This window comes from Lissotriton helveticus, chromosome 7 (assembly GCF_964261635.1).
Source record: "Lissotriton helveticus chromosome 7, aLisHel1.1, whole genome shotgun sequence".
NCBI lineage: Eukaryota > Metazoa > Chordata > Amphibia > Caudata > Salamandridae > Lissotriton > Lissotriton helveticus.
In genome coordinates this window covers 1,168,085,522-1,168,229,700 of record NC_136068.1, presented here as the reverse complement: position 1 = coordinate 1,168,229,700, position 144,179 = coordinate 1,168,085,522, and the positions used below count along the sequence as shown (strand labels likewise).

Below are 144,179 nucleotides of genomic sequence, written 5' to 3'. Positions count from 1 at the left end.
GCTCATTGCACCATCAGGATTCAAGCAAGCCGGGCCGAAGAAGGCTGTGATGCCAGAAACCGGTCCCCGGAAGCTTGTTTCCTTCCCAGTATAAGAATTGGCTTGGTAGTTTGGTTTGCCCTGTTCCCATCATGCACTGGGACAGGAACAGACTAATTTGCATATAGCCAGGTTCTGAGCTGGGATGGTGCAGTGAGCTAAAAAACGGTGATGGATTAAAACCATGATCTATTGACTTGGTAAGAGTATTCTGCATCATTCAGAAACTCTGTCCATCACCACCCCCTTTTCCAAAATCGGTTTTATCCACACTATGTGTGGGAGGGTATACTCAGACGTGAGTCCCTTGCTCATTGCACCATCAGGATTCAAGCAAGCCGGGCCGAAGAAGGCTGTGATGCCAGAAACCGGTCCCCGGAAGCTTGTTTCCTTCCCAGTATAAGAATTGGCTTGGTAGTTTGGTTTGCCCTGTTCCCATCATGCACTGGGATAGGAACAGACTAATTTGCATATAGCCAGGTTCTGAGCTGGGATGGTGCAGTGAGCTAAAAAACGGTGATGGATTAAAACCATGATCTATTGACTTGGTAAGAGTATTCTGCATCATTCAGAAACTCTGTCCATCACCACCCCCTTTTCCAAAATCATGCTCCTAAGTGTGTAACACCAGAAGTTGCCTTTAACCACGATCAGACAATCACAGTAACAAATCCTGATATGCCTCCATACCTCTCTTCAAGCATCAAAATCAGTTTTATTTTCTAAAGAAAACAGCCCATCAAGCAGACAGAGGATACTATGGCTACTCCACAGGTACCCCCAAATCCAAATCTCTGTCTTCAGCAGAAATTAAACTGGTTTCCTTTCCAGAAAAAGACGATCAGGGTCTAATCTGATACCGGCCATCATTATGAATGGTAAATGACTTCACAAAAATTGTTATGACGTGTGCCATGGTAGGCATTTGGAAATTCCATTAAGGCAACCTAGTCATGGGATTGTTTCTGTGCCAAACCATAGGTCCACTTACTCCGCTGAGAGCATAACTTTTAAGGATCCTGTCAACTCCCTTTCGATACAAGTTGATTCTGATGGAAGCATATACAAATTATGATGAGTCTCTCTGCAGACCTTCATGTGTGAAGCATTCTTGGCTATATGGGGAATTAAATGGAAATTGAGCAAATAAGGTCTCCAAACTACCTTTATAGCAATAAAAATGCTAGCTGTTTCATGTAAGGGAAAACTTAATACCTTAGCTAATTTAAAACCCTCAATTTTTGCTTCCAGGAGTCATGGTACACTGCAAACGTTGTCACAGATTCGTACAGTGTAATCGATGCCCCAGCACAATCTGTAAATAAAGTGCATGTCAGAGGAGGCTTTTCTATTTTGCTCTAGAATAGGTTTTTTCTGGGACCTTTGATATTCTCTCTCTCTCATCCAAAAATGTGCAACGTATTCGAATCAAATTGCCAAAGGCAGAAAGATCCTCAATAAACAACCTTCTTTTGCTTAATTTTTTTATTCCCCCAGGCCCATAATACGATGATGTCTTGCTCTAGATGTACGATGAACTAGAATTGATCTTTCAGCAGGAACACAATTTTTACATGCTAATGACAGGCAATTTTAAAGCTAAGGTATCAAATGCCGAGCTAAATGTCTCTAAAAACAAAGACCTAGAAAAAGTATCGTCGATTCCTTACTCCATTTTTCCAACTAAACAAAAAGCTGACAAGAGAGCAACACTATTCCTTGAACTAGTATCCGGCATCAACAAGGCGATTTTGAATAGAAGAATAACAAGCATTTGCAATGCAATAGGTCTCGCATTAGGAAAGTTTGAGCTATTGGTATTGTAAATGACAATTTTTTTATTCATGTGTTGATTTTGAATATAGCGAAATTAATAGCTTTGTTATTTACAATGCCAATAGTTATAACTTTCGCAAATGTGACACCTATAGCATTTGTAATGCAATATGTTTTGTATTTACGTGACTTAGATGTATTGATATTACAAATAACAATGGCTTTACATTTTTTTAATAATTAATACTTAAATAAAACTTATTATAATGTATAATTGCAATAGCTTAAACTTGTGTAAATAACTTTTGCGAAGATTATGTTCAGTGTATTTTATTGTGTTGAAAATCCAAGAACAGAAGTGAATTATTAACATATTTTTGTGACATTTGCAATAAAGCTTGAAACATTGATAGAACATATTTGAACCAGTTGTTGTTGAATGGTTGCTCAGACTGATGCTGTGGTGGCACCGTGTGATGTTGTGATGCGACGAGTGATGCTGTGGCGTTCAGTGATGCTGTGGTAGCGCATAGTGATGTTGTAGTGCCTCTAGGGGATGCTGTGGTGGTGCTGAGTGATGATGTGGTGATGCGATAGATAGATAGAGTGAGTGCGATAGATAGAGTGAGGGTCATAGAGAGATAGAGGGAGGGCGATAGATAGATAGAGGGAGGGCGATAGATAGAGTGAGGGCGATAGATAGATAGATAGGAGTGAGGGCGATAAATAGATAGAGTGAGGGCGATTGATAGATAGATGGATAGAGTGATGGCGATAGAGTTAGTGCGATAGACAGATAGATAGAATGAGGGCGATAGATAGAGTGAGGGCGATAGATAGAGGGAGGGCGATAGATAGTGTGAGGGGCAATAGATAGATAGTGTGAGGGGATAGATAGATAGATTGAGGGCGATAGATAGATAGAGTGAGGGTGATAGATAGATAGAAAGATAGGTAGTTCGATAGATAGATAGAGTGAGGGCGATAGATAGATAGTGTAATTATGTGGCGTGTAATTATGTGGCACTGAGTGGTATTTTGAGTGTATGTTGCATTGAGAGAAGTGTAAATATGTAGCATATAATTATGTGGCACTGAGTGGTATTTGGAGTGTATGTTGCATTGAGTGCAGTGTAATTATGTGGCGTGTAATTATGTGGCACTGAGTATGAATTCTCACAAATATGTATCAGAACTGAGGCCAGGAGGCAAACTGTGATGACCGGTAGGCTGGGAGCATTCCTGAAAGGTCAGTGTCGCTGAAAAGCAAGTACTCTGGGGCAGAGTCAGTCATATGCAGACACCCCCTGTCTAGGGCAGATGGCGGGGTGGGGTGAGTCAAGCTGGGGGGCCCTCTGGCAGGGCGCAAGGGCTGGCGCAGGTATTGGCAGGTGCACAGCATAATTGATTACAGCAAGGATTCAAACCTGATAAGAACATAAGAGATGCAGGAAGAGTTAACAGTGCAACTGTAGGCTGTGAGTTATGAACTGAATTTGATGGCACTTGGAAGGAGGCAAAGTACATGTGGCAACAGTAAATATTTTAAATAAATAATTCAGTGAAGAGAACTTATAATATGTACTAAAATCCCACAGTTTGAGAAGTCAATGCTAAACTGTGCACACAATGATGCTTTCTTGTGTTGGATTGCACACACCCATAGAATATAGCGGGCTTAAAAATTACCTCCTGGATTGAATGTGAGGTTTTGAGTTCAGGGCATTCTGAGGATAAATGTGGCCCTAAAAGTACGCAGTCTCACTGGCCTTGCAGTGGTAGCCTCTTAAAGGAGGTGGAGTGGAGCAACTCTGTCTGATGGGAACAACGGAGGAAGGCCCTCTGTCCCTAGCACAGAAAACAAAGAGTTCACTGCAGTAACTGCCTGACCGGAATGACTCTAGTGGGTGTGCAATATCCAGCTGAGGCAAACGCGGAAAGCGGCACATGAACCAGAATGAAGCCATAATAGACCGAGGAATAAGGCAGTTCCTGAAGGTCATCTGGGTCAGGGATAAGCTCAGCATATGCGTCAAAGACCCAGGCGGCATAAAAAAAAGATTACGTATGGCCACAGAGGGCACAATACTCTGTGTGAAGATGGCAGTATTCGAAGGGGGAGAGAAATGTATCTTGTCCTTGTCACCAAAGTTAGCCTGTTACGTGAAAGGCTACAAGGCCAAGTAATTAATCAAGATTTATTAGTGTGAAAATTTGAGAAATAATAAGTATGGCGCCCCATCATGAAATGCATTTGGGGAACCGACAAACGGACAATTAGAAACTTCATGAGGTTCTTTGGGCACAAACAAGGGAGGACAGGGAGAGGGGGAAACAAAGAGGAGAAAGAGGGATAGGATTTAACAGTAACAAGGAAGAAAATGAAGAACACTACAGAAGGAAGGACAGGAGAGTGTAGAAAAAGGGAGGAAAGTGAGTGATGAATGAAGTGGAGATGGGGAGGGACAGACTGCAGTGTTTTATTGGAAATAAAGGATAGAAGAAGGGGAAAGACCAGCGGTGTCGGTGGGGAGAGGTGTGGGGCGGGGCAGAAAGACAAGAGACATGCTGGGTGGGAGGAGAAAGGGAGCGAGTGAAAGCACAAGTTCAGTGGTGACGGTATGGAGGGGTGTGGGGCGGGGGCAGCAAGATAGAGACATGCTGGTTGGGAGGAGAAAGGGAGCGAGTGAAAGCACGAGCCCAGTGGTGACGGTATGGAGGGGTGTGGGGGGGAGCGGATTCCTTTGAAGTCTGATGTCGAGGCTCAGACAAATGGTGGTGTGCGATGTGGCTGGCGATGTGCACGCGCCTGGCTCACATGCACTGTTTGAGTAGTCAATGCTAAACTGTGCACACTATGATGCTGCACACCCATAGAATATAGCAGGCTTAAAAATTACCTCCTGGATTGAATGTGAGGTTTGGAGTTACGGGCATTCTGAGGATAAATGTGGCCCTAAAAGTGCGCAGTCTCACTGGCCTTGCAGTGGTAGCCTCTTGAAGGAGTTGGAGTGGAGCAAGTCTGTCTGATGGGAACAATGGAGGAAGGGCCTCTGTCCCAAGCAGAGAACACAAAGAGTTCACTGCAGTGACTGCCTGACCGGAATGACTCTAGTGGGTGTGCAACATCCAGCTGAGGCAAATGCGGAAAGCGGCACATGAACCAGAATGAAGCGATAATAGACCGAGGAATGAGGCAGTTCCTGAAGTTCACGTGGGTCAGGGATAAGCTCTGCATATGCGTCAAAGACCCAGGCGGCATAAAAAACAAGTCTGATGCGGGGGCGGGGGAGCGGCAGCCTTTTAAGTCTGATGCCGAGGCACAGACAAATGGTGGTGTGTGGTGTGTGATGTGTGATGTGGCTGGCGATGATGTGCATGCCCTGGCTCACATGAACTGTATGCGATCCGCAGTGGGTAGACTTTTTAGGTCCGCTTACTATAAATTGCGCCTATCATCCCTTCGGGATGTAATAGGCGAGACCTAAAAAGGGCCACTCTTGCATCATTCACAAGAAAAAAAGCAACTGTTTTCTCATTTTTTGTCTCCTTTGTTTCCACAATTTTCACATCTTTCAGTCCATTTCTACCCTGTGAGTGACCATGCAGTCATGAATATAGCAATGGATCTTCATTCTCACCAAAACTCAGAATGGACGTTGAGGCGGGTAATGGTATTGCAGGTTTAGACTCGAAACAAGACCGTATTTACAGGAACACATGCACCACTATCCACATAAACAAGAAACTTGACTCTTTCTAAGATGAGATTAAGAAACAATATGAACGCCCAATCCATGTATACGAGGACAAGTTATCGGAAGCGGTTGTGAGTATACAGACAGTTACTAAACCACTTAAAAGGAGGACAATAATGACAATGGATCCCGTGGTTACGGAACACGTCTGTAAAATAAATACATTTGTGCAGCAACAATTTATTCAATTACTAGGGAGATGGAAATCCAATTTTTATGGAATAAAATAAGGCATATTTGTCTCGTCCTTAAACAAAAAATAGCAGATCCAAACTGGTTTGAACTATAGCTAGCAGCTCTTATAACAAATCATAAGCTTTTTTGGAGTTTAATTGCAAAATCTAGTGGAAATAAACAAGCTCCCACTGTGGTGTCAATTTCAGTCTCAGAATGGTCTAGATATATTTCCCTTATTTACTCAGCAAACGTTGACTCTAAAGAAATTGAGACTTCTCTAATTCCACGGCTTGACTATCTCTCTCTCTCTCTCTCTCTCTCTCTCTCTATATATATATATATATATATATATATATATATATATAGATATATATATATAGATATATATTACCTACTGGCGGTCGCCAGTAGGTAGATATAGCTAGGACCTATTATGCATAGGAAATCCGCAACAATCTATTTGGAATAACTTTGGCGTTAATTGATGAATCTTCTCGAAATTTTCCAAACTTTTGGCCAGCTCAATTCCGCTCCTTCACTGAAAGTTTGGGGATGATTGGTCAAGCGGGGGCCGAGAAAAAAGGGGGGTCCCAAAATGTGTTTTCCCCATGCAATTTTTCATAGGACCTTTAGCCTCGGCTACAGCCCGAACGGCTTTACACCAAACTTGGCAAAGAGGTAGTACTTGGTTCAGACTTGTGCCTTTTTCGGTGTAAATCCGTTCAGTAGTTCCAGAGAAAATGACAGTTAAAGTAATTTATATATCTATGGGACCTGTGGATCCGCGGACCTATCTGTGTACCCTAAGCGCAGCCTGCACGCTTATTGGCTGTCAACAGTCAAAATCAGGAAGTGTTGGCAGCCATCTTGTGCCTCGGCACAAGAAACCAAAGAAAAAACATTGCAAAACGTGAAAAGGGGGCAGGGTAGAAACACCCTGACCCCCTAGGCCTTCTCAGGGGGTCCCACAAGGACCCCCAGAGCCCACAAAAGCATTTTTTTTTAAAACAAATTGGCGATATTCGCGCACCCAGCTCGAATTTTGGCCGATATTTCTTTTTAAAAACGAAGCGATGGTTACGCGCTTCGTTGCTATTTAGCCCCCGGGTGAGCCTAATCCCAGGGGCAATGTTTTAATTGTTATTGGGGGCCCAAAGGGGCCCCCAGCCCCGGGGACCGCCACCCACTGGGGCTTATTCAATGTGGGTGGGGGGCTCTCAGGCCCACCCAGCCCCGGAGACCGCCACCTCCCGGTGCTTATTCAATTTGGGTGGGGGCTCTCAGGCCCCCCCAGCCCCGGGGACCGCCACCCCCCGGGGCTTATTCAATTTGTGTGGGGGCTCTCAGGCACCCCAGCCCTGGGGATCACCACCCCCGGGGCTACAAACAAATTGGGTGTGGGGGGCTCTGAGGACCCCCAGCCCCGGGGACCGCCACCCCTTGGGGCTTCAAACAAATGTGGGAGGGGGCCACGTGACCCCCCTCCTGGAGCCCTCCATGGCCCTGGGGACCACCACCCCCCATGGCCGGCTCCTGCAGTGTCCCGGGGTGCCCACCTCCGGGACACTGCTGTTTGCAATGGCAGGGTGGGAGCCTCGTGGCTCCCACCCTGCCATTGCAAACTGCTTTGCTTCATTGAAGCGAGGGCAGGGAAACCTGCTCTCGCTTCAGTGAAGCAAAGCAGATTGCTTAGCTGCTCCCCATATGGAAAAGCAATGCCGGCTCCCGCAGGAGGCGGTGAGCCGGTGGGACCGTGGGGGGATTGGGGACCCCTCCACGGTCCCCAACGGTGAGGGCCAGCCCCGGGAGATGGGGTCCCCGGGGCTACCAGTGGGCAGGGAGGGGGGCCACGCGGCCCCCCTCCCCATAAAATATATATATATTTTTTTTTAAAAGGCCGGCCCTGGGGGGTGGGGTTCCTGGGGCCTTAAAGTGGCCTGAGGAGGGGGGCTATGCAGCCCCCCTCCATAAAAAAGATAAATGTAATTGGCCATGCACTGGGGGATGGGGTCCCCGGGGCCGGAATTGGCCACGGGAGGGGGGCCACGCGGCCCCCTTCCCATGAAAAAATGAAAAAAATATTTGGGGGTTAGGCCCTGGGGGATGGGGTCCCCAGGGCCCAAAAAAAGTAAAATGGAGGGGGAGCCACACAGCCCTCCTTTCAAATAAAAAAAACAACAAAAAAAAACGCGATCGTATCTAGGCCCCGCCCCCTCCTTGCACCACTCTGCAAACGCACCCCCTGGCGCGTTTGCAGAGGGGGAACAAACTCCCCTTGAATACTGGGGGTCCCTGGGGGCCAACTATCCCACCAGGAACCTCCAGTATGCGCCAGGGGGCTGCGTTGCAGAGTGTTGTAAAAAGGGGCGTGGCCTCTGAACACCTCTCTGCAATGCAGCTCTATGGCGCATATTGGAGGTACCTGATGGGCTTGTTGGCCGCCAGGGGACCTAAGGATTCAAGGGGACTTAATCCCCCAACTTAAAACACGTCACGGGGCACGTTTGCACAGTGGTGAAGGTAGGGGGCGGGCCTAAGGTTATATGTGTGCAGGTGTGAATGATGTAATATGTGACATCATCAGCAGTGGATTGCGGGCGCGTGAGATGTAGTTAGTACAAGTAACTATATCGGAGGAATTTCAATGGTTTTGTATGAGTAAAATGTCCAGCTAACTAAAACACCCCTAAAACCTATGGTTTTTTCAGTGAATTTCTACGGTTGTTTAAATGCTAATTCCTAACTATATCAGGCCTGAAACCTATGGTTTTTTCAGTGAATTTCAAAGGTTTTTTAAATGCTAATTCCTAACTATATCAAGCCTGAAACCTATGGTTCTTTCAGTGAATTTCAAAGGTTTTTTAAATGCTAATTCCTAACTATATCAGGCCTGAAACCTATGTTTTCTTCAGTGAATATATATATATTACCTACTGGCGGTCGCCAGTAGGTATACATAGTTAGGATTTTTTCTCTATGGGTTTTTTGAAAATTCTATGTCTAATAACTTTGGCGTTTGTGGACGGAATTGGCTGAAATTTTCAGGAAAATGGCACATTTTGTTTCTGAGCAGCCCTTGAAAATTTGGGGGGGGTTCGTCAAGGGGGGGCCGAGAAAAAAGGGGGGTCCCAAAACGTGTTTTTAACATTGAGTTTTCCATAGGGCGGTTGGCCTCACTTTTAGCCCGAACGGCTGAATGGATTTGCACGAAACTTGGCAAAATTGTAGGGACTGGTAGCCCGATGTGCCTTTTGTAGGTCTCAATATATGTGCTCCAGTGCATTTTGAGAAATTAACGTTTAAAAAAAGATATATATCTGTAACAGCGGACCTGGCAGCGTCCCAGGACGCGTACTTTTCGCGCAACGGAGCTTTGTGAAGCGAAGCTGATTGGTTCTCCGGCGTCTGTCAACATTCCAAAAAGTCCGTAGCGGCCGCCATCTTGTCTCTCGGTAGGATCGAGAGACAAGAGGAGGTCAAAACAAAGGGGGAAATAACTATAAGGGGGCATAGTAGATCCTCGCTGACCCCCTAGGTTTGATGTGGAGGTTTTAAAAGGGCCCCGCGGGGCAAAAAATAATAATAATAATAATAAGAATCGAACGGCTGAATGGATTTGCACGAAACTTGGCAAAATATTAGGGACTGGTAGCCCGATGTGCCTTTGCTAGGTCTCAATATATGTGCTCCAGTGGATTTTGAGAAATTAACGTTCAAAAAAAGATATATATCTGTAACAGCGCTCCGCTTCGCGTAACGGAGGTTTGCGAAGCTGATTGGTCATTCTGTCACTGGGCTATAGTTGGGCTACATCTGGCTGATATTTGGGCTACATTTGTTTTTTTGTGTGTCTGGCGGCCATCTTTGGGCTACATTGGGCTACATTGGGCTTCATTGGGCTACATTGGGCTACATTTGGGCTCCAACATATATATAGGCCAATGTAGCCCAATATATATTTTTCAAAGTTAATTTTCGTAAAAACCACTGGAGCATATATCTTGAGACATAGCAAAGGCACATCGGGCTACCAGTCCCTACAATTTTGCCAAGTTTCGTGGAAATCCATTCAGCCGTTCGAGCTAAAAGTGAGTCCAACCGCCCTATGGAAATGAAGGAAATGAATGGGTAATTTGTAATTAGCAAATAGCTAATCGCAAACTAGGAATGGTAAAGAATCGCTATTTATTCCTTAAAGTTCGCTATTTAGGAAATGCAAAAAACTTTGATGATACATATGGCGGTTCATCTCTAACAAGATAAGAAGCATAGGGATACATTTATGATGACTGGCGCATCACCAGGGATGTGTTAGTCATTCTGTGCCGCTGTTCCGTCACCTATGGTGTGCTGCATTTACAATGCGGCGCATCATGGGGCAAAAACAGCACAGATGCGTGATGTATCTGTGCCGTAAAGGTGGCGCATTGCTGGAGTTGTATCGCAAGTGTGATGAAGCTCCAGCAAGGGTCGGGGGTGCCCCTGTCGCAGGGTTTCTGTTCTCACACAGAACTGTGGACAGAGGATTGGAACCTCGGCGAATTAGGGTGTCCCAAAACTCACGTTAGTAATCAAAAACTCCTTAGCAAGCTAGGTACAGTGTCACATTGGATATAACAAACTCTCAATGTTTAGACAATCCAGAATATGAACTTATAGTACCTCAGGATACGTGGAACTCATGAACAGTCGGTCGTTATATATTTCTTAGAAACCAGAACATGGAGTTAAGAAGAACACATGTGTATTTGAAATGTTTATTTACTAATGCCGTCTTCTCAGGCGTAGTATCTTAGATAATACAAGTACACATATTATCAGTAGCAAAATTACCAGCATAGTTACTAGTACATAAAAAGCGAATGGTGATAGTATGTTAACATGCTGTAAATGAATAAGAGTTAGCAACACTTATAAGCAGCCGCGGGCCGTGGAGGGAGTTACGGTGAGGCAGGGAGGCGGGGAGGGGGAGAAGCAGGGTGGAGAATACAAGTACACATATTATCAGTAGCAAAATTACCAGCATAGTTACTAGTACATAAAAAGCGAATGGTGACAGTATGTTAACATGCTGTAAATGAATAAGAGTTAGCAACACTTATAAGCAGCCGCGGGCCGTGGAGGGAGTTACGGTGGGGCAGGGAGGCGGGGAGGGGGAGGGGCAAGGTAGAGAGGGCTCCACCCTGCTTCTCCCCCTCCCCGCCTCCCTGCCTCACCGTAACTCCCTCCACGGCCCGCGGCTGCTTATATCTCACCCTCCCTAATACACATATTATATTATTTGCTAAGAAGGTCTCTTTGTGTTGGTTTAGGGCGTGCCCATACTTTAGTGTCTTAGATTTGAAGGAATCACATCAGCATACACCAGCTCTCTCTTCATGTGAACCGCATCAACTGTTGTGTATGTGTGTTCGGCAAAGCAATATAAAACCCGCCTCATGCCCAGAATTGGCAGAAGTTGCACTTATGTTATGAGTATGAAGTCGTGGAGATCAGACCTCATAACAATTCTGTATCGTGTTGTTCTTGAAACTTTAGCACTCGCTGTACAGATATAGTTTAACAAGCAAAGCAGATAGTAGAGCAATAACATATTATTCTCATGTAAACCACAATGAACTACTAGGTGGAAAGCTAAAGCAACAAGTAAGTGTTGTGTGCAGAAGTTGCAAAAAAGGAAAAATGGCGTTTAAACCGGTAATGAGCCCATGCTAACTTAACACGGTGTAAAGATATCCAGGACCTAGATGACACCTCCCCATGATCCGGAAACGAACTGAATAAGATAATAGAAGTGCCATCTCATGAGAGTAGATTGCAAGTTTATATGTGGACGGTCCGCAAGGTAAAGCATTAAAAACTAGGAAAATTTAATGCTAAAGAAAAATAAAACAGCCAAGTACTTTATCGAGTCTTAAGCCAATAGGCAAGGTAAATAATAAAAACTTGACAAATAAGTCAATGAATTGTCAATGAAATGCTAGTACTCAGCATATCAAACATGAAAAAGGTCTATGACATAACTGTGTATGCAAAATAAGCTGCAACAGCCTCCAATAGGAAGTCACCGTCTTCATCCGAAAACAGTTCAGCCATCCAATTTAAAAGCGGAAAAGAACATACGTGCTCTCCCAGCACCGGATCCTCTATCACCATCAGAGGACAGCTCGGTGGGTTTTCAAGAAAGCTCTGTTCCAAGAAAGACTGTGCTGCCGCCAGTAAATTCCAGGGACCAAGTAGTCCATGCATCAATGCCACAGCCATAATCCTTTCGCCAGGACAAACCAACTCGTGAGTAATGATAGGAGTCATCAGCTGATTAAAGTCGACGTCAGGAGAAACCGGTCCGCAGAGACACAAATCAATGGCCCAATCGAAATCACAGGTCAGGCAGTGAAATACAGGCTGGACACAGGTGAAGTAGGAGAATCGAAAAGATAATCCATATGCCGTGCTTAATATCGCCAACGGCATTGTGCCATAATATTCTAGCATGCGATTGCGGAACAGTGTCAGCAGCTGCAGGGTGGGAGGTTGCATAGGAGGGACATCCATATTTAAAAATTTAAAAAAGCACAAGAGCGTCCGCTGGTAATGCAAGTAAAAATGCCAATCCACGAACCAGAGTGGAGAAAATAGAATGAAAGGAAGCAGGGATGACTCCAAAGATTTTCTCAAATGAAGTCACAAGACCACTGGTAACAACTTTAAAAAAGTGCGCCAGGGCCTTTGTGGAGGTTGCGTTAAAGATAGTCGGAACCATCTTGCTGAAATTGAAAGGCAAATCTGAATTGAAAAGGGTCTGCACCTCTGTACGGGTGTTCGCTATGTGAAGCACGAAAGTTTCACGGGCCGAACTCAAGGCCACCTCTCTCTGAGACAAAAGAGCTCTTATTCTTGCCATGCCGTTGAAATCTGTCCCAAGGTTGGTATTTGTGGCCAGATTGAAAACTCCCTATGTTCATGTGTGGGAGGAAATAGAACATTTCTGCAGCAAATAACCCGTTCACTTACTGTTACGATAAAAGGAATACTTTTAATTAACTCAGAACAATCTTCATTATTGAGCATCAAATAACTACCATTTTCCAACAACTTGAACGTGGGGATGATAGCAGGAACTGGCGTGCCTTGCAACACGCAAGCCATATTTGGTCGGTGTTTGTTGCATGAACCGTGTAACTGTATGTGCCTACACATTAGTGAATGATCTGGCGTCTCAGTGCATTCCTCTCCATTCAGATAAACTTCTTGATCATCTTTGAAACATCTGTATGTGTATGGAAGCGACCAGACCTCATGAAGAAAAGCACTACCTAAAGGTTCATAACGACCTATTGGTATATATTTCATACAATTTGAAAACTTATATAAAGCAAAAGGCAGCGTTATTAAACCGTGGATAAGGCACGTTGCCAAAAAACCCGCAATCCTCTGCTGATGATGTCACTGAGCATGTCATGAATGATGTAATATGTGACATCATCAGCAGTGGATTACGGGTAATAGTATCTCTAGTTTACTCCCCTATAGCTGTCTTTCTTTTAACATAAGTGTCTGTTTCCTTCCCTTATACTTACTGTTTTTGGTTCGCTTCCGGTTCGCGTACCGGCGAGCGAACTGGGAAGCGAACTAAGAGAAATAGAGGTTGGCACAGTTCCAAATATTGTACCAATTTTTTAATAACGGGGAGGTAGTTCTGAAAATAACTTTTTTTTTTTATTGTTTTTGTTGTTTTATATTTTTTTTATTATTTTTCGGAACATTTTTTTACTTTTTTTGAATTTTTCTGAACAGTTTTATATTTTTTGGGGTTTTTCTTGGAGGGGGCAATGAAAACGATTCATTGTAAAGGGCTCAACAGGAGCAACAAAACAAAAAAAGAAGTATTTATTATTTTGGGCGTTTCGTACAAACTTGCATATGATAGTCAATAGCTCTGTTGATCAGAGTGATGCTTCTTTCTCCGTAGGAAATGAATCCATCGCAAAATACGCAGATGTGTTTTACTTCACCAAATTTCATTTGTATATTTGGCACCATCTCCCTGCCCTCTGGTCCCGTTACTTCCGGTACAACAGATCTTCTGGCCATAATAGGGAGATTATCTAGGTCGTTCCGAAACTGTGCAGCACTGTAGTTGTTAGGATGCCACCTAGTCATATGGCAATGCATTGTGTAGTTTCCGAAACTGTATTTTTTCTCGGTTCCTCTGGACAGTCTATCTTGACATATAAGGCAAGTTACGTATCTTGCATTTACTTTTTTCTGACCTTTGGGAATTTTAAAAAATTGCCAAATGAAGTTTTCTTTCCGGTGAGACGTCCTGGGCTGCTCAGGCAAAAACTGCCTCTCTTCGTGCTTGTCGTCCTGTTCCTCTTCTTCCTCTTCTTGTTGAATTATAACTTGAGCAGGTGGTCCACTCTTCCTTGGATGTGGTGGAGGTGGTGGGGAAGCACCAGCTGAAGCTACTAAAGAAGCCATTGCTCAGTGATCACAAAGGGTCTTTCTCTCACAATGATGAAAGTCAGAGTGAGGAAAGAAGGAGGGATTTTCATCATTTGGGAAAAACAAGAGTTCTCAACCAATCAAAAGTGTTCATTTTAGATTATATGACCTAGTCTTACATCATTAGGAAACCAAAAGTGAAATGAACCAATGAAAAGTGTTATTACCAAGTCACATGACTTGCTGTGTTTACGTTAAGCGCTTTGCAGGGCCTCCCGGTTTGCTTCCAGAAACCTGCGCTTTGCGACTCGCTTCGCGTACCAGTTCGCTAACGTAGCACGTCATATGACGTATCACGCGACAACGTGAAACGTCATGCGGACGGGAGGCGTCACGATGTTGTTTTCTAACGCGGCACTTGCGGTAAAGAAACGTTTACCGGCTCGCGGTCTATTTCGCGGCATCAAGGTCAGCTAACGGGAAGCTTCCCGATTCGCGAAGCGGGAACGAAGAAAAAAAAATATTTAAAAAAAAATTATTCATAAACATATAAAATATATTTTTGGATTTAAAGAAGAATACATTTTACAGCTACAGATATTAGCTGTTAAAAAACCAATGAAATTCACAGAAAAAACCATAGGTTATAGACCATATATAGTTAGGAATTAGCATTTACAAAACCTTGAAAATTCACTGAAAAAACCATAGGTTATAGACCATATATAGTTAGGAATTAGCATTTAGAAAACCTTATTTTACTCACACAAAACCATTGAAATTCCATATATAGTTAGTTGCACTAACTATATATCGCGCATCCGCAATCCACTGCTGATGATGTCACATATTACATCATTCATGACATGGTCAGTGACATCACTGATGACATCACTGATGACATCTCAAATGACATCACTGATGACATCATCTAGTGTCTGTGTGTTTTTGTAAAGTTTAAATACGTTTTACATATTGAAGAATGAGTGGATGTATGGAAGACTGAGTGTGTGTGTGGCTGGCTGGGAGGTGTGTGACTCTGTGCATATCAATGTGTACTTGTATCAGTGATTGTATAAGAGAGTAAGTATGTGTTAGTATATGTGTGAAAAGTATGGTGTTCTGTGTTTAACTATAGATGAGGAAATCGAAGTGTGATTGATTCTTCACAGGACTGACTAGGTGTATGAGTGCATATGATAGTGTTCTAATAATAACTGACTGTATGTATGAGTAATTGTATGGGTGAATGAGTGAATGTGTGTGTAGACGTACGAATCAGTGAGTGCGTATGTAGTAACTGGTATTGGTGTGTCATGATGTCATCAGTGATGTCATTTGAGATGTCATCAGTGATGTCATTTCAGATGTCATTAGTGATGTCATCAGTGATGTCACTGAAGTATGGTGTTCTGTGTTTAACTGTATAGATGAAGAAATGGAAGTGTGATTGATTCTTTACAGGACTGACTTGGTGTGTGAGTAACTCCATGGATGAGTGGCAGTGTGTGACTGTCTGCATAGGTGTATGAGTGCATATGATAGTGTTGTAATAATGAGTGACTGTATGTATGAGTGATTGTATGGGTGAATGAGTGAATGTGTGTGTAGACGTAGGAATCAGTGAGTGCGTATGTAGTAACTGGTATTGGTGTGTCATGATGTCATCAGTGATGTCATTTGAGATGTCATCAGTGATGTCATCAGTGATGTCATTTGAGATGTCATCAGTGATGTCACTGACCATGTCATGAATGATGTAATATGTGACATCATCAGCAGTGGATTGCGGGTGCGCGATATATAGTTAGTGCAACTAACTATATATGGAATTTCAATGGTTTTGTGTGAGTAAAATAAGGTTTTCTAAATGCTAATTCCTAACTATATATGGTCTATAACCTATGGTTTTTTCAGTGAATATATATATATATAAAACTCCTTTGTGAGAACAAAAGAAGAGCGCTGAAACCAGACTCTGCAAACATGCGCTTTTATTCATGAAAACCTCACAGTGGCAGCATGGAAATCCTTACGCGTTACAACTCATGTAGAGTCTTGATCACAGGGGAGCCTTCTGGATAATTGAGGGCGTGACCTTCCTCGTGCCCCCTTTAACTAAGACTGCGACGTCACTTTGCACTCCTAGTGTACTATAATGTCCATAATGCACTGGGAAGTTCATAATAAGTTTTGGATCCAGTCAGCAATTCATTTTCACAAGTATTGATTATTTCAGTGAAATTGCATGCTGAACGCTCTTTTTTCATTTTTCATTTTTCATTATTCCACATGTGCACAAAAACGGCTCCGTATTGTCATGCTGCCCTGATTACTGCATTTCCCCAGCATTTGTTTTTGAAGTCCATCACAAACTAACAGGTGTCAGTTCGTTTACCCTTGCTCTGCTGCACCATTTCATTGGTTGAGCATTTCATACCTTTAACATTGGTGTATAATGCAGGCGGGTCGGGCTCTTGCACATTTCAATCCACCTCCAACCTCCGACCTTGAGTCCCCGACCTCAACAGGGCGGTCTCGGCGCGCGGGGACCAGAGCACCTCGCTTAACATCCACAGAAACCTCCTTTGTGAGAACAAAAGAAGAGCGCCGAAACCAGACTCTGCAAACTTTGCGTGATGAGTGTAGGGGAGCAGGGTTGGTACACTGGGGCCTACCGGTAAGCTAACCTTGGCACATGAATAATGGACACCACACAGGTTATGCACTCAGTCGGACCGGAAGCCACGAGCGACCTCCGACCATTTATTTATAGGCTTCTGGCCACGCTTGGCCAGAAGATGATACATTGTGCGAGAGTGTTTCCGGGTCTCAGCCGAGACCCGTGAAACACTAGACTGCTACATCCCTTCCCAACTTGGTATTTGTTTTTCTTGCCCTCGTTACAGTCTTGGTAAGTTCACATGCAAAATCTGCCAGCATCCAATTGGGTCGGGGATTGGGTCGAAGGTTGTGGTAACTTCGCCCCCTGGTGAGTACCGGTTCGGGTTCTCTTTCTCCTGGGAGATGAGGAGGTGTTAGCCATGCCGTCATCCTCACCGAGCTCCGGACCATTATCGGATTGGCTAGCAGTTTCGGCAACAGGCCCGTCGCCTGCTTCTTGGGCTTCGAGTCTAGGTGAAATATGTTTAAACCACGACACATTTCTGCTGATTTCTTCTCCATCCTTTTGTGCCGTTATGGCCGTACCTTTGGTCGACTTAATGGTCCACGTTTCAACTTCGTAAGGAGGCCTGCGTGTTCTCACCAGCACTGCGTCCCCCGGGACTAACATTCTGTCTTGCGCCCGTCTCTTGTGGCTTGCCTTCTCATTTGTTCTCCTCCTTCTCTCTTGGGTGGCCGCCAGTGAATATGGTTCAGGCCTCCAATGTTCCGCTGTGGGTAGTAGATCACGCCGGGATCCTGCAAACATCAGCGACCAGGGAGACCTCTGAGTGGTACTGTGAGGGGTGCTCCTGTACTCTCTTAGAAAGAGTTGTAGCGCTGTCTCTGGGTCTACCCCTTCTACTAACGCGATTCTGAGGGTTTTATTGATAGTCCTCATAAATCTTTCCGCCTCTCCATTTGCTTGGGGCCATTGAGGCGTGATTCTCCGGTGTTTTATCCCTAGTCCTTGCAGGAATTCTTTGAATTCATGACCCTGGAACGGGGGCCCGTTGTCTGTTTTCATCACCTGGGGGATACCAAACATCGCAAATATTTTGCTGAGGATCGGCTGGACATTTGCAAAACTGGTGGACGGGGCCACTTCCACCACGGGGTATTTTGTGTAACTGTCTACCAACACTTAAGTTACCCTCCCATCTGGAAAACTCCCAAAGTCTAGGCTGACCCAGCTCCAGGGAGCTGGTGGTGGTTCTTCCGTGATGACGGAGACAGGCACCTCCGGAGCGCTGGTCAACTGGCATGCTCGGCAGTTCTTTACCCACATCTCCACCTTTTCATCCATGTGAGGAAACCACACCTTTTCCCTCATTCTGGCCTTCATTCGCTTCATGCCTTGATGCCCCTCATGAGCTAGTGAGGTTGCCTTGTCTTGGAGAGTGATAGGAATGACTACTCTTGATCCTCGAAGTAGGAGCCCATTGTTGGCTCTACTTAGCTCGTTGCGTAGCTTCCAGAATTGGGACAAACGAGTCCGGTCGGCTTCATCCCAATCACTCACATTACGTAGGAAGTTCACCCAAGACCCAGTGTCCATTGCCGCTTTAACTCTCATAATGACCGCATCATCCCCGTATTGGGTTACGATGTCTTCAGGTGTAAGCGCTTGGGGGCACGATAGCTGGGACACCGTATCTAGGAACTCTTCGGTCTGTGTTTCCTGATCAGGGACCCCGCTTCCTTCCACCGGAGGATGTCGTGACAGGAAGTCCGCCGGGTTCTTCGCTCCTGGTCTATAGACAAGGTCCATTTGGTAATGTTGGACCTGAATGGCCCATCTTTCAATCCGTGGTGGCGGGTGTGGGGCTGTGCCTATGAACAAAGGTACTAGAGGCTGATGATCTGTGATCATTCTGAAAGGCTGTCCAGTGATATATAGGTGGAAATGATTACAAGCCCACTTCACGGCCAACGCCTCTCTCTCAATCTGCGAATACCTGGCCTCCGTCGCGGTTAGCGCCTTACTTTCAAAAGCCAGTGGTACCCACACTCCAGGTTCCGATTCTTGTGTCAGCAGTGCACCTAGCCCGACTGGACTGGCGTCCACTAGTATTTCCGTTTGCCGTGCTGTGTCAAAGTAGGCCATCGTCGTGCTGTCTAGCAGCGCTGCCTTTATTCTGTCGAAAGCTTCTTCTTCTGCCTGGGACCACTTCCATGGGTTCTCCTTTTTGGTCAGGTTCCGCAGCGGTTCAGCTAAGGTGGCGAGCTGTGGGATGAACCTGGCACAGTATTGGGCCATACCCATGAAACTTCGCACTTCTGATGCACTGGTCGGGGCTGGGGCACTTTTGATGGCGGTTGACTTCCGTGGATCTACCTTGACTCCCTCTGAGTCAAAGACGTATCCAAAAAACTCTATTGATTGTCTGAAAAACTGACACTTTTCTTTATGCAGCGTGACACCAAATTCCGCCAACTTTCTGAGTGTGGCTTTCAGTCTGTGGTGTTCCTCACTGGTTTTTGCATGGATGAGTATGTCATCGCTGACATTCAATACCCCATTTAGTCCCGACAGAATCTCTTTGATAGTGTTCTGAAAAATTTCTGCCGCAGATGTGATGCCAAAATTTAGACGTTTGTACCTCCTTAAGCCTAAGTGCGTTGAAAACGTCGTGATGTACCGGCTCTCTTCTGCTAACTCCAGTTGATGGTAGCCGGCATTTAAGTCTAATTTGGAGAACCATTGTGCTCCATTCAAATCAGTTAATATGTCATCCACCGTGGGCGTGAGATGCCTCTCTCTCTTGATTGCTTTATTGGGCATCCTCATGTCGATGCATATTCGAACCTTGCCAGGCTGTCGAGGCTTCTCGGCAATCACCATCGGTGACACCCTTGGTGTCGGTCCAGTCACTTTTTCTATTACCCCTTGCTCTTCCAATTTGAGGAGTTCCTGCTCAACCGTTGATCGAAGATGAAATGGTATCCTTCGGTGCCTTAATGCGATTGGTTGTATTGCCTTGTCAATGTGTAGCCTGACGGGTGGCCTTTTAATAGTACCCAAACCTTGAAACAACGACGGGAATAGCTGAAGGATCTCCTCTGCGTGGAATGCTTTGACGGCGTTTGCAAATGCAATGAGCTTGAGGTCCTCCGCCGTGTGACTGCCTACTAGCAAGTCTGCCTCTTTGTCGATTACGTGAAACGTTGTTGTTAACTCCTGATCTTCAGCTTTCACTTGCACCATCATTTTCCCTCTCAACGGTAACGGAGTCTTGCTACCATAGGTGAGTATCCGAGCTTTGGATGGGACCAGTTGGGGTCTTGGTCGTAGCGCCTTGTAGTGCTGGATGCCCATTACATTGATCGTAGCTCCAGTGTCTATGACTCCAGTTACAGTCGACCCATCGATTTGGATTTGACACTTCGGCTGAGGCCTACGCCGCCTTTTGAGCTCACTTACGAACGATACATAGTAGCATTCATCTTCATCGTCTGTCGACGAGTCATCCAGCCGTTGTTGGTGGCGGGATGGAGTTCTGATCCCTCTCGACACGTGAACCTATCGATTGTCCTCTAGTGCCAGCTGTCGAACAGCTTTGGTGGGTGTTTTCCTCCCCGCTGGTCCTTGTCCTCGTGAATTTCCTCTCGCACCACCCCGGCATACACTAGCAAAGTGGTTATTGCCTCCAAATTTGTCACACGTCTTGCCACGTGCAGGGCAGCTGTCCTTGTTGTGTTCTTCATATCCGCAGGAACCACATTGCGCCCGCCGCTGTGTCCTGGTTGGCCACCTTCCTCTACCACCGCGGTTACTACTCCGTATAGCATCCACTCTTTCCGTCTTGACGGTCACTTCAGTGCTTGTTGACGGGTTGATGGCAGACTCCATTGCTGTTGCTCGCGCATCTGATAATTCGTGTGATCTAGCCAGCATGAGTATTTCGTCCAGCGTTATGCGGGGCTGTCTCAGAATCAGCGTCCTTAGATGTTTGTTTTTACATCCCTGAATTAACTGCGCCATTACCTCCTTCTCTTGATCATTATCCGGGCACGTGCTAATCAGCTCCCTCAGCCGTGCGTGAAAAGCGTCCATCGTCTCTCCGTCCCTTTGCCGGGATTGCCTGAACTTGAACCTTTCATAATGAGGATTCAGTTGCGGGTCAAAATGGGCATTTAATGCTTGTACTGCAGCATTGTAGTCTGTTGCGGCCCCGGTGTTTGGCAGATGTAGGAACAACTTGTAGAGCTCATCGCCACCGAAGTGTAGTAGCAAAGATCTTTTCACCTCATCGTCCTTTTCCCTCGTCGCCATGAAATAGTTATTCAGGCGACTTAACCACACCGCCCAGCGTGGCACCGCAGAGCCTGGATCAGCCAGTGCGCTGAATGGAGGAATTGGGTTGATTTGGGAGTGTGGCGACTGTTGGATCACTGCGCCTCCTGCCTGTTGTCCTGCCTGTCATGCCCCTGGCGCTGGGGCTGCTGCTTGTGAATTCCCTCCTGTTGCTGCAGCATTTTGCACCACCGACATGTTTGTGACCTCCTGGGCTGGTTCTTATCCTCCACTTGACAGAATGTCACTAGGAGTGTAATGCTATAACAGGCGCAGCAATTATTGACTTTATATTTACTGCAAGTGTATTGCTAGCCCCTCATGTGCAGTGTCCTCTCACTTATTGGCTATGTCTCAAGTCTTTCACTGCTTCGGCCATCAGTTCTGCCCCTGGGACTCCCATACACGTGTCCCTGCACACCATTCGATTTCACCTTGTATCTCCTTAAATGTTTTTCTTTTTTTTTTTCGAGATTGTAGGTGTAAATGCTGGTTTGGAGCCGCGAGTGCAACCTCGGCTCACACGCCTGCCCACAGGCGTCGCTCCACGCACCGGAGAAGCCCAGCGCTTCCCGCCAGCCGCTCAGTTAAACCTTGTACCTGGACATCCAGGGCGAGGCTGTGCACGCGTCTCCGACGCTGGGGCGGGCCTCGTGGCGGCAATGCACATGCGCGCCTACCATCGGGCGGTGGCCCGGGCCCTCGCACCGCGGATCCAGGCAGCTCCTCGCCTCTCCCGCTGACGCCTCCACACGCCGGTCACCAGTCAGCTCCTCTCACGCTGCTCACCGGTCCAACGCTGACGCACTCGACCACTCCCGGCACCAGCACACCTCTGGGAGACAGCGCGTGGATCGGGGGTTACGACGGCGTCACCAGGACCAACCAGCTCCGCAGACAGGGTTCGCCGCTGCATACCACCACCCTCGTCGCCAGTGTAGGGGAGCAGGGTTGGTACACTGGGGCCTACCGGTAAGCTAACCTTGGCACATGAATAATGGACACCACACAGGTTATGCACTCAGTCGGACCGGAAGCCACGAGCGACCTCCGACCATTTATTTATAGGCTTCTGGCCACGCCTGGCCAGAAGATGATACATTGTGCGAGAGTGTTTCCGGGTCTCAGCCGAGACCCGTGAAACACTAGACTGCTACAATGAGTAAAGTTCCTATTAGAAGCGCTCTCAAGCAGGCATGTCTAGCTCCCCTGCCAGCCTCAGTCTCTTATACCCTCATGCAAACTAAGCCTTGCAGTTTACCTCCTGGTTGCATGCAACCGTCTGTGCTGCAGACGCCTGCTGCACTTCTGACTTCTCGGTTTGACACTTTGCTTTCTGTGGAACCACAACAGTGGCATTGTTTATGCAAGATTCTTGGGACAGTGCTCAGCGGTGGCAGCAATGGGCTCCAGACCAAGTTCCTCTTTGAAATGTCTTTGAGGACCATTAAGGCCTCTGAACCTATTATGGGTCTCCACTTTGATAGCAGCCCAATTTTACGTACCGTCTGGCAATGGCAGCACTAGTCTCTACCAACTCACTGTGAACTGGTGGGCTTCGTGGGAATGCATGCTCTGGTTCAATCTTAATATAGTTCACTTGTGAACTGTGCTAAGAGATGGGACAACTTACAGCATGGTTCACTCTCTTAGCTCTCCAGCTTTCTCAAAGGCTCATCACACCAGGAATAACTGGGCTTCTCCTTCTGGACAATCTCCCGCCTCCTGCAGGGACAGGCATTCTTCCCTCTCCCACCAGGTAGGCATATTTCTAGGCTCTTTAAATTACGTTTTGACCTTTGGTGATGTCTCCTCATCTCTGGGAGGCTGCCTAAAAGACAGAGACCAGCGGTGCTTACACAACCATTCTTCAAGTACTCTGTCGAGCCCCTTCTTCCTTAGATAAGGAGAACTTGGGACTGGAACAATTTGGATTCTACATTTACACAATTTTTCCAGATGGGGATGTGGATTTCCTGTCTGAGGTTTAGAAATGGTTTGGGTTGTTTCTCTTTCAAATATAATTTTCAGACTGCTCTCCAGCCACAGTATCTGTGGAAAGTAATGACTCTCACAACAGGTTGCAATGGGGCTGGCTTAAAGCAGGAGTGTCCACAACATGGACACAATGGGGCATAAATTCTGTGCACCTGCCTGTCATCATACTTCCTGAAGCAGTAATCACTTCTTAGAGACTTCCTCACTTTCAACTACAGAAACTACAATCCCAGATCTCATTCTTAAATCTATCAAATGGTCGTGCTCAAGAAAAACGGATAAGCAGTCCATTACTAATAAGGCCGTCACTGAACTTCTAACTGGAGCGCTAACTCCAGCATCATCAATTGAGTGTCGGATCTTTGTCTCCATTCAGCAGCCAGCAGGATACAGACAATATATTTCCACTTTCTGAAGGAAGCTGCCCTGGTCCTCTATCTTGTGCCATGCTAAATAAAGGGCATCCTCAATGGATAGCCCTGGCACAGTACTCAGACTAACAAATTGGGCACGAGAATCCATTTTGCGCTATGATATAGCGCTAAATGCAACAGAACATGAATGGCACGTGCTTGCTAAATATGGTCTTGGGGTAGGATTTTCCCTACTTACTCCTGGCATTTAGTGCTATTTGCTTAGAGCAAAATGCCCCATACGTCATAAATTGTTGCAAGAATGCATTTTGCACTAAGCAATAGCTCTAAATGTGCTCTTGGGGTAGGCTTTTACCCCAAACGACTCTAATAATTTAGTGCTATTTGCTTAGTGCAAAATGGATGCATTTTTGTGCCAAAAATAGCACTGAATGCAGTAGGACATGAATAGTGCGCGTGAGCGGCTGCTTGTGCTCACTGTAGGGTTTACTCCTCTGAAATTACTCATGTGAGTAGGAGTAATTGCGTAATTATAGGTAATTCCACGTCAAAGAATAGCACGGAATTACCAAAAATACTCCAATTACTCCAGCACAATTGAAATCACACCAGGCTTACTGCTTAGGAATCATTTTGACTGTGCCCAACTTTGGTAAATTAATAATTCAATTAGTGTCAAAATTATTACAATCTGTAGGGGCGTTATTTAATCTTTGCCCCTCACTGGGTGGTAAACTGTTAATGCCTTTCTCAACATTTACAAAACACAGTGCCTGCCTGTTGCCGCCTCTGGCTCCAGAATATGGGAATACTGAACCACTACGGCACTACAAACTGAGGAACACCGGTTTTGTCTGCGGCTACTTTCCATTCCCCACAGTAGCTCAAATCAGATTTGTCATGAGGAACTGGGTGTTTGCTATACTGAGGACTTATTCTAGTTAGCCTCTTTGCTGCTTTGGCTATCCATCTGGTGTAACTCATGTGCCTCATTTAACCACAAGATCAACAGAGATTGTTTAAAATGTAACCATTGAACTGACATCCCATGAATATTTTATGTAAAGCAGACCTGCATTTTTAATAGTAGAAGTGATTTCTTTGACCATCCCACATCCATATGCAAGGAGGACAAAGTGTGGGCCAAGAGCACATTTCTAGCTTTAAGGCTCTGATCATGATTGTAGGAAGGTAGGATACTTATAGCATGGCTACCCTCACTTTTTGCCTGGTGTCAGTGTTTTTGACCTAGTGTGCTGGGACCCTGCTCATCAGGATCCCAGCACCCGTGCTTTCTCCTCTAAATTGATAATGGTAAGTACTTTGGTACCTCCACAATTGGCTACTGGTGGCTGATAGAGAACTGCGGGAAATTATGCAGGCTATGCGGAGTTGGAAACCTAGCTATCGAACATTTAATATGCTCCTGCATTAAGCTAAAAGAGGAAAGGGCAGATCTCCTAAAAAGCCACTTTAATGAACGAGGCATACAGACCTCGAGACAAGCAGTGCTTGTCTGCTTTAACCCAAGTGACCCGCAGTTAAATGGGAAGCTAGTCAAGTTCCTGAAACTAGTAGCATCCAAGCAAGGCCCGATAGCATCCTATGTGAGTACAAAAACAACTAAAAACGTAAACCTTTCCGAACTGTAATCTGTGCACAGACTCCGAAGGCTTAGAGAAAAATTGTCACACTGGGAACTCTGCTCTATTCGAACATTCCTGCATTTTTATAATATATAAGAATTTTAAAAGAGCACTGACTGAAAAGGCTAACTAACCACAAATATTTTATCAGAGTGTATTGTTGTAATGGTTTTAATTAATCATAAACAATACATTTATTACTTACTTACTTACTGGTGTATCCTTATTAGTCACTTGTATATGATACTAAGGTACCCAGGGCACGGGTACACCAGGCCCCATGGGCTGCAGTATGTATTGCACCACCAATAGGAGTCCACTTAACTGTGACTACAGGCCTGCATTGCAGCCTGTCTGAGTCGATGCTTGCACCTCTCACAACAGATATGTTCCCTTATATCTGAAGTCACTGCACTTAAAACCTATAAGTCACCCTTATGACAGGCTCTTCAGTCCTGAGGGCTTGGCGCTTGGTTGTAAATGTGAGGGGGCCCCTTCCTGAACAGGGCACCCCTACAAACCTCGGAGTCAATTCTCCAGGCTTTGTAAGTGCGGTCGGCCATTTTAATACATATAGTGGAAATCAATCATTATGAGATGTCTAACTATATAGTGGCTGCACTGAATCTGGTGCTGTTTGGTATCAAACATGTTGGAATCATACCCCAAAACCAATTCCAGTATTGGAAGTATGATCCCATGTACTGGTGGCTCCATTAGGTACCCCCCTGGACTCCCGGTAACAGCCTTCAGGGTCTGCAAGCAAGCTAGTGCTGCTGCTGACCACAAACACGATTCTGCCCTTCTGCTGCTGAGCCAAGCTCGAGAAGGGGAAGGTAGAAAAATAGGTTTCCTGTCACAGGGAGGTGTGATCACCTTCCAGACCAGACTTAGCGTATTGGCTAGGGGCGCTTGCCAGCACCACCAGACTGCTTTGAAGGGCATGTTTGGTGCCCTCCTTGCATACTCCAGTTTGAGCCAGTTCAGGGAGCCCTTGGCTCAGGTTCAAAACCAAACAAATGACATGGGAGTATCCTTCCCTTCGTCCAGCCCATCCTCTGGGAGAGACCCCAGAGTTGTTCCAACCCTTTCTTTAGGGTACCTAAGGGCTTACCTGTGAATGGGTCCTTAGATCCGTCATGGAACAAGACTCAAACCTAAATCTATGTCAATCTTCGGCGGTCTCGACACTTGGACTTCATTGTACTGCGACTGGAACCGAGACTGCGTCAAGGAACACCCCAGCTGCTCCAGTTGTTGCTGTACTTCAAGTCTTCATCTGTGCTTCTTCCAGGTTCTTCAACAGACTTGTGGGCATCAAGGACACCCAAAGAAATCTACCTTGAAGTGAAGGAGACACTTTCCTGCATCTGCAGGCACCGCAACAAAGCTGACCGGTCTGCTGCTCCTGTCGTCCTATGGACTTCCCGAGTCTCAGCAACACAGGTGGTGGTTCTGCAACTCCCTCGAGGTCTGACCTGTCCTCTCTACAATTTTGAGGCAAGTATCCCTCATCTGAACCACTTGGACCAAGCCCTTATGCACTGCATTGACTTGTCATTGCCATGGCTTGTTGGCTCTGCACTCCAGAGATCTTTAGGCTACAAGAAGCTCCAGCCTCTCTTCCCTCCAAGATCAGAGTCCTCACTGTATCCTCTGCACCGTGGACCTTCATATTTGGTGAGCTGTTCGAGGTCCTCTTGTGACTCCTGTGCCTTGGGCCTGTGGGTCATCCTGAGGATTACTCTGCTTGGGCTACTCTGCTTGCTTGGAGCCTGCTCTGATTCTTCTGCTGTTGGTGGGTCCCTTGGACCTTGCTGGTCCCAACATTGCTCCTTCTTCGCCTTCCACACCAGTTGCAGCAATCAAGGCTTATTGGTGCTCCTGCCAGATGCTGACCACCTAGTCACTGACATCCTACGTGGGACAACTCGTGCATGGCTCCTAGTCTTCCTCAGCAACGCCTGGTCCTCACAGTTGCAGTGACATGGTCACCGTTGACTCTTCTGAACCTCCTGACATCGGTGGGCATTGTGTCTTCGTGCCTCCTGGTTACTTCAAAGTGGTATAGATTCTGTCCCTTCTGCTTGCAGGTTCTTCACTTCCAGAATCCACAGTTGGATTCCACCAGACTTCTTCATTGTCTTCTCCAGAGGCACTTTCTTCCAAGTCTTCTGTAGTCATCTACGGAGGTTTCCAACATTTCTACACCCCTATGCACCTCCTGACTTCCCTGGTGTAGATAACCTGGCTCCATGGGCATCCACAGGTGGAGGGGCTCTCTGACCTTCCATCCTCCAAGGGAATTCTTCGAGTCCTCTGGGAAGGGTCCTTTTTCTGCGGAACTGCAACAGTGATTTCTCTATTGACTTCCATTAGGCACGCAGCTGTATTCCCACTCTGCACACAGCCTCAGTGGGGTTTTTGGGTACTTACCTTGGGTGGTTCCTTGTGCACCCGGCTCCTCTGGGTCTTAGGGTCCAAGTCCTGTCCTCCTTTGCAGTTCGCATTCCATTTTTTTAGTATATGATTTGGTCTCCCCCTGGAGACCGCTATATTTTGTGATACTTACCTGATTGCCTTTGAAGTATTCTTGTGCATTGTGTTGATATTGCCAGCTAGGAGATATACCAATGTATTTGTCAGTGTTGTGTAACAAGTAGAAGTATTATTATGTAAACACTGGGTGGTTCTTTTTCATTTTCACTTACACTACAGATTAAACTGGTAAAACAAGCTGCTTAACACTCCTTCAAGATAAGCCTGAAGACTGCTCTCCACTGCTACCACTTTGATAGCTTTCTATAATTATCAAAGACCACTAAAAGCACCATAAGGGTTGCCTGGATTAGTGCAGGGTGCACCACTTGAATACGTATGCACCATATACTAAGCCAGCCTCCCACAATGATCACAATGAATTAAGCAAGTCTAGTGTTATGCAACATTTTCCGCTCAAGGCTACACTATACACAAAACCTTATTGCTTGTGCAATTTTAGACACTGAGAGCGTGCTCTATTATTTAGGTTCAGATCAGACACATTCCGAACCCTGTTGAGTGCTCCCCTTTGGGCCAATATGCCTCGGACAGCATTATCAACTGCGGTGTGATGACATCTCAAAACAGATATTACTGTGCTTTAAATTCTTTTGTAGAGTTTATGCATTTTATTCCAAAGGATATTTAAGTCCTGTTTTAAAAATGAGCAATCTTAAAAGTTGTTTGTCAGCATTAGATTGTTTTCCAGCTATTAAGTAATAATAGTTCAGAGGTAGGCTCTTTTTTTAAATGAATTGTGCAATGCCGCAACTTTATACATACATAAGCAATTTATAACAAGGCATTTTTATGCATTTTTGTGTATTTGTCTTTGTGCATGTATTTTTATAATTATCTAAATTAGAATAAAGTTTTATACTGATGATGGTGTGGTTTCAGTCTTAATGGTTATTGAAAGAGCGCTGTATACCACTTTATACACCGAATTAATCACAGAAGTGGCCTGTCAGTAAGTGTGTGGGGAAACATCCCTCATACCAGTGCAATGTGTGTTGGACACTGACATAAACAATATTTGTGCCTGATGTTATCATTATGACACCACCCACAATCAAATGTATATCATGAGCTAATTATGTTTAGACAGATTATAGCTGCTTCATTGCTGCAATGGGGCGCTTTCACCCTCAGCATTTCTCCTAGGACCCTGAACAATCCTTAGAGGTCCAAGATTTACATGACCAAATCCACCTCAAATGGGGAGCCGCCTTTTGCCATCAGCTCCTTTACCGTCCTCTTGAGATTGCTCCATTACTTATCTCATCCTCATCTATCGCCCTCCGGGATCTGCAAGGGCCTTCCAGGAAGCCTTGCCCCAGATCACTTCCTCTTTAGCCATAATGACGCCCAACTTTAGTATATTTGGGGACCTTAATTTACATTTAGAGCGACACGACTCCCAGGACATCTCTAATTTCCTGGGAGATTTAGAAGCCTGTCAGCTGTTTCAGCTGGTAAATGGTCCCTCCCATTTAGCGGGCCATTTGCTCGACCCGGTATTTTCAAATATCGAGGGAATTAAAGCGTACGCTCCCCTCCCCCTTACCTGGACGGATCATTTTCTTATCCACACATCTATCAAAGTCCCGAATATTGCTCTTCCGAATCCTTCCCCTCCCCTCTGGAGACGCCCCTGGCATAAACTGGATGTCCCTAAACTAGAGTCCAACCTTCTCTCCTCCTGCCCGATATGGTCTAACAACCTAGAGGAAGCTGACAAAGCCTTTAGGAGTTGGATTAGTAGCTCCTTAGACCATCAGATCCCTATTAAAATGTCCCAACCTAAGCGGGTGCAGTCTCACCCTTGGTACACTGAGACACTAGCCTTAGAAAGAAAATGCTGTAAGGTTTTAGAATGCGCCTGGAGGCGCTCCTATGACATCTCAGCAAAGAACAGCTATAGGTCTGCCACCAAAGCCTACCACAAACATATTCGTGAAATTAAGGCAGCGTATTACTCAGATCTGATTAACTCCAGTCACAACCCCTCCAAAACCATCTTTTCTTTGATAAAAGACCTGTCCAAAACCCCTGAGGGAACTAGTAATTTAATTGCCTCTAACTCACAGTACGAAGACTTGGCTACTTTCTTTACTAATAAAATCCAGGAGATATATATCTTGCTGGAAGCTAGAAGGCCTCTCCCCTCCCCCCAGTTAGTATCCCCCCCACTCCCTTCGACCCTCTTCATACCCTTCCTCCTATTTCCCACCAAAATTTTGATTCCCTGGCCACCAAGGTTAAAACTGGATCTCCTGATGACCCTGTTAAACCTAATATCTTCCGGCTTCTTCAGGACTCCATTCTGAAAGAAGGACTGGATCTGATTAATCGTTCTCTCCAGTCCTCCATCATTCCTATTTCCTGGAAGCATGCGAAAGTCGTTCCCCTGTTGAAGAAGCCTTCCCTGGACCCCTCACGCCCTGAGAACTTTAGACCTATTTCCCTCTTACCCTATTTGGCCAAGATCATGGAAGCTCATGTGAACACCATTTTGACTGACCACTTGGTGTCTAATAGTATCCTGGACGACTCCCAGAAGGGCTTCCGGGCTAATCACAGCACGGAGTCAGCCCTTCTGGCTGTTTCGGAACATCTGAGAGCCGCACAGGATCTAGGAAACACGTCTGCCCTGGTCCTGCTGGACTTGAGTGCGGCGTTTGACACGGTCTCTCACGAGATGCTTCTCAAGCGTCTCGGGGAGATCGGGGTCAAAGACGGAGCCCTGGCTTGGTTCACTTCTTTTCTTTCTGACCGCTCTTTCCAGATCCATGCCCCACCACACTCATCCAGCAGAATCCCCCTGGTTTGCGGCGTCTCTCAAGGATCGGCCCTTAGCCCCACTTTGTTTAACGTGTACGTCCGCCCACTGGCCCTTCTGGCCAGGGAACAAAATATCAAAATGATATCTTACGCCAACGACACACAACTCATTTTCACTTTTCCTAAGGATACTTCACCTGACCAGGCTAAACTACAGGAAGACATCCTGGCCATTTCCAACTGGATGGCGGAGAATTATCTCCAGCTCAACTCCTCTAAAACGGAGCTACTTTGACTGGGAGGTGACTTGCAGAACTGGGACCATCAGTGGTGGCCCCCTTCGTTGGGCCCCCCCCCCAATCCCTAAGGAGGCCGTTAAGAACTTGGGCGTCCTAATGGATAAATCTCTGTCCTTCAAGCTTCATGCTAAGAAGGTCGCAGGTACCTGTTTCGGGCGCCTACGCTGTATTAAACCTATCCTAGGTTTTTTTAAGCCTCCCACCCGCCAAGTCATAGTCCAGTCCCTGGTCCTTTCCCATCTTGACTACTGCAATGGTCTCCTGCTGGGGGCCAATAAGTCAGTGGTCAATAGACTTCAGAGAGCTCAGAACGCCGCAGCTCGAACCCTTTTTGCCCTCCCTAAATACTATCATGTTTCCCATCTTCTTCACCGGCTTCACTGGCTTCCGGTGAAACAGAGAATCGAATTTAAAACCCTCTGCCTCACCCACAAAATTCTACATGGCCAGGGACCCCATATACTACAGGATCTCTGCACACCCTATGTTCCCACCCGAACCCTACGCTCTGCTGACCTCCATCTTGCCCGCACCATCAGAGTGCGCAAAAGCAGAGCCGGTGGCCGCTCCTTCAGGTCCCTCGCCCCGGCCCTCTGGAATTCTATCCCCATTGAGGCACGCGCCACTCAAAACCACTGGCACTTCCGTAAATGCATCAAAGCCTGGCTGTTTGCTTCCACTCTGGGGTCCATTTCTTAGGCCGCTCTGCGTTACCCTATCGCTCTTTCTGTCTGGTTGTCTGCAAGCGCTGGGATGCCCCGTTGTTGGGGCAGCCATGCGCTATACAAGCACACCTAACATAACATAACATAACATAACATAACATAATGTCATCCTCTTCTCAGTAGTATGTAAAACGATGCTGACCTAGTCCACAAATAGGGATATCTTAATCCTTTGATGGCCTCCTCCTCGACAATCTACTCCATTAGCACCATGAGCTCCGAGTCCAGGTGCTTAAACGCTTTGCCTACTGTCATATGTGGTGCCATGGTGGGTATGTAGGTAGTAGTGGCTGTCAGACGTTAGAGTCCTGTGAGCTGAAGGATAGTGATCCCTCTTTTGGCCTGTGCTATTCATACACAATGGCCTTCAGGTTTGTCCCTGGGTCCCTGCAACACTCCTTCATCCACTCTTCTCTACATTTTTACACAGCCTGAGGGCAGGACCACAACCTTGCCCCAGACCGACTCTTACAGTTTCACAAGGTAAGCAGAACCTGGACATTCCCCTCACACCTAGGAGGACAGACAGCCCCAGGTCAATGACAGACCACATGGCTGTGTATCCCATCTCACCATCCCCCTGCCCAGAGCACCATTACCTCACCTCCATCCCCTAATTTCACATAACCCCACAGGCCCACCTCTGTTAAAAAATGAATGCCATAGGGGGCTATTTACAAAAGATATAAATGAATAAATCTACACATTAATTTTACTCTTACACTTTTGAGTAACTATACTACTTTTGGCTATTCAATGTTTATGAGTATAAAGTTACTCAAACCTGTAGACTTACATTTCCCATCTCTCTGAAACAAGGGCTGAAGTCAGAAAAAATATCATATATACAACCGTAAAGTTACTACAGGTATTAACTTTACAACCATATCTTACATCTCGCACACTTGATGGAGACTTCTGCAATCTAGGAGGCTGTAACGAGGGGGACACGGACCCGCCAGGCTTACCTATGTCCCCTCTCTTTCTACAGCACACCGAGTCCTGGAAAACACCTGACGCCTCGCATATACAGGGACCTGTAGCAGCGTCGGAACCATGTTTCTTTAATTGGGCGGAGCTGGACCCGAACCACACCCTCTCGTCCACGTTAAAACCCAGCCCAGAAAACCAGCAGGTGTGTTTTACACCCGGAGGTGATTGGCGTGAGGAAGGAGCGGATTGGCAGTACGAGACAGGCGAAGCGAGCGGAGGAGCGGAGTCGAGTGGAGACCATCGGAGGGAGGAGGTGAGTGGAGGAGCGGAGTCGAGTGGAGACCATCGGAGGGAGGAGGCGAGCGGAGGAGCGGAGTCGAGTGGAGACCATTGGAGGGAGGAGGCGAGTGGAGGAGCGGAGCCGAGTGGAGACCATCGGAGGGAGGAGGCGAGTGGAGGAGCGGAGTCGAGAGGAGACCATCGGAGGGAGGAGGCGAGCGGAGGAGCGGAGTCGAGTGGAGACCATCGGAGGGAGGAGGCGAACAGAGACAGGCGGGGAGACGAGGAGAAGAGCGGGGAAGAGTGGAGACCGGGACGAGACCTCTGCGACAAGCCAGGAGGCCAACGGAGAGGCGCTGCGCCCTGCCACACTTCCCGGGAAGTGTGGCTTGAGCAGGTACGGTCACGCTTTGCGGGCTGGGCGGGTCGTAGATGGGTTAAGCCTCCCTGAAAACCGGTACATTTCCCAGTGCAAACCCCTACCCTCACATCACACTCACTGAAATCTGGGTTGTTAAATTGCACGTGTGTGTCACACCCCCTTTCCTGTGCACGAGCCACAGCCACGTCCTAACCCCATTCTCTTTCTTCCCCGGTACGCTGGACGGAACACCGAGATATCCGGAGGAGAGGCGGCCTACCAGTCCCAGAATCCACAGGGAACACCGAAGAGTAGGAGCACTGAAACGTCTAGATCGGCTCTCGGAAGAGACGGAAACGCCACTGCCATACTACCGAAAGACAATACAGAAGAAATGTTCCTATAAGTTAATAAAGCCATCTTTACCCCGAGCTCCTGTGTCCGTGAGTCTCTTCGAACACCCACAGAGGGGGTTTCCGTAAAATATAGAAAAGCATTATAAATATTTTGTGTCAAATGTTCATGCAAATACATTTTATAGATTCATTTTGAATGTAGAGAAAATATAAAACAATGCTACAGCACTATTAACTTAATTTTAAATGAATTAATACATTGACTATTAAATTAAAATACTTTTTTAAAGTTATTAGAAAAAATCAACCTCAAGTAAAATGTTTATATTTAATTAATTAATATAACGTAAAAGTTAATAAATGTTATGTATAGAATGAATTTAATTTGCTGAAATTATTTGTTTTAATGCAGTTATATTTTTTTAAACTATAAATGTTATTAAAACATTTTAGAACAACATATTTATTTGTACTGTATTTTTTTATTTAAATCAACTGATACATATTTAAAAAAAAGTAAATATATGAATTTATCTTATTTCCTATGGTTAGGTCTCGTGTAGCGAATGCAGCGCAGCTGCTTCGCTTAGCAAGCCTCTATTGCTGTGGCTTTCGTTCGCGAAGGGAGACAGGAGGTGGCACGCGCGGACAGAAGAGGTGCACACGTACAGACAGGAAATGTGCACTCCGTACGCGTGCACATCTCCTGTTCCCTGAGGCTGGCAGCGTGCACATCGCGCGCTTTAAGTTTCGATCGTCGGCTCCACGGAGCCAGCTTGTTCTGGGTGGTTTCTGAAGATTAAAAATCCGAGTGTCTGAAATATTTCATTCTGTTTGTTAACCATGAGGATTGACCTTTCTAGTGCTGAAATATAACCTCGGTTATTTCACAATTTGTTCACTTCCACTGTCATTATTGGTTGCATTTGTTTACAAAGGGTTTTCTCTTATGGCCTGTGTTTTAATCCTGGAAGGATGGGTGTGTACATTTTATAGGAAAAAAGTTGAAATACGAAATATTAGGTTGCGTGTGACTGATTCCACAATTTGCATCACTTTTATGTTGCAAGATATTTAATTTACTTGTGAAGGCAAGTAGAGGATGCCTGTATTTATGTACTTCAACATATGTCTGATTAGCTCGCATAAGTAAGGTAAAATGATCCATAAGAAATCCATGTCTGCAGACTAGCATTCATTTGAGACGGATTTGGGCTTATAACTACAGTAGCAGTTAACCATTTGATTTAAGTACATTAATTATCCTTTCTAACACTCCAGGCTCTTAATTTTGTCCACCACAGCAGAAAGATATAAAGACTACGGGGCATATTAACAAAGCAGGCGATTTGAAATTATCGCCGAAAAGCGGCGATAATTTCTTCGCCCTATCAGCAAAGACACGCTATCGCGTGTTTTGCTGATTTTGCGCCCTTGTCAATAACGCCCAGCTTTGCATCTCTAATGAGATGCAAAGTGGGTGTTCCAGGGCAAAATAATAGGAGAATTGTCGCTAAGCGACATTTCTCCTATAAACAAGCTGCTCGCTAATAAGCAGAGCGTTAGGAGAAGTAGCCCTAACCACAGTTAACGCTACTTTCCTAACGCCTGCTTGTGACCTGTTCTTAGCCATGTAATCCAATGGCAGGTGGATTACATGGCTAAGATTGTCCTGCCCTATCAGCAAGGTTATCGCCATTTTCAATGGAATATCGCTGGAAAACCAGCGATATGCCATTGAAAATGGCGATAATCCCCGCTATCGCTGGGATTTTTATCTCCATGGCGTTAAGCGTTGTTAATACAACGCTACCATGGAGATTATCGCCAGCGATAGCGGGCGATAGTTTTCCTCACGCTAGCAGCGGTCAGCGATAATTATCGCTGGCGCTTGCTAATATGCCCCATCATTTCCTTTGGTTCAGTCTTTATTTCCCTGGAACTGTGCTGTTCACGTTCCCTTTTACTTTCTAGTTTAATGGAGTGTGATGCATGGAAGACAGTCCGCAAATCTTTTGGTGAGGGGTATCTAGGTAACTATGCAGCACTATGGCCAACTCTGCATCATCACTGACAATTGTTTTGACTGCAGGTGATATTCCTGCTGCAAACATTTGAGTGTATCTACAAGGAGCTATAGATGAAGGGACTCGGGTAGCAGTCGTTTTGTTGCACAACACGGCATATCCACCCAGAATTATCACTTTAACCAAAAATTTCTTATTTGATAAAAGGTTAACGAAATTAGAGTTTTCTTTCAATTAAATCGGTCATTGTCTTTCAGTGGCTAATGAAATTAAGTGGGCTGTGTTCCTCATATTAATTACTTAATCTTGCCAAGGCTCTTTTGGTGTACCGGCCTGCATCTCGTGGAAAGTTCCGTGCCTTTGTTCTTGTACTTTTTCCGACCATTTCATTGTGAAGCATTTCAATAGTCCACTTTCATTGAATGTAAAGGCTTCCTAAAGTAGTCAATGATTTCTTCTTGAGTGGCGCAGACAACACTATATCCCTACTTTTAAGTAATATACTTTAGCTCAAGTTTACAAGATTTTACAATGCTATACTTGCTAAAATGAGCAGTAAGAATCTGTCTTTCAAGGAAACCTCCTGGCAGCAGGTACTCTACGTTTTTAACAAAACTTTGTGATCATACCCTATACGTATTAAAAAACATGGTGAGGAAGAACTTGAAAGGAGCCCCTACTTTGAGGAATAAGTACCATATGGGAATCTCTTCTTCTCTTACGAAAAACTCAGCTGTTCTCAAATTACGATCTCCAAAATAATGCTTGCAGGATGTCCACACTGAAAGAACTCTACTTCTGAAACCACCGTACCCCACTAGAGTAACAAAACAGAAGCTGTACGTACCCAGTTTGGAGTCCTTTTCCAATGCCCTTCCAAGCCAAATTCCTTCTAGGTACTTGTAATGCAGTCATTCATGACTAAACTCATTTATGAGGAGCGTTGGTGCAAATTGATTTTGCTATACAACATGTAGAATGTGTGTAGATCAAGGCAAACCTCAAGGTGCCGCACTAAAATATAACCTGGCATCAGATCCCAACCAGTGGATAAATAATATGAGCAGACCAATGTGAATTCGTACAACAAAAAATGTAATTGCTGAATTCTCGAACATGCACACAATGTATGCATGGTACTTCAGTCTGGTGATGTGCTTTACAAGAACTGACTTGAGTATCATTTTACTGGTGTGTCTTTTTTTACTTTACATTTTTTGATATCGTACAATCCTGCTACGCTCTGCAATAATGCCTTTCAGTAATCTATGGCTTTCCAGGATTAGCTCAACTCTTGTGTTCTCCACTAATGTGCATATTTTTTTATGCTGAAATTCAAGGTTGCTTATTAAATATGTCTGGCCTACGTCTTATTTGCATACAAAAAAATACCACCAACCCCGCCTTCCCTCCGGCAACGCTCGAGGGCCCCTTCAGGGCTTGGAGGGACAGAGGTTGTCTAGCACTCACACACCTATTTCACAATTATGACCCGCTCACCTTTGAAAACTGCAAGAGGGACAACGGGGTGCTGGAGACCGAACAATACCATCAGGCCCAACTTCTACACTGGGTGCTCTCCCCCCAGGTGAGGGAGGCGGCAACTTGACCCCTCACGCAGTTCGAGGCCTTCCTGACCAGGGCTGCATCCATGAAAGGGGTAATTACTTTCATCTATGGGTTCCTCCTGACCACTACAGTTTCCCCTAGGCCCCGATATATGCATATGTGGGAAGGGATCCTCCAACAGGACATTTCAGACGCCGAGTGGACTCACCTATGGTCTGATATTGCCAAGTTTAATCACTCAGTGGCGCTTAGGGAGGCACATATGAAAACCATGATGGACTGGTACCTACACCCTGCCAAGCTTAAACTGATTTTCCCGGGGACCTCCGATAGATATTGGAGGGGATGTGGGTTCTTAGGGGACTTACAGCATATTTGGTGGGACTGCCCCGTTATCCGGCGTTCTGGGAGGAAATTCTAGCCCAAATTAAGGATATGCTGGGATACCCTATTCCTACCTCGATGGCCTCCACCCTGTTGGGTCTCCGTGATCCTGATCTCGAACACCAGACAAGGGCAGACAAGAGGATCATGTGGCTCAGCATTGGCGCAGCCAAAATTACTCTGGCTGCAGCGTGGAAGAGGAAGGAGGCTCCGGCCACCTCTCTCTGGCACTCGAGGCTCTGGAGGTTGCACAGTATGGAAAGGATGGCAGATATCTTTCTAGATGATTTTAAGAATTTTGAATTTCGCTGGGGCCCGCTGGTAGCATTCCTCTCGGGGCCTACCATCCGCGGTCTGTCCGCCTAGCACACGCAGTCTCCACCTGTTTCAGGTCTGAATCCCTGTCGCAATACATCTGGTTCCTTGTCCTGCGCTTATTACTACCACCACTGGGGAGGGGTGAGGGGGGATGGAAGGAGGGGGGGTGATTTAATTTGTTCTCTTTGTTTAGTATGACATCCCACCTAATGATCCATTACGGTATGGCGAGCCGAGCTGCATGCCTACGGCAGGTTCTCTTAGCACTACGGGCAGCTACTTGTGGCCAACGTACTGGGGGGATTAGCTGAAATCCCACGTTGTTTTGCTTCTGTATGACTGTGAATCTTTAGCGTTTTATTCCTTAAAGGCTTACCGAATGCTGATCCATATGTTGGTTAAGCCGCACTCCCTTGGACACTAGGACAAGTGCCAGAGACTTGAACACGATGACCCGTCCCCCATCTGATGTGTCGCCCTCGGGCGATTGTTCTGGCTAACCCCTGCGTGGGCTGAAGTGTGGGATTGTCGCATGCTTATTCCTATTGGTTTTTTTTTCTCTACTAAATGATCAATAAAAATACCTTTGACATAAAAATATACCACTTTGTGTAGTGTTCTTATAGTAAAAAAGTTGACCATTTGTAAATTGGTCAGATAATTTGAGTTGTTTTGCATGTTAACTATGGGGGTTATCTTTTGCTGCTCTTGGTTAGATGTTATTTGTAAAGCTTGAGGTTCTTCTGTGCTCTGTTTTTTGTGCACCTACTTCTGGTTTTGCTCCGATCCTCCCTCTTACAATTCACTTCAAGTACTGGCTCTCTCGTAGTCTTAACATCTTTTGAAGTTGACCCACACTGGGTGGCCCATGATTTTAGGAACCATTTTTCTTTCTGGTTTGGCTCCTTCAGTGGTGTTCAGTATTTGCATTTGCCACAATGCATACATTATAGGCGACTGTATCATGGAAAGAAAAGATTCCTATAAGGCCATCTAATTTTTTACAAATCTTCTGGATATAATTTACCTGTTCATGGACAGCTTGGCTAATACGTCAAGTAAGGACTCTTTATGTTAGTAGGCATTAGTTTCTGGTTGCTGGGAAAGGGAGAGTGAAAGTGGGGGGGTCACTAAATCTGCGTTATGTTTTGACTTATCGGATCGTCTATGCCTTCCTCCACCATTGCTTGGTCTGCAACTTCCCCTTGCGGTTTCTTTACATGGGCACCTCCAAGGTGTGTCTCAGGCCTAATTCTTAAAGTGCTCATCCAAAGGTGTTCGGAATCTCCCTATTGGTGGATTTCATTTCGGGATTTGTGAGGTGTGTGAACACTACATTTTCATCTTTGGGTAAAGTAAGAAGGGTTTAAATTTCACCGGTGAGCTCAGCTATTCTTCTCAACTAGGACTTTCTCTTATTCACCAACATATGAATCTTTCCACACAAACAGCCTGATTCATCATTCTCCCGTTTTGCGAGCCCCTAATAGCGATTCATAAGGAATCGCTATTAAGGACTTGCAAAACGGGATTCATGTAGAAATTGCATAAAGAAATGCGATTCCTACACATTCCTTATTTGCGATTAGCAAATTGCTAATCGCAAATAAGGATGCGATTTCAAGGGTGCAGGGGTGTCCAAAGGACACCCTGTAGCACCCCTGAAATGTAATCTACATTGGTGTTGCACACACACATGTCCAAAGGACATGTGTGTGTGTAACATGCAACTTAGAAAAATGCATTTAAATGCATTTTTCTAAGTTTTCGCTATTTACCACGAGGTTTGACCTCGTGGTAAATAGCGGTCCTAAATTGCGAATTCGCAATTTTTTAACGTTTCATGAATAGCATTTAAGGAATCTCTACTAGAGATTCCTTAAATGCTAATCCTCGCAATTTAGCGAATTCTTTATTAGCGATTTTTGCATTTGGTATGATGAATCCCAAATGCAAAAATTGCACTCGCAAAGGGCCAGATTCTCAGAATCTGGCCCTTTTGCGAGCGCATTTCGCTTGATGAATCAGGCTGTATATGCTGTAAAATAAGTAACCCGACTAGAATGTATGTTTTTTTTTATTATACTCTGGTTGCATGCATTTCCACTGGACATGAGAAACCCTGGTTTTAATCTCCATACCAACTCTAAACGTTGGGTAGCCTTGAAAGAAATATTTGACAATGTAGACTTTTCTTCGAAATCTCCCTTTCATGGGTTTTGCTTCAATGTGTAGTGCTTTAGCTATAGTTACTGACTTGGAGAACTTGAGTGTCTTTGGGCCCAAGGTCAGTATCTCTAAAATGACTCGGGCAATAATCTACCAAGTGTCTTACAAGTCTCTGGTTTGTGAGTCCTTGCTCCAGTGATCATAAGAGTCTGGCATATCCAGCTCAATTATCATTGTCTTGCTATCTTCAGGATCCCCACCAGCTTAATTAAAACTTTTCCTTCTCCCTACCCTCCTGTGCTGTAGCCAAACCAGTTCCTATGCTCGCTTTTGGGTTCAGTGCACTCTGTCTTCATAGGTAAAAAACATGTGTGGCCTTGTATTCCACATTTCTCACCTTTTGTTCCCTCAACCCTCCTACCAAACTCAACAGTTTGTTTACCTTGGTTGCAAACTGATACTAGAAGCCCATTGTTTGTGAACCTTGCCTGGGTTATGGTCACCATAGATTAAAAGACTTTTTTGTGCTCTAGTTCCTAGCTTATCAGTACTGATTCAACTCTCCCTCCTTTCCTGGCTAAAGCCTTAATTTCTTGTCCCCTTCCCAGTGGCAGACACTGATGGAAGAGATAATCTTTTAAAGGAGACACTCCACCACGCAGCATTATCTATAATCTCACTATCCACATAGCAACATAGATGAGCCCTGGAAGGAGTATGGTGGAAACAAATCTTTCAGAGCTGATGGTGCCTAGCCCTGTCCTCTTCCACAGTTTCAAAGGTTGTGCATCAAGTGTCTGATGGATATATTTACCTGCAGAGTCCCCACCTTTTCAAAGCGTCATTCTGCATCCAAAAACTTTTTTAATAACTCTCCCTCGTCAGGGCGGAACGCTGGCTCTGCAGGCAGCACCGAGTGACGTCACTGGAGCAATAAAGTGCCTCCATTCACGTGAGGTCAATTCCCTTTTTTACATGCCATCAGAGTGATCCAGAGCTCATCTCCAACTCTCCTCAGGAAAACAAATGTTATTCAATGATTTTTTTTTTATGATTCCTTTCAGGGGCAGTTTTCATCAAAATATTGCTGCCCAAACAGTCTGGATTCAAGCCATGTAGACACTGCAAAGACCAGATGTCCATCACTGATCCTCACGCTATTTGCCTTTGGTGCCTTGGATTCGAACACAACATCAACACTTGTGACCCTTTTCAGTAGATTAATCTCAAAGTGCTCAAAGAGCGTGAAGTCAAAATGTTAATGGCTCAAGAGTGAGATGAACAAGACATGCCAAATCTCGACCAAGAACAAAATCTCGTTCGCCTTACTCTTCTAAGGCTTAAAAAAACAAGCATTTGCAATGCACTAGGTCTTGCATTTACGCAAGTTTAAGCTATTGGCATTATAAATGACAATGCCTTTTATTTATGTTTTAAAAATGAAAACAAAAATAAAAGGCATTATTATTTGCAATGTCAATAGCTCAAACTCACGTAAATGCGAGACCTATTGCATTGCAAATGCTTGTTCATTTAAGTCGCTACCTCCATTATTTTCTATAGGAGGGTATTGCAGTATCTGTGGGTGGACATAAGTGCTGGCCTTACTTTAGATCTTTTACTACTATTTTAGGTCCTTTTTAAGTCGAAGTCTACCAGACAGCGCAGCTTTCTGGTTTGCTAACGACTTCTTGGGGACATTCTGAAATCTTCCCTGGGAATGCATTCTGCCCATTGCTTACCATTGGATTTGTGTTTTGTAACTCACATTTGTTTGCTTTCTGTTTGCTGGATTTATTTGATTTAGGCTGTCCAGCTTGAGTTCTTCTCTCCTGTGGAGTATAGTCTATTTACTGTATTCTTCAATGAGAGAACGCTTTTGGCAAACAAGCCCTTAAATCTTGTTCTTAACTTGTCATGTTTGATTTATGTGTCAATCTTCCGGTGAAAGGAAAGGCTTTTTTCTAGCACACAACAAAATGTAGGTATCCGTAATAGAACTGTACAGATATTTCAGAATATATCAGAATTTGGACAGAACAAATGAAGTTCATTTGTTTGTAATTATGAAGCGTGATGGAAACAAATATTTTTGTATGATCAAAACAAATCAATAAACTAAGTGATGACATTTCCACACATTATCGTTTTTGCGCTGGATACTTTTATCACTAAAACTGTATGTCTCTGCATATGTAATAGTTATTTCAATTGAAAATGTATTGTCCGTAATAGCAGTGCGCTACCACACTATGCTCCACTCTACACCACTCCACTCTCAACAGTGCACTCCACTCAATGCCCCTCCACTCTATAATACTCTATGACACAAAACTCTATTCTACGACACTCCATTCCACTCCACTCTGCTCCACTCTATGACCCTCGACGCCACTTGACTCTGAACACTACACTCTACAACACACCAATTTACTCTATGACATACCACTCCAATCTACTCAATGACAGGCCACTCCATGCCACTCGACTCTATGCCCTTTCACTATGACACACTCCAAAATACACCACTCTACGACATGCCACTCAATGCTACACTACAACACGCATCTTTATGACAGAGCACTCCACTCTATGCCACTACATTCCACTCTACACCCTTCCAATTTATAACACTGTACAACACACCATTCCATTCTAAGACACTCCATACTCCACTCTACTCTATTCTACTCCACTGTATGACACTTGACATCACTCCATGCCACTCCGCTATACCTCACTCCACTCTACACCACTCAACAACATGCCACTCCACTCTAGAACACGCCACTTGACTCTATGACACACAACTCAAGTCTACTCAACAACAGGCCAATCAACTCTAATCCCTTCTAATATGAGACACTCTAAAACACACCACTCTACGACATGCCATTCAACGCTTCACTATGACACGCCACTACATTGCATGCCATTCCACTCTGTGCCCCTCCAGTCTACGACATGACACATTGTGACACGAAACTGTACGCCACTCTACGACATGAAAATCTACTCTACACCGCGACATTCTACTACATGACACTCTACCACACTCCACTCTCCTCTACTCCACTCCACTCTACTTCAATCTGACACTTCACTCCACTGTATCGCACTCCTCTCCACTCAACAATATGCCACTCCACTCTACAATACGCTACTCCACTTTTCGCCACTCCACTATACGCTACTACACTCTTTGACATGCCACTTTACGCCCCTACACTCTGAGACACTCAACGATATGCCACTGTACGACATGCCACTCCACCTCTTCTACACAGAGACACTCAATGGCACGCCTCTCTATGACACGCCACTCCTCCCCACTCTATGCCCCTCCACTCTGAGACACTCTAGGACACTCCACTCCGTTTTAGTCTACGACACGCCACTTTACTCTACACCACTCTATGTCACTCCACTCTATGCCATTCCACTCTACACCCAAACACTCTACACCCCTCCACTCTATGACATGACACTCAATGACTAAACACACTATGCCACGACACTCTATAACACAGCACTCCATCCTATGACACTCCACTCTACTACACTCCACCACCACAATATGACACAACACTCCACGCCACAAAACTCTACAACACTCTGCTCCACTCTATGACACTATACTCTTTCACACTCCTCTCTATGACACTCCACACTATGCCACTTTACTCAAGTCTACCCCTCTCCCCTCTACAAAACGTTGCGCCACTTCACTCTATGACTCTGTACTCCACTCCACTCCACTCTATGCCACTCTACTCCTCTTCACTCTACAACACTTTAGTGCACTCTACTCTATAACATTCTACACAACTCCCTCTATGCCACTTCAGGCCAATTTAAACCACTGTTCTCTATAACATAATACACCACTCTACTCCACTATGTCACTCTACACCACTCCACTCTATGCCACTCTATTCTACTTCACGCTAAAACTTGTTATGCAACTCCACTCTATAACACCCCACTCCACTCAACACTCTACACAACTTTATGCCATTCCACTCTAAGACAATCTCATCCGCTCCATGTCACTCCACTCCAAGACAATCTAATCTGCTCTATGACAATCTACTCCACTCTACTATACAATGTTCTACTCCATTCTATGGAACTCCCTCTATGCCACCCCACTCTACGCCACCCTATACCACTCCACTCAACTCCCTGTATGCCATTCCACTCTATTCAACGCAATTTCATCAAACGCACTCTACTCTACAACACTGTATGCCACTCCACGACTCTCTACTCCACTCTACGCCCCTCCACTCTATGCCTGCCCACTCAACTCCATTGTACAACACCCTGCTCTCTCCATGACACTTTATGTTACTCCATTCTATGACACTCGACTCCGCTCTATAACAATCTACTCTACTCTGAGCCATTACACTGTACTCCACTATACGCAAGTCCCTCTATGCCACTCTACACACTTAACTCCACTCTACGCTACTCCACTCTCCTCTATGACACTCTTTACTACTCCACAACACTCTACACCCCTGCACTCTACACCCTTCCACTCTACTCCCTCCATGACACTCAAGAGCACTCCACTGTACGCCACTCCACTCTACTCTGCTCCACGCCACTCTATTCTATGAAACTGTACTCCACTGTACAAATATCTTCTCCTCTCTCCGCCACTCCGCAACTCCCTCCAAGCCACTTTACTCTGCTCTACTCCACTCCACTCCATGACACCACTCCACTCTACGGTACTTAACTCTACACGGAGAAGTGTGGCTCAATGATTAGAGCGGCAGACCCTGATGCAGAGGTCTAGCCCGGGACCAGGGTTCAATTCCCCGCCTCGGCGGGTCTTGGGCTCAAAAATTCCACGGACCTGATAATTCTCGCCTCGGTGCCTATTCCCATCATGGAGTCCCACTCTGCAACTCTGGGCAATAGCTTGCTTAATCTCCACAACGGCCCTCACAACGCTAAGGATGCCTGCCTCCACCTTGGGGGTGCCCAGGAGTGGACACCTCACAGGGAAAGCCAGGATGGGTTCCACAGCGGTATTCGTACAAGCGCCTTGAGACCCTTGCGGGTGAGTAGTGCGCTATACAAGTATCAATTTACAATTTACATTTACAACAATCCATGCCACTACACTCTAATCCACTCTACTCTACTCTGCTTCACTGTACTCAACAACACTCTATGCCACTTCATTCTATGAAACTGTACTCCACTCTATGCCACTATACTCTACAACTACTTCTCTCTAGGCCACTATACTCTACAACTACTTCTCTCTATGCCACGACAGACTACTCCACTGTACACAACTCCCTCTATATCTCTTTACTCCACTCTACGCCACTCCACTCTACTCTATGTCACTCCAATCCACTCCACTCTACTCCACTCCACTCTACAACACTCTACTCCACGTTATGGCATTCTACAGCACTCCGCACAATTCCACTGTACAGCACTCTACTCCACACTATGCCCCTCCACTCTACTCCACTTCGTCCACGACACTCACTCTGTACCACTCTATGCCACTCCATGTCACTCAACAATACTCTACTCCACGACACACTACTCCACTCCACTCTATGGAACTGCACGGCACTCTACTGTACTCCACAACACTCTATGCCACTCCATGACACTCTACCCCACTCCACTTCATGTCACTCTCCTCTATGCCACTGCTGAACAGCAGCCGCGCTGGTGTTCAACATGGCTAAAACACAAGCAAAGCCAATAGCTCTTGCATAGGCGAGAACTATTTGCTTTGCCAGTGCTTGTTTGCAGTAGTAAATATAGAAGTGCAATTTGTGAACAGCAATGGGCTCACTCTTTTGTGGTTGGGTCCATATCTTTCCAATAACCCCCCCTTATTCCTCACTAAGTACCCCTATCATTTATTAATAAATATTCCCTATCTTCCAGCCTCTCCCACTGTACCTCCCACATTTACTACTAAAACATATACTTATGTGCTGAGATCTCCCAGTCGGGGCAGAGATCTCAGTACATAAAAGATAGGAGAGGTGGAGTCTAGACCTCCACATGTAGCTTAGCAAATAGCATTTGTTGAACGTCAGTAGTACTATTGTAATACTACTAAACATACTTCAAAATGCAATTTGTGAATACACCCCACATTGTTTACATTCACGGAGCAACCATGGACTCCATGGTGTTTCTGAAATGGGAAGCTAGGTAGCTGCTCTGAGACCTGTGTCAAGCAGCTCGCTCAAGTACTTTAAACCATGGATCTCTGTGCCCAAAATCATCCTGAATCCTGGGACTAAAGGTACCGTAAAATGCTTACCACTGATCTATTTATCTACCTCTGTCTCTATCTGTCCGTCCTCGATCTGTCTATATACTATGAACTTGAATGTAATTGTGTATCTTGTTCTATAAGAGACTTTGAACGCACCTTCTGATGGCCAGGTGAAGCCGCGTTTAGTGGCGTTGGCCGCCCACGTGTATCTCTGTCTCCTCTCTTTCCACGTCTCGATACATATTAAAGCAAGATCCTCTCGACCCTTCATTATTTACTCAACAGTCTAAGTGCTTGAGTACCTTGCAGACAGTTTAGTTATTCCTGCTCTTTTCACTCCACACGTGACGCTGACGCATCGTGTACATCGTTTGCCGGACCGGTGCCTAACGCGTAGGAGTGGAGGCGCTCATTCATAAAAGCTGAATAAACAGTGCCCCCACGGCCTGGCTCCTTGTCAGCAAGAGGCAGGCGCGGGGACGCTGGCTGCACGCGGAAGGACAGGGACGCTGGCTGCACGCGGAAGGCGCAGGGACGCTGGCTGCACGCGGAAGGAGCAGGGACTGCGGCTGGCTGCACGCGGAAGGCGCAGGGACGCTGGCTGCACGCGGAAGGCGCAGGGACGCTGGCTGCACGCGGAAGGCGCAGGGACGCTGGCTGCACGCGGAAGGAGCAGGGACGCTGGCTGCACGCGGAAGGCGCAGGGACGCTGGCTGCACGCGGAAGGAGCAGGGACTGTGGCTGCACGCGGAAGGAGCAGGGACTGTGGCTGCACGCGGAAGGCCAGGGACGCTGGCTGCACGCTGAACGCGTCCGTGTCCATCTCAGCTCAAGAGCACAGACTTTCAATATAGGATGGATGGGTGGTGTTCTTGTATGGTATGGTGCAGCACACGGTCCGAAGCATTCATGGGTGGCAGTGCACACTGCTGTTTGCTCAATGAACACACGTCTGGCCTGGTAGTCTGGTGGGCAACCCTAAAGCTCTGCAGAGATGTGTGCGACCTGATAATAGTCAGAACCCAACCCATTTTTTTTAAATCTATTTGTTAATTTTATCGCCCCCTGTCTGAGAGTTTTGAAGAGAAGCATTGAAGACCACATAGCAGTTAAAAGGGCAGGATCAGAGCATTGAGATGCAACAAGGAGTGGTAGCGTATCAAAACTTGAGGGGATCCCCTGCAAGGTACATGGAGAGGCCCCCTCTGGACTTAATCTTGAGTTCTCAGGTCAGGGTACTGTGCTGAAGGGGCCCCTGGAGCTTGCCCCCCTCACAGCGAGGGCTTGTGGTACGCCACTGGGCAAATGGAGCGTGGTAGTAATGATACATATATATGAGAAACATGCTGGGGAGGGAGAATGTTTGTCCCATCCCAGCTTCCGTTTGAAGGACATTAGCTTTTAGAATAAGCTAACTCAGTCCGCTCTAGTGGAGAAAGCAGAGCAGATGGAAGGATCTGAATGTACTTTGCAGTGGTTCGCCTGGGCCCCGGTACCACTGCACCTCCTGCATTAATGCACTTCTGGTGGCAACTCCTGGGCCACGGTATCATTGCATCTCCTGCACTAATAATAGCTATGCTTCTGTAGCAACCCCTGTGTCCCTGGATAACCGCACCTCCTGTGCTAATGGTAGGTACCTACGTCCCTGCGGGTAGGACCTCAAAGATATTTCAGTGGGTAAAGCTCATATTCCAGAGCAGGCTTCAGCAGGACAGCTTTAGAGAGAGGTAGGAGCTGATATGGCACAGATGAGTGAGAAGGGTGTTAGCAGAGAGGGTGAGGACAGGACAAACTCTGAGCAAGGAAAGGACTGCCTTTCCAAAAACAAGGAGCAAATTAAACTTTCCTATAGCACTGCGGTAAATATTTGTGTATAGTTTATGTTTTTTAGTCATTGTATGATCAATGTAGCTGCAAGGGTGTGTTGGCTCTTTCTGGGAGATTTTGAGTCAATACTGGTACCAGGGAGGCTGTTATCCAATTGGAAAGGCTCTCAGAATCCAGAGAGTGTGGCAGCAAGAGAAATAGCTTAATGTTCTGACAATAATTTGACAGATTTACCAGGCTCAGCTTCATGCACACAACCCCTCTTCTGACTCCATCAAGTGAGCCAGCTTTCTTTTTTATTTACCAATCATGAACCTCAGTGCACCAAAAGGCCAGGGGTAGCCGAAGTGACATCACACATCATTTCACCTTTACGTTCATTCACATACACATATGCATACACACGCAATCACACACATATACACATTCTCTCTCACAGAAATGCACTCTCTCCTGCACGCATGCACACAATATACTTTGAAAAAAGATTTTTTTACGTACCGCAGCTGGCAGGGAGGGTCATATTCCAGCTAATTGTGCTCAATTTTGTATTACTCTAATACTGAATGATATAATAATATAACTATGAACTATTAGTGCGATAAAACAAATTGACAAAAAAACAAGGATATTGGAGCCTCAACTGATGCCCATTAGGACGAGCTAACTCTGTGTTCCCGGCACTGATTTTGCTACCTCTGACGCCAGAGTTCGGAAATGCCGCACAGGGAGTTGCAAGGGGCAAGTCAGGGGTTGCAGCTACGACTGCTAGCAACCCCTAAATGACAATCATGATTTCTATAGGAAGTTCCATTCTCACATTGTGCTTTCAAAGTTCCCTGACACTTGAATCATGTTTCAACACCCTTGACCACGCTTCTGCACCCTGAACCACACTTCCGCATCCTGAATCATGCTTTGTTACATTTTAACTGGTTCATGAGAATTTATTGTGCTACAATTAAACAGAGAACAACAACTAGCAATGGTTGAGCTGGTAAAATAGCTCAGTGGGATGAGAGACCCACTACAGAGAACTGTATTGCATTCTGCAGTTTTCAAACCTGGGAGGTCTGAGACATACTTTTATTTTTCCAGTATTAATAAATTGAGTACCATTTAGATGAGTGATGATATCAGTGCTTTGAGGTTTTGGTCAGCTTGCATTTTTGTACGTACAACATGCATTATTACTGTCATGCAAATACATTTTAAATAACCACATAGGTGATAGTGTTTCTTAGGTCTTCACTTACAAAACGTTTTGTTATGCTTACCATTAGTTGGCTACATCATCACTCTCATTTTCTTGCTTCTCTTTGGTCATTGCATGCCAGCTTCACTTCTCCTTTGTGTGTTTGTCTCTCCTTCCTAAAATTGTCCCAAGTACTGCTTCCTTCCGGCTCCCAGCATCCACTGCTTTCACTCTTTCGAATATAATTTTTAAACATTTTAGATGTGGTAAACCATAAGAGGACATATTTTTGCAGGCTGTCTTCCCCTCTCACCATCTGCTCTGCATTGTTGTTGCTCCATTGTTGTTATTGCCAGTTGTTGCTTGCCCCATCATATTTGCCCCCCTGTTGGTGCTTTACCTGTTGTTGTTGCCCCATTGTTGCTTGTCCTGTTGTTCTCTTTGCCGCGTCATTTCTTGCCCATTGCTGTTGGTTGCCCATTGCTTTTACCCCATTGTTGCTTACCCAGTCAATGTTTGGCCCTTGTTGTTTGCCCTGATCCCCCTTACTGCGTTGTTGCTTGCACCGTAACTCTCACCCTCCTCCAGCATTGCTTGCACCTCCTGGTGGTCTTGTTTGCCCACTACCATGCCACCTCCTACATTCTTGATTTCTTTGCCCCACCCCCATTTTGTTGTTTGCCCCGTTTGGTGCAAGTGACCCCATTGGCTTTACCAATGCTTGTTTTGCTTGTTGTTATTCTTGTACTATCATAGTTTGGAGAGTCACACGTTCTGTCCTCACCCTGCAATAGTAGGATAAGCCCCCATCGTGCAACCGCACCATTTACACTCACTTGGGGAAGTGGAAGATTGAAATGGATGTTTCTTCCCACAAGAATCATCTGTTGGTTAAACATGCAATAGCTACAGGAGTCTACCCAGAACAACATAAAGTAGCAAGAGTCCAAGTATTTGGTGATTGCTGCACTATGGCATGACACCGAACATGTTTGATCAGCTGAAATGTATCAAGAAAAAACTGCAAGGGTGTGATAGTTATCACACAACTTGTTATTACGACTCCTATGCAAACTTTTGTTTGCACTGGGACCAGAATGTAGCCCTTAACTTGTAACGGGGGTCTAGGTCTAGTATAACACAGCACTTCCTGCAGTGCATAAAGCCCTTTACCTCCAATAAATCCAGTCACTAGAAGTGGGCAAGCCACTTAGAGCTTGAGCCAGGTTCGAGCATTATGCTAAGCACTTGCTCAGTTCGAGGTCCTTTTAGAACCTAGAGAACAAAATGAGCTGAGCATGTGGCTTCTGTCAACTGCCCTCACGCCTTCCTCATGCACAATGTTTGAAACAAAACTGCGGCACAAAAGAGAGGCGAATAGATACCCATTAAGTGGCTGGTTTGCACAAAGTGAAACCAGAAAACCTGGGAATAATCCCAGCTCCCCCCTAACCAAACGGTGTGATCTGAGTCAAATATATTTTTTACCAACCCCTACCCTACGTTTTCTTCTTTACCTCTCAATGAACCTATAATGTGACTCATTAATGTTTTTTGCAGATTTATATAGCGCAAACTCGACCTGAAGGTATTGGAGCGCTTTACATGAGCACCAGTTTGTTACACAAGGAAACATTCATTTTTTTTGGGTGGGCACGGGGAGATTAATTGATTTGCCCAAGATCACAAGATGTGGAGACGACCACAAGGCTTGAACTTTGGCTTACCAGCTCCAAAGTCGGCAGTTTAGCCATGAGACCACATCCTCTCATAATTTTGAAGAGCCTTTATGATATTTTACCTGATGTGTGTTGCATGAGGGCGGGTGCAACAGGTCTGGCTGCCGCCGGCCTCTTCTGCCCCTCAGTCGATCGCCACAGGAGTCCTGCAGGGGTCCTCCCTTAGCCCCCTTCTTTTTACCATCTATGTCACTCATCTAGTCTATTTGGCCGAGAACTTGGGGGCTAAGGGGATTGCACACGCAGATGACACCCAGCTCCTTTTTACTTGGGAAAAGGATGCGGACCCTGTGCCCGCTTCATTCATCACAGGCTGGGTGGCTGTTCCCTTGCCGTGAAAACCGCTCATGCATGGAATGCCCTTCCTTTTGCGCTTCACAATACACAAGACCCTTTGGCCTTTAGGAAACATCTAAAAACCTATCTCTAGTGTTAGTTTGCTGACTCCTCTTGGTTCGCGCCGGGAGTAGCTGCGTGCGTTATAAAATTATATAACATGATTTACATGGCAAACATTTCCAGGACAGGGCTCGGGCAAGGGCTCCTAGAGCAAAGCAAGACCCATGTCTCGGCTCTGGGTTGGCTAATTTGTTGGCTCGCCCACCTCTACCAATCACATAAATGCTTCACAAACACCTATAAAAACACATTTGTACCCCATACAATATAAGATGTAATAAGAATCCTAGCAGGCACAACAACTGACACAGATTAGGCATAGGGCCCCTTGCCCTCCACTGCAATACACCACACAGAGACTGATCTAAATACACTTCACTCTCACATAGATTTGTCCGCCAAGTTGCAATGATTCACCACCTCTTTGAAACATATCCACAGGGCAAGTCCAACATTCAGCATAACACTGTTCCCACTATATTGAGCATTGTCTGTCTACTGAAAGTCACATAGATGACCCTCAGCGGGCAAGTCACAACTGCAAGCACATACACGTGCCGCAAACTGGCCAGCTAATTGTCGGACTTGCTTTGTGAACACTAACATTGTGACAGTAATCGCTCAAATATATTTTTTGGATGCTCATCCAAAACTTGAATAATCCGAAGCATGGGTGTAAACCATTTTATTACTTGTTTTTCCAAAAATGTATGACATGGAAGAGGAAAAACAGGCCATAAATAATTTTTAGGCACTTAGGGCCAGATTCATCAAATCAAAAACCGCTCGCAAAGGGCCAGATTCTGAGAATCTGGCCATTTGCGAGCAGTATCTTTGCATTTGGGATGCATCATCCCAAATGCAAAAATCGCAATTTTAGAAATCGCTACATTGCAATTATTTGCATTTAAGGAATCTCAATTAGAGATTCCTTAAATGCAATACATGAACCATTTCAAAATAGCGAATTCGTAATCTGGGGCCGCTATTTACCGCGAAGTCTGACTGCGTGGTAAATAGCAAAAACTTAGAAAAATGCACTTTAGTGCATTTTTCTAAGTTGTATGTTACGACTTATGGGCCTTTAGGCCCATAAGAATGAATGGGGAGTCATTCCTCATTTGCGATTAGCAATTAGCGAATCGCAAGTAAGGAAGCAATTTCAAGGGTGCCAGGGTGTCCAAAGGACACCCTGTTGCACCCCTGAAATGGTAATGTACACTGGTGTTGCGCACACACATGTCCCAAGGACATGTGTGTGTGTAACATACAACTCAGAAAAATGCACTAAAGTGCATTTTTCAAAGTTTTTGCTATTTACCACGCAGTCAGACTTTGCGGTAAATAGCGGCCCCAGATTGCGAATTCGCTATTTTGAAATGGTTCATGCATTGCATTTAAGGAATCTCTAATTGAGATTCTTTAAATGCAAATAATAGCAATGTAGCGATTTCTAAAATTGCGATTTTTGCATTTGGGATGATGCATCCCAAATGCAAAGATACTGCTCGCAAAGGGCCAGATTATCAGAATCTGGCCCTTTGCGAGCGGGTTTTGGTTTGATGAATCTGGCCCTAAGTTCCTAAAAATTATTTATGGCCTGTTTTTCCTCTTCCATGTCATACATTTTTGGAAAAACATGTAATAAAATGGTTTACACCCATGCTTCAGATTATTCAAGTTTTGGAATGAGCATCCCAAAAATATATTTGAGCGATTACTGTCACAATGTTAGTGTTCATAAAGCAAGTCCGACAATTAGCTGGCCAGTTTGCGGCACATGTATGTGCTTGCAGTTGTGACTTGCCCGCTGAGGGTCATCTATGTGACTTTCAGTAGACAGACCATGCTCTATATTGTGGGAACAGTGTTAAGCTGAATGTTGGACTTGCCCTGTGGATATGTTTCAAAGAGGTGGTGAATCATTGCAACTTGGCGGACAAATCTTTGTGAGAGTGAAGTGTATTTAGATCAGTCTCTGTGTGGTGTATTGCAGTGGAGGGCAAGGGATCCTATGCCTAATCTATGGGCCTTTAGGCCCATAGGAATGAATGGGAAAGCCATTCCTTATTTGCGATTCGCAAATAAGGATACAATAGAAATCGCTAAAAATATTGCGATTTCTACATGCATCCCGTTTTGTGAGTCTTTAATAGCGAATCCTTAAAATTCGCTATTAAGGACACGCAAAACATGACTTTGATTAATCTGGGGGATAGTCCTTGTCCTCATTGCTAGCTGTCATCACCAGTCACTGTATTTTGTAAAGTTTCAGAGAGGACATGGCTGATTTTGAAAAAACTCTACACAAAGCTGGGTGCAGATTTATTAATTAGAGGATACTTCCTCTTAAGATGTGGAACTTCCTGTAAAAAAGTGTAGCTTCTTGTTATGAGCTAGGACATTCAGATGAGATGCAGAGCACCTGTTGACGACTTAGCCCACCTTGTGAGTGGAGCAGCATACTCGGGCCTCAGTACTGATTCCCCTACATCAATACAGGAAGTCCCATCCCAGCGCTGCAGGTTCTATATTAATAAACATGGTGGCACCACCTGCCTGTATGAAGTTTTGTTAAAAATAATTATCTCTGATCCTGGACCTTGAAAAATACCATGGAGAATTGTGCTGCATGGGAGGCATCCTCCTTAAAAGGATTGTTGCCTGTTGTTCCCCTCGAGTTAGTTTGGATTTTTGAGGAAAAAACGCATTTAGTTTAGGCGCTGTCTTCATGAAGACTAGAGCATATAAATGGGGCGATTTTTATTTAGGCCAACCAAAGCATATATTTGTATCTCTGCATAACGTTTCACGGAAATGGGCACAATGTAGGTTCACAGGAACATAGAAACCACTTGGGGAGATGTATCAGAAGGGTTACATCATATTAGGATTAGGAGAGTAAAAGTTATGTTGACCCCCATCTACCAGGTCATTATGGGCACCGCTTACAGTCCTGAAATCTTGAGCGATCACCTAATGCATTCTGGGTGTTGTGGTCATGCTTTGCTTCCCTCGAACTAATTAGACTAACAGCTGAAAACAATGATTCGTGGTTGAAATGTTTATGGCTAGAAATAATGTCAATAATGACCAGGAGTGATGTGGTTACTCTAGTGGCATGTTTAGTTTAGATTCATGAGGTCAGGGGGAGGGGAGAAGCAGTTTGCCGTAGAAGTAGTGGGGGGACACTTCACTAGAAATTGGAGCTGACTTCTTTGTCCTTTATCTTGTACTTTCACCACTTTCCTGGTAATATTAACTTATTTTCATAAAGCACTGTTAAATTGCCTGGAGATTGTATGATGATGATGATGATATTAAGCTTATTAAGCGCTCGAATGCCGAGGCGTCTTGGCGCTGGAGTGTGCACACAGGGCAGGGACTGAGCTAGATCTACTCAGGAGTAAACAGCCGGGATTTCCAGGCTTTCCTGAGGGATAGAAGGTTAGGCTGCAGTCTCAGTGCCACTGGCAGTTTATTCCACAGTTGTGCTGCACAGCTAGACAACGACCTGCCACCCCATCTGGCCCGTCGAAACTTTGGGGTACAGATCAGGCCAAGACTGGCCGACCGTAAGTTTCGTGAAGGGTTATAGAGCCTGAACATTTCCTGACTGTCATCTGAGCCCCCACCATATCATGCCTTGTGCACCAGGCAGAGCGCCTTAAATTCAATTCTCTGCTGGCCCGGGAGCCAGTGTAATGCCCTTATTCCCTGTGATGTAGGATGACCCTTAGGGAGCTTTAGGATTAGTCGTACAGCAGCATTCTGCAATGATTGAAGTTTGCTGATCTGATGTTTATCAATGTCCAGAAACATCGCATTACAATAGTCCAATTTGGACAGAAAAAGAGCAACCATTACCGCTTTCTGTAGTTTGAAGGGAATGAAAGGGAACATTTTATGAAGGGTCTTTAGCAGAAAAAAACTGGCAGACGTTACACTGTTGAGCTGTGCCGACATATTAAGTTTATCTTCAAAAATGACCCCAAGATTCCTCACCTCCCTAACAGGGTGAGTACATTCCCCAGCCTCCGACGGCCACCAAGAATTGTTCCATAGTGGTGTTCCATTGGCAAACTTAATCACTTGTGTCTTTTCTGTATTAATCTTCAGAAAACTTAGACTCGTCCAATTCATGATGTCCTTTAGACAGGAGTGAAATCTGGCAGCTGTTAACTCAGGCCTGTCTGACAGGGATATCACCAGTTGTGAATCATCGGCATACAACACAAATGTGAAGCCATGTTTCCTGACAAGTATTGCCAGTGGCTTCACATAGACGTTAAACAACGTCGGGGACAGAGCTGGTCCTTGCGAAACACCACAGGGCAGGTTGAAACTGTCCGGTTGTAAGCCGTCCCAGCTCAAACTCTGTTTCCTGTTCTCTAAAAAATAGGCGAGGAGGGCCAGAGCCGAGTCACCGATTCCTACCTCCCGTAGTTGCCGCACCAACACTGTGTGATTCACGGTGTCTAATGCGGCCGACAGATCAAGGAGAACAAGGATTGCCTTACCTCCACCATCCACTACTCTCCGAATCACCTCTGAGGCTGCTATCAGGGTGGATTCCGTGGAGTGTCTTGGACGAAAGCCATGCTGGGTGGGGTCCAATAGCCTATTGCTCTCTAAATATTCTGTCAATGTCTTATTGACACTGAATGCTTTCATCTGGCAGAGTAACCCAAATTGGAAGGTAACAATGTCTTGAAATGCAGAATTGATAATTAAAATAAATGCCACTGGGTTTGGAAGATCCTATTTCTCAATGTACTTTAGTTTTTAATTACTGTAGTACTTTCGATCAAATTGATTGTTACACTGTGGATCGTTATTGCTATGTGAGATCAATGTATTCATATAATAATTGTGTAAAGTGCTTGCTTGTGACAGGCAGTTCATGGCTCTAGTAACTGTGTAGCACTAGTAACTGTGTGGTGGCAGTTTTTTGCTCTCACCTACTGACAGCTTTTAGCTTTTAGTTGCTGAAGACATTGTATACAATATAAATACCGATGGGCAGATTTATGAGCCCCTTGCACCACTTTTGCGCTACCGTTGCGTAACTTCTGTGATGCAGCGGCAGCGTAAACCATGCACCATGTTGCGCCCTATTTACAACGTGATGCATCTAGGGAGATGCGTCACGTTATAAAGCCCTGCGCCACATGAAACCTACATCAGGTTTCATGTGGGCGTTCCGGCGCAAGGGTGGGCGTTCCGGTGCAGTAAAGCCTCAGTAAAGTGCCAGAGTGAAATCTACAAGATTCCACTCAGTCACTTTTCCGATGCCGCTGCGTAAACACCTTGCACCTGCTTGAAGCAGGCATAAGGCGAGACACACCACTTTATGTATGGGCAGGCCACGAGCATTGCTGGAGTTGCGTCGCGCTTGTGACACGACTCCAGCAATGCGCCACCCTTCCGACAGGAGATGTGTCACGCATCTGTTTATCCTTGCGCCACGATGCGCTGCACAGTAAATGCGGCGCATCTGTAGTGGTGCAAGGGTAAACTTGTGTGACGCATCTTACCTGGCACATTCCTGCTGATTTGCAGGGATGCGCCAGTCGTCTTTAATCTGCCCCCTAAGGGACCAATTATGATGTGCATCATAATATATCGTTGGATTCCTTCCCTACTGCCTCATTACGATGGAGGCGGTCGGCAAGGAATCCGATTGGTCATTCTGACTGGCTTCCGATAGGTTGAGATAGCCTGTCTGCCAGTCGGAATGCGGCCAGTAATCCCACGAGCGGCGCTTTTCACCCGAGGGATTACGATGTTGGGTTTCGGCAGCCTTTCCGTGCTGGCCTTTCCGACACAGAAAGGCTGTCCGAACTCGACTTTGGGGGCCCCCACCAGAGCCCCTTAGGGTGCATGGCCTCTGTTTGGAGGTCAAAGGGGTACCTATGGTGCCCCCCTCTTGATCCCTGCACCTCATGGCAGGCACCTTTAGGTGCCTGCTTCAGGGTGCAAGGATAAACTGCACCTCCTATTTTACAATGGGAATACATGCTCAATTATAAAGTATAAGATTGCAACCAAGTAGTGTCGATCGCATCCCAATTAGTCGGGTGTCGGTCGGTCCCATGACCGAGACGATGTCGGGAGGAGGAAACTCCGCCCGACTTAATAATAGGGCCCTTAGAGTGGACCTTGGGCAAGCCCATTGCTCATCATTGGTTGGCTTTCTTGTCATTCTCATTTGCTTACCTCTTTGATGGTTTGCCTTCCACTTCTTGTGCTTAGACCTTCCCTCGAGCATAGCTTCTTTACCATCATTTTTATGGGATGACTGGCATCCTTAAATGGATAACATCAGGGAATTATGTTTTTCTTTGTTTCTTGAGTACTCCATGGAAGGGCACATGATTTCTTTCTCTCTCCCATGCGCTGCTTCTCCCTTACAACGCTGTACCTACATGCTTCATGTTGCTTGCCATCCCTTCCTGCTCAGGTGGAAAAACACAACTCTAGGTACATTTTGCTGGATATGACTAAATATCATACTTAATTGGATTGTTTTTAGGCCTTGCCTGCCAGGCAGCTTTTAGCAGCCTGCGCTTCCCTTCAGCAGTGCCTTCAGAGTGCTACATAGCATTGGTGAAGCCATCAGTGCAAGTTTCCAGCAGAGAGTTTAGCACACAGTCTGCAGCCAGTGCTACAGAACCCCAGCAGAGTGTATTCCTTTTAGCAGTCCTTCATGGTGCTACACAGTTCCGGTGAAGCCATTAGTGCAGGGTTCCAGGCAAGAATGATTGACAATTAAACCAGAGCGCTAGGATACCAGTATTGTGAATGTTTGCTAGTACCACAGAACTATGGCAGTGTGAGATTTCTCCCAATAGTGCCTGCCTGTTTCATAATGCTCCAGTAGTCTCAGCCACCCAATCCATGTTGCAGGAGAAGATAGCATCCTAATGGCTCCACCTAGTGTTGGGTCTGAATTACTGCACAGGAACTGAAAATGAGCATTTTTATGTATCCTCTACAGATAGTAGTGTCGTGCCTAATGCGGGCAATATCAGTATACGTATAGTGGTCTTAAAACCTGCCCATTGCTTACCGTTGGTTGGCTTTATTGTTACTCTTGCTTGTTTATTTCTTATTTGATGGCTTGCCTTCTTCTTGAGTTTCCCTCCCCTGGAGCACAGGCTCTTTACTGTCCTGTTGATAGGATGACCTGTATGTTTCCACTGCTCACTGTACTATTTTTTTTATTTTCCTTTAAACATTCCATGAAAGTGCTTGTGTTTTCAGGATCTCTCCCTTGAGTGCTGCTTCCTCCCCCATAAAACACTGCACTCCGCTCCTAAGTTCTCTATGTTGCATCCTCCTCCCACTTGTTCTCTCTTGTGTTCTATTTTTAGTTCCTTACCTGCCCCCACCTCAGGCGTCTGTGTTGCTCCCTTGACCCCACACTTTGTTCATCGCTTCTTCCTCTGTGGCCTTTAAAAAAACATATATTCTTTCCTCATTCATTACTCGCTCTGCACCTCTCTGATGCTTCCATCCCAATTGCCCCTTCGTGGCCCCACAACTCCTTGCAGTCATTTAAAAAATTAAAAAATCATTATTTGAAGGGAACAGCAACTGTGATTTGTGGCATGGCTACTATGCTTTCAAAAAAGCACGTTCTTGCGGGCAATTCATTTTTTAGGTCTCGCCTAGACCTTTGCTGTCTGGCGAGACAACTTATGTAGTTACTTTTGGGGGAATGTGGACAGCAGAGTTCCACGCGCTTTCCCTGGCCGAGATTTAACCTCGGGAGCGCGCACCTCGCCGTGCCTCATATTCCCATGCACAAACAAAGCCTCACTCACGCATGCGCACATACACATCCATACACACACTGCATACACACACGCACCCCCCCTTAAACAGACACACGCGCACACAGACAGACAGACGCACGCACACACACACACACTCACACCTCTCCTCTCCCTCAACACACTCACCTGTTCTGGCATTGCTCGGCGGCGGTTCTGGCTCTCGGGCGGCGGTAGCGCTTTGCGGGGCTCTCTCACCACATGAGAGCCCTGCCTTCCCCATGCGCCCGGCCGCTCTTCACCCGGTCCCCCATCTCGGGATCGGGACTCAATCAGGAGCCTTCGTGGCTCCTCGGGCAGCTCTCTCTCGCCGCGATGGGGCGGGACTTCCGGTTGGGGCCGCGATGAGATTGGCCGGCTGCCCAACCGCTTCCGGGTCGTCGCAGGCATCGCGGCGGCCCGGCGGGGACTTTTTTTTCTACTTTCTTGTGGCTGAGAATTCTGCATTAGTTAAACTACTGTCTGACATAAATAATTCTTTAAATTCGTAACAAGTATTGATGAAATAACCCCCCCCCCCGTGAGCTTATCTTTAGGGACAAGGACAAAAATTACATTATGAATAGAGCATACAATCTACAACCCTTAACACTTCTGCGGAAAAGCAAGCTACTTTGCTGTAAATGCGCTTCAACCCCTCTCAGGGGTGTGAAGCGCTATATGAATGAATTTACAATACGTTTTACTAGTCTCTTCATTCACTCCTATTCTCTCGGCATTATCTTCATTTACACTCCCTTCCTCCCGTCCTTTCACTGCCCTTAGGATTCCTCCCCATCTCCTTACTGTGACGCTCCCTAATATTAACCCATACGTTGTATTTCAAAAGCAGAGCAAACAGTGTCCTAGCCATGGTTGCCGCCGATGCGCGTGCACAGCATTGACAGCTGATTGGCTGCGCTCGCGCCCTGCACCTTCCTGGTCTTTCTGAGGCATAGACTGTGCACGAGTAAAGCTGCGGTACTTACGAGCAACACCGGGACAGGAGCAGGTGCAGGAAGAACGTCAGTTCACACATGGAGACCGCGGCAGCGGAGAACCTGGGGGAGGAGGAGGGAGAGTTAAAGTGATTACTGCATGAGAGAGAGAGTAGCCTGTGAGAGCAAGAGTGGGTATATATAAGCAGGAGGAAACGGGACGGGAACGTGAAAAAGGTCACTGCAGCAGGGGAGAGTAGCAGAGACAGCGAGAGTGGTTACTGTAGTGCACGGCAATGCTTAATTTGTCAAACAATAAGTGCCAGGCCTCGCCAGGAGGCTACATCAGCTCGCATTACCGATTTCCCCTGCCAGCAGGGCTTTAAGTGGGATGAAAAAACTGGGGTCTCTCAAAGGTCCGTGGCCAATATAATTAAGGGCGTGGCTTAAAAAAAGTAAGCTAAAAATCTGTGCTTAGCATAGTGTGCCGCCCGACTTGTATTTTGCTGTTTCTGTCATTGCATCCAGATATATGATACAACAAGTAACATCATACCTACAACAAGGCAGGGCTATTGAACTATCGCAAAACGTCTGGGGAGGTACCGAACGGCTGGCAGGCTGTTATTTGCATACAATGGTGCTACGAGGACCAAAAAAAAAAGAAACAAGCATTTGCAATGCAATAGGTCTCGCAGTTGTTAGAGTTTGAGCCATTGCCATTGTAAATGGCAATGTCTTTTATTTATGTGTTGGTTTTTAAAACGTTAGATAAAAGGCATGTCTTTTATTTACGTTTTAAAAACCAACACATAAATAAAAGGTAGTGCCATTTACAATGCCAATGGCTCAAACTCTAACAACTGCGAGACCTATTGCATTGCAAATGTTTGTTTTATTTGCCAATCCGAGTGGAATCTGCCATCTTGAACTGATAAACAGGTAAGAAAAAAATAAAGAAAATGGTCCTATACCGAATCAGTAAGTGTACGCATGTATGGTGACGCATGAACGTGCATATATCATTACAGCATGCAAGTCTTCTGAATTGTGTGTAAGCACTATGCATGTGTCACATCAACAAACATTTTTTCTTTTTTGCTGATGCTTCATAGCATTGACAAAAAGCATTTGTTTTTTATCAGTGCTGCACAGCATTGGCAAATGGCACTGGCAACAGGTCACAAGGGTGAGACCTATATGCTTTGCCAATCTTCTGCATTCCATCGATTGCATTCAAGCCCCTTCCTTGGCATGCAAGGCAGCGTATATTTTGCTGAGTTAGGGGCAGACTGCATCACTCGACTTGTGTTTGAAGCAGAAGGTTTATTTTATTTTTTTGTTTAATAATTTTATTATGTTTTCAGGAGAAAAAAAAAATACCAAGGAAATGAGCACATTGTGACTAAAATAAAACAATTAATGAAGAAATAACATGAGCAAATAATTTAAGGAGGAAAAGAGGAAAGAAAGAAATGGAGAAAAAAGAAAGAGAAAATAAATAAATAAATAAAAAAGGAACTTGGAAATTAAGACGCAGGTGCATATGTAGAAAGCTAAGAAGTAAAGGGTAGCCAAAGTAAATCAGATCAAATTTTCTGAGAAAAGAGTAAGAGAAGAAACATTAGCAATTCTATGTTCATCCCAAATAAAGTTACACCAAACTAACGATGATAATTTAGAATTATCTTTCCAGCAAGACAAAATCACTTTCAATGCTAAAGCAATAAATAAATCAAACATAGAAATAGGAGAAAAACTCTCCAAAGCATGTGAGGAAGAACCTAAAAAAACATTTTGTATTGATAATGGAACAGTATATTGAAATATTTTCATACACTTAGACCAAATAGATTGCCACAACTTCAATACATTAGAACAATCATAAAGCTGATGAATTAAAGTCCCATTGAACTCGGAACAAGACCAACAAAGGAATGAGGAAGTAGGGTAAAACTTGAATATGCAAACAGGTGTAATAACAGCATTACTATAAATAAAATATAGGGAATGAGTAATACAGGCGGAATTAGAGGTTTTAAATAACTTGGACCATAATTTATCCCAAGAGGACATAGAAAGCGTTAAAGATAAGTCTGCTTCCCAGAGTAATTCTGTATGAGATTTGGATCGTTCAGTATTAGGTAATAACAACATCTTATAAATAAAAGCAGCCTTAGGCTTATGTTCCTGAGAAACACTATATAACGGTGAGTGCGGAATAAGTGAGGGAAAAGCTGAACGGACGGTATGAGAAGATAAATAAGACTGTAAAGCTGTTGATATTAAGAGGTATTCCTTAAGAAATTAATCAGGTAAATTATATTACAAATGTAACTGATGGAAGGGAATAACAGAATTGTGTTGAATTAATTGGTGAATAAAAAGAATTCCCTTCTCCTTCCAATGTTTGTAGTAAAATGATTTACGCTTATATTTGATAAACTTATTAAACCAGATGTTGGAAGACAAAAAACATTGATATGGATCTAGACCATCAGACAAAATATTATATAATAATTGTTGGGAATATTTTAAAATAGGATTATCTGATATGAATGCACAGTTGGAAATATATATTATGTTTCGAAAAGAAAAATCTTTTAATAGGGATCGCTCAAAAACAATCCAGTAAGGGATAGCGGAATCAGCAAAATCATGAGTTAGGGCAAAAAATGTATGGATTAAAAATGCATAATGATAAGATTTAAAGTCAGGAAAGTGCACACCGCCTTCTGTTTTGGGATGTTTCAGTTTCATAAGAGCAATGCGGGGATGTTTGTTATTCCACAGAAATTTTGTACAAGTAGAATTAATTTGTGAAAAATATGAAACAGGGATCCGAAAAGGTAGCATGGATAATGTATAAAGAACATGGGGCACAGTCATCATTTTAATAGTATCTAATATACCCCACCATGACAAATGAAGAGGGGACCAAGAAAGAAGGAGTGATTGTATTTTGGTAATTAATGCATTAAATGTATAAGTAATTGTGGTAGATAAGGTGGAGGAGGACCAAATACCAAGATATTTCATTTTTGAGGGACACCAGGTAAAATTAGTATTATTAAACATAAATTGATAGCAGAGAGAATTCAAGGGTAAAACTTCAGTTTTAGAAAAGTTCAATTTATACCCAGAAATACTGGAATACAACTGAACCTCATCCAGAAAGGGAGGGAGAGAGGTATTGGGATTGGACATGTATACCAAAATGTCATCAGCATATGCTGACAATTTAGTTCCTATAGAATTATGTGTAAAGCCAGAAATGAGTGTATTAACACGAATGCGCTCAAGAAAGGGTTCAAGACATAAAACAAATAGCAAGGGGGACAACCCTGGCGAGTACCCCTATATAAAGGGAAGAATTTAGAGAAACGATTATTCACAAAAATACTAGCACGAGGAGAAGAATATAACAGTTTAACCTAAGAAATAAAATTTGGACTAAAACCAAACCATTGAAGTATATTAAACATAAATTGCCAGTTTATACGATCAAAAGCCTTTTCAGCATCCAAGGACAATGCTGCAAGTGGAGACTTGCACTTCCTCCCAAAGGAGATAACGTTATCAAACATGCAAGCATTGTCCACAGCCAATCTGCCCCTAACAAAACCGGTTTGATCAGTTTTGCCCAATAGAGGAATAATATTTTCGAGTCGAGAGGAAAGGATTTTAGCAAATATCTTACAATCATAATTGATTCATGAAATAGGACGATAGTTACAGAAGGTTTATTTATCATGACTAAAATGAGAGGTCTCTTCTCCTAGAGGACCATAAATGTGCTTCCTGGGCTACTGCAGAGCGCCAATGGCATTTGTTTCAATTCTGATTCCTGTGGCAAAGTGTATTAGGCCTTGGTAAGCATTTTCCTTTGAATTCCGACACTTCCTTTTCAAGGCCTCAGACAGCTGCTATGTTCTTTTAAGTACCTGCAACTAGTCCTTTGTGTTATTTTTAAGCTGGATCACATACAACATGCTTTTAAAATTCTGATAGTAGTTGCATGAGTGAGAAATATTTGAAAAAACGTATTCCGTTTATAAAGATTGAGATGTTAAATTGAAAGTACAGTTTTTAGATACCCTAAGATACATGCTGTTTTTCCTCCACTGTTTTGATTTTTTGCTGTTCTTTTTTACAAAACAATTTGTTAGAAATAAGCATTGGCAAATGCACTTGCATTTCAAAAAGGGAAACTTATTGCCCGTGGCAATATTTGTTGCTATCGCCATTGCCTTGACGAGTTGATGGAGGTCCCTGTGGAACTATGGAAGTATGAGGCTCTGCTTCCTGGTATGAATGAGCTTTTCTCCTTCTACTTATTAAAAGTTGTAGGGTTTGGGTGAGTTTTAGGGTATAGCTAGTATTAAGCGCCTTTAACTCCATTCAATGTCCTTCTGTGGGGCTTAAATCTGCCATGTGCAACAAAGTTTGACTTGCTTAATCTCAAATTGTTATTGGGCGCACAGTTAGGAAAAAATGCCTGTCAGTATTATTTATTTATTGTATCGAGGGTACCACAGTGATGGGCCTGGTATGGTTGTTGGACCTGAGGGGTGGTGATGAAGTGTGGAAATGATCTGGGCTAGGATTGCAGGGGCTGGATTGGGGCTTTGTTTAGAAGAATTATGACTAGGTTCCAGTTCTGCAAGGGGCCGGGTCTAGCACTGCAGTCGTAAGGGATCAGTATTAGATGAGGGAGAGGGAAAGGGTGGGACTAGGATCCATGTCAGGAGAGCACAGGTCTACGTTAGGGTTTGGGACCTTCACAAAAGTAAGATCACGGACCAGAAGAGACGGGCAGAGGATCACAACCGAGACCTGAATTTTGATGTTGCCCCTGCACGCCCGTAGTAGCACAGGCACGAGGATAGGATTCTAATGAATCATTGTAGCAGCGCAATCAGCATTGGCTGTGCCTCTTCCTGAGTTTTGCAGGTCATTAAAATGCTCCATCATCCTCTGCTATAGCAATAGATTGTGGTATCCAACACATTGGTGCAAGGCAAACCAATGGGGTCCCTCTGCAGAATGTGATGAGGGGACGCTAAAGTCTTTAATTTCTGACAGGTATTAATTGCCCATGAGCAGAATGGGTGCGCTCCAAGGAGTTTGGGGCCCCCTGAAGGGTTGGGAGCTCCCCTGTGCTGCAAGGGCTGCAGGGGCCTTTGTTACACCCCATGTCCAACAGGTTGTGGCTTCCTTAGTGGCTAGCTGGTACGCAGCTAGGCAGGAAACAGACATGGTGCATTTTCATGAACTACATATAAATGCATCTGTTGTCCCCTGGAAGTGAGGTAAGCATATTCTAGAGCTCAAGATACCACACTTGTCACGATAGGGAACAAATGGCTGACTTGTCTTTTGCTCAACACCAGAATCATGAATACGTTAGAAAGATGGGAAAATTGTAATTCTTTTTTGCGAACTGCGATTTGTTTACACATTTTTGTATCTTAATGTCCTTTGTGGTACAAGACAAGAGCAGTGACCATGGGAACTGATTTCCACAGATTCTAATGAGAGTATGTGTGACTTGTAGCCAGATTTAGACTGTCTGTCCACCTCATTTAGAGGCGGACGAACTTTCATTATGTCAGAGATGGGGCTACTCCGTCTTCGTAACTGATATACTCCTCTGACAGTCCGATGGAGTGAGTGCCATCGGAAACGAACACCCACCCAATTTAGAGTGGGCGATCAAATGCCTAGATTTCACTGTCCATTACCGCCAGGTAAAACATGTTGGTAAGGGACTGTAAAAGCTGCAAAATTACCCCCGCACCATGGTTTGGGGGTCATTTGTTTTTCTGTATTCAAAACAAAATCTTGCTTTGGCATTTTGATTATAGGGATCAGGACAGTTTCAATACTAACAACCCAGTTTTAGAATGACTTTATGCAAGGTATGAATGCATACATACATAACATAAGCACACACACATAATATGTCATATTCCTCTGCTTGGCAATGAATATGAATGAAATTCTATATTGACAGACCAGACATGACACATAAAAGGCATGTGTGAGAAAAAATTGGGACAGTTATTAGACAGTGATTAGATGTAGAAACGTGGGACTAGCCTTTGGGGAGAAACAGACGGCTTGGCTGGGTGAATTCATCCCAAACAGCAACATAGAACTTACCTAAGTACCCACAAATAATCATATGTGCCTTCTTCATGGTGACTCCTACTCAAGATGTCATCTTGATTCGGTGATGCCCAAATTGAAAGCTATACAGCATGGAGGAAGCTTGCATTCTACCTAAGCGACCGACATTCACCTCCTATGCAGCAGGGTGTTAGGTACCAATAAGAAGAACAGCAGTATACACAACAGAGAAAATCTCAACCATGCATCAATTACACAGTACTGAACAAATACTAAAAGACTGGATAGACACCTGCTGTTCAAATACAATGCAAATGCTGCAGAAATTGGAATGATGTGCTGAATTTCAATAGCTTGAATCATCAATTACTCTTTATTTTTATTTGTAATTGTTATATAGCGCTCATGCTACCTGAAGACCACGTCAAAAGTGTTCAAACGGATAATGCTAAAAATGTCTTAGGTAATGAGAAAAAAACACTTATATGGCAATTATCAGGTGTAGTAGAAATGTTTGTTGGAATAGACGAGTTCAGTCTCACAATTTCTGTTTTGTTGCTATAAAGACAGAACAGAGGAGCCTTATGCACAAAGCGTTCTGTCCCCAGATCGTGTGGACCTTGGTGAGTCTATTTAGGTTGACCGGCCTTGGTCGCCTGGTCCGGTGGTATGGCGTTATGAGGTTGGACTGACAGGACACCAGATCAAGGTTATACAGTTGCTTGAAAATCTGACATTTTAATACCATTTGATGTAGACATGGGGGGATGTCTAGAGAGGACCCTGTCTGGAGCCAGGTGCAAGATGAGGATGCATGTCTGCATGGATTTGATCGAGAGCTGTGAACGGGAAAAGAATGCCATATACTGAAGACATTTGGCTTATTAAAATGCTGTTAATAAATGTTATGTGTCGAGGATTTCAGTGAAAAGGATCTTTGTTTATTACTAGAGAGAAGATGGTTCAGAAAGGTTTTGGTCAAATATATTCTAGAGCATGTACTACTCTTTTCTGGCTTTTCTCAATCTTTTGTTATTATTTGATTTTGACCATGGTCATGTAATAACGGAGAGAATAAAAATCACAAACGTGTTATTTGTGCAGCTGTGGAAATAGATTTAGATGGCAAAGCTGAGAATCTAAAATGTTATGAGGTAATGCTATTAATAATAACATATCTCATAATTACATTACATGAGAATTACACATTAAGGGCGGCACCATTTTCCCCCCAATCATAATAATATTTATAATGGAGGGAAAGTGCTTATAATTTAATGTCCCCTCGAACGCTTCCTGTTATATCAGCATGTCAGATAAAATGATGGTATAGTAAAGAGATCTCTTTTGTCGCCTTTTACATTCCATTGAACCTGTGACCCCCAAATGTCCAACAGAACACTGCAGCAGACCCTTCGCCCTCTGATCCACAGTGCTCGTAAAGTAGTTCTTTACTAAATTGTCTTAAGACCATGAGCTCTCAAATCCAGGCTGAAGATGCTGCCACCTGCAGGCAAGAAATGGCAAAAGCACTTCCATCCTCCAAAGACATAGCCAGAGTGACCTGAGAAATTACCCACAATGCACTTTAAGGGGCAGAGGTCCTTGAAACGTCCTCTGTTTTGAGAATAACGAATAGCATATGTTTCTCACAGGAAGGATTTCATATAACAAGATAGATAATAACAACATAAAAATGTGTTTTTTACATTGCTGCGCCCGCTGTGTCTAGGAGTATGTTTTGCTCTAAATAGCACTAACACGGGCAAATACTTGATCTTATTATTGGTCACCCTACTGTCGCTTCAGTACTGCCAACCACAATTACTGTAGAGCGTATACATTAACTCACCGAAATATCTTACACATATTTCTGGCTGGTGAAGTATTTAAGAATAAGAGACGGGCACTTAAGAGCTCTTTCATGTAGTCGCTGGGCATATCAAGGACCACAGCTCAGCACAGGCAGGAAACTGTACATACGTGTCTTCCTGCTAGCGCCATTTTGCAAAGGCCGGCCTAGGATCCCTGTGTGATGACGTACTTTAACACACAGCAATCTGTAAACCCATTTTGAAAAAAGTTATTGCTTAGTTCCATGGGAAACACAAGCACTGACATTTAGAAGTCACATGTTTGCAGTTTAGTTTTATGATGACAGTTTAAAAACATAATAATAATAATAAATAAGAACTTCCCATTTAATTTTTGGGCCTGGAACTAGTCGGCACATAAAAAGGTTTACTGAAAAAAGGTCTTCGGTATGCATACAAATGGAAACCTTGTGTACACAAGCAAAGTGCATTCCTCAAGCCTGTTTTAATACCTAACATGTGTGAGATGTTTAGCAGCACTGCGAGCAACACCACTGAAAGCGCATTTTATTAATTTTCCTCTGCCGAATTATTCCTACAGAACTATGCATCGTTTTAATAGCATGCTTGCATTCCACACAACAAACACACAGCCAGCAGAAAGAGGGAAGCCTACAAATTAATGCATCAATGAAGTGAAATCCCTGTTTAACCCGTATGCCACAGCTACGGTTCTGTTGCCTGGAGCCTTAGGTTATATATGTCTTTTGCTACTTCTGATCTGTTGAATGTGCAATTGCCACATTTACGGGGTTAGCAAAATCAGGGGCTGTTGTCGCTTTGGCATGGGAAATGTAGTTAGTGCTAAATTTGAAGAAAACAAAATACAGGGGCCAGAGCTTTTCTAGGAGCCCTCGGTCAGCACTGTCTCATGCCAAAGTAGCTGCCTACCAAAAATTCCTAGAACTGATTCCACCTCATGCCTCTTTCTTCCACTTGGGAGCTGGTTCACCAAATTATCGATGGGGGCATGGTCATCTGAGCTGCTCCATCAAGGCAAAATAGCGAGGGTGGCTTAAGGGATGCCCTGTCTCACTTTCCCAATGGTCCATGGAAAAAACCCCAGAAACAAATGAACCCCACAACTCATGAATTATGAGGAAGACACTCATTTTGTACCGAGCCAAGTAGGCAGCACTAGGCATACAAGTTGTGCCCTCCCTTGAACCATAAGAGAAAGAAAACAAGCCCTAAAAACATATGTAGGGCATAATTGGCATAAACAATGAGCAAGCATGTCACTTCATCACAAGAAGGGCTTTCAGAACCTTACCAGCTGAGGCAAAAATGTTGCAATATATATTGTATAGGATTGTAAATGTATCATTTAAGGTGTATATTTTGATACGTGCACCAGATACAGAGATCAGAGGTTTGCTATCACATTATGTTTTTCCAACTGCCCTGAAGATGCCTTCTGACTGTGTGAGCTCCATACAAAAGTAACGATGAAGTAGATACTTTTTTCATATTCAAATCTCTTTACTGTATTAGTTAATTAAAACCATAGCAATCAATATAAGTACAAATTGTAATTAAGATATTATCCCTTTTAGAAATGTGTGAGGAACATTTAAAAGTTATTTTGCCTATTGTAAATAATGTGAACTTTCCACATACTGAGGTAGCTGAACTTATAAATTACACAACATGCCAATATATATATATTATTTATAAAGGGGGTACTTTTGCTTGGTGCTTTCAAAGATGGTAGTTTTTGTACAAGTAAAACAAACGTTCTATGTTATATTGTTTGGAGGTGTGGGATCGGAGAAGTGGGATATGTCTTACATTTGTGGCCTTATGTATGTTTACGAGTCAACTCCGTCCTTCCCCTTTAGATATGCTGACAGTGGATTTCTCCGGTGGTCTGCCTGGTTGGGGGCCAGTTTTAGGCCCCTGGGGGGGGGGGGCTTTTTTTGTTACCTGGGGCCGGCAATATTAGCCCCTTGTAACAAAATCGGCCGCACCCCTTCCTACCCCTTAGTGGGTCCGGCCGAGCAGTTTGCCAGGACCGGTTTCAGTTCCCAGTCCCGCCCTGTATGCTGATCACTGTGTTCGTCCATCACACAACAGTTCCTCTTTACCGCTCTAGTAGGTTCTTTTACATCCCTGTCCTCTCCATTTGTCATTGTTTTCCCATATTTCTCCCTTGTGTGCCTTTCGCTCTTACTGTGGGTCAACATCTGATGATGAAAAAAGTCCTGGTGCCCCAAAATATTGGTGGAGTCCACCAACTGCAACCACCAGTACTCGTTAGACATTGAACGCAAGTGCTTTTGAAGGGTACCATGTCGAGAACATACCACAGTGAAAATCAACTGCTTGCTCACACTGACCTCTACTGCGCCTCTAACAGGCACATGCAGTCTCACTGCAAATTCTCATACTGGATTCTCCACTGACCCTTCCCTTAAGGTTACTGAGTTATGAGCTAGTTTTGGTGATTTTGTCTCCTGGACTTAGTCCACCTTTAGAATTCACATGGGCTACTACACTTAAAACCGGAGACGTTTCACGGCATGGACAAAGAGGGCGATTGCTGAGGGCCCCCAGCATTCAAGGGGCTCCCTGGGAAAGTGAACTTTCTCTCTTATTATCCTATCCTAACCTCTCTCCCTCTTCTATGCAACCTCTGTCTCTCTCTACTCAGAGTCATCTCAAGGAAGTTTGAGCCCCATGCAAGACGTATTTGAGCTGTTTTTGTGTGACCCTTTTAATGAAAGTCTAGCATATGATTAAGTATTATTTGGCATTATGTGGCCTTGAATTTGCACAAAATGGGTAAACTAGTCCAAAGTTATTCCAAATAGTGGCCCCTAAAATGTGTCTTGCTCATGGCCCCAAAATCCCTAAAATGACACTGAAGAACGTTATTGTTAATCTGGAAGTAGCCCTAGGTTGGACAGGCTGAAAGCTACAGATAAAGCCAATTGAGGGGTGGACAGGCCTTAGATTAACAGGTCATGGTCAAGGGAGGAGGTAGTGCTTTCCTCATGCCCCTAGGGCGCGGGGAGTAAAGATTTATTGAAAAGGACATTTTTCAGGTTGGTCTTAAAGGTGTTCCGGTTGAACAGTGCTCTTAAGTTAGGTTTGTGGGCTTATTACCAGCCACGGCCGGCAGTGGGTGGAAAAGCAGGGCGGTGACGTGGGGAGGGGGAGGGGCAGGGTGGGGGGTAGTAATGTATGGATTACGGAGTTTTACAGGTAAGTAAACATTTTAATAAATAAAACGAATTTCTTTGAGTACATTGCATCCCAAAATGCGATGCAGTGCGCGCAACGAAATTTGTTTTATTTATTTAAATGTTTACTTACCTGTAAAACTCCGTAATCCATACATTACTACCCCCCACCCTGCCCCTCCCCCTCCCCACGTCACCGCCTTGCATTTCCTCCCACTGCCGGCCGTGGCTGCTAGTTACACTCAGCTGGCCTGAAAGATGACCCTAGATGGCACCAGGAGCAGCCCGTGCAGGTAAGAGCGGTGAAGCAGGGAGGCGGTGTGGGGGAGTCGACAAACGACGACGATGTAAAATTAAAGTTAAAAAAAGAAAACTACTTTACTTGCGCACGCTGCATTGCTGACTCGGCGATGGAGCTAGTGCAAAGTACGTGGTTTTCTTTTTTTATTTAACTTTACCTCGTCGTCATCTGTCGACCTCCCCACAATTTCTCCCCCCGCCCTTGCCTGCACACCACTTTAGCTTCACAATATGCCATTTGAGTACACCCCCCCACCCCCTTGTAGATGATGTACTATACAAGTGGAAACACAATGTTTACATTAGAAACAGGTCAGTTGTACTGTGTTGTGTTAGGGTACTACATGAGTAGAGATGGGTGCGTAGGAGTCGGGGTCAACAGCCTAATCTGATTTTTCAGAAGACAATTGTGGAGAAAATGTATGGAGCATTTAACACACCACTGAGTCTAAAGAACATCTAAGACATTGATACAATGACCTCAAATATCCCTAAAACTGGAAGCATACCTTTAAAAATAAATTACATGGACGCTAAATGGCTTTGTACGTAAGGGTGCCGTTTCAGAATATAAGGGAGAACGCTTTTTCACTGTACGTACATGGGTATTGGATTGGGGTCTGAATAAAAAATGCACACATTTTAGTGCATGACTTGTGACCGAGGATTGCACTGCAAAATAAAAGAGTAAAATGTTCAGTTTATAAAGGCCCACATTTGAATCTTGTGCTGGGGCTGGAGGGCAGGTGATCCATGCAACAGGTGACCTATTGAATGTGCATGCCGTTAATCAAGCACAGGTTAATTTAAACAAGGTGATCAATAAAACATCATTGTTTGCCTGCAACGGTAAACACTTATTGAGAGCGACACCTGCCCCCACGCCCAACCCCTGGATGAAGTCAGTCCAGTTTAACAGTGTTGTTTATATTCAATTCGTAACCAATATAATGTTTCCTATTTTACCTAAAGCACAGTTTTTAAAATAAATACGCATTGAAGTTAGCAGGGCAGATGTATTAGGTTCACAGAGAAAGAATGCCGTTTGAGGAGCTCCCGCTGACTGAGGCCCTGCCTGGCAAGCATCTGCCTGGGAAGCGCAGCCTGCGCCTTTAAGGCCAGAGAAGGTTTCTGATTGGCGCGGCTGGATCACTCGGCGCCCTGACGTTCCAGAGCCCCAGGGAGTTGGCTGCAGACTGACGGGCTTTGATCAGGTCCTGGCAGCTGCGCAGCCGCCGCTATAGGCTCTCTTTGCGCCCGCGCCCCTTCCCGCTCCCCAGCACGAGAAACGGCGAGCGAAAATCCCAAATCATCGCGGATCGAAAGCAACCCTCTTATTACAAGAAATGAGCCCTTCTTCGCCGAGAGTGTGCGAGAGGTTGATTTTTCCTGGAAGCATTCCTGCGACTCGCTCACTACGCCCCTGCCAGGGCCTGCGCCTTTGATGTTTGCAGAGTTAAACCCTGAGCTCAGTGTGTGCTGGAAGAGCCTGGAGGACATTCGGGTGCATGGAATGAACTGCCTACTCCAGGACCTGCTCTGGCAGCAGGAAGGGGGCGAGCTGGGGGCTCTGAAATCAGTGGGAGCCCGGCACACCCCTTCCCACCCCGTGGATCGGATTCCGGGGTCCCCCCGCATCAGCCTCGAAGCCAACTCCTGCAGCCGGGGTACGTTGCATGCCTGGAAACCCTGCTGACGGCCTCTCTCTGATCTGCCGCCTTTGAAGTTCGGAAGGAAAGCTGCGCCGAGTCCAAGTGCGGGAATAAATGGGGGTTTGTTCGCGCTGACTGCAACGGTTGTGTTTTTGTTAATCATATGATACACGCGGCAAATATTTGTGCTCACATTGTATGGCTGGGTACATCTGTGTACGTATCGATGTTGTGTTAGTGCGAACAGTCTTGTCGCCCCCAACACTGGGTTGTAGCCAGCTGACAGTTTACTTTGCAAAGCAGCTATGCGCGTTTGCTGGCAGGGCAGGGTGGCAAGAGGTGTGTTTTGGATGGCATTATCGGAAGTGTTTACTACGACTGACTGCCTTCTCTCCGGGGTTCGAAGGGGGCTTCACTGCAACCCCAGGCGCTCCCTCCTGCGCATTGGAGGGCGCAGGAACACGCTCGCTGCCCAGTGGCTGTGACATCAAGAGCGTCAGTTTGATGTGTTAGTTTGTTTACTTGTCAAAAGTGATTGTCAAGGGAAACACTTTATTTTAGGGAGGGTGAATCCGTGTTGTTTCAGTGGTTGAGTTGCAGGCTTGTCTGCAAACAAATATATTGTGTGTCTTGCAAGAGATGCAGTAACTACTCTGCTCTTTGAAGTTTGCAGACAAAAAGCTTTTTTTTTGGTTTTGCAGTTGTGGGAGACAATGCTTGTTTCCCCTCTACGTAATAGTTGATTTAAGTCCTGCTGGTCAAAGCTGGCCGTTTCCTTGCATTTTTTTTTTTCAAAGGTGGGATGTGTAAGAGAGCCTTCCAACCCCCCTCCCTCCTCCTCCCCTCCCGCCCCCCTTCCCTTTATCCCCACCTCCTGTGATCTCTAAGAGGCACTGCAGACTGGGAGAGGGGCCAGTTGTTGCACAGGACTTGGAGGGAGAGAGAACCCAGGCTGCTGGAGACGCTACATTTTTTTGGGAAGGGGGCGTTCTGCAGACCCTGATATTGAAACGCAGATTTCTTTCCACACGCACTCAGCCCGTATTTTTGTGGTGACTTTTCAAGGATGTTGACTTTGTTGCTGGCTCCCTGTGAATGGCTTTTTTGTACCTGAACCCCGTGAGATGTGCTGGCTTCGTTTTATTTGATTTTGGGACCCTCTTTTGCGCTTTTGGTGGTGTCTGCAGAGGAGATGACAAGGCGTGGACACTTTAAGGTAATTCTGACCCCCGGGCTGCACATGGCAGGCCTGGGAACTGGGGGCGGCTGTCACAAGGTTGGGGGCGTCAGATTGTCAGGCTTGCCACTCACTTGCAAGTATTGGGTGGTTAAGGCTGTGCGTGGGCGTCACGGTACTCCTTGGACTGAGACCACGCTCATTGGGGAGACTTTTCTTATAGGTACGGTTTCTGATGCTGGCCCTGGGTGCTTGTGCGAAGACCCATTAGAAGAGCCATGCGGTGCTTAAGAGTGAGACCGTATTCTTGACGGGTACCCCAGTGGCGCCCCTTGGATTCTGCTCGATGGTTATGAGTGAGACCTTACCGTGTGGTCAGGCTCCAACGAAGGTCTATCATTCGTCAGAGGGACCGAGGGCGAGAGTGTACCACCGAGAGTAGTTCTGGGTGAAACGGTACCATAGAGCGAGACTGAACTCTTTTTTGATTTCTTCATAGTGGCGAAGGGTGAGTGTACCATGGCGAGTAGTTCGGGGTGAGCCTACTATGGAGCGAGACTCCCTTGGTTTCTTCCTGGTTTCTGGGGGCGAGAGTGTGCCATGGAGCGAGACCCTTGAATCGTTGGGGGTTGCTGGTGAGACGGGAGCATGCAGCGTGACGATGGGTGACCCTGTATGTAGTATGGAGTGAGCTCCGTTGCCGTCTCTTGCATGTTTCCTAGTAGTATAGTACGGGCGAGGCTGCCCCACGGAATGAGACTCCATTGAAGTCACTCGGATGTTTCGGGGTATTATGGGTTATGGGAATTTTTCTGTGATTTTGGGGGGAGTGGGCGCGGAGTACTCTTCCGGCGAGTCCTGATAGTTAACATGCAGTCGGGTTTCCAGCCCCCATGGCATTCTCTGGGTTTACGTTGACAGACGCTTAAACCCTTAAACCCTACCTAGGTTTCAGTGCGCTGAAAAGAGCCCCTGGTGGGGGCGATGCCTAGCATGCCTACGAAGACGAGCTGGAATGATAGACTAGTGGGTCGCGGCAGAGATCCGGGTACACCCCGTAGGCCGCACCTTCCTGCAGGGCCAACTCGGACTTTCATCATTCTGGTTGGCACGAGTCTCCTAAGTAACAACATGTATTAATCAAGTGGCACTGCAGTCTGTGAATTGCCGGTCTGGCTGTTAGCAGGGATTGACTGGCACTGCACTCATTGCTGTGATGCGCCGCTGTTGGGGTTGGTGCAGAAGACGAGGCTCCCACAGTAGTGTGTGAGCTGCACTCCTGGCACTCCAGCCCCTGCATTCAGTGGTCCCCTGTTGACCTGGAGGGGCACAGCGAGTGAGCAAGGGTGGGCATTGGGGCTCCGATTGTGTACTCTCCAAAGAGTGTCAACAGAGAAGACTGCTCAGATGGTTAAGGTGCCTATTGGAAGAATAGTGTAACTTCAGGGTGGCGGGTTGGACGCCCAGCAAACCGGGTCAGGCCTTCATAAAAGTACATCACTCGTGAGAGTTTTTTGCAATAATAAGCATGTGTGTGCCTGGTCATATCCATGTGTCGGATTTTAGAGTTCCCCTTGGATCACTGCACGCTTCCAGGACCCCTCGCAGCATGTGATTGCAGGTCCAACCTCAAGAAGGGCGCCTCCCCATCTGCCTGCCTGCCCGATGACTGCATCTCTTGTGCCATAGTGCCCTGAAGTAGCCGAGTAGCTTGCAATACGCTTTATCTCGAGAGCTAATGTGTCACCCCCAAAACAATAACGACTGGCCCTTTTGGCACCCTGTACGAATGTAGGCTGTACCTATGAGTGTCGAGCAAAACAAACGTGTAAGCATGTATTTCTCTGGGTGTCTGGCGAAACTTTAAAACGGGGACACTGTGAAGTGAATTGTTGCAATCCTGATTTCTCGCTGAGAAGGTCTGTGCTTATCACTTCATTTCTCTCAGGTTCAAGTCCTTTTTTTTGGTAAAGTTGGGAGCGCTCGGGAAGAGGCTGAAACCCGGCTGCATGCGCTGTGTGTAACAACCAACTATTCTACGAAGTTCGAAAGTGCCTAAAGACAGTTCTGCGTGTGTACAAATGGAGGGCTCCGTCACCGTGGAGCCCCCGCCGGCCGGGCCCAATGCCTGCGTTGCCGATTACCAGGCCGCTGCCTAGTGTTGATTCCACCTTGCATGACCTCACGCCCTGCCTTTCTATTTCACTTTTGTGGGTTCTTTTTCACCCCTTCTATCTTCCTGTGTCACTGCTTCCCTGTCTGTCCCTTTTCTGCCCCTCTCTTGCTGTGGGTCAGAGTGTGGTGATGAACATGTCACAGGCTCCACCGTGAGTGCGGACGCCCCCCATCTGCAAACAAGATGCGCAAGTTTCCTAGATGGCATGCACTGGTTCTTCCGCAGTGTTTTGGGGCCCCTGTGCGGCGCTAGCAGTTTAGATGTGCCAGGAGTATCCCTTGTGCTAGGACACGCGCTCCGCTGCCACCTACGGGTTCATCCTGGTATCGCGGCGGTGGGGTGCCTGGACCAGTTATTTTGCCTCAGAGTTGCAGATATCGGAGATATCGGCTTAGGCCTCCGACACGTCTGCATAGCCGCTCTATCCGTGGAGCTGCTCGTGTGATAGATGTGTTGGGATGTAGTATGTACGTGTGTCCAGCATTACGTTCCACCCGTGTTTCTGCGCGTGTCATGTGTTTGGCCAGCACGGTGCTTCTGCCGTCTATCTGCCTCTGCATCTGATGTCTCTGCCTGTCAAGTGTCTGCCATCCAGTATGTATGTGTGCCAGTCCCGCACTGCCCCCTTCTGTACAGATCCCTGCGCTGTGCATGTCACGCCCGGGTGCATTTCTCCCACGCGCTGCACCCGCGCGTGTCTGGGGTCTCTGCGCCCACTCTGCTCTCGCGGTGTGCCCGAGCTCGTCTCGCCCCCGTGGGCATGCATGTGAGATGTGTGTGTACGTTGCGTCTGGCTCCCTCTACCTGGGTGCACCTGTCTGAGGGTAGCCGGGGCTTCCGTTCCCTTCCAGTTCTCTGGCACCCAGCTAAGCGTGTGTGGAGGTGTGTGCAACGCATTTATACTGTGTGGGCTCATTTCCATGCACTGTATACCCGTCACGCCAGCCTCTAGTACGCTTCACAGCCTCGCGCCCTTTACCATCAGTGATGGAACTATATCAGTTGCACAAAGTTTGCATTATACCAGGGGTTGCCTTTATGGCTGCCCGCGTACCGCCTATAGATGCTTGTAGACCTTCAAGCGTGTGTATTCGCCCGCCCGATCTCCGCCTAGCATTGTACGTGTAGGGCACGCGCAGGGCATGCCGAGATGCGTGGGTCTCGAGATGTAGCGTGTGTACACCTGCTTGTTTGGGAGATTGCGCGCAGGATGCTCTTGCACCTGTTGGTGTCAGCATCCCGCATTCAGTTCCCGGTCACACCCCCCTCGGTGGTTCACTCCTGGCGCCTCCCATCTCCTGTCCTGGGTCACCCCGTCGCCCTTCCCTGTCTGCTGCAGAAAGACCCGGGTAGCCCAGGTGGGCGATGGCCGTACCCGGCTGGCTCTGCTGACAGGACTGTATACCTGAGTTGTGCATATCTGGGAGCCTCCAAAGCAATATTTCTCACTTCCCACCTTTAAATAACTCTTGAACTAGAGTAAAGCACTCCCTGGTAAGATGAGATCCCCCGGTACTCTGCCTCTAAATGTGGTTTTATTTCACCCTCATTTACTTGTCTTTTCAATGCACAGTCTGCACAGCTTTCCCCATTCAGCTGCGTTGTTCCTCTTTTGTGCGATCGCAATCTACCCCCCCCCCCCCCCATACTGAAGTAATAAACCGAGAGAAGTGTGTTTGGGAGGGAGGGGGAATGGGAAACAGATGCCCCGGGAGGCACTTTTTTTGTACTTTGCCTTGAGATAATCTGCAGAGAAGAAAGGCAGGGGAGAGGGAATGTTCCCAAATTGGTTTCACCTGTAAAACACACGGCTGATCCAAGTTATAGCTGGGATTGTGGATGTGGTAACGCGAAGAGGTGGGGCGGCGTGGGCTTGGGATGTAATTGCATTTTTTTCCCTCATGGAACCCCAGTTCCTCGCTCCCCCGCTGTAGAAAGTGCCCCTCTGCCTCCCCTCGCCGGAGTGAGCCTCCCCTCACCTGCGCGCAGCCTCATCAGATAACCGCCGATTTGCATTGTAGATGGCTTGGCTTGCTTTTATTTGACTTGTGAAGACTTGAAAAGCCTGTTTACGTTGTGCCTTTGATGTTGGGGCGGATCTGGTTTGGATTAGATCAATACTTTCTTTTTTTCTCTTCTTCTTTCAGAGCGGAGAAGGCTCCGAAGGATCCCTGCTGACTTGAAGAGGGGAGGGAGAGGCGGGGGCCAGCTCACTGTGGAACTTGAAAAAAAGAGCGCACAATAAAGGCCTGGCGAGAGCCATGATTAGTGCTGTGCTGGGCACGCACCTCTCAGATCCCAGCAGCAGCTTCCGCGAGGACGCCCCGCGCCCCCCGGTGCCAGGGGGCGAGGAGACGCCATGCCCAGCCAGCAGAAGCCAAGGCGGCGTCGCCAAGGCCATGCCGCTCTCCTCCACGCCCCGCAGGAATGAGGACGGCCTGGGGGAGCCCGAGGGCAGCGCCTGCCCGGATTCGCCCCTCTCCAGGTGGACCAAGTCCCTGCACTCGCTGCTGAGCGACCAGGATGGCGCCCAGCTCTACCGGTCCTTCCTGGAGCGGGAGAAGTGCGTGGACAGCCTAGACTTCTGGTTCGCCTGCAATGGTTTCCGGCAGATGGACATCAAGGATGCCAAGACGTGGCGGGTGGCCAAGGCCATCTACAAGCGGTACGTGGAGCACAACAGCGTGGTCTCCAAGCAGCTGAGGCCGGCCACCAAGACCTTCATCAAGGACAGCGTCAAGAGGGCCGCCATCGACTCCACCACCTTCGACCAGGCGCAGACCGAGGTGCAGACCGCCATGGAGGACAACGCCTACCAGATGTTCCTCACCTCCGACATCTACCTCGAGTACGTGCGCAGCGGCGGCGAGAACCCCGCCTACGCGCACGGCGCCGAGCTGGGCCGCCTCAAGGTGGTCTGCGGCTACCTGCCCACCCTGAACGAGGAGGAGGAGTGGAGCTGCGTGGAGCTGCGCAACCGGAGCCTGCCCTCGGCCCTGGGCCTGTCCAGCAAGGCGCTGAGGGCCACCGCGGAGCTGCGGGCAGCGGAGGCGCTGGACAGCGGCTACAGGTGAGCGTGGCTGGCGTGCTTTCTTTGCAGGTGTCCATCTGCTGTTTATGTTTGTAGTGTGACCTGTGATGGGGTGTCTCGTCACTGCGCGGCTCACCGGGGTGGGTAGCAGTGATGTGTCTGGTGTGTGTGGAGCGCACATCTCCACAGGGGGAAGAGACAGTGAAGGCAGTCTGGGAGGCTGTGGCCAGCGCGGGAGGAGACAGTGAAGAGACAGTGAAGGCAGTCTGGGAGGCTGTGGCCAGCGCAGTGCATGGGTCCAATGCAGTGCAGTGTGTGCGAAGGAAAGGGTGTGGGGGCAGCATGAGAGAAAATCCACGTCCCGAAGCAAATAGGCGTACGCAGGAGTCGAGCAGGAGAGTGCTCCTGGCACCTGAGTGGCCTCATATGGCGGTTTTAGAGTGCAGGATGGAAGAGAACCATTTTTGTTTGTTTTGACATAGAGCAGAGAATAGGGAGAGAGCCCCTTTCTTCGGGGGTTAAAAAGTTGCATTAAACTCAAACTTTAAAAAAAAAAAGTTGCATTAATTTAAAAGGCCCTGGGCAGGCACCAGGGAACATTCAAGCCGAGGGAGCCGCAGTGACGCCGGATACGGTTTGAGATGGGTGGCAGTGGGTGTGCAGGGTGGATGGGTCTGGGAAGCTCCTGTGCGTGGTTGTTGAGCTCCTGAGAGGGGAGAGGGCAAGGAATGACCCCTCAACGAAGAGTTATCCAGGCGTCGCTGCACACACTTAAAAATATATAGTATTGGGGTAATGGGGACACGCAACACCCCAATTCACCATCTCAGGGAAAAACATCTACTGTAGCTCATTGTCAATTGCATGGCCATAGCTTCAACTGATTATCAAAATGTGCCCCTTTGTCGACCAGTGAAACTTAAAAAAAAATGTTTTATCGTTGACAGTAGTTCCCAGCTCTGATTTAAAGTTTTTGAGCTAGTTTTCTGAAGTTTTTTTCTCTTTTAGGCAACCGTGACCAAAAAGTCCTGCTCGCTTTCATGTCGGCAGCTTGGGAAGGGGGAGGGGGGTTCAAGTGGATTCATTTGTAATGTTAGACAATCCTGTTTGCTTACAGTGCTGCCTGTGATCTCAGGGTGCAGCTGGGCTGCGCTGGTTTCCTGCTGGCTTTGATTTGATACAGTCAGAGGTGGGGCTCATCTGCGTCCCATTACTCCCTCCTCATCCACCCCCTCCCGGACAGCATCACATTATTGAGCACGAGGCCTCCTGCTCGCGCTCTCACATGGCCCGCTGCTGGCTGCGAGCGCTTCCTGTCCCTTCAGAGGTCCTAGGAGCGCATCCGCGATGCTGCGCCCCCTACCATCCACCGGTGCGCAGTGCCCGCGGAGCCCCTTTGCAAGGCACAATTAGCATTAGTTTGTGGGCGCAAATCCACATGTGTTTGCATCTTTCGACCCGTGTTAGAAAAAGAGTTACGGTGCCACCTGGGTAGTAGCTTTTAAGATTCATTGATGCAATTTGCAAACTTCTGACGCTCTGAATCCCCACCTGCCGCCGCCCCCGGCTGAATTAATTTTCTGCCGTCAGCTTGAGGATGTAATGCTGTGTAAGCGAGTCACAGCTTTGATGCATAATGCAGCGAAATGTTTGCGGTTCAAACTACAAATAAAGCGTGGAGAGCGAGAGTTGTCCAGGACCACATAGGCGAGGAAGCCGAGATTGGAGCTTTCCAGTCCAATCGCTCTCTTTTGGAGATAGCTTGAAAATCAGCATTTTCTAGGAGGCTGGGACCCTGGCAGGGTGCGGTGGATGTGAGCTGTAGCTCCGTGAGAGTGGAGATGGGAGAAGTAACCGTAGCGTGCACCATGCTCAGCTGGGACTTTTCTATTAGTTGCCTAGCCATTCCAGCCTGCTACCTTCTTGGATTTTAATGGCACGTGATTGGTCTCCAGATCCGCCCTTGCTCTATCTGCATCCCTTCTCCGCTCTGTCTGCATCAGGCTTGGTCACTTCGATGAACTGTATTTTCCCAGCGCAGATGCTATGCTGGGGTGCATGTTGTTCTTGCACTTTCTGTAGAAAAAAATAACAATGCTGGCTGGTGCGGTTTATGGCCATTGATATTAAATCATATGGGTCGTCATGGACCAGCTCCAAGGATCGAGAAACTATTCATGACACATGGAAATTGGAGTTGCATTTCCATGTTTCTTTCCACCTGTCGTCTTGCAGTAGCGTCTTTCCGCCTGATTCACGCAGAGGGCGCTATCACACCGAAGGAGCCGTTTTGTGCGAGTTTCCTTGTACTTTGCTTATTTTATTTAATCATATATTTATTTATTGCAGCTGATATTTTTTGAAATGCGGTGATTATGATGTTAATAATGAGCGCGCTAATTAATGGAGATACTGTAAATGTATCGGTTAACTGAATGTCATGTGTTCGGCTGGACTGACTTAGCTTTTCATCCCTTTTGGGCCGATTTGCTGTTGTTGGGTAAAATAGCGGGGCACATTAAAACATATGAACACTGAGGTTCGATGTTGCTGCAAAGCCTTGTTTACGTTTTGAGGTTGACTCCGCCCTGTAAAGATGCAGGGACATGCCCACGACCCCACGTTTGAACGCGTGCTCCTAATGTGGGAGCGGAATTTCTGTGACCTGTTCTCGTTTTATGAGTTTGTCATGTCCACTTTGAAGGGATGCATTTTCTGGTTCATGCCTTGTCTGTTTGTGGTTAGGTTTTCCTCTTGTCCGGGTGCGCCCAACTTTCTGGGAAGAGTTAGACGGTCCAGACCCCTCCCAGCAAGGCCTCGGCTAGAAGCATTAGTCCTCCTTCGGGGCCTACGGGTCCGGCCTCGCGTCTTTTGAAGGTCTCGATGGCTGTCATGAAAAGGACTCTCCCTCTTCCATGCAAAGGCGCGTGACTGCCCCGGCCCTGCGGGCCTTTCAGAAGTAGCATTGCCGCAGCAGCAGGACGCAGTGCTGCTTTGAGGCCCATGCTTGCCTTCCAGGCGCGGCGCCCCTGGTGAGCCGCTAAGACTATAAACTTTCTGGCCTCGGATAGACGGTGCACTACTGGGATGTAGTGAGCATCACACTCGATGCTTTGAAATGTCAGGCCAGGCCCGGGGGGCCCACGCGTGCCACCCCGTCTTATGCCCCCCAAGCACCCCTCGGACGAGGCCTACTGCAGTAGCAGAGCCCCCAGGACTTATCTCACCGAGAGCCCTTTCTCGTCCGCCCCGTGCTATGCATTTCTCTGCTTAAGCCCCCTGTGCAAAAGCCTTCTGTTTTTACTGGCAGAGAGAGAGACGCTGCGGCTGCTCTCGGAGGGGCCCAGCGCCCGCCCAGAGAGGCCGGAAGTGGGCACCCAGAGGCAAGGGGTACACACGACAACACGTAGCGGGACGACGCGCCCTGCGCCAAGTCGAGGCAGCTGTCCTGTTCCTGTAAACAGACAGGGGCATGAGACTTCCATACAAGTGCCGAGATTTCGGAGTCCGCGCGCACGACGTGAAGTTACAAAATCCCGGACCTAACTGGTCTCTGGCTAACAACTTTCCCTTCAATAGCACGGGGACACTTGGCAGGTGTGATATACTGCACATGGTTGTGCTAACGAATGGCTTCATGCCCCAAATAAAAGGTTACACCTTTTCAACCAACAGCACTTAACGTCTTGGCACTTGCAGTCAGTTCTCTTGTTATACATAGCTACTAATAACCGGTCAGTAGTGTGCACAGCACTTATAAGAACTCAGCTTCACCCCGATTGCCACATAGCTATCGGCGCTATGCATGTGAGAGAGCGCAAACTGATATAAATGTATGAGTACATCACACTTACCTATAGTAAGCACAAGTCATGATGAGAAATGCCATGAGTGCTAATAGTATCTGAAATTATATTCTAAATGTATAGCTAATATAGAGATTTAAGTAGAAGTGGAACTAATACAGAAATGTGTGACATTATATGATTTTATTAGACGTGATTATTTTGAATCTATGTCGTGTAGCTGTTAACATATAAGATGGTCTGTGGTAAAACGCAGAACGTGGTAGGCCTCAGGGCCAGAGCTGGAGCTAAAAGGGAAGGTGTTTCTTTTCACGACACAGATTGTTTAACGTTTTTGGTCATTGCATTAATGGGCCATGATTTAGAGTAATGTTTTCTAAATAATAGAATAAGAGTTTTAACATGCTTTAATTAAATGAAGAAATTGAATGCTATAATCATAATGTGAAATATTGTAGGCCTGAAATGTTTTAGCATTGATTTACACGTACATGTCTGGGCTGAGAAATGTTGCAAGCCTTTTTAGAAGTCTATGAGAGTTGGGTTCTTGGCGGCAGATATCTGTCTGCAACAGGAAAGGGGGGATCCAATTATAAGTGAATGAATAGAGGTCTGTTCAGTAGACGGCCCAGACATGGAGGAGGGTTCTGGAATGTTTAAGGGGTATCAGCGGGCCGGAGAAGAGACTGAGAAGCAAGGTCAACTCTAACGTCTGAGGCCCAATACAAAGCATCATGGAAAAAGCCTGAAGTTGCACCACGTGAGAGGCGTTTCGCAAGGGGCGTCTCAAATGTTGTTGACTGTTTTGTATTAGGGACAGCACCCCTGGGTGGAGTTAGAGCAGAGACCTGAGGACCCTTTAGAGAGCGGATGGGTAGGCAGTGAGGGGTCATGACTGGAGAACTTTAGGTTTTCACCAAGAGACTTAGAGTGGGTGACTTCCCTTGGGGGTCATTCATTGCTGACACCTTTGTTAGGTTGGGATTTGGTTAAGTAGGGATACCATCTAGAACAGGGTAGGGACGCCTAACCTGTGTTTGTTTTCCTCCAACCTAAATGAAGGAGAGATATGCGTCTATGCTGATAGCTTTGCTATTTTTAGAACTTGTGTTAGTGATTTCTGTTGCTCGTCTGAGGACTTTTCGAGAGCACATGTATGTAATTGGACCTGTGTATCTCGTGAATCTCATTCTGAGATGCTTGTATTTGCAGCTCATTATATCTTTACAATAAACTTTTGAAACCTAGAAGTTGTCCGTGATCTTTGAGAGTAGAGTCCTTTCTTGGGTGAACTAATTTGCAGATAGGTGTACTGTTTCCTTCCAAGACAGGCAATAAAGGTTCAGTCGACCAGATCGAGGTTTGGATCAATAGATATAAGATATCGATCAAAATCTCGCCCTTTCAGTTGGTAGCTATAGAGGATGGTTGCCTTCTTGAGGACGGTGACCTAGGCCAGGTTAGCTTACCCCAAGGCCCCTAGAAATCGATGATCGGAAGAACAGCCCGCAGATGAAGATCCGGATGACGTGAGACAGAAAAAGCAGCAGTATCAGAGAGAGTGAGTATAAAGGGTTATGCGTGTTAGATTGCGGTGTTTTTGTATTGTATCTATGTTGTAATGTTTGGCGGAGTTGAATGTCTGTAGAGTGACTGTGGAACAGGTTGTGAGCGCGCGCAACCGGTGGAAATCTTAAGTTCAAGGAGAGCTTAAGTGGTTCGGGTGTATCGGACACCCAGAGTAATTGTCAACTAGTGTGAAGGGGGTCATGAGGTACCATTGATCACCCGAGAGACCGAGATAGGGGGAACGTAAGAGTGAGTGCGTGAGTAACGGACGCTGGTCGGAAGTTACTGTGTGTGTAAGTAACCTATCAGAAAGACGATAGACATCTCGTCAGTTGTGTTGACAATTACAGATAGACTGTGGACGTACAGTCGAGAGAAGTGACCGCTTGGTCGGAAGTAGTCATTTTTCAGTGTATGAATGGGACGCATGCATAACCGGGAGACGAGTTGAGAAAGGAGGGGTGCTGCTGCGAAGCGGAGAAAAGAGACGTCAGGTGGTGTCGCGCAGTGATTGGCTGACCGGAGAAAGACCGCGCTGTGATAGGCCAGCTAGCGAACACGTCATACAGGGTCGCGACGTGATTGGCCGACAGGAGAAAAACCGCGCTGTGATAGGCCAAGCAAAAAAAGCCGCGACAGGATTGGTGGATTGTCATCAGGAAGTAAACAGAGTAGCGAGGCTGGATTTTGTGCGCATAATTATGAAGTGTTTTAAATGGTTGAAAGCGCTGTTTAAGAAAGAGAGGCGAGGATCGTATGAAGGGGAAGAAGCCCCGCCGGAGGGTACGCCAGCTCGTTATATGGCAGTAAATGTTGGGTTGCATACGATCCTTTGGATATCAGAGTGGAGTAAGATTACTGAAGGAAATGAGGAACTGACGTTCCCGAAGTACGGGACGTTCAGATTAGAGGTGTTACATCGATTGAAATCAGTCATGACCTCAAAGAGACCCTTGCCTAGACCAACCCAGTTTGAAGCCCTTGAGGCATGGCTTAGGGCAGCGCATGAAAGGAATATGAACAGACGACAAGAAAGGGTGAAACGCTCGGTAAGGGCAGTACAGGATGCCAGGTGGGATGCGGATGCTAAAAGATGGAGAGTGCATAATTTGGAAATAAATAAACTGTACCCAGTGTTAGAGGCGCCAGTAAATAAAAGCCCCATAGAAGAAGACGACGAGAGCGAAACAGAGGACAGCCTGATAAACAGATTACTGACAGACAGGCCACCCCCGTATAATAGAGCAGGGGGAGAGGTCGAGAATACTGAAGGAGAAAAGGGGGGCAATGCAGGAGAGCATAGACTGCTTCCCAGTTCAGAGTGGGATCCTGAGCCAAAGAAAGAGTTGCTCCAGCCTAGTCAGGTGCAACAGGTAGTCGGTAGGTTTGTGGTACAAAGAGCGCCGGAAACGGAAAGCGCCACATCCTACCCATTACCAGATGCACTACAGGTACCTGTTACCATAGGTCCTATAATATCGATATATGACCAAGAGAGAGCAAGAGGGGAAGAACGGAAACGGAAAGACAGAGAAAGAGCAGAGCAGGCAAGGAGGAACGATACCACTAATTCCCCAAGTCAGATGCCAATACCCAGAGAGTGGAGTACCCCGATGCACACAGCAGGGGACCCAGGAGGAGATCCTGGGGGCCCTAGATGGCCAATGGATCTGAGGGGATCTGGACGAAAATCCTTTCAAGAGCTAAATGAGTACATGAAGCAGTGGGACGAGGCAGTGAAGGCTCAAAAGTGCATCAATGCTGCAGAAGCAGAAAGGGAAAGTCAGGACAGCAGAGCACGAACTCACTGCGGGGCTGGGGAGAGTAGCCCGGAGTGGGACTGTAGAGGGAGTAGGGGAGTCACCCATTGGGCCCGAAATGGAGGTAGAACAGACCTGGAAAACGGGGGCCCCGGGAGTGAAGGGGTGGCGTGCCCAATACTCAGTAAAGGGGAGAGGAGAGCGCAAGAGTACAGGAACAGCTTTAAGTGTCCACACTGTGTGCCTGGCACCAGAGAACAGAATGGGAGTTGTGAGAGGTCGCACCATAGTCCCTGTGATGACAGAAATGAGCGCAGCCCAGGGAATATGGGGAACCAGGAAGGATCGTATCGGATACTGAGCGATACGAGGCAAAGGGAGTGTAGCGACCAGAGGGAAAATAACAGAGAGATGTGCGGTGAGAGGAGAGAAGAAGACGAGAGTGGGCAGAGAGAGAGTAGGGATAAAAGGCCCGTGTTCCATCACCTTCCAAGATTGGATGGCCGAGCATGGGACCTGGAGAGATGGGAGCAAGGGAGGCCACCCATTAATTCTCCTGAGCCCAAACGCAGAGCTCGAAGTTGGGATGGTAGGGAGACCAGTGAGCCCCCTTCAAAAGACATATTGCGAGCTGAGATAAAAGCCAAGAGACTTGATGTCTCCAGCTTAAGGTCAGATCTGGATGACATGGTAGATGGTACCCTGCCTTTAGAAAGAATGGAAATGTATGAACAGGATGAAATACTGTATATGGCAAAGGACATCACACGAAAGGCGAGAGCAGTCCATGAGAAGTTAGTCGAACTAGCAGGCAAATATATGGTGGACTTGTCAAGAACCAAAGCATTACAGGGTAACCACAGGCTACATTACTCAGATCGAGATCTAGATGAGAGGAGAACGATTGGGCTGAAAACACACATAAGGGAACTGATTACTGGAATAAGGACATGGAGGGCACTAGATAAATGGGAAGAGAGGTGGTCCAAGAAAGGGACCGGCAGAAGAAGCATGATTGGTATAACACCAGGACAGCAGGGAATAGAAGCTTACCCTTTGCGTGAAGTTGCCAATGGGAGCTATGTACATGTCCCTTGGAGTAGGGGAGATTTAGCTGCTTTTACCACATCTTTCCCCAAGTTACGAGAGAGCCCCGTGGAGTGGTACAAGCAAGTCGAGAGGTTTGTGAAGATCTCAAAAGTCCTATGGATAGATCTGAACACGCTGTTTGACATTGTAGTACCAGGAGATCTGTGGACAGCATGCAAGGTTAGCGCTGAGTGGCCCACAACGGAACCAGAGAGAGATGCTAGGACTAATGGGCCGTCCGAGATCGTGATGGCAAAATTCGAGAGAGTGATGACTTGGCTGAAAGAGAAGGTGCCAATGCAAGACATAGATTGGGTCAGAATAGACAGAACGAGACAGGAACCCAAAGAGACAGTCCATGAATATTACGAGAGATTGCTGAAGGCGTTTAAACAGTATAGCGGCTTGGATGTAATGGATCCAAAGGACATAGGGCAATTCGTGTCCAAGTTCGTCCTGGGACTGAGACCGGATATTAGTTTAATGATTCAGCAACACTCGATTTGTTGGCAAAGTAGACCCCTAGATGAAATACTGAGATATGCCAGGTACTGCTGTGATGAGGTAGACTCCAAGGCTAAGAAACTAAAAGAGAAGCTGATGGTGGTACAATTGCAGGCAGCAGGAAAGGGGGGACCGCAACAACAGCAGCAAGGGACAGGTACAGGAGGTAAGAAGCAGTACAGTCAGAACAAGGGTAATGAGGAGAGTACTACCTTCAGACCCAGAGTAGACATAGCTACCTTGAAGAAAACGACTAGGTGCCACCAGTGCAACGAGTTGGGGCATTGGAAACGCGAGTGCCCTTACAATGTAGAGATCGGAGAGCAAGAGATAGAGGAGGAAGAGGTCCAGAGCGCACCTATGAGAGGGGCGACGCCATACCAAGGAAAGGTGCTCAAAGGGGGGGGGGCTCCTCCCCGAGCCCAGTTCCCGCAACCTCCTCGAGTAGGGAGTATGGGTAAGACCTATAGACAAATGCCCCTGTTTGTGGAAGGTGAAAAATGCTATTATGTGGACCCATTAACCGGACAGAGAGTGGAAAGAGAAGACTGCACCCTTGGGGCAGCCTTAGAGGTAGATCAGAGGGGACCCTATGTGGAAGCAGAAGTAGCAGGGTGCCCTACGACATTTCTGGTGGACACAGGAGCCACTAGATCCACGATCAGATCAGCTGCAGTTCCAGACCTGCCCATGTCTGGAGAGACCATACAGGTGGTAGGGGTCGCAAACAGGAGAATAACCAGCCAATTGACAGAACCGGTACAGGTGAAAATAGGGAAGTACAGCGATGAGCACCAATTTGTGGTTTGCGATTCAAGCCCTGTGTGTCTGCTAGGAAGAGACCTGTTGTGCAAATTGAATTGTACTATATATTGTACACCCCAGGGAGTGGAGGTATTGACTAATGATGATGATGCAGATTTCAAAGTTGCAAACTCAAGAATATGTGTGGAGCTGTACCCTACTTTGACAGTAGACGAGCTTCCCTGGGATTTGAGAGAGACAGTGGCATCAGAGGTATGGGATTTCACTGGGGAAGAGATTGGATTAGTCAAAGGGGTGGACCCAGTGAAAATTGTAGTGAAACCGCATGCTGAGTTCCCAAGAACACCCCAGTATAAATTGACTCCAGAAACGATTGCAGGCATAAAACCCGTGATCGAGTCCATGATTAAACAGGGAATACTGAAAGAAATTGTGGGTAGTCCATGCAACTCCCCGATTATGGGTCTGCAGAAACCCAATGGGAAATTTCGGATAGTACAGGACCTGCGAAAGATTAATAACATAGTCGTTTCATGTTGTCCAGTGGTACCGAATCCATCAGTGATACTGTTTCAGATTCCATTCCAAGCTGAGTGGTTCACTGTGATCGATCTTTGTCAGGCTTTCTTTTCGATCCCTTTGGACGAAGATAGCCATTTTCTTTTCGCATTTAAGCTGGAAAATCGCGTCCTAACATGGTGTCGTATCCCTCAGGGGTATACAGAGAGTCCATCGATCTTTAACCAGCTTCTGAAGAAAAATCTTGAAAGTCTAGTGCTGCCCCAGAAGTCAGTTCTGGTCCAGTACATAGACGACCTCCTTGTGGCGTCAGAAACAGAAGAAGCTTGCAGGGAAGATTCCATTGCTTTGTTAAATCACCTAGCTGCCAATGGGCACAAGGTGTCCCCGGGAAAATTGCAGTACTGCCTGACAGAAGTACAGTACTTGGGACACAGAATTGAGAAAGGCAAACGAAAAGTGTCACCAGATAGGATAGAGGCGATCATGAAAATGAACGCGCCTCAGACACAGAGAGAGGTCAGGATGTTCCTAGGGATGGTGGGTTATTGCCGACAGTGGATCGTGAACTTTTCACTGAAAGCAAAGCCCTTGCAAAAACTGACGCACAAAGAGGTGAGTGATCCGGTACCATGGGACAAAGACTGTTTGATGGCGTTCCTACAGTTGCGAGAGGACCTGTGTCGTGCTCCGGCATTGGGAATGCCTGATTACAATAAACAATTCTTTCTTTACTGTTGTGAGAGAGAAGGTTGTGCGTTGTCTGTGTTGGTCCAAATCCATGGGAATGCCCGTAGACCAGTTGCTTATTTCTCGGCTACTTTAGACCCAGTAGCCGCAGCGTTGCCCGGATGTCTCAAATCCGTTGCTGCAACGGGTGTCAGCATTGAGAGATGTGAAAATATCGTCATGGGGCACCCGTTAGAGGTGTGCGTGCCACATTCTGTTGAACTGTTGATGACCAGGACCAAAACACAGCATCTGACCAATAGCAGGCTCACGCGCTATGAGCAAGTTATTCTTGCTGCAGAGAACGTGACCCTCAAGAGATGCTCTGTTTTGAACCCTGCTACCTTAATGCCACTTCCAAATGATATTGATGATGATGATGAATATACAGACCATGACTGTCTCGATGTGACTGAACTATGCACCAAACCCAGACCCGACATCGTAGATGAGCCACTGACGGACCCAGATGAAGTTTTCTTTGTCGATGGCTCATGTGTAAGAGACGAAGTTGGGCAGTTGAGAGCAGCTTATGCTGTTTGTACAATTGAAGGAGTTGTGGAAGCTGGGTGCCTGGAAGGAGTACACTCCGCTCAGGTAGCCGAGATTATTGCCCTAACACGTGCTTGCTTAGCAGGCAATCAAATTCGAGTCACCATCTACACCGACAGCCAATACGGGTTTGGGGTAGTTCATGATTACGGGCAGTTATGGTCTCAAAGAGGGTTCATGACTTCTTCAGGCTCTCCCATTCGCAATGGAGAGTTTGTGCGCTTGTTGTTAGAAGCATTGCAATGTCCAGCAAGTATCGCAGTTGTAAAGTGCATCGCACATACCAAAAATGAGGACTTTGTTTCGAAAGGCAATAGATATGCTGATGAAGTTGCGCGGTATTGCGCAGAACAAGGTTACTCTTTCACAGAGGTGGATGTGGGTGGAATAAATGTGAGAACTGAATTAGCCATGATACTGGAAACTGTTGATACTTGGGATGAATTGTCAACCATGCAAGAAAATGCTCCTGATTCAGAAAAGGAAACATGGGTAAAGGCAGGATGTGTAGTGGGTGAGACTCATTTTTGGGTCTCAGCAGACGGCAGAGCAGTGTTGCCCAATGAGATGGTGAGTCCAATGGCTAGACTCATACATGGTCCCGTACACTTAGGGAGAGATGCTATGCTGAGAGTGTTTAGACAGACTTGGTACAATCCTAAGTTTAGAATAGCAGCAGAAGCAGTGTGCCAGCGTTGTGTGACCTGCCAGCAGCTGAATGTAGGGAAAAGAACACCAGTTGCACTAAGTCACATAGGAAGGTCTGGAGGTCCATTCAACAGAATGCAGATAGATTTCATTGAAATGCCAAGATGCAACCGCCTCCGCTATGTCCTGGTGGTTGTTTGTGTGTTCTCCAGATGGGTTGAGGCATACCCTACACGTAGGTGCGACACCCTCACAGTGGCTAAGTTACTGCTTAGAGAACTTATCCCTCGGTTCGGGGTGCCGGCCTTTTTGGAATCAGATAGGGGAACACATTTTAACAGCGAGCTTGTGAAGATGATTTGTGTTGCACTGAATATCGACCAAAAGCTCCATTGCAGTTACCGACCAGAAGCCTCAGGAATTGTGGAACAAATTAATGGCACGATCAAGTCCAGAATAGCGAAAGTTTGCTCCTCAACGACCCTGAATTGGCCTGACGCCCTGCCATTGGTACTCATGAGCCTTCGTAGTACCCCAGACAGAAGAACAGGGTTGTCACCACATGAGGTGTTAATGGGGAGAGCAATGAGACTGCCATCTATTCCAGCTACTGCACTGTTAAATATCACAGATGATATGATCCTGGACTATTGTAAGGGGCTGTCTGACGCCATGCGTTCTGTGTCCCTTCAGGTGCAGGCTGCAGAGGTTCCAGCGTGCCAGGGCCCTTGCCATGACCTGTATCCTGGGGACTGGGTCCTGGTGAAGAAACATGTGAGAAGAAGCTGCTTGGATATTCGTTGGCGTGGGCCCTACCAGGTCATCCTGATCACAAGTACAGCTGTAAAGGTGGGAGGCCTGCCCAACTGGATACACGCGTCGCATACGAAAAGGGTTCCAGCACCTCTGGAAGCAGCTCCTCTCTCGGATGGACGTCCAGCTGAGGACCAAGAAGCCATAGAGGGGGCTAGCCAAGCTGTAGAGGTGCCAGTGGAAGCAGGGAACGAGTCTGACCAAGCTGAGGACGGTCAGTACAACAGCGAAACAGAAGACGCTACAGAAGGAGAAGACAGCTGGGAGTACGAGTCTGACCCTGACAGGTCTGAAAGAGAGCGAGAACAGACCAGAAGGAGAAGGAGTAGAAGGGCACGTGGAGAAGCAAATTGGCCGCAAAGAAGAAGTTCTAGCCTGAGGTCAACTCCAGAAGCAACCCTTCCTCCGATATCAGAAGACTCAGACCCAGAAGAAGGTGCTCAGGGCGCTGAAGCACCAGACCGAAGAAGGTCAAGAAGAGTGCGTGTGCCTAACAGAAGATACTCCACACCTGAGTGGACATATCTGGCGACAAATGTCTGTGAAACCGGAGACAGGGAGGATCCGAGCGGTGGTGGTGTCCAGTTCTGAGCCCATTATCACCGTGGAAATACAACTGTTGGTACCCGGTGTCGAACAAGAAGGGTCACTAACATTCGTGCTCCCCAGACCTCCCCGCCTCAGCAAGTTAAAACACATGTTTCTTACAGAATTGAAATTCCCCGACTTTGGTACCACGATAACAGCACATGAAGAGCATACTCTTCGCATGGAAATATTGAACTATGCTATTGAAGCTGCAACCACAAATCTAATAGTCGATTGTTAAAGGACTTTGTAAATAAAGCAAGCAGAAGGAAAGAAGATTACCTAGCGCCCAGGAAGCAGAGAATTTTAGGGAACCCCTTGAGTGGATGGAGAAGGGCTAGGGTTGTCTTTTTGAACTGTGAAAGGACTTTTTGCGAAAAAGGCTGTCAGCCTCCAGCTGTGTGGATTCTAAAGACAAAAAAGGGATTGAAAGAGACTGTAAAGGAACGAGAGGAAAAGAACTTTTTTTTTGCAAAGAGAAAGGGAAAAGCTAGATTGTCTGACGAAATGGAGGCCGGCACCCCGAACCGCAGAGCTAAATGTATAATAGGTACACTAATAGTAGGAGTGATAATATTAATAGCTTTAGTGGTAACAATTTCTTATGTAAAGGGACATGAGGAAGAGGTAAAGGTAACTGATGCGAATTCTGTAGTAACACTTACACCCACTGTTGCAGGTGAGAAAAGGGAAAACACTCAAGAGAAAGCGTTATTGGCTGCAGAAGCCCGCAGGTTACATGTAGACGAGTCCCAAGGAGACTTTAGGTCAAATGCTTATGCTAAACTTTTGTATGAATACGTGGATGCCATGGAGGTTAAGGATTGCTACGTCTGCATGCAGTTGCCTGCGTCTGTAGATGAAGGAATTCGATATCATCACCTCCCTCTGACATATGGCATTACATGTAGCTTATTGCTTAGTATATTTTATGAGAGAGATAGTTTTGAATACTATTTCTCCAATTATGATTCTGTGTTGCCAGAAGTCCCGAATTATAAGCAGATGAATAAATGGGATTACTGGAAGAGTGAAGACAGATTGGCCAAGTTCTTCATTCCTTGGATTACCTTAGATACTTCACATGCCCGTAGAAATAATCTGACATGCAAGGTGTCAGAAGTCGAGAAAAAGTTCATAGGGCAGGTGGATGATCGTTACAGGAGACAAAAGATTTTGAAAAAATCAGGACAAGGGAAATTAGATTGGACCGAGGAAGAGAAGTCACATAAGAGAAAGGGTAGTAGTGGTCCAATAGCTTTAGATAAAGCGCAGAAAGGAAAGTTATGTCTTCACCGAGCCAAAACGTATTATGAAAATGTATACGTGGGTGAAGTTGACTGTGAACATGCCTTTAATTTAGAGTACTACACTAAGGATTTCCTGAAGGGAATGCAAGTGATTCCAAATGTGTATTTTGTATGTGGAAGAAATGCTTACGTGAGACTACCTGACAACTGGTATGGATCATGTTACTTGGCAATTGTCTTCCCCAAAATATATCATGCACAAGACTTATTGATCATTGAGGGCCAGACATCATCGAGGGGAAGGAGAGATTTAGGCGATGCAGAAATGGTTGGAGATGTCTTTGGAGCTATGTTCCCTCTTTTGGGAATAATCCTTAATGATGTTAAAATTAGACGACTGGCAACAGTTGTCGACAGGTTGTCTGCCAGCACTGCTCAGTCCTTAATGCTGGTAGAAGGAGAGATGCAATCGATAAGGGCTATGGTTCTTCAAAATCGGCTTGCATTAGATGTCTTATTAGCAAAAGAGGGCGGAGTCTGTAAGGCTTTGAAGGTTCAGGAATGTTGCACTTACATTCCAGACCTTTCAAAACCCCTTGAGAAAGTTATTAAGAACATAACTAATATACACAAAGAGATCGAAGACTTGAGTAGAGAAAATGTCTGGGAAAAGGTGGGCCACGGAATGAGTACAGTTGGAGGGTGGTTTTCCACCTTAGGCAAAAGCTTTATTTGGTATATCCTAAAGCCTATCATCATAATATTGATCTGTGGGATAATATTGTGGGGATTGGTGAGGGTATTCAAATGGTACAGAGCAAGAAGGTCAGAAAGGGCCCAAAGAGAACAGTTGCAGAGATTGGCTGCCATACAAGATAATCAGTACAGGAGCCTGAGAGCTCTAGAAGCGCAGAGAATGCCAGCAATAACTGCAGTTTAAATGTTAGTGATGACCCCGAGAGGTCATCAAAGGGGGGAACTGAGAGAGCGCAAACTGATATAAATGTATGAGTACATCACACTTACCTATAGTAAGCACAAGTCATGATGAGAAATGCCATGAGTGCTAATAGTATCTGAAATTATATTCTAAATGTATAGCTAATATAGAGATTTAAGTAGAAGTGGAACTAATACAGAAATGTGTGACATTATATGATTTTATTAGACGTGATTATTTTGAATCTATGTCGTGTAGCTGTTAACATATAAGATGGTCTGTGGTAAAACGCAGAACGTGGTAGGCCTCAGGGCCAGAGCTGGAGCTAAAAGGGAAGGTGTTTCTTTTCACGACACAGATTGTTTAACGTTTTTGGTCATTGCATTAATGGGCCATGATTTAGAGTAATGTTTTCTAAATAATAGAATAAGAGTTTTAACATGCTTTAATTAAATGAAGAAATTGAATGCTATAATCATAATGTGAAATATTGTAGGCCTGAAATGTTTTAGCATTGATTTACACGTACATGTCTGGGCTGAGAAATGTTGCAAGCCTTTTTAGAAGTCTATGAGAGTTGGGTTCTTGGCGGCAGATATCTGTCTGCAACAGGAAAGGGGGGATCCAATTATAAGTGAATGAATAGAGGTCTGTTCAGTAGACGGCCCAGACATGGAGGAGGGTTCTGGAATGTTTAAGGGGTATCAGCGGGCCGGAGAAGAGACTGAGAAGCAAGGTCAACTCTAACGTCTGAGGCCCAATACAAAGCATCATGGAAAAAGCCTGAAGTTGCACCACGTGAGAGGCGTTTCGCAAGGGGCGTCTCAAATGTTGTTGACTGTTTTGTATTAGGGACAGCACCCCTGGGTGGAGTTAGAGCAGAGACCTGAGGACCCTTTAGAGAGCGGATGGGTAGGCAGTGAGGGGTCATGACTGGAGAACTTTAGGTTTTCACCAAGAGACTTAGAGTGGGTGACTTCCCTTGGGGGTCATTCATTGCTGACACCTTTGTTAGGTTGGGATTTGGTTAAGTAGGGATACCATCTAGAACAGGGTAGGGACGCCTAACCTGTGTTTGTTTTCCTCCAACCTAAATGAAGGAGAGATATGCGTCTATGCTGATAGCTTTGCTATTTTTAGAACTTGTGTTAGTGATTTCTGTTGCTCGTCTGAGGACTTTTCGAGAGCACATGTATGTAATTGGACCTGTGTATCTCGTGAATCTCATTCTGAGATGCTTGTATTTGCAGCTCATTATATCTTTACAATAAACTTTTGAAACCTAGAAGTTGTCCGTGATCTTTGAGAGTAGAGTCCTTTCTTGGGTGAACTAATTTGCAGATAGGTGTACTGTTTCCTTCCAAGACAGGCAATAAAGGTTCAGTCGACCAGATCGAGGTTTGGATCAATAGATATAAGATATCGATCAAAATCTCGCCCTTTCACATGCTGGGCCTTCTTACCAGTTTACACATGCCATGTGGCCACCGGGCAGCTGCGAGGATGGGGCGGGGCTAGTGATATGAAAGGGAGGGGTCCCCGTTCACTCTCGTAATATATTATGTGTAATGTGCCTGCCCCCAACGAACCTCCCTGGGCAAAATATGCCCATAAATAGGAATGGGCAGGCAAGGCGTGGCCCGCGCCCATTTTATGTAGCTAGGCACTGCTGCTTTCTCCCAATAAATTAAGTGTTCGCTTAAAAAAATTTACGTACTGCCTTGATACTGAGAAATTCACAGCCCCTCAGATCCATAAGGAAACCAGTGTTAGGTGTTAGTGTTTCACAACCCACAACCACACTCAATTACACGAAATCGTTGGTATACACTTACAAAGGACTGGGCACGTCCGCTCATCTTGTGCCCTCCTCAATTACCCTATTAGGGTACCCAGCTTTTCACTGCCACTCCCTGTTACCCATCTTATCTCCCTCATATTTGAGGCTGTCCTTGTATTTTTCTTCTGTTTTTTGATTGGAGATGAATCAGGTCAGCACATGGTGATAAACTGTTTTTATGGAGTCAATGACGTAACATGATCATAGCCTTAGTGGGTTCCTATCAGAGTTACAAGAGATGCAGACCAGTCATTAAGACATTAGTTGCTAGTAAGACAATCTGGTTACTTTGGGATTCTTATGTCAAAAATGTAAATTGCCACTGTAGATTTTCGGGGGAAGGCGTTTACGATTGGTGCCCCGCCAGGGATCAGCCTGCTCCTCACTTATTTACTATCCTTTCTCTCCTGACAGAGGAACAGGGAAGCAGCGAAACCAATCACAGTACTTTAATCTTTACAGCTTGATTAGTTTTGGACAGTTTGAGGGCTGTTTAAATTCCACAACCAAGCCTAGCATCTGCCATTGCATCACAGGGGTATTGTGGATGTACATATGGGGGGCCTCCCCCTGTGACACCACATTCAGAAACCCTGTTGTGGTATAATCTGAAAAGTTGATGAAATGTAACCTGCGATAGTACGTCATGGCCTCAGCCACCCTACAGTGGCTGACCGCCTCATTGACATGACCGCCCCATCGACCATGACTTGACTTCCAATGGACAGATTTGCTGTTGTGATGTCAGTTCCTGCCAGTTTGGGCGTTTGAGGAGACACATCGAGGTAATAAGTGGGTTCGATGTGACATTGAGATAAGGGGTTTGAGGTCATGGGAGTGCACAGCAAAAGACATCAAGCAAGAGGTGGCCATTTTGTGACTCTCTAGCTATTGAGAGGTTTGGATAGAGACGCTGGGGGAAGCGAGGGCTGCAGGGAGGCCATCCGAATGGGGACCAGTAAGCGGCCTCTCTGTTATTTAACTTTGTTGAGTTCTGTTTTGCCTCCCAGGGAAGCTTCAGTGGGGCCTTTCTGTTATTTAACTTTTTTGAGTTGTGTTTTGCCTCCCAGGGAAGCTTCAGTGGAATGTGGTTTTCTGACGTGTTCTCCTCCTTCCTTCAAGGTCCTTCAAAAGGAATGACCCTGTGAATCCATACCATGTGAACTCTGGCCATGTCTTTGCACCAGCCACAAGCGCAAACGACAGCGAGATCTCCAGTGATGCCATGACGGATGACTCCATGTCCATGACGGACAGCAGTGTGTAAGTATTGACCCCTCATTCCTGCTAAGTGCCGCATCCTCCAGTGAGGGTGGCCCACCCCCACGCCTCACATGTCAATATGTGTTTTTTTATACCGTTCTCAACCATATACCTTTCTCAAGTAAGCCTTTTAGTTTAGAAATGGACTGGCTCATCAGGAAATGGGAAGACTGTTTGTTGGGCTCATGGCTGTGAAAACCCAAAGGGTTGGTCATAGATCAACAGCACCGCCCTAAATGCTAATTATCTTTCCCGCAGTCCTATCCACCTTTGTCAGCTCTGGGCCTTCAAGAACCCCAGCCTTCTCAAACCTAGGTAAAAAAAAATGACTCGAGTGAGTTTTCATTTTGGCTGCAACCAGCTGTCTTCAATGGGTGCACCAGTCATTTGATTTCCCTTAGATGGGCACGCTTATACATCTGTTCCCTTCTGCTGGCACTAACGTATTCACACTGAGACACGACTCTGAAGACCTACTGAGCTGGGTCCTGGTTAGCAGGAATATAAGGATGTTTATGTAGCACTTAGAATGTTGGTAGCGAGGTGAGTGGGGGGAAACAGTAAAGTAACGGGCATGACACTGAGCTGTAGCCTTTTATCAAAGAATGTGGCCCTAAACAGACAGCACAAGATCTATATGTTCAATATTTTACTTAAGAATAACAGTTTAAGGCTCTGAGGGTCCAAGCAAAAGCGTGAAATCTCCCAACGGAACACTTAAGATGTGCCTCTCGCTCAAAGACATCTTTAAAAGGCGTTAGCCTATCACATGTTCCATGTCGTATCTCACGATTTAGGGCGCCACTGGTATGTATTGTCATATCAAAAGCATTAGGGTGCCTCTGGTGTAGTGTGTGATACGCTCACAATACCACTCCTGCTGTCTTGGCCTAAGATTGTGTCTGAAGACGCTCCAGAAAATCCTAATTTGGAGGGGTGGGAGTGGCAAGGTGGGGGGGGGGAACTACAAGTCTTGCAAAAGACATTTTCTTTGAACGTCGAAGGGCGAGGTGTTCGGTGCGAGGGGATGTACAGGAAGTAATTATTATCAGCCATGTTGCCACATTTGGTTTAATTAACGTGATTCGGGCTTTTCCACTTGTCTGCTCTTTATGTTGGTAACTTGCTATGGAACCCGGCAGACTCTACGTTGCCCCCTATGGATGACGGCCTCTTGTGGCGGCCGCCATCTTGTATCATGTGTTGGTTTGCGTCTGGATGTCAGCCCGCTGGCAACGAAACTGAGACCAGATGACGGATATTGCAAAATGTAGGAATGCCAGAAATTCATACTTCCAAACCCAAAAACGTGTCCATTAACTAGGCCTTGCAGGGGATGGGCCATTTCTTTTCTCTGTACTTTTTCATGAAGTTGCATAACACGCGGAGGTTCAAACGATTTCCCTCCTCTCTTGAGGCAACTGAAGTTGTTGCACGATGTTCAGATCCTAATTCAGATCAAAGGCACGGCTTTTCATTCCAGCAAACCCACAGACTCTAGCAGAAGAATAAATAGAGAATGCAGATGTTTGGCCGGCACATGTGCGTTTTTTCGAACTGATACCGTGGCGGAAGAAAGTGTTCTGCCTGTCCCAAGCGCACACAGTTTATTGGACAGTATTGGCCCTGCTTGAAAGCCGGCTGACTCATACTCGGGCCCTGGCTGGCCCGACTCCCAAGTGATCATGTGTCAACAGCACATTTGCGGGGGTTAGTCATTTCTGGGCCACTTTGGGGTCACTTCGGATTTGCAGGCCCAGGATTAGGAGCCCTCTTCGCAGCCTGACCAATGGCGGCCTGTGGCGGTTGAGTGCATCCTTCGAAAACTTGAAGTGCAGTGCATGGGAGGCTTAACCAAATCATTTTCATGTTATTGTTAGTTCGGGGGGGGGGGGAAATTACACTAGACAAGGGAGTAGCAGACTGCCTTGAAAGTCCCTGTAACCAGTCAGTGGTAGATTTCTTAAAGCACAGAAAGAAAGGGACCTAGTGGTTTGTATGGGCGTGTTCACAAAAGGCTACGCCAGTGGTGGGAATCGTGTGAAAGCCTGGCTGATAAGCTGAGAGATGTTTTTTGAGCGGCAAGCTGTTTGCAGTTTGTGGTTTTCTCCTTAAGGAATTGCTGTTGGATAGGGTAGCTTACTACTTCAACATTTTATTTAGTCCGGCACAAAAGGTATAGAGAGTGGTGCCCAAAATCCCCAAAATTGCAATCTACAAAAATGTGTGGCTGCTCTAACCCTCTGGAGTGCTTACTCCCACAGTACTTCCATGGTACCGATGGCTGCACCTCGCCGTCGATGCTATGATGGAGATAAAGGTTCCTCCCCTTTAAGAGGACTCTAGGGTCCTGCTGCAACGTTTTCAGCACATGCCCCTATAAATGAACGTGAAGATAAGCCACCAGGACTACAGACTTGTATTTTGTTTTAGCTCATACCAAGATCCCGGGGGATTACTGCATGCATACCTGCATTTCTGAAAGGTAGACTTCCAGGGGAGTCCACGGTGGGTCACTTGTGTTCATCACCCTAAGGTTGTTCTCCGCAACACAAGTACAACTGCTAGTCAGGGGGATTGATTTGGGAAATCCCCCCCCCCCCCAGGGTGTAGATTTGACATATGTACATCAGTCCAGGTTACTCCATTGCTGCACAATCTGTAAGGTAGCCAGTCTTTTTTATGTTTAATAAGCTTTATTAAGTAGATAACATCTTACATAAGAATTGGCCAGGAACAAATTAGCCCGTCTTTTTTTTTAAATAACAGTAGGCCCTACTGTCTGGTTCACATGTATCCCAATGTGTAATAGTTGAAACACTAACCTTGGCATCATATCCTTTGTCCAGTAGACATCAGACAGCCGCCCCATTTTTTGTGGTCTGTTTGAACAGACTGTAGGAGTGTAATCAAGTTACACTGTGTTTTGATTATCACTCCTATGTAAAACAAAGTCCATTAGGTTAAGAAACCTTTTCAGGGACAACAGGGCTGACCCCCAAACGTCATAGAGGCATGCTGCTATGCGTGGTTGGGATTGGGAAGGATTTAAGGGCACGAGGCTCCCTCACATGAGAAACCAAGAGCAGACCCATCTGTAGCAAAAGGGGTCTGCTCCCTCCACGCCTGGTGTAATTCCGAGTCGCGCTCCACCGGCCTCATGAAACAGGTGAACCCATAGTTTAAGCAGCTTATCTTAATGAATAGTTAGGAGGTGTAGGGTATGGCATTGGCTATAAGTTGAAGATTGACTTTTTTGTTGACTATCCTAGGCGAACTCTTTCAAAATACAAACATTAAATACGCTACTATTTTGGAATATATTGCTAAGGGACTGTTGTGCAGGCAAGGCCAGTAGCGCCCTCTGCATTGTCCTAGATGCTTGTTTTAAATAATGCAAGGGTGACCTGTCTCTAGGTACACACATCTATCTCCCAGAGATGTGGAACCGCAAGATGTGTGTTGTTCTCCAGGATAGTTTTAAACCCTTTGCTCTTATGAGACGCAAACTGCAACCGCATAAAGTAGAATCACTGCAGGGCCCTTCCCGTGGCCACAGCACTGCAGTTGCCAAAAAACATAAAAGACCTTCAGCCCCCCTCTAGAGATCAATTTGATTTTTGGATCTTTCTAATGTCCATAAAACTGCGTGCAAGCTGCATCCCCGTTTCTTGATAAAGGCGGGATGGAGGGAGGGTTGATTTTAACTCGGGCCCCCTCTTGTGCGTCTTATTTATGGATTTAGCTGGGGCCCAGGGGACCGCGCTGAGTGAACTTCAAACATTACCTTATCTCACAAACCACGCTTTTGATGTTGGCGAGATCAGAGCGAGCGGCGCGCGCTTATAGACCCGCTGCCAAATTAGGCCGGGAGTGGCTGCGCGCGCGCGGGCGTCTGATGCTTCAAAGCCGCGTGCAACTTCACGCAGGTAGGGCCGGGCCCTGCCTGAGTCAAAAGGCCGAGGTAATTGGCTCGGCTGCAGTGGCAGCTGAGTTCACCCCAGTGCGCCCAGTAACGTGTGGGCCGCGCGCCAGACGGCTCTCGTCTGATGAGGCGCGTCATCTGTGGGCGCCTCGTTTGTGCGGCAGCTCCTTGCTCGTGTGTTTATCTTTTCTCCTAGCTTCACAGACGTGCACTACAGAAAGAAGCCGAGAGGGTGCTGGGAAATTGCGGGCTGACCCCCGTCGCAACGTGTTGTAATTGGAATAACTTATGTTTGATGTGAGGGGTGTAGTTTCCGCACAGGCTAGCTTGCTTGACAAGCTATTTAATGTTCTGCCTGATATTTTCGTCTGTTTGTTGATTACAATCGACGATTTGCCTGCGCAGGACATTGGATGTTTTAAAGCTACTTTCTGCATATGGTGTATGCTATGGATTTCTAACATAGATCCCGGGTGCTGGGTCCTGGTCAGGTCGTCCATGATCGTGTAAAATAGGTATTGTTTTGAGTAACGATATGTGCGTTTCTCATGGGTAACCTCACAAAACTGGTGTGGAGTTAACTCAACAGGAACTGAATTGGTCACCCATCAGTTGGGTTTATTATAGGGCTTTTTAAGTGGGGAAAAATAAATCCATCCAAGGAGCCTTGCCCTCTATGGTGGTTGAAGTGTTGCCCTCTTCTACCAGTGTAACATTTCACCTAGTCACGTTAGCCGAGTTGATTGTAACAAACCATGTCTGTGGATCCCAAAATGCATCACATTGTTTATGGAAAGCCCATGTTCAGTGTCCCAGTGTGGTGGACTTACAGGTTTCATCCTTCTTCTCTTGGCACAGGAGCTGTGCTCTACAAACCTTTTCTCACGTAGCCAGAAAGCCTGCACCCCTCAAAGTGGAAGCAAATGTTGGCATCAAAGGTAATAAGGTTGCATCGACGTCTCTACTACTGCATAGTATGATGTCATAGCCTTGCAGTAGCTGATACTCGTACTTTTTGGACCGTCAAGTTAGTATTTGCAAACAATGTTTAAGATACTTAACTTTCCTTGCAGAAGGGGAGGAATCTATCATGTAGATCGCTAGTTCTGAGTTGGACAGCTGGCCCCTCATCAGCTTTCCATTAAATTGGTACACTTTTGTGTTCCCGTTTGGTAAACGGAAGATCAGGCCAATTCTTCTGTAGGCCTGCCAGGGTTCATATTCAGCTCTAGTTTGATCCATATAGGTTTGTCAGAAAATAAATGAAAATCCATTAGGTCTCAGTGCTGAAGATCGACTTGACCTAAAGAACTTGGTTAAGTGCCATGGGGTATTACTCTGTGTAAGGCTAATAGGACAAATCATTCCAAGCCAAGGACAGCTTTGCAGGTTCTCTCACCCACCCTTCTGATTTTTACACTTACAATACATCATCCACAGCCTTTTCTTGCTTGTCACCCCAAAGGGATTGTGAAGGACTAAGGAAGACTTTGTTGTTCTAATTCTAACACTATATTACTGGATATGATCGTAGTGTCAATGGCTGTTTTCAACCATTTTGGTGAGGATGGACTTAATTTTTGCAGAAATATCCATCTTTTGGGTAGGTTTACCTGGCCATTGGGTGGCCGGTGAGCGAGTCATCCAAGGATGGAGATGTGGTCTGTTGGTTAGGGAGTGGTATTTAACCCTAGTCATGAGTTAATTCCTAATCCATCTCCTGTTCCTCCAAAGCGGCACTTTCACCCTCTAAAATCCCAAGCATCCAGCAGCAGGTTTTAGCACACAATACTTTGGATGATTCAGGAACTGTGTAGAGTAACTGGTTGGACAGCCACTAAAATAAGGATAACTGTGAGGTGGAGCCACTTATTGAATGGAATTCGGTAAAGTTTGGCCTGACATACTGTTTCTTTAATGTTTCAGAGATGAAATGCCACCTCATCGACTCGGCAGCCGGAAACACATCCAACGAGCAATGCAGCGCAGTGTGAAGGCCAACGGCCAAGTGTCTCTACCTCATTTTCCAGTAAGTCGAAAACTCGTGGTTGGGGATTGCTAAATCTAAAAGTCATATCGGTCTGGGTGCAACTGTAATTGTTTCTGTTTTAAGTCTGTTATGCTGATGCAGAGTCTACAAAGGATCTGTAAAGAGTTCCTTAGATTTCTATGGTCATATCTGCCCTTACCATTATCATGTAACAATTAAAATGAGTGCAAAATGTTGATACTGGTGTGGCAATGCCTTTCGCTGAACTTCAGGAGGAAGGATTTACCCATTTTCCAGACACTTATGCTTACCTTTTCAGGGGCAAAGCAATGCATTTTCAGGCAAAACAGCATAGTACATCTAAGTATACCAGTATGTAGACCCCACATTCACAGTGGTTTCTTTGCTTTCTTCCATTACTGCCTTAGAAGTGATCTGTTGTGTTTTATTGGTTTTAAAAGTAGCCGTGGGTTACTGTGGGGTTTCAAAAGGTGATGCACAAGTTCCTATTTTGAGGCAGTTTTTTTAATCAGTAACAACTGATTGGGGAATGGTCGCTGTTTGGCAATCAATCCCTGATCTGGGGTTGTCATTACTCCAATTCCTATCCCCACTGGGAATACTGATTCGCAACAAAATTCCAAAAGTTTGGAAACTGTTGTGAAGACAGCTCTGGAATATTTCAGCTATCCAGTAGCCGAGACAATTAATGTTACTCAAAAAGACCTGGAAATCAAGGGGAGAAGTACCAATGAAAGGCAAAGTAACCTAGTCTGTAGTTGCCTTCATTTTGTGATAAAATATGCTCTCTGACATTACTGGAATAGAGGCAGCACAAGACCGTGCAAGAACACCTTTAAAGTGTGCATTTTATGCGTGCAGTGAACTATTGTGTCTTACCCACCGCCCCCAATCAGGTTACTTAATTTTGTAATCAACATAGGTGATTTATTTAACGTTGAAATGTAGTGGCAGCGGTAGCCTAACACCTGACAACCGTAATTCTGCTGATAGCGAACCCTTGGCCCCAAGCGTGTTGCTGTTAGGTTGGTGGATGATGGTGACCAGGCGCTTCTACTAACCCTTGTTGCATAAGATATTTTTGAGTGCTTCGGTATAAAGAATCACTTTCATTTTCTGGATGCTGCTTGGGAAGGTAGGTCCCTTGATTTTTGTGGGTTTTCCCCCTTACTGGCGGCACTTCCCCCACCCCCTAAGATACTTGGAAGTAGATAGATACTTGGCACGTAGGGAAAGTGGGTGCTGGCCACCTGGTCACCAAGTCACCAAATAAAATGATTGATGCAGGAAATGTGCAGAGGCCACGAAATTCCACGGGATCCCGGCTCCCGGGGCTACGTCGTGGGGAACACAATCTAAACCAAGTCTCTCCTTCACACTACCATCCCGTTTTTTTAGATTAAAATAACTCTTGTTTTGAAAGCAGTCATTTTATTCTGGGTAATTAGTCAATCGGAGACTTTTAAAGCACACGGCTACTTAAGAGTGTCCCGGCATTGAAGACCAAACACACAGTTCTCACGCACACAACATGTAATCACTGAAAAGCTGCTGTGAAAGCCAGTTAATGCACTAATGGGGTGACGTGAGGTTTCCACAAATCACAAGATGGCAGTACTAGGTTCTATTGTAAAAATGCACCGCTAACCCATTGGCCACAGTGACTCGTGATTTCGGAGGCAGTGTTCAGTGCGGCTCTTTAAACTGAAGGAGTGGAAGGGGTGAAACTGTGGCCCTTTGCCATCTTGGCTGTGTGGGGAAGTGGTGTTTTCGTGTGACCCTAAAATGTGCGTACTTGAGTTCCTAATTAATGACTGTAACGAGGCCCCGACTCCACGCACTCCCTTGTCCAGCGCGGCCCACCCTGACCACAGTTGTCCTGAGCAACCAGGAGTGTTGGATAACATTTCCCGCCTGCTCGTCTCCCCCCTTTCTTGTTCTCATCCCCCTCCTTCTTTTAATGAATGTTCTATAGACCCGGCTTGTAAATTACATTATTTTGTCCCGGGGCGTGGAAATCGACTTTCTCCCTCGGCTGGTGCTTTGATCATTCTCTGAATAGAGCCGGCCTGTGTTCGGCTGACGGCTTCCTGCCGGGCGCCCGTCCTCGCTGTTCTCTCCCCTCCGCATCACTTCTGGAGCCAAGCGGTTGCCAGAGAGCGGGAAGCAGGCCCAGCCTCGCCTGTCCGATGTGCCATGGCCAACCAGTGGCAGCTTGTGCTTTTCACACTCTTGTGGAAGTTGTGGTGTGAGGTGTGTGGCTGGAGGGGGCAGGCACCGACGTGGTGGGCAAATCTGCCACCTCATACCAAGATGTTTCGCTGCCCCCCTTTCATATTCCATTCTCGATTTGGAAATGCTCCCTTTTCCCCTTGATAGCTCTGCTGCAGGCAGCCTGGCTCAGCAGTGTATCACTACAGCCCGCAGCAGCTTTTTTCATTTTTTTTCTTGGTACAAAGAGATAGCGCGGAAGGGTAGGCGGAAGATCTAGGACAAAGAGACAACACTACCTCAAAGGTGCCCTGTGTGTAGCCAGAAAATAAATTACCACTTCTTCTCTGATCTAGAGCTGTTTGACTTCTTTTTCTTTCCCCAGCCTTATTTTTTTTTTAATTTTCAAGCTCCTTACTGTTTATAGGCGCCTTTTTTTATTCCTTGAGTTAGTCACCCTCCCTACCCACCTCTGGAGTTTTTTTTTTGATGTCTGACAACAGTCTTTGAAGATCCTCGACTTCAGAGTAAGCTACTGATGGGCTGGTTGTACTACAGAGGGAACAAGTGGCGCTGCACGGAGTGCGACCAACTGCTCCCGCCGAAGGCGAGTGCCGGCAGGGAGGATGTCGCTCCATGAGGCCACAGGACGCGGAGGATAAAAACCTGGTGCTGGCCATGTCTGGCTGTGCTCTCTCCGCTTCATCTGTTACGCGCTGGCTTGGCTCGCTTAGTCGCGGAGGCTCCGACTCATGTGTTTGCTTCTTCCTCTGCTCTCTCAGTTGTACCATTAATGCATGGCCCCTCTCTTGTGTCTCCCTTCCGCGTAGAGGACCAGTCGCCTGCCCAAGGAGATGACCCCTGTGGAACCGGCCGCCTTTGCTGCAGAGCTCATCTCCCGCCTTGAGCGACTGAAGCAGGAGAAAGAGACGATGGACTGCCTTGAGGAGCGCTTGCAGCAGATCAAAGAGGTAGGATGGTTAACTCGACATGGCTATGTTCAGTCTAGAGCATTGTCAGGTGTTAATTGAGTTTTGAACGTGCGCTGCAGTTTCTCTCGCCCCCAATTTTCTGGTCGTCAGTGAACGGTTGACATATTCCTGCTAGTGGATTTGATGTAGCCCTCTGAGCTTCTGGTTCCAGGTTGTTGGTGGCCCACTGCCTTTGCTTGTGCACTTGGATTCACTTTGATGGCATGCTGCAGTGTTCTTTCCCTGTACCTGTTGGTATTGATGGCGGGCCAGACATTGATCACCCAGTTCCCAAGTTGTGCATGCGTCAGAAGTAGACCAGTTCTTCGAGTTGATGGTAAATGAGGAACAATGCATGTATCTCTGTCCATTGTTTTGTGGCGGTGCTGATGTGTTTCATGCTGATCCTGTTTCACATGAGCCAATAGGTATGCTTTCCGTATTTAGCCTAGGTTGAATGATTCTTAGAAGCCTTAGATGCTTATAGTTTCTCCTGGTGTTCCTGTTACTCAGTTTTTCACATGAAAGGTGGATCCTGGTATTCTGTTTCCCGCCTTTTTTCCACCCCTTTGTGCCTCTAGACATCTCTTGGTGATAGCCAGGGTGAGTAGTTGGTATTTATTGCATGACCTTTGGAACCCAAGGCACTGCTTTTCACTACGCCTGGTCTCCTAGGATTATTAAGGCATCAGCAGGAACAGAAAGCTAATAGCCGTAGGAACTCACTTTAGTTTCTGTAGTTTACACCCCTTTCCCACCCTCTGCAGAAGGCTGCTTATGGACTGACGTGTGGTGTGGGGATATATGACGGTACAACGCGTACCGTCACAACGCATACCTTTACAACGCGGCCGTGACAACGCAAGTCGTTACCACGACTTGCGTTGGGGGGGCGCGGATTTCGAATAGTTTAATTTACTATTCTAACACCAGTCCCCGTGGACCCTAGGGAAGGTGTTAGGATAGTAAATTAACTATTTTTAGACCTTGAGCGCCCTCCAGCGCAAGTCGTGGTAACGACTTGCGTTGTCACAGCCGCGGTGTAAAGGTACCGCGTTGTGAAAACATCGTTGTAAACGATGTTTACCGTGGTGTGGACAAGGGTCAACCCTGTGGTGTCATCGGAGATGCATGATCTCAACTTGTGCTTCCCATTTTACTTTGATGCACTGAGCGCATGATAGGCTCCTGTCTGTAATTTTCTGATCCAGCTCGACAAGATTGATGATGATTGAAATTTCCTTGTAATGGAATGTTAGTTATCTCTGGCTGTTCTGATGGCCTGGTCTATGAATTCATAGAGATGTTGCGGTAAATGCTGATGGTTATTTCAATGAGCTTCTTCATTGAATACAAAGAGGGTGCTGATGTAATTCCTGATCTCTGAATTTGCGGTCATCACAGTTTTGCCAAGTATTTTTCCTCTTTGAGTGTGTTTCAGAGGTTAATTTATAGCATGACTTTCCAGTCATCTATAGGTTATACCCGTTGTTGGGAGTTTACAGTTTGGTAGCAGTGTGGAGGTTGCTATTGATACCCTTGTTCCTAAAGATGGATTCTTTATGACTTACGCTTTATGTGGTTGTCCGTGTGTCTCAGTTGGCCCATGCTTGGACGCATGAGCACAATGTGTTCATTTTATGTTAACATGCCCATTTATATATGTTAAGACTATTTTCTTAGCATGCCACATCCATAACAATTTCCTTCTCCTCTAGGAAGAAGAGAAGGAAGATTCTGACTTACCTCTCATCACCCTGGACAGTCGGGAAACTTTGCCAGTGCAGCATCCTCTTGCCCTCATCCCCTCCGGCAGCTATGAAGAAGACCCACAAGCTATCTTGGACGACCACTTGTCTCGTGTGTTAAAGACTCCGGGCTGTCAGTCACCAGGGGTGGCTCGACACAGCCCTCGTTCTCGGTCCCCTGAATTCCCCCGAGGGGTGAAGCCACTGCCTGTGTTTGCCCCCTGCCCAGTGCTAACCAAGGGATTTATTACCAAGCAGACCACCAAGCATGTGCACCATCACTACATCCACCATCATAATAGCCCCAGAACGAAGGAACAGCTGGAGGCAGACGCTGCCCGGCGTGCCCAATGCTTCTGCACCAGCAGCACAGACTATTGCTGCTACTTAAAAAGCAAAGGCCACCCCAAAGGCATGGAAGTAGCCCCGGGACCTACAGAACTCTTTGGGTAAGAAGAACCTCTCTTACCTATTCCATGCACGTGTGTAGTGACAACCTCATAAATATAGTCATCGTCATATGATGAGGGAGGGGGGACGAGACGCATGCTCCCCAGTTTTCATTGGTTCCATATGTTGGGGATCATGCCTGCTGTGCTGCTAAGGCGCACAGCAGACATGATGCGTGCCTTCAAAATCTTCTTATCCAGGTAATTTTATGCTGTGGTTTAAGTTGCTATGTTCATTGGTGTGTGACTACACTGTACGGAAGGTAGGGCTGCCCCCCCTTCCCGGGTGCATCTTCTGATGAATAGGCCATTTTTACAATGCATGCCATTACAACGCGGTCATCACACCGACTGCGTTGTTACATCGCATACCATTACAACGCACGTCATTACAACAGCTTGCAATGGATTTTGGAATAGTATAATTTACTATTGCAACTTCAGTCTGTGCAACAGTAGGGAAGGTGTTGGATTTTAAGTCCAACACCTTCTGCCGCCTACAGCAAGTTGTTGTAACAACTTGTGTTGTAATGGTATGCGATGTAACAACGCAGCCATTGTAATAACTGTGTTGTAATGGCATGCGTTGTATCGCATGCGTGACAAACTATGTCTACCCCTTCTGATGAACAATCAACAGTGTGACTGGTGCTATCCCAATGCATGAGTCCCTTATTAACACATTACTTGTCTGTGTGTAGAATAGAGATGCATATCTTGTGCTTAGTTCTGTACTGTATTCACCATTCTAGTGAGCATATTCGGCGATGTAATGCAATTGTGCACCCTTCTCATGAAGGTAGTATCCTGATCCATTCCATAGCTGATTAAAGCCTTGCAGGGACATAGTGCAGTGAAGGAAAAAATAATGGTCTTAAGAGTCTGGAAAATTGGCCTGCCCATTTTAACGCAGTGTGTACATGCACAAATAGCTTAATAACTTGTCCCTTAGTTGCACAGGTGAAGAGGGTATTTTGCTCAGCACTAATAATCTATTTTTTCAAACCCTACTATGCGTTTACTTCAGTAATATGTAGGAATCTCCGAGTTTCAGACCACATGTCTTAAGCTTGACAGGGCTGTGATCATGGCTCGTCTTCCCATGAGTGTAGACGTTCTGTGTGTCGGGCGCATGCTTTCTCTGATCTGGTGCTGTACTTTATAAGCTTTGTGCGTATATTCTATAGCTGATAATTTTTTCTTCATAGACCTTCTTTGTTTACACAATATATGGGCAGGGTGGAAGGGTCCCTAGGAACAGGCTCAATCATTGACCGAAATATTGACATCACAGACTCTGCCTTTATTTCACTTGTGTTCACTTTAAAACTCCTGTACTTTCCCCTCTGCGGGTCTGAGGCATCACATCAATGCACACCTTGAGCCACCAACATTTGCTATCTTTCCTAGACCTCAGACAGTAAACCAATGAAGTTGAGACAACACATCAACAAAACGTTTGCATGAATTATCAATCACACGCTAGCTTGAAATGATTTGGAATGTTACTAATTGTGCACCCAGAACATCAAGTAGCTACTTTTAGCTTTCTTATTAAACACATGGGCCGATACAGCCGTATATGCATGTCTACCAGAATCATGTCAGGCACCACTTCATCTGCCCAGGTTCACATTCAAGTACCCAGAGATGCAGCCTTGCATCTCCAGGCACTACCATCATTTGCCACTACCATCATTTGCCATGTAAGGTTATCAAATTCCAGGGATGGCTGTAATATAGCAAGAAATTGCATCACGCAAACAGTGCCCAAGCAGAGCTATTGGATGCCCAGGCAAGCCTGCAAGGTAGCTCAGTGACTTAAACCGTGACAGCTATCGTGGCGGCTGGTAATATGAGCGGAGTGGGTGGGGTGTAACAGGCCACATATGCACACTCACTCACACCCATTACCCATCACAGAGTGGGATGACAGTCAATGAAACCCTGTCACGAGTGTTACTGTTGGGCATTCGGTCCTGGGCATTTCAGGGATTAAAACTGTAGCGCCCAGGTCCGAGGCTATCAGCGCCCCCCCCTTCCTCATCATGAGCGGGAAGACCACCAAGCACTTTGCATAGCTGAGGAGCTAACACCCACAGGGCTGTGACATCTTCAGCCTGGCAAAGTTCAGCAAAGCAACCTGCACATGTATTAGAAGGCATTACTCCTCGCTGCCTGACCTGAACCTGAAGAGTGTCTCTCTGGGTGACCTTTGTTTAGCTTGAAAGACACTAAACGTTTGGAAAATAGTTGGTGCGGGGCAGGGCCCCCTCCACCCTTAGGGACAGTCGCGCTGGATTGCTGACATCTGATGTGGCCTGCAGGTCACAAGTCTGAATCCTAGTACAGGCCCCTCAGCATATCTTCCTTCTGATGTCAATAAACTGAGTACCATTAAATGGGTAGGAATAACATATAGTATTTGGAGCACTTACAGTTAAAAGAAATGTGGTATTAAGTAATGTCAACCTCCCATATTTCAAGTAATGCGTTTGCTGTTGCTGTAAAAGCCAGGAATGCTGTCATATGCTCCACAACGGCCAGCAGTGCCAGACTTTTAAAAATGTATTTTAACAAATGACCTAATGTCACCTGAGATACTATCTAATTCTTTCGGCACTAACTCGTTTGGTCCTTTAATACAAGCTTTGTGTGCACTAATGTGCCCAGATACCGACTTCTTTGCCCAGGTACTCGTTTAATATTACACCACATGGGGAGCTACTACTTCACATTCCCATGCAGAGCCTTATGTGCCCAGGGACCGCCATCCTTGCCAGAATCGACCTCCTATGCCTAGGTACACCGTGAGATGCCCAAGCTTAGCTTCACATAGGCATGCATCGCTGTGGTATGCCATGGAAGGCAATCAACCATGCCATGACGCAAACAAAGTAATTCTGTGCCAATCGGCATTATCATATAACCGTCCAGGCCAGGAGGGAATGGTAGGTGAGCTTGACCCTTGCAGCTACCTCATACCTACCCAGGGACTTCAGTCTTAGTCTATGTATTCTGTACCCCTTGCACCATTGCGGAGCCTGTTCATGGGCCACAACAGCAACCAGAGGGGCACACTTAAAGCACAGCAACCCTGCAGCACACTTTGAGAGGGGAGGTCCCTGCTGCTGCAACCAGCTGACCCCCCTTCTAACATTCCCTGCCTCAAAAATGAGGCTCATTTGTTGACATCCCATCCTCACAAAAAGAAAACCCAACCTTACGACCCTAAACCTGCAGAGGGCCCAGGCAGGGAGTTTCAGGTCTGATGTGTTTGTATAAAGGTGGCGTTTGTGGCTTGCGTGTGCTGAAGCACCTGTTCTTTGTAACTTAGGAACCTGTGTTTGTGTTTCCTTCTTTCCTCACAGCAGCAGGAGCAGTACCCTCTCCAAGAGAAACGGGAAGGTTGCAGCGGAGCGCCAACTGGGGAGTGAAGGGTGTCCTGCAGTCTCACCCGGCCTTTCCCTTCCAGGCAACGAGGCTGACCGATCCCAGAACGTCTGGCAGTGGATGCTGGAGAGCGAAAGGCAAAACAAACACAAAGCCCACAGGTAGGCCACACAATCGACTTACATATATTCTCCTCATATTCTTGTACAATTTCAGAGAATTTGATTATTTTTTTTGCCCGGGGTTCTTGCATTGGTGGAGGCACGTCGGTTTGGAGGCATTTTAAATCTATCAAGGTGACCCGCATTTCATTTATTTACAATGATCTCTTTTCTGTTTTTTTCTTCAGTGTACCAAATGCTAAGAAAGCTTACAGCTCCGACTCTGCGCGGGGCCTGGCACCATCCTGTGAGCGCGTGACCCGGCACCATCAGTCGGGAAGCAGCGGGCACGCCCGGACGGCCCAGCCTGCTCACCCCTTCGTTCAGGATCCTGCTATGCCCCCGCTTCCGCCCCCAAACACACTGGCCCAACTGGAGGAAGCGTGCCGGAGGCTAACAGAGGTGTCCAAGCCCCCAAAGCAATGGTAATTCATGTTCGTTAAGTAGTCGGCGCTCCCTGCGGTCATTTACCTGAATGCAGGAGAAAAAAAGTGCCCACTGTCCCCCAAAAGATGGCCCTAATCCTAACCACTGATCATGTCTTCTCTCGTTCAGGTGCTCTGCGTCTAATATGCCGAAAGATCGGACCCACCCCGCTGTTCAGGTCGGAAGTGCCTCTTTCTCCGGGGTCAGCCTTCCGGAAGAGTAAGTACCTTTATTGATCAGGAGAGTGTGTGAGAGGGCGGGAGGAAGAGCAGCCGCTTCCATTCGAGAGGAGATGGGGGCTGGAAGTAGCTGAGGAGATTCGGGGAGTCTTCTGTCCATGCAGGGGGTTAGCCACTATATTAAACCATGCCCCTTCACTCACACTCTAAACCGTTAACGAGAGCGCTTATTTGGGTGGAGAACTAAACGCAAATGTTGGATATTTTCTTCCCCGGGTATGGACTCACCCTCAGTTCCGACAGGCGGCCATTTTTGAGAGGCCTTAATTGTCCATTCTGTAACGAGGATTCTTTACACTGAAAGGCCGAATTGCTGTCTAAATAATTAAAGTTTTGCTAGCATGCCCTCTTTATCCAGAGTTGTGTTTTGAAGTCTTTGCTCAGCCGCCTGACTGGGGTTTTCTTTTAATTGGTTGACCCCCTGAGTCCATCAGCTGTCTTTGCTGGCAGCGTCCTCCACCCCCACCTTCTGCACGGGGCGACTCCATAAGAACTTAGAACAAATTAGCGAGAGATAATTAAGCCGTAGAAGCACCGAGTGGCTGCTGACGGGAGCCTTAGATGAAGTTCAGAATCTTCCAACCCCCCCCCCCCCCCCATTAAAAGTCCTAGGAAGACGGGCCTCTGTAAATGGGGATATTTCCCTGTAGAACGTTCAGCTGTGGAGAATACAGGAGACTAGGGGCGTAGCATGGTCAGTAAGATGGGGGCAGGGGGACGACTTTGGATTTCCCAATGATCACGTTGCTTAAAACATTTTGTGAGAAGCAGGAAAGAAAGGGTACTTGAGGAGGAGACGTAGTAAGTGCTGCTTGTGAGGGGTAATTAAAACTCAATATTTTGTAAAATAACTCTTTTTAAGACCTTTCAAACAAACAAGTGTATGTGTTTTTGTCAGCATGTGTATGTAAAAACAGCCAAGTGAAATACGACAAGCACCACACCGTACCCGACTTAAAGCACCCCAACCCTATTATTTACTACAGAATACATTTATTAGCAGAAGCTACGCTTCTGCAGGAGACCAGAACCTCTGAAAGGGTGGAAGGGTCTGTGGCATAGGCGAGAGCCATATGCTTTGCTGCTGTCTCTTCTCCAGCCTCGCTGGCCTTTCAGGGGCTCTGGTCTGGTTGTGGAAGTCTCTTGATGTCTTTAGGCATGCGCACGTCCGGCAAAGAGCCTTGCTCTTGAAGGGAACTTGCGAGAAGCTCATTGTATCGGATGGATTGGTTTTTTTAAGAGTGTATCAGACTGGTGCACAAAAATGATGACAGGAGCAGGTTGTTCACCCTGGGTAGTAACAAGGCCTTTTGTTTTCAGTTCCAGAAAAGCCGGGCTTCAGCATTGCGGCCATGCAAGATAGAGGTTTTCAGTGGAGGGCTTGGGCATCCCCCTTATTGCCTGCCAGGCAGACCTCGCAGGTACTACACTGAAAAAAACTCACCTTGTTGTATGCACCCACCGGGTCCCGTGTTCCCCTGTTTGGTAAAGACCTGCCTTAACCAAGCTGCCTTCCAAAGCTCTAAGTTAGTCTGTGGCTTTGAGACCGGTTGGTGAGGGAACGGGACCCACCCATCTTTTGTTTAGAGGGGTCAAGTCCATGCGTTTTGTCAACATGATCTCTGTGTCTGCATGTTTCCAAACCATCATTTGCAAGAATGTGTATATTTTAGAATGTTAGAAGGTGAATTTGACAAAGAATAAAGTTCCCACCAATTTTCGTCCCGGAGAATGGTGGATGTGGGTTACATGGATTCATGTTTTGACCTTTCATGTCTGGGTTGCTTGTTTGAATTTGCCCAGTTTGAAGTTAATCAGACTTCCTTGCCTTATTATCCAGCAGCTCTTATGAAGTATGTGGGCCATGTTATCCCAGCTCAGGTTAGGCAAAGCGGCACTTCATATGAATATTACCCTCGGAATGGCATTCTCAGCAGAGAGGACAGAGGTTGAATGGGCATGGAGCCAGTGGTATCTATCCTCGAGCACTGGGCCAAAGGGTTAAGCAGCTCACCCTGGCCACAGAGCTATAGCCTTCTAATCATTCCATCTGGAGTCTGTTCAGGATCTCATAATTTACTCCCTAAAGAAAAACTTTTCAAGCCCTTTGTATGGTTCACATCACAGCGTGCACAATGAAAAAATACGGCCTTTTTATGTGAATTAGTGTTTTGTATGTGATGGCGGTTATGGCTGGCGACACATGCACTGATGCTTCAGTATTGTTCTTTTTTAGCCATAAGGATCCAAAGAAGCCCCCGGCGGCCCCAGGCCCCCCACCCAGCGAGCTGGTCGTCACCTACTTCTTTTGTGGAGAAGAAATCCCGTACCGGAGGCTTCTGAAGACCCAGAGTCTGACGCTTGGGCATTTCAAAGAGCAGCTGAGCAAAAAGGGCAGTTACAGGTGAGATTTCTGTGCTTATGTATTGTAGTGGCATTTATGTAGCGCTCCTCTTTGTGGCTTTTCTGGGGCGAGCTGTCCAATCCGAGTCAGTGCTAAATCAGTTTGCAAGTGAGGTCACTGACTCCCTGGGCCAGGCTCTAACTCATGGGCCAGGGGGTAAATCTTGATGAGAGCTGAGAGCCATCCAGTTCCATTTCCCCCTCAATAATTCCACTCTTATCTGTTGTGAACCACCCAATTCTCATTTAATATCGCTATGCTATTTAGTTGTAGTCCTGTATCTTTTTGAAAAAACCAACATATTTTATTAAGTTTTGAGAACACCACAGGGGCAAGAGCCCGACAAAATCCACATATAGACAAACTATTAAAAGATTACCAGGTGTAGAGTCATCCGTGGATACCATTCGTATACATAACAAAAGAAAACACAATGTTATAAATGTTATGTTATAAAATATTTTATTACGCGCTCTGCTACTACAAAGTATCCTGGCGCGGTATGTAAACACTAAGCAGACCCAATCCAAGAAGAAAGGAAGAGAAAACTAAATGCTGAGATTAAAAAGATGGGTTTTTAACCCTTTCTTGAATCCCGCTAATGTAGCTGATGATCTCAAAGAAAGCGGCAGGGCATTCCAGGACCGTGCTGTTTGGACAGAAATCGACTGACCACCCAGTCTCGCATATCTGACTTTGGGCATAGACATCAGACGGAGATTGGCCGATCGAAGAGCACGGTGAGGAGTGTAAAAGGTAAACCTCTTGTGCAGATATTGTGGGCCTTGGTGATGTAAGGCCCGAAAGGCCAGAACCAATGATTTGAACATAATGCGGTGTGCCACTGGGAGCCAATGGAGCTCTCGAAGATGGGCACGTGCACTAGTTCTTCGTGGAAGATGGAACAGAAGTCACACGGCCGCATTCTGAATGATCTGCATTCGATTTATAAGGTATCTAGGGAGACCACTGTAGAGAGCATTGGCGTAGTCGAGCCTTGACAGGATCAAAGCACGCAAAACAGTCTCCTTCGCTTCCCTATGGAGAAGCGGAAGGAACCTCTTGAGTGACTTGAGGGTCGCAAAGCAGGTTGCAGTAAGTTTTTTTAGATGAGCTTCAAACTTAAGATCCTGTCCAAACCAGACCCCCAGGTTTTTGGCCGGGCCTCCATGATAGCTAGGACATGCAAAATCAGTCGGCCAAATAAGATCCCTAAAATTGGCCGGAAAATTGCCATAGAATAATAACTCTGACTTGTCCTCGTTGCATTTGAGTTGAGCTGAGACAAGCCATCGGAAGACGTGGGACAAACAAGAGCAGACAGCCCGAGCGTCTAAGCAGTCCTTAGGCCAGGTAAACAGCAACTGCGTGTCATCAGCATATGCCATTATTTTGGCTCCCCACTGCTCAGCCAGATAGATCAACGGGGTCATATAAACGTTGAACAGCAGAGGGCTTAGCGTCGAGCCCTGTGGTACCCCGGTGGTGAGCTTCTTGGGTGATGAGGCAAATGGGGGCATCCATACTTGCTGCGACCGCTCTGACAAAAACGAAGACAGCCAGGCCAGAACCGCACCCGACAGCCCCACCTCTGCCAGCCTCGTCAACAGCTGAGCATGGGGTACCGTATCGAAGGCGGCAGATAGGTCCAGCAACACCAGGACCGCTCTGCCGCCTCCGTCGAGACACTCCCTAATGGCCTCTGAGACTTCCACCAGAGCCGTCTCAGTGCTGAAAGCAGCCCTGAACCCCAATTGAGCCGGGTGCAGGGCCTGAGAGGACTCAATGAAACTATTCAGTTGCCTAAAAACAACTTTTTCACACACTTTCGCTAGTGCCGGGAGCAGCGATATCGGGCGATGACAACTGTACTCAGACTTCCCCACCCCACCCACAGTGGCAAGCATATGTCAACACCGTTGTACACCCAAAAAGGCAAGATAACGTTATGCATAGCAATCTGCGGGCCACCCATTACGTCCTGTATCTTTTGAAAGCTATTTTGAACAGCACACATAGTCCTGTTTCTGCATCAGCTAAGCCATTCTCCGTTTCTAGATCTGAGGGTCAGTGGTGAGTGCACCAATGTCCTTGTGAAAAGTGATTGCGAAAACCTTGTCCTATTGTAGTCACCGCTATGTTGAGTCTCTTGAGCTAACGGGTGGAAACCAGTAAAAGGAAAAACAGTATTTCTTTCTCATTTTACTTAAGTGATCCTTTTCGTTGACAGCCAGGGGCAGCTGCTAATTTTATAGAGGATAGTTTTCTTTTTAAATTTGGGTGTTTGAATTACTGAACAGGTTTGGTACGGGGACGGGGGAGGAGGAATGTGGGGTGTTATGGTACAAAAGATGACACACTATGGGAGCTGTGTAATGGAAGCCCTTCAGTTGTGTTGAAGCAGTCTGCCTTTTTTTTTTTTGAAACTTTATTTGTCATTTTCACAAGCATCGCACAAAAAACATCATCAGTGTAAAGAGCACATACCCATTGTATACTGAAGTATACCCAGTCCGTCACTCCATAGCACAGCAATAAATATTAAAGAGGGAGGGGGATAGCCATCGCAGTGGGTCACAGATACAGAATAGCCACAAGCTCAATAACATCCCCATACGTCTCATGCATTTAGCACATTATTAACATTGTAAAGAGTTCAGTAATACTGTGGGTTAACCCACCCCTTCTGGGTACAATTGATTGTCCAATTGTGCTTGACGCTCCGCCGTAAGTTTGGCAATATAAGTGCGGTATGGTCCCCATATGTCCAAGGGTCGAGATGGAGTGGGAATGGTGGAAGAGTATTCGACACAGTTAACATTGCAGGAGGCCAAGCTTTTTAGCCAGGATTTCACACTTGGACTTCTTTTGGAGCACCAAAGCAGGGCCACCTCCCTCTTGGCCAACAAAAACCCCAGCGCTGTGAGTCTGTGGACTGCCTGTGGAAATTTTGACACATAGCCCAGCAAGGCAATTTCAGGGGAGGGAGTCAGGGGAACACCCAGTATCTTACCAAATGTAGTATGTACCTGTAACCAGTCACTCAGTCGAGGGCATGAAGCAGTCTGCCTTTGAAGGAAGACTGCAAATTGGAAACAGGACGGTCTTTTAGACCAAAACTGAGCGGTCAGGCTCAAGTCTTTTCTGTTTGATCGGAGGTGGTGGAGATTGCAAAATGTTGCAAATTGCGACCACAGTTTAAAAGATCTGCTACACTGTAGTGCATTTTTACTGATTAGTGTATCATTATGAATTTCACATCCATTCTGCAGGATTAGCCGTTTTTGCTAATAAGGCTGATTATTTTGCCATAACCAGAGAGATGCCCCCAGTGACTCCTACCATGGTTATTTCATGGGTGCTGGGCTCCAGTGTTACATTTAAACATTCTTGCGGGATTCTGCAATATTTCCTCTTGCGATCTCATTGGGCTTGACAGGGGAACAATGCTGGTGCCCTTACGGGGTTTGGGTGGGTGGATTTTAAAGAATTCTCAAAGTTTTAGCAAATCATTCCTTTGATTGTTTTCTGAGTATTTACTGCTTTGCGTCCCGTTTGCTCGAATCCTGTTAGATCCGAATGCGAAATGGAGTTGCCTTAAATCAGTTTCTTCATTAAGCAGTCCGAAGCCAGCTGACACGACTTTGTGTAATCTTTTCTCCAAGTTTCTTTAAAACATGAACAGACTCCTCCAAAGTACTCACTGGCTTATCTGACCCTTTTCTGACGAACCGGGAAGGTATGGAGTCATGGATGAGTTCTCACCATTTCAAAGGCAACATTCAGTTCAAAGAGAATGTAAGAGACATGGCCAGTACCAGCCCTTGACCAATTTTTCCATTTGTGTTTTTCAGGTATTACTTTAAGAAGCCTAGCAACGAATTTGACTGCGGGGCAGTATTTGAAGAAATCTGGGAGGATGACTCCATGCTGCCCATGTACGAAGGGCGAATCCTTGGGAAAGTGGAACGGATTGATTAGTGCGTTTAAGGGGACACTAGAGGAGAGCGTTGAACTTTTGAAGGAAATCGAACCAATGAAGAATGTTTTTTGGGTGGCGGGAGGGAGGGGTTGAGGAGCCAATGAAAAACTGAAACAGCCTTATAAACTTGTGGAATGGCATTCGACACCCATGAGCTATGTACAGAGATGAGGGAAGACTTCTATCTATTTATTTAAAATATGACCACTTTGGACTATTGAAGATGCAGACCACACGTGAAAGACTTACATACATAATATATGACTTCCGGAGGATCTGAAAACTATTTACGAAGAGGAGAGAAAATGTGCATATCTGATCTGAACAAAAATCCTTATATTTATTGAACACTCGGTTCCCCTCAAGTCCAGAGTACGGACATGCTGCTTTACCAGTTGAAAAGAAAGTGTGTGCAAGTGATGGAGAGAATCCGAAAGAGAAAAGTGATTTCATGTTCCACTGCTATGTATTGAGTGTTAACTTTGGGTGTGTTATCGTTTTTAGCATAGGACAAAAGATGAGCTGCACTGGGCCACCATTGTTTGCAGAAAGTAATATGGCGCTTTCTGACCTCATGCATGTGGGGTGTCTATTGTGGTAGTCTGTTGCATTTTCATGTATGCTCTAAATTTGTTAAGGAATGGTTTGTTTTCGCCCTGGCCCCTTGTATGATACCAACAACTCCCATATCAGATATGGTTTGTTCGTCAAGGGAGCAATGAGATATATCAACTTTACTGTAAAACTAAGCCCCTCAGTTTAAACCACCTAAAGAAGACCAACAACTTCCACTGAACAACAGAGGCCTCCTCTACCAGAGACCATACATGTGTGATCAGAAGACCCAATCCTGGAATCTGGGCCTGGGGACCAGACTTTTCTAGGAATCAGTGCAGCACTGTTTTTGCGTTAAGGTTCACCTTTGCACAGAGGTCTTAATGCAAAGTGTATGTTCTTGACCACCATTGGGCTTTTGTGTCCTTCCTTTGGGCATATACTGTGGTATGTATGCACTCTTGTTTTCATGTGGCGTCCATGTTGCGTGCCTTCTCCCCATCTCTTACCTGGCATTGCACAGTCTGTGCCATTCAACCCAGACGCGTCAAGAAGCCTATAGAAATAGAGTGATAGTTGAGTAGTAAAACATAGGTATGTGCAGGATTGGACTACCCGCATGAATGCAACGTAATAAACCCCTGCACTTTTTTGAAAAAAACATTTTTTTTAAACTTCACCTGAACAAATCATGTTTCCTGCCCAGATGGCTAAGCAGACTTTGACAAGGCAAGGGTGCGGACCATGGCATTTCTTTCAGTGTTAATGGTTCACGAACCATCGTTGGTTCTTCCTATAGTAAAGTCAAGGTGTAACGTGCCTGCAGCTTCACAGCGTGCCTTGTATTCTGACGATTTCTGCTCCTTAAATTGATGTTTTAAATGATTTAACATGCACCGTGCTTCCTTGTCTCAGCTTGCTTACCGTTCTGGCGGGAGTAATGTCATATTGATGGAGTAATGGTATATTTTTGGCAAAACAACTCAATGTTATTATTATGCCTGTGGTATCACAACTTGCTTAATATTCTGGCATATGCAACACGACGTTGTGTTGATGCAAGTACACTTTAAGGTTATTGTGCTTGCTCTTTCGCCGATGTGTTCATTGGGACAGCAATGGCAACTTCAGCAGCCTGCTATGTCTCCGCTTACCTAGCATCTTTGCCATAGTACTTTAAAAAAGAATGTTGTGCCCGTGGCTTATAAGTTGAATGTTTAAGTAAGTTAAAAAAGAGCAGACTTTTTGCAGAATTCTGGTGAGGCGATCGTGTTAACGTTGTGATTAAGAATCTCCACTGCGAAGCTGAAATATTGGTACAAAATGTTATCACGTATCCATATATTTTGGCCCTGCCCTTCCTATTTTAATTTCTTTTATTTAACTTTTGTGGTGTTTTAAAATTCAAAGAAAATCATTCGCCACTAAACTACCCCACAAAAAAGCACCACTAAAACGACCCCAAAATATAAGACCATTGCCTTTCTGTGTCTGGGTTTTGTAAAAAATGTTTCTGCACATTTGCCGTTGCTGCCATGTATATAATATGTACATATCATCTGGTGGGAGAAAATATTATTAATACACTATCTCTAGTGTTTTGGTGAAATCAGTACAGTACCTGTGCCTGCATGGTGGGAATTACACCGTGTGTCACCCTATATTCAGGGTTCAAAACGTCCCTTGATTTTTGAAGGGGGTCTATGTATAAATATATATTATGCCTTTTATTACAAGTCTTGTACTCATGACTTTTGCTATGGCATTTGCTCTACTTATACTGTAAATTATACATTATATAAAGAGTTTCATTTAAAGAAAATTACTTGGTACAATAATTATTGTAATTATGAAGAGATGTAGCCTTTATTAAAATTTTATATTTTTCAAATTACAATTGTGTCTTTTGATGGAGAATCGTCGTGACCTGTCAGTTGTTAGCACCCGTGTTCTAATGTACTGTTTGCTAATGATGGGCGTTTCTTTTTATCCAACGTACTTTGTTAACGTGATTCAAATTCTAGGAACTTGGAGTTTTTTTCCTGTTCAAAGTTTTCACACGTAAAAACTTTTTCTCAAAGTTAGGGAAAACGCATTAATCTATGAATGCCAGTACAAACTATGCACATTTTCAGATTCGTTTACAGGTCTTTAGTCCTAATGCGTAACCTGCAAATTGTGTAAATTACCATTGAACAAGATGACTTCACAAGTCACATACTTCTGCAATGCCTGACAGCGTCCATACTGAATACTTTACCCGTTTCACACACTTTATATATATTTAGAATGGCCACCAGGGTCCATACTGAATGCTGCAAGCATTTATCAAAATCACTACACCTTTCAGATGCCCTCAACGGTCCATATTGGATGCTGCAGGCATCTCACAAAATCTCTATACCTTTAAGATGCTCTCCACAGTCCTTAATGGATGCTTTAAGCATTCCACGTAATCAACATACCTCTCAGATGGCCTACATGGGCTATTCTGGATGCTCCAAGCATTTCACACAATCATTCTACCTTTAAGATGGCCCCCAAAGTCTATACTCGATGCACCAAGCATTTCATACAATCCATATAACTCTATAACTCTAGCAAGATTGCCTGTACTGGAGGCTCGGAAGCATTTCACAGATTCTGTATCCCTCTAAGATGGCTGCTATTATTTCGTATTCGAAGCTTTAAGCATTTCACTTGGTCCGTTTTTGCAGCATAAACCTGCAGATGTAGTGTGTCTACCATGATTCTATTTTCCTAGACTTGGCACTGTGGAATTTAAGGTAGTAGTCTTCAGAACTAGGCCTGGACGGTAAATTTCATTCGCGGAATTTGCAGAATTTGGGTAATTTCGCGTCCCGCGGAGGACGCGTAATTCCCCAAAATTCTGCGTTCCGCTACTTAGCAAAATTTTGTGCTTGTTCGCGTTCTCCAAATGCGTGTTCACAAGATATTTCCCCCCGAGCACGCAAACAGCAATTGCGAACAGGAAAAAAGCATAGCGAACAAGCAATTCTGCGTGTTCGCAGAATTTCTGCGTGTTCGCGGAGATTTTGTACCGTTTCGTGGAGATTTGCGTAATGCGATTACGCAAATTTTGCCCACCCCTATTCAGAACCTCGAGTCTGGTCTCTGGTGGAGATCCTCTGAGGAAATTTTTGTACGGTGGCTGACACTCTAGTCAGAGTTGATGTCCTTCTAGGCAGGAGCAGCCTCTGAGAGTTTGCATCCTGTGGTGTCCTTGGTCTTGGACCTATGGGGCTCTATTTATTTTTGCTGCCCTTTAATTGTCGATTTTTTTGGTGTAGGGATTCTTTGGGGATTTTGAGTCCAATTTCGATGGCTTGGCCGCAGCATGCACTTGCTTACCTGCTGGCACATCCTAGACTTCATCTACTTTGATGTCTTTGACGCCACATTCAGGGCGTCATTTAAAAAAAAATGACGCTGCACCGAGTTTTGCCATTTTGAAAGCCCTGGGATGTTTTTGATTAACAACAATACAACACAACTGTGTGCTTTGCCCTGCACTGACGCACAATTGGCTGCTATGCGCCAGCGCAGGCAGCCTTGCGTCATGTTTCAAGGGTGCCTGTGTTGTGCGGATGATTGTTTTTGTGCAAGAAGGGACACCTTCCTGCACAGCCCCTTCAGCCGTCACCTACCCAGCCGGACATTGGGCAGACCTTACTTCGTCTCTCCGCCGTACTCTCCCTCCTACCCCTTCACTCCACCCACTTTCTCCTTTACGCTCCATTTATCCCTCCTCTTTGCTCTCTAATTGTTTTCACATTGAGACCTAGCCGCTTGACTGATGCCCGGTGGAGCTACCTGATAGTTATAGAGGAGATGGGCTGAGGACTCCCCCCTCGACCCAGCCAGACTTTGGGCACACTCTCCTTCGTCTCTCCATCCATCCTATCTCCATCCTTTCTCCCTTCTATACCTTTACCCAACCCCCTTACCCTCCTAAGCTCCATTTATTCCATCTTCCGAAGCTCTTGAAATGTTTTCTCGTAACTGATGTAACTTGTAACTGATGTCATTTTGTGGATCCTTATGTAAAGCGCTCTGATACCTCTGGGTCTAGCCAGGGCTAAATAAAACTCAAATAAATAAATAAAGATTCTGATGCATTCCCAGCTTTACAAAACTTTGTAAATCTGGGATTGTGTCAGGTTTCATGGATGTTCTGTGAGAACACCCACAGCAACACCCATGGAATGCCCCTTTCACGCAGAGTAATGTTTGAAAGGGGCCCATATTTACAAGGCCATGAAAAGTCATGCAGTGTGACTTTACATGGCCTTGTAACTATAAGCAGGCACACTGCACCGCAGGTGCATCAAAAAAAGAGACACAACGACAGCACAATGGCCTTGTAAATGAGGCCTTTAGTCTTTTTAAGTTGACTCTTTTCTTGGTGTTGTATCCTCCTCTTTGTGCAAGTTCTGTCTCCTCTGAGTTGACCTCCTCTACCTCGGTGGATAGGCTGATGTCACAGAGCAAGGTGTACTTTTTCTGCGTCTGCATCACCGCTTAGTGTGCCTACTGTTGTTTTTGCCTAACCGTAAAAACAATCGGCAGAAATTCGGTGCAGGCCTTGTAATCCTTGGCACTGTGGTCTTTTGGCAGGCATACTTTGTATACTTCATGGCTATCCATTTATGCAAACTTGTGGTGACATCACGTGGAAAATCAGTAGGGATTTATTCTCCATCTCCAACCGAAAACGCCGGGTACCTAGATGTGCATTTTCCAACAGCATGGTCGCATGTTTTATGATTAGGGCTCCCATTTTTTCTTTTTTTTTTTTACATTTCCGTCTGTATTTATCCATATTTATTTTTTGCTAATTTTATCTGCATTTATCCATATTTATTTTGGGTTCTGTGGAAAAATGAAGCTGAAATTAGTACATTTCCACATTTATTTGACTGATAAATATGCCCTCATGATTGAATGCCTGCCAGATTTCAGTGAAATGGACACCTGCAGAAGATAAATCAATGCACTTATTTGAAAATATGTACATTTCAGTATCAACCTTGTGCATATCTAATGGTTTTAAAACCTCTATACTAAAATTACTTTCTCGTTTAACCCCCTCACCTATCAATTCACACTGCTATTGACCTGGCAGTCATGGCAGAAAGTATTTAGAATTACTCAACAAGCATTTACAATGCAATGGTTTTGCCTTTGTTAAAGTTAGAGCTATTGGCATTGCTCTTGACATTATTTTTATTTATGTTTTTTTTAAACATAAATAAATGGCATTGTCATTTACAATGCCAATAGCTTATTCTCTTGCAAATGACACACACAAACACCCACAGATACGATCCCCAACACGTGTGTGGTAAAAAACGAAGACCTTCCAGCCTCAAGTTTATTCGAACATAACAGGATAGTGAAACGAATACTTTCCGAATGCTCTGTGAAACTGCAAATCCTAAATGAACTCCAAGTTGCGTTTACAGCCCTTGCCATGTCTTTGCGCCATGTTGACTCAGACATTGACAATTCTGTACATTAACACTAAAGTGTTCAGTCCCAGGTTATACTGCACAGACAAAAACAAACACTACTAACAACAATGAGAAACTCCCAAGATTGTTTCGAGAAAACAAAATATATTTTAGTTGGTCAATAATTCAAAGTTAACTGCCAAGAGTCTAACGTTCCGCCTGTGAGACCAAAAAAGTTTTCATCTAGCATTATTGTCACTAACTTGATCAAATGTACTACTGATACAAGTGTGGATATTTTCTGTTGACATTCATTGCATTCGGCAGAGCAATAACAGACATCTAAAAAAAGATTAACTTAAAAGGTGAGCACAAATGGTTTTATGAAAACAAACTGAAAGTCACAAGAAAAAGACAACCCCTTGCTTTCTAGAAACAAGAGCAATGTGGCGGTGATCCCTCAAACTACTTTATTTGCTCACCGTGAGATGTACTAAAAAATATAATGGCACAACCCATATAGAAAGCACCTGGTTTCACAGCGCACTCTAAAGTGAGGAAAACAAATCACACAAAACTTCAAGTTAAACAATTAGAGTCTGATATTGCTACAGAACCTCTACGTGTCAGCCGAATTATTAAAATAACCAAGTAAAAGAAAATAAGACCCTTAAACGTAATATTGCATAACACCTGCTAGTTCTGCACTAGAAACGATCTTCAATAAAGACAGTGCAGCAGCAAAATCAAGATTACACTCGGAGCAGTAGCATTCTATCAAATCCTACCCCTAGAGGAGTGCGCCTGAAATGTTGATCAATAAACACGTGCTGGACTTCAGCTGTCAAAAACTGGACTTCAGCTGTCAAAAACGTCACTTTCTATGTAATGGTGAAGTGAAGCCGGAGTACCAAAAAGGAACTGATGGTTCATCTTCATAGAGAGTATAGACCACATGCAACGAGTACTCGGGTCTCAGTGTAGCAGTTTGGTGAGTTTAGGCTTAAGTGATGCTTTAAGTATGAAGCAGCTCCACGGGCGTGCGAGCGCAGCAAAGCAGAGCCCGCCGAGATCCCAGGCCGGTAGATGGTTACATGGTCGTTTGCATTCTTCATTGTGCAGCAGGCGAGCTGGGCTCGGCCTGCACATACCCTGTAGGAAACGGTGTGTGCTTGGCAGCAGTCAGGGCCAGAGCGCGCCCCCTACAGGTCCTGCTGTGTTAAAAAAATAATAACAGAGAAATGCTATATCTATTTTCTTTAAAGTATTTCCTTTACAGTTAAACAAGCGACGCTGAAATATATTTCTTTTTGAGCCTTCATATATCTGGAATGCCTGCTGCAGCCCCAGCTCCTGCTGCTTGCAACAGACTCGAGCAGATAAATATAGAGTGAAAGGTATGTCCATGCTGTTTACGTTCCTCTCCCACCAAGCTTGAGGAGACTGTGGCTGGCCCCGCCGTCCACCAATCAGGCTCTGACAGGACTGCCAAATAGCCAATGGTCACCGCGCAAAGGTAGAGCCGTGCAGGATGAGGAGGTTTGGTGGGCTCGGCTCTGGGTTATTTAAACCTCGTCTCTGGCTCAGTCCCGATGGGCATGAGTGACGGATGACGGGGATTGTAGTTTCAAAGCAGGCCTCCTTCCCGTCCCTCTTAATCCCGTCCCCTGCAGCTGCTGCCGGCCCCCTTCTGGGATCTAAATCAAGTGTCGTGTGTCCCAAGACAGCGAGGAGGGCCGGTTGAGTGAGGTCAGCACACAGCCGCTCCCGACTCTGGTTACATCACATGTGCCAACTGCAGCTCTTTTGGAAGGACCCTTCTCACTCGAGCGCCCACCCCCTTCGCCAACAACATGCAGAGCAGACTATAACCGGGGGCCAGTCCTGTGCAGACCCCGCTCTTACCAGCAGGTGGGCCATTTTCACGGTAGAATCTGCGTGGGAATAAAAGTTCCACAGCTGTCAAATGGGCAATTACGCGTGCAATACTTTTAACCAGGTTCAGTCTTTTAACCGGCGTCACTGTGCAACACGTCATTTAGAATTTAGTATAACTGGTTGGGATTTTAACCTGATCAGTGACACAATATCCTTGACAAAACTAATGTGCCAGAATTATTCATCACCACAATATCGTATTCCTATAATGGAACGGGAACCGGGATGGGGCGGGAACGGGAGCCGAGGCAGCGGTAGGGGGGCGGGAACGGGGCCGGGGAGACACGGAGAGCGAGGCAGCGGTAGGGGGCGGGAACGGGGTCCGGAGACAGGGAGAGGGGGTGGGAACCGACAAAAAAAAAAAGCAAGCACTCACCTGGACTTCTTCCGGGTGCCTTCAATGCCGGACCAGATTCGGGGGCGTTCCCGGCTTTCGGCTGACGTCGCGTGACGTCGGCAAAAGCCAAAGAATCTCGGGAACGCCCCCGAATCTGGTCCGGCATTGACGGACAGGCCCCTCGTCCAATGGCTAGGCTCCATTTATGGAGCCAGCCAATGAATGACGAGGGCCGACCCAAAGCCACACTACAGTTCTCATCAGGATTTCGCCTGCGCGAAAAAGATGCGCAGAGCGCATCTTTTCGCCAGGCAAAACCTAAAAAGCAGCCCAATTTCCGTTTTTATCCACATTTAAAAGTAAATACAGATAAGAATCTGGAAATCCAGAAAACTGGTAAGTTGCCATTTTGATACCACGAAGATGGTCGCCGCGAACCACACTTGATTCTTCAAGGATTTCACACAAGCCAAATAGCTATAGGATTGCAACTAGGGGCCACACTCAAGGCGTTGAAGACTATTCCTTCAAATTCCCAGGTCTAGTAAAATTGAACACCGTGGACATACTACACCTGCTCACTGAAATTACATCTGACAATGCTTGGTGCTCTAGAGAAATCACTCTGCCACACATCACACAGCACCTGACCTATGTAGAGTCTACAAGTGGACTGTGCAGAGTTAAAACAGCCCACTTGAAGTGCAGGCTCAGCAATGTAGGCTCAAAAGATCTAGGGAACTTTTGTGCTCCGTTTCTTACCACCCATGGTATATGTAATACACACTCTCGGAATAACACCTCAGGCAGTGCAGGAACAAGTCCTTATTTTTTGTCCCCCTCAAAAGCCAGAGGGCATCCAGAAAGTGCCCAGAAGGGCGGGTAACAGGGAGGGAATCCAGAGGACAAATATTCCAGCAACGCAATGCATATAGGAGATAACTGGTAAGAGGAACAAGAGTAATGAAAGCTGATGCTCCATCACAGGCTACATGCCAAATGGAAGTAGGAGCTGAGCAGCACTAATGAGGCAAATATAAGGGTGCAGCGACATGGAACTGTTTCTGCACAAGAGTAAAAAGAGTATGGTTCAAGTTCAGGGATTTGTATAGCGCACTACTCACCCAGAGGGTCTCAAGGCGCTTGGGGAGGGGGGTTCATTTTTTGTCGAATAGCCAGGTTTTAAGTTCTTTTCTGAAGGAGATGTGGTTCTGAGTAAGGCGGAGGTGAGTGGGGAGTGAGTTCCAGGTCTTGGCCGCCAGGAAGGAGAAGGATCTGCCACCGATGGTGGATTTTCGGATGCGCGGGACTGCGGCGAGGGCTTGATTGGAGGATCTTAGTTGGCGGGTGGGTGTGTAGAAGGACAGTCGAATGTTGAGGCATTCGGGTCCTAGTTTGTAGAGGGCTTTGTGTGCGTGGGTGAGGAGACGGAACGTAATTCTCTTGTTGACGGGAAGCCAGTGGAGGTTTTTAAGGTGTCCGGTAATGTGGTCTTGGCGAGGGATGTCCAGTATGAGTCTCACTGATGCGTTTTGGATGCGTTGGAGTTTTTTCTGTGATTTTGCTGTGATTCCGGCGTATAGTGTGTTACCATAATCCAGTCGACTCGTGACCAGTGCGTGGGTGACAGTCTTTCTTGTCTCGAAGGGGATCCAGCGGAAGATCTTTTTGAGAATACGAAGTACATTGAAGCAGGAGGATGAGACTGCGTTGACTTGTCTGGACATCGAGAGAGAGGAGTCTAGGATGAAGCCAAGGTTACGTGCGTGGTCTGTGGGTATGGGTGCTGTGCCCAAAGCGGAAGGCCACCAAGAGTCGTCCCAGGCAGAAGGGGAAGATCCTAGGATGAGCACCTCCGTTTTGTCTGAGTTGAGTTTTAGGCGGCTGTGTTTCATCCATTCGGCTACTTCTTTATGCCTTCGTGAAGATTGGTTTTGGCGGTGTTAGGGTCTTTGGTGAGGGAAAGGATTAACTGGGTGTCGTCGGCGTAGGAGATGATGTTAAGGTTGTGTTGGCGCACGATGGATGCGAGTGGGCTCATGTAAACGTTGAAGAGGGTGGGACTGAGTGATGATCCTTGTGGTACGCCACAGATGACTTCAGTGGCCTCTGAGTTGAAAGGGGGGAGTCGGACTCTTTGAGTTCTCCCGGCGAGGAAGGAGATGAACCAGTCCAAGGCTTTTCCTTGTATGCCGATGTTGCTGAGGCGTTGTATAAGGGTGCTGTGACAGACTGTGTCGAAAGCGGCGGATAGGTCGAGTAGAATGAGGGCCACTGTTTCTCCGTTATCCAGTAGTGTTCGGATGTCGTCTGTCGCTGCAATGAGGGCGGTTTCGGTGCTGTGTTTGGCTCGAAAACCGGACTGAGAGGGATCGAGGGAGTTGTTGGATTCAAGGAAGGCGGCGAGCTGGCTGTTGACGGCTTTCTCAATGACTTTGGCGGGGAATGGGAGGAGGGATATGGGTCGGTAGTTTTTGAGTTCAGAGGGGTCAGCTGTGGGTTTCTTCAGGAGGGCGCTGAGTTCGGCGTGTTTCCAACATTCTGGGAAGGTGGCAGAGATGAAGGAGTAGTTGATGACATCACGGAGATGGGGTGCGATGATGGAGTCAGCTTTGTTGAAGATGTGGTGGGGGCAGGGGTCTGTTGGCGAGCCAGAGTGGATAGAGTTCATTAGGCGGATGGTATCTTCAGTGGTGATTGGGTTCCAGGCGCTGAGGTTGTTAGGCGGCGGTGTAGGGGTGGGGGGGGTTGTTCGCAGGGAGTGTTCTCGAAGCTGTTGTGATGTCGGCAATTTTGTTGTAGAAGAAGGAGGATAACGCATCGCAGAGGTCTTGGGAGGGAGTGATGTCGTTAGATGCTGCGGTGGGGTTGGTGAATTCTTTGACTATGTTGAAAAGTTCCTTGCTGTTATGGGCGTTGTTGTCGAGTCGATCCTTGAATGCTGATTGCTTGGTGGTACGAATCAGTTGGTGGTGTTTGCGGGTGGCTGCCTTGAGGGTGGTCATGTTGTCGGTGGTTGGTTTTTTTCTCCATGTTTTCTCTAGGGTGCGGCATAGCTTCTTGGATTTTTTTAAGGTCATCATTGAACCAGGGAGCCTTTTTGCTGCCTGATTTGATCTGGTGGTTTTTCAGGGGTGCTAATTCATCAGCGCTGTGGGTGATCCATTGCTTGAGTTTGGTGGCCGCTTGGTTTGGGTCCAATGAGAGGGTGGGAGGGTTTTGGTTGAGTGATGTGAGGAGTTGGTCGGAGGTGATTTTGTTCCAGTTTCTCCGAGGAATAGGTTGTGGGGGGTTGTGGATCAAGGTGGTTTTGTAGCTGAAGTGAACACAACTGTGGTCCGTCCAATGGAGAGCTGTGGTGCGATCGAAGGAAATGTGCTTGCTGGAGGTGAAGATAGGGTCGAGCGTGTGTCCGGCTACATGGGTGGGGGTGTCAACAAGTTGTTTGAGTCCGAGATTGGCCAGGTTGTCCAGAAGGGTGGTGGTGTTGCTGTCGTATTTGTTTTCAAGGTGGAAGTTGAGGTCTCCTAGTAGAATGTAGTTCTCGGAGGCGAGGGCATGTGGGCTGATGAAGTCAGTGATGTCATCGCTGAATTGTGTACGGGTTCCTGGAGGCCTGTAGAGGAGGGTGCCTCTAAGTGTGGTCCTAGGGTCGGTGTGGATCTGGAAATGAAGGTGTTCGGCGGTCGCTAGGTTATCGTCGGAGCTGGTCGTGATTTTGATGGTGTTCCTATGGACGATGGCGATGCCTCCTCCTGTTTGGTTGGTACGGTCTTTTCGGATGATCTTGTAAGCGTCCGGGATGGCTATGGCGATGTCGGGTGCTGATGAGGCGTTCATCCATATTTCGGTAAGGAAGGCGATGTCCGGTGACGCAGTGTCGAATAGGTCCCAGAGTTCAGTTGCGTGTTTGTGGACCGAGCGGGTGTTCAGCAGGATGCACTTCAGGTGGTTAGGGTCGGAGCTGTGTTTGGAGGAAGTGGGTTTGGTGTGGGTCCTGAAGCAGGTGAACTTGCAGGAGTGGCAGGCGAAGGGACCGTGGGTGCGTCCTGGGGTGGCTTCGCAGCATTGTGGTGTGCGTCCGGGGTTAAGGGCAAAGAGGGTAGCGGCGTTATACGTTATGCGGGTGGGGTGGGTTTTGTGAGGACCATGGGGTCTGGCGCTGGGCGCGGTCCAGGCACGGACGGGCGCAGACGAGCTTACCTTTGGCGCACCTTCGGCGCGCATGGGGCGCGACCGCTGCGCGCAGAAGCATCTGTCATATGTGGATAGTGGAGGGGGGGAGGGGCGAGGTAGGATCAGCTGGGAGGCGGGATCGTGGTGGAGGGGACAGGCTCCGAGGCACAAACAACAACAAAATGGCCGGTAAAAGTTAAACAGGCAGCAAGATGGGGCACACAGAAGAACACTCAGTAATGCTTCAAGCTCTGATACAGTGCTAGTACAGTCAGCCGCTCGCAATTAATTCTGCTAAATAAACACTCGAAATTGCCTAATAGTAATAATGAACACTGGAGGATGTTTCTAGCGGTATGAGCGCTAAGGCAGACAGCAGCTATCGCTTCTGAAAGTATTACAAAGCAGCCAACGATACCAGTGGAGCGGGGAGGCAGGGAGCGACCGCTTCTGAAAGCGCCAGGGCGGTCACAGCGCTACGGAGGGAGAGGGCCAGGCTAAGTAGTTAGTGGGAGGTAGGATCAGCTGGGAGGCGGGATCGTGGTGGAGGGGACGGGCTCCGAGACACACACAACAACAAAATGGCCGGTAAAAGTTAAACAGGCAGCAAGATGGGGCACACAGAAGAACACTCGGTAATGCTTCAAGCTCTGATACAGCGCTAGTACAGTCAGCCGCTCGCAATTAATTCTGCTAAATAAACACTCGAAATTGCCTAATAGTAATAATGAACACTCGAGGATGTTTCTAGCGGTATGAGCGCTAAGGCAGACAGCAGCTATCGCTTATGAAAGTATTACACTAAATAAACACTCGAAATTGCCTAATAGTAATAATGAACACTCGAGGATGTTTCTAGCGGTATGAGCGCTAAGGCAGACAGCAGCTATCGCTTCTGAAAGTATTACAAAGCAGCCAACGATACCAGTGGAGCGGGGAGGCAGGGAGCGACCGCTTCTGAAAGAGCCAGGGCGGTCACCATATGGGAGCCCGATCATCACATGTAGTCTTCATAAAATCTGCAAAGACTCTAGTTCCCATTAAGAAGTAATCCATGTCCAATCAGAAGATGATCGGCATTGCTGGATGGCTGTGGCGATCGAATGAACCGTATTGATATATTTTGCAATGTGAATCTGTTCTGGATTAACCTGTTGTGCATTATTCCACCATCTAGGTTTACCTTATAGATAATTTCCTGCTTAAGGAAGACCTCTGCTCAGAGTGTCTTGTGGCTACCTTGGTATGGTGAAAATGTTTCTTGATTTATTTTAAGAACCTACAAAATGCATCCTGTGCCAGCAAGCCCAGACAAAGCCCACATAAACCTGCCTGAGCCAGGTGTGCCTCTCCAATCCCCAAACTGGACATTGTGAACCGGACAGTTTCTCTGCCCGTACATTATGTACCAAACTTGGAGCAGAAGTGAAGGTGCCCGATGACTGCCACAGAGAGTAGACCACAGGATGTACAGAAACACCACCGCTACCCCTTAGCAAAGGGCAAGATCCAACTTTCTTGTTGCCAGAACAGGCCCAGGACAAAGCCCCTTGACCAGCCTCCTCTCAATGAGATAGTCCCCAGTCATTTGTATTCATTACAAGAGCAAAGTGCTAGGGCTCTAGCACCCAATTCAACCAGGTTCCCATAGGAGACCCTAAAAGTAGATACTATCCATACTACACATACAGTACATTTTTGAATTTCCTTTATATTCATATGAGCACCTTAATTCATCTCATAAAGGGCTTAAAACATCATATGTGCATATAATATGGCCACTGCAGTCTGAAATAAGAGCACCAAAAACACAGATTAATAACTTTTTTTGTGTATTGTCAAGTATTCTTTTATATAATAAAGGTCATCTATTTGTTTTCTTGAGTTATAATCCCACGCATTTCGGGTTTAACGATCATCCTAATTCAGAGTATGTTTTGTAAACCTTGACCAGTAACCAAACATACTGATGATACTAATTGTGAAATATTACCAGAAATCCAGTTATAGTCCGTTTTCCAACTTAATCTTTCTTGAATGATTCATCCTTGGATCTCATCTCCTCAACTGGCATCTCCAACTCTTTTGAGTTGAGGTTACCATTACAAGTCTGCCCCCCCCTTCCTGATGCAAGCCGAATAAACATTTCCTGTTTACTGCTAATGCGTAATAGGAACACATCTTTTGAGATAGGTCAGTTCTAGAGTAATTTCAAGGTCTTGCTGTAGATTGAAATATTACAAGAAATAACCAAAATTCATTTAATTATTTATTCTGTGTGACTGTTCAGAGTTCAGATACTTTTCACCAAAATTATTGTTTCAAGAAGCAGTTACTAATGTGGGGGAAGCACCCCCACCATTAATTGAATAGCCCACCTTCACCCCTCTTCCATTTTACCATGTTTCAAGCAGTCTGCTCTCTGCCCCTGTTCACTACTCTCTCCATGTCTGTGAGAGGGACACATCCCCTTCCCATCTGTGCATGCTGAGCAACCTGAAGGTGTCATGCAAGCTGCTGTTGGAAGACAGTGAGGTCTGTCCAGGTACAATTGTAACCCTCAACTTCCCTGTGATGCCAGTTTGTTAGGTGGCCAAGTCCTTATTCACAGTTCATTTTCCCGCAGTGAATCGTCCCACTAGCAATCCCCACTTGCCTTACCCTTCTGGTTGAGGTGGCCGCACCATGTTCAGGTGTCCTGCTGGACTGATACGCCACTCTTGACCACACACCCTGCAGTCCTCCCACCTGTTACTCAACGGCCACCCTCAGGATGGCCACCAATGTCTAGTTGTCACATGGTTCCCATCCACCAGACCTGTCCTTCACCTTATTCTTTGTGGTGCAGCCATTGCAAGCGGATAGAAAGACTCTAATGGAAAAACCTACTTCAGGGGGATCTCGACTGGCCAGCCCGTCATTCAGAGGGAGCCGCGTCTTGGCCAATGTAAGTGCAGAAGGTAATAGGGTGGCGGTAAAAAAGGTACATGATAACTAGTAACAAAGAAGACCTGGGAAGATAAATGGTAGAGAAAAGAGAGGAAACACCTGTAAGATTACAGTCACGTTTGTGATGGAATATCACATCCGCCAAACTGTAAATAAGGCCCAGCAAAGCAAAAAACCTCACATAATTAACAAATCATTGCTTACACATGAACGGTTAGGGTAGAACACTTGAGTGCAAGGCTGAAACATCTGGTTAAGGAGTAACAGTAAAACACCATCTCAAAACAATGGTTAAACAAAACAAAAGCAAACAGGTCATAAAATCCATCAAAACCGATAGGTAAAGCAGACATTTAACCACGAGTTGAGGAAGTAAAAGGAACACATTTGTCGTAATCCTTTAACCAGGTTGCTTTCCCGTATACTCTCTCATTCCATCTCTCCTTTCTATACATTCGCAGTTGAATCCCCCAAAGAATCCTGTATGGATGCTTCTCATTGCATATTCGAATCAGAACTTGCTGGTGACACATACAAGCTAAGCCTGTGAAGTAAAGTGGATCAGCTTTACCCGTGTGCCATCGTTGTGTAATTAGAATGGCACACACCCACATCTAACACATAAGTGTGCCAAGTGATTAGTCTAATGGCTTCTGTTGTAGGGCACGATGAATGTATCCACAAGTAATTGAATATAATGCAGTTAGATACTGGGTATGGTTGGAGTTCGGTGTTAACAATGTCTAGCAAAATCCCTAATGCAGGCATGCCTGTACTTCAGAGTTTCTTTCTTTACCTAGGTTGATGTCCTGCCATAGTTTCCACCTTGCTAACTGGCAAGGTTTCCTGGTGAGCTCTAGTTAGCACTGAAAATGGATGCTACAGTGTCTTGCGAGTTAACTTTAAAACTGTTTCCACCGGATTCTTTACATTGAATAAATGCTGACTTTTTTCTCTAACCAAGCTAAAATGGAATTGAAAGCTGTGATTTTGCCAGGAAAACCTTGAGAAGTGCAAGTAGTAATCCTAGTATTCTTGAGAATTACAACTTTGCGAACAACTACTTCCACCTAACAGCACAACAATCTCTTTACACCATTCCACATATTAAAACAACTTTACTAAAACCTCATATAGGAGTGTAAATACACTATTACAAAGAAGTAGTAGACAACCAGAGACTTAAATAAATGGCAAAGTCCTTTGGCTCTGGGGAACAGCATTTACAACGCAACTTTTACCACGCAGTACCTTTACCACGCAACTTTTACAACGCAAGTCGTTACAACGACTTGCGCTGGGGGGCGCTGTAGGATAGGAAATAGTTTAATTTACTATCCAAAACCTTCCCTACTATCCACGGGGACTGGAGTTGGAATAGTAAATTAAACTATTCACTATCCAGCGCCCCCCAACGCAAGTCGTTGTAACGACTTGCGTTGTAAAACCTGTGTGGTAAAGGCATGCGTTGTAAAAGCATGCGTAGTAACGACATACATCCTTTGGCTCCAACATCCATAGAAATAGTGCACCCAAAAACTTCCCTCTCTGGACAGACATACTTTCTTTACCTCATTCACCATTACAAATCATTCTGAGGAAGTAACTTAGACAGACAGGCCTTCACTAGCCACACAGAGTTTCCAAAAACTGTAAAGTGTTGTTTATTCCCAAGAGGTGCACGACCATTGAAACGGTAGATATCAGCCAATTACAAGCTTTTAAAGTGTTGTAACATACAGATTGATACCAAATTCATATATGAAGACATAAAATAAGCACCTGCTAACACATTACCAACAATTGAGGCGGTATTCACCGCGGGAATCTTCAGTTCCAAGATTATTTAAACAAGTCACCGTCGCCACTAAAATAGCCCTCAATGTCAACAATGACTTTGAAGTTGAACATCATCAACAGTGGCAGCTCTTCAACAACTTTGCATCATAAAGCCATCAGCTGATATCAAATAGGAACATAAGGTAACTACCAACAAACCCTTTCTATCAACAAGAGAGTTCACACTAGAAGGCATATTTGGACATGACCACAACACAAGGAGGGATGGACAGGTCAATGTATGAATCAGGATTTTTGTTATTAAGGCACATTCGAGATAATTTGTGGGTAGGAAATAAATACAGTTGAGATATGAAGATAAGCCGCATATCAAAAGCCATCCCCATCATAATATTTTATAAAATGTAATACCGTTACCAAAGGTCCACCAAAACATGCTGCTTGCCTATTAATGGTTATTGCCAAAATGCCTGGAGTCTTTATGATGCTTTGTCTGGTTCTACGTTGGATCCACAGACGAGTAGGTTTTCATTTATTAAAATTCTGCTTGGTAATGAGAATTTTTAAATCAATTTTGCCGAACCATTTTTGCATCCTGAGGAGTGGCCATGAGTATTCTAGTCTTCGATACCGACTTGCAATCAGTTCAAATGTTACTGTTTAGGGACCTTTAATCAATATGCAATCTCACACCCTGCTTTTTCCCACGAGGCACAGCAGCTGCGGAAAGCCAAGGAACACCTGCTCTTTATTGAGCACTGTGAGTGAGTAATTTAATGCCATTACTTTTCTTAGGTTGTATGTCAGAACCACACAGGCATTTACCACGCCTGCTTTAACAACGCACAGTTTAATTTACTATTCCAACTTCAGTCCCCGCAACAGTAGGGAAGGTGTTGGACTTGAAGTTCAACATAAGTCCAACAACACTTTCCTTACCGCAAGTCATTGTAACGACTTGCGTGGTAAAGGAGTGCGTTGCAAAGACGCATTTGTGGTTCGGACCATGTTGTTTATGCACAGCGTGGTTTGAGACACAATGTAAATACTGTTTCCCCCTTTCTTACTATCTTTCGATATCAAGTTCACAGTTTTACTACTGGCTTCCAGATTCTGTTGATTAAGGACTCTATATGACTCCATTCACTGTTCCATTCACTTCACTATGGATATAGTGGAGAAGTGTGGCTCACTGGTTAGAGCAGGCAGACCCTGAAGCAGAGGTCAGACCCGGGACCAGGGTTCAATTCCTGACGCGGCAGGGTCTTGAGCTCAAATGTCCATGGACTCGATAATTCTCGCTTCGGTGCCTGACCTAATCATGGGTTCACACTCTGCAACTCTGGGCATTAAGCTTGCTTAATCTCCACAACGGCCCCCCTGCGGCGGGATGCCTGGCTTTCACCTTGGGGATGCCCTGTAGGGGCTATCTCACAGGGAAAAGCCAGGACGGGTTCCCAAGGCAAGCGCGGAGATACCCCTTCGGGGGTCGATTCAGGCACTATATAAGAAACATAATAATAATAATAATAATAATATACTTTGCTTCAAACTCTTCTAGAAGCCTGCACTTTTGTGTTTCCTTTGTATAACATAGACATACAATGTGGTCTCTGATCATTCGAGGAACACAATTTTCATATTCCCAGTTTGTTGCAAAAAGTTGTGCATGTGCTAATATTACGAGAAACTTACTTCTTTCAACAACTACTTGGTAGTGAGACAAAATAGCTTTCTAATCTTAAAAGAGTCTCTTCATGCACATTCAATACCTTTTTAGGTCGAGCATTCTAGACCTCTTGTATATACTTTAGTATATACCTATATGTGTATGTAATTTGTGGACCGTGGAGATCAGCCCTAGGACTTGTCTGCTTCTGCTTAGGGCCTTTTTTTCTGTTCAACTGCCTCTATTTAACTGTCTTGATAGAAAACGACCAGCAGGGGTCAGTAAAATACCAGAATCACTTTAGCATTCTCTAGATTCCAGTCCATAGAAATTGTCTTCCACGAGCACTCGTAGACAATAATATTTTTTTCAAATCTTGTATTTTCAGTGATATGACCACCGAAGAACCTGATTTTATATTAAAAACAGAGCTTTGGACTATACAATTTCCAGCTGAAATGCAACATTTCTCTCCATGTGTTCCCATACCTGGTGTGTCTCTCAGTTTTGTGCTTACTTTCCTTCCATGTTAAAGAACAGTAGATGTTTCAGCACCCAGGCTAATGTGCTGCATAGCTAACTACATATAAGGTCCCAAAGGTGAGACCGATTGCATTTCAAATGCTTGTTTTGTCCCTCTGTTTCATATTATCTTAAGTGATCAAAATTATTTTGTCACTCACTACCTAAAACATGAAATTGCGTTCTAGCATAAGTTGTTTGCTCTTAATAACAGCTAGATAGTTGCTAGATGTCCTGTACCAACATTTGTTTTCTTTGTTTTTCCCTTTGTTTTCCAGAAATGATGGTTGTGGGCCAATCCACTTAATGTTTCCTACGACTTAGAACAATGCTAGTGATACCAGGGAGCAGGCAGATGGTGTAAAAGTGTCCTAGTGGATAAAAGTTCACAACATGATCTGCAAGTTAAATTGATGGCACTTATATCAAATTTCACATTGTTAGCATTTTAACTGTTAGAATATTCTACAGCTGTCCCATTGTACAACTGCGTGTCCTGTGGTGCAACACACATAGGCTATTAAAACCGTAAGGGACATTAATTATAAACAAATGAAAAAAATGACAAAAAGTCTCAATGCAGGGAGCTCCTCATTGAGTCTAAGGAGATGGTGTGACAGCAGGCAGAGGTAAGGCAGCAACTCTTGCAAGCTTTAACAAAACTGCAATATACACGGTTATCCGCATACACAATATGAACAGTAAGAGTGCATGCTGGCATCTGACATCACAGCAGTGAAGTGTGCGCTGAGTAACTAATCTACCCTCATTATTCAAAGCATTGCAACATCACCTCTTAAACCACTTTCACGTATACCTGGAGGTCAGCTTCAGCTGAAGGTAGAAAGAAAAAAGTATTTCATCATTTAGATAGACACTTTTGAAGAAGTAAAGATGTCACGAGAAAAGAATTATGTAGAGAATGCTACACTCTTTATGGCCTGAAGGACACACAAGGAAGACCAACCAAAAGAGCGAGGGGTGCTGAAGAAAGGACCATGTATTCGAACACTGTAAAAGACTCATATGCATACTTGGGGGCCAATTTATAACTGTTTTTGATGCTCTGGTAGCGCAATGTGTTGGACCATAGTTACAAGGCTACGCAAAGCCACCCTGCATGGCTTTTCATGGGCTTGTAAAAATGGCCCCTTTCACGCATTGCTCTGTGTTAAAGGGACATTCCATGGGTGTTGCTGTGGGTGTTCCTACGCAACACCCATGGATTCTGACGCATTCCCAGATTTACAAGGTTTCATAAACTTTGGAATGCGTCAGAATCTAACACCTCCACGGGGACGCGTTAAAGTGACACATTTTTGGCACTTTCTATGTGTCCTGTATTCTGCAGCACACATAGAAGGAGGAACACACCATCAATGATTGTTTTTGTGCAGGAAGGGGGTTCGATTTTCTTGAGATGACGGAGAGTGAGGAGGGCTACTTTAGCTGAATTTTTGATATGGACATTGAGGTTGAGACTGTTATCCATGGAGATAACAAGAGATTTTATTGAGTTAGACAATGAGAGAGAGAGCAGTTGAGGGCATTGAGGTCAGAGATCCAGGTTTGAATGGGGAGAGGGTTATTTTTAGGGGCAAAGAGAATGATTTCAGTTTTTTTGGGGTTGAGTTTGAGATGATTAAGGTGGAACCAGGATTGGATTTTAATGAGGGTGTTATTAAGGTGAATGATGTTGGAGTGGGTTTTGATCTTATAGTAGAGTTGTGTGTCGTCGGCATAAAGGTGGTAGTTGATACCAGCTTGTTTAAGAATGAGGGTGAGGGGTTCCATAAAGAGGTTAAAGAGAGAGGAAGAGAGAATAGATCCCTGAGGGACTCCTAGGGAGACTGGAGTGGGGTTAGATAGACAGTCTTGAATTTTAATTTGCTGGGTTCGATGTTGATAATAGGAGACAAACCATTTGTGGGTAGTACCATTGAGGCCGAAATGATCTTTGAGAACATTAAGTAGGGCAAAGTGGTAAACAGTGTCAAAAGCTGCGGAGAGATCAAGGAGGATAAGTAGACATGTCTCACCATTATCAAGGGAGTGGTGGATGTCGTCAACAATGTTTAGTATGGCAGTTTCAGTGCTGCAACCTTTTCTGAAGCCAGATTGTAAGGGGTCCAGAAGATTGAATTTTTCGATGTGTTTGTCAAATTGGAGCAAGACACATTTTTCGAGGGCCTTAGAAAGAAGGGGGAGGTTTGTGATGGGGCGGAGATTGTTTATGTCATCAGGATCAGCATTAGTGTTTTTAATAATGGGGGAGATTTGACCCAGTTGAAGGGGGCTAGGGACATTTCCAGTAGCAAGGGAGGTGTTGATGATTGTGGTCCAGAATGGGACAATGATGTGCTTTAGGTCTAGGACAAGGTTAGAATGGAGGGGGTCTTTGGTATGGGAGGATGGTTTTAGTTTAGCAATGATGCTGTGGACTTCACGTTCAATTACAGGGAGGAAAGTTTGCCAGGAGGCATTGTTTTTTGATCGTTATGCTTGGGTCATGGGTACGAGAGGAGTAGTGGTGGAAGGGTGTGAGGGCTGGTTTAGGGTGGTAATATAAGAAGGAATGTGTGAGTATGGCTTAGGGAGAAGTGAAGAAGCGGGAGAGTGCGAGGGGGACAGGGGGTGTCAGGAGTGTGGAGTGTGATTTAGAGGAGATGTCAGGAGTAAGTAGAGGGTTGGTTGGGATCACTGTTGCGGGAAAGGATTGATCTATTTTAGCGATTTTTTCAGAGAATAAGAGGGCAATTTCTTTACATCTAGCGGTAGAGGCTGTCTGGTTAGGGGGGCAGAGGAGGTTTGGTGATGGATAATGTTGAACAGTTCTCTAGGTCTGTTTTTGGGCCGATCGAGTTGTGTACAGAAGAAGGATGCATTTTCACTAAAAATTTGTTTTTTATATGAAGATCTAGCTGATCTGAGGAGTGTCAGGTTAGAGGGGGAGGGATGCTGTCTCTAGGTTCTTTCCATCATTCTTAATGAGCGTCTTTCATTGTTAAGTTCTAGGTTAAACCATGATTTGGAAGGAATGGTTCTTAGACTTTTAAGTTTAGGGGGGGGCAATTGGTCTAGGACATCCGTGACAGCTTTATTAAAGTGCTCAGTAAGCTCATTTGCGTTTTGTAAGGGAGGAATGAGGAGCACTTGAGCTTGGAGTTTGGGTTCAAGCTCATTGGAAGGGATACATTTTAGATTTCTGGTCCATTTCATGGTTTTAATTTGTGTGGTGGGGAGGGGAGGGGGCGTGATAGCAATGGTGATGAGGTGCTGGTCGGACCAGTCAATGGGGATAATGTTGGTGAGGAATGTCAAGTCATTGTTGGTAATGATGGAAGCGTCAAGGATGGCTCCTTTGGTGTGGGTGGGGGACTGACATATTTGTTTGAGGTCGTTGATCTCGAGAAGGTTGGTGAAGAGGGTAGGGTGGTAGTGGGATCATTGGGGTCATTCAAGTGGAGGTTGAGGTCTCCAAGGAAGAGATTTTCTTAGATGGATATTGAGGCTTGTATCACCAAGTCAGAAAGTTCATCAATAAAGGGGAGAGGTTCACCAGGAGGGTGACAGATAGTATGTAAATGAATAGGGTGGGTATCTTTAACTTTAAGTTCAGCTTCAATGGCCACCAGCCCGGAGCTCACAGGCCTCTCTCTTTCCACCCAGCTTTCCGCCATTAACTCCTGGCTGCTTAAGGCGTGCAACTCCACCATCCCCCTTAAGAGAGTGACCATCAAACGTGCTCATGCGGCCAATCGCTGGTTCACCCCGGCTTTAAAGGATAAAAAGTTAGCCACTCGCAGAGCCGAACGCGCTTGGCGCTGTTCCTACTGCCCCCTTCTAAAAACCACCTACTGTCAGTCTTTGAAAGAGTACAAACGGGATATACTCAATGCCAAGACGGAGTACTTCTCAAGTAGAATTCTGACAGCTGACAACCAGTCAAAAGAGATTTTTGCCACGGTTCATGAGCTCGCTGCCTCTGATAGGGCGACCCCTAAGATCCCTCCATCTCAGACCCTGTGTAATTCCCTGAACTCTTATTTTATTGAGAAGATTGCCCTTATCAAGGCCAATATTCCCCTCTCTCCTCCGATACCTTCCCCTGTCCCCCCTATTCCCCCTATCCCCGCCCTTACCGAGTTCCCCCTCCTTACCCGAGACTCTCTGCTCCCTCTTCTGGCCCGGATTAAATCGGGATCCCCCCAGGACATAGGCCCGGCTTTCGCTCTTAAAGAGCTTTTCTCCAATTGTCACTCTCCCCCACTGACCCTAATCAACCACTCCCTCAGCATCGGCACTGTCCCCGCCGCACATAAGTCGGCAGTAATCATCCCTATTCTTAAGAAGGTAGGGGCAGACCCCTCCCTACCCTCGAACTACCGCCCTATTTCCCTCCTCCCTTTCCTTGCGAAGGTCTCAGAGGCTCACGTCATCAGGTCTCTCAGCTCCTTTGTGGAATCCTCGGGCGCTCTTTCCTCCCGACAGGCGGGCTTCCGCCCATTGCATTCGACCGAGAAGGTAGTGGTGTCGGTGATGGATCAACTGAGGGAGGGGATC

The 144,179-nt window shown here is 46.0% G+C and overlaps 1 protein-coding gene across 4 annotated transcripts; it reads left to right on the top strand.

Moving 5' to 3' along the window:
* Window positions 1-73,042: 73,042 nt before the first annotated feature.
* AXIN2 (axin 2) lies at window positions 73,043-122,645 on the top strand. Of its 4 annotated transcripts, XR_013598788.1 has the most exons (12): window positions 73,043-73,272; window positions 78,758-79,680; window positions 98,136-98,276; window positions 104,128-104,230; window positions 107,254-107,394; window positions 109,113-109,591; window positions 112,963-113,145; window positions 113,334-113,570; window positions 113,701-113,790; window positions 115,131-115,231; window positions 116,047-116,214; window positions 120,069-122,645. XR_013598788.1 is itself a non-coding variant. In XM_078654306.1 (11 exons), the coding sequence occupies exons 2-11, from the start codon at window positions 78,872-78,874 to the stop codon at window positions 120,193-120,195; spliced, it is 2,478 nt and encodes an 825-aa protein (XP_078510432.1). In that variant the 5' UTR covers window positions 73,043-73,272; window positions 78,758-78,871; the 3' UTR covers window positions 120,196-122,645. The 4 variants fall into 4 exon arrangements, 3 of the variants coding, with proteins under 3 accessions (XP_078510432.1, XP_078510431.1, XP_078510433.1); XM_078654306.1 differs by lacking the exon at window positions 115,131-115,231; XM_078654305.1 differs by lacking the exons at window positions 73,043-73,272; window positions 115,131-115,231 and adding an exon at window positions 74,166-74,473.
* The last annotated feature ends 21,534 nt before the right edge of the window (window positions 122,646-144,179 follow it).

Bases quoted from the DNA above. Each gene is read 5' to 3' on its own strand.
- AXIN2 (XM_078654306.1), top strand. From the start codon at position 78,872: ATGATTAGTGCTGTGCTGGGCACGCACCTCTCAGATCCCAGCAGCAGC. The intron at 109,592-112,962 runs GTAAGAAGAACC...CTTTCCTCACAG, and splicing joins GGACCTACAGAACTCTTTGG to CAGCAGGAGCAGTACCCTCT. The intron at 113,791-116,046 runs GTAAGTACCTTT...GTTCTTTTTTAG, and splicing joins GGGGTCAGCCTTCCGGAAGA to CCATAAGGATCCAAAGAAGC.